Source organism: Giraffa tippelskirchi, chromosome 4 (genome assembly GCF_054371585.1).
Source record: "Giraffa tippelskirchi isolate mGirTip1 chromosome 4, T2T-mGirTip1v1.2.pri, whole genome shotgun sequence".
NCBI classification, from domain to species: Eukaryota; Metazoa; Chordata; class Mammalia; order Artiodactyla; family Giraffidae; genus Giraffa; species Giraffa tippelskirchi.
Genome location: NC_137278.1, coordinates 2,951,285 through 3,065,741, shown reverse-complemented (window position 1 = coordinate 3,065,741; position 114,457 = coordinate 2,951,285). Strand labels below are relative to the sequence as shown.

The window sequence follows — 114,457 nt, the reverse complement described above, 5'->3', positions numbered from 1 at the left end:
AAAAGTAGCATAATTCCAGATTTACATGTGGGTTACACGTTTTTTTTTTGATGTTGGCTTTTATTATTTTTGGCTGCACAGCTTGAGGGATCCTAGTTCCCCGACCAGGGATTGAACCCGTGCCTCTGCAGTGGAAGCAGAGAGTCCCAACCCCTGGACTGCCAGGGAAGTCCCTCAGTTGTGTGTCTATTCCTTAAAACTGTAGGTGTTACTTGGTGGGGAAAAAGTTCCCTGAAATAAAATCTCCTGTTAAGATGAACTCGGATAACCTTTCGTAATTGACGCCGACCTACTCTGTGAAAGGCAGGTTGGCTTCTGAGAAGCGGGCGTGGGCGGCCTCAAAGCAGCTCCTCTTCCCAGTTCGTGGCCTTAGTTTCTGGCGGAGGGACAGTTAAGCTGTGCTTCTGCGTCATGGCCATGGCCAAGTCCATCAGCACGGTGGGGGGCAGAGCCCCTTACGGCATCCCGCCAGGCCGGGTCTCAGGTCGGTCTCAGGTTGGGGCTGTCCCTGGCTGCGCCCCACAGGCCTGGCGTTGCCAGCAGAGTCGTGTTGCACGTTCTTTCTTTCGGGGTCTCCGTGCCAAGGCCCGAGCTGTGGATCCCATTGAGGTCTTGGGGTGTGAGGTCTCAGGGGCGGAACCTGCCCCGGGCTCCCTCCCCCTTCCTGTGCTCAGCCAGCAGAGGGGTCTGTGTGGTGTTCTCTCTTCTTTAGAAAGAGCAAGTTACCGTTTTCCGAGTGACCTCCTAAATAGCGAGGAAAAGCCACTTCGGCGGGAGTGAAGGATAAAGAGTAGTAAACCGTACAGTCTGATCTCCACTTCCTCACGCCCGGGTGTGACTTGTGAGAGGTGGTTTCAGGGGAGCCCTTCTTGGCCATGAGAGTTAGGGGTTGCTCCTGGGACAGAGAGAGAGTGAGAGCATAAAACCGGACTTTTCCATGAAAGTGAAGTCCAGGCTGGTGGTGGAACGAAGGTCGGAAGCTACCACGCTTGGAAGCCCATGTCTGGGCCTGTGTTCATCTGGTTACTGGGAACTCCAAGCACCTTGACCGCGGGTCTTAGCTGCCCTCAGCCAGGCTGCGTGGGAGCGGGTTCCAGCCCGAGCGTGCTGCCTGGGGTTGGGGCTGCTGAGATGTCCTGTCGGGCATCTGTCTGTACACACGTTCCATGTTTACAGCTTGAAATGCTCCGTGATGTGACTGGTCAAATGGACAAGCATGCCGCTCCAGGGACCAAGCTCTGAGATGGGGACTCGCCTGCCCCAGATGATGCCTGTTCTTTGCTCATCCTGGTCGGGGGCCCATGGTGGACGCTTGTGAACATCCGGGAGGCCTCAGCAGCAGTGCCAGGCAGACTGAAGCATCAGGGCTTTGATTTTTTTCCCCTAATTCGCAACTTTTTTTCTTATATTGTTTATTTTTTCTTTCAGCTGACAATTCATTTCTTTATTTTTTAATTTTTATTTTTAATTACAGGATAATTACTTTATAATGTTTTGATGATTTCTGCCAGACATCAACATGAACCAGCCATACCTCTCCTTTTTTGTTTTTTTGTACAGTCCTTTTAAACATTCATTTATTTTGTTTCGCTTTGGCTGTGTGGCATGTGGGATCTCAGTTTTCCGACCAGGGATCACAGTCCCCTGCAGGGGAAGTGTGGAGTCGTACCCGCTGGACCACCAAGGGAGGTCCCGGACTTGAATTTAAAGTGTTTTTTCCAAGCATTTATCTCCAGTTGAACTGATAAATCTCTCTAGTCTCTTATTTTGTAAGAAACAGTTTGTTTATTTGTCTTTTTTTATTCCAGGTGTTAAATTTTCATTGTGTACAGTACAGCTCTGTTTTTTTTTTTAATTGAAGTAGAATGTATCTATCAGAAAAGTAATGAATCGAGCACACAGAACTTGATATAAAGTTTGACTGGGTGTTTGCTGCTGCTAAGTCACCTCAGTCGTGTCCGACTCTGTGCGACCCCATAGACGGCAGCCCACCAGGCTCCCCCGTCCCTGGGATTCTCCAGGCAAGAATACTGGAGTGGGTTGCCATTTCCTTCTCCAACGCATGAAAGTGAAAAGTGAAAGTGAAGTCGCTCAGTCGTGTCCAACTCTTGGCGACCCCATGGACTGTAGCCCACCAGGCTCCTCCGTCCATGGGATTTTCCAGGCAAGAGTACTGGAGTGGGGTGCCATTGCCTTCTCCGTGACTGGGTGTTTATTCTCATGTTAAAATGAGTGGTTCTCAGCACTTGCCGCTAAAGTCATCCCTAGAGGTTTTGCTTCTACATTACATTGGTGTTTGGTCCAGTTTTATTAGTAGGAGTTGGTCAGCTGAAGCATGAGATGATGGAAGGGCAAAGCGGCTGTTGGCCAGGTGGAGAGAACGTCCTTATTTCTGTGTCTTTCTTCACACCGGCCTGCTGTTCCGCTTGTGGGTGCTGAGATGCCTCATCCGGGGGGTGGTTGGTGAGCCGGTGGGGCAGTCCCCCCTGGGCGGTTCCATGAGTTTCCAGCGTTAGGCGTCGCTGGCCTGGGAGCTTAGGGAACTCAGCTGCTGCGGGAGAGTGTGTGCCGAGCGTCCCCTGGGCGCCCTGTCCGGGAGCCTCCAGACCGGTGACTAGGAGGACCCACGCGCGCTGTTCTAAGGCGTCCTGAGGTTTAAGACACACCACTGTTTTGTGCCGCCGAGAGAAGCCCTTTCATACAGACTTGTCACGTCATCGTCAGGGAGACACCCTGATCTCTGAGAGGCTCAGGTGTGTCCGGGGGAGGAGGCTCGGGCTGGGGTCCATGCAAGGAGACCCGGTAGACTGGCGAATAAAACTAGATTTCTCTGCATCAAAACCTGGCCAGAGGCCCAGGAACAGAAAATTACGGTCCAGTTCCTGCTACCCAGCATAATGTGTACAAACACTGGGATAAAAAAGTCAAGGGAACCCAGACGAAGACATCATGCTCAACAGCATCTAAACAGGAATAAACATTCAACATGAGAGAACGTATCAGTGTAATTTACATGGAGAGCCAAAGAGGAAAACCAGGTGTAGTAACTAGGTGGTAACACTTGGTATGTATTATTCAGGATGAAAAGGGCTGCAGTGAGAATTCTCATACTCTGATAACAATTAACAGAGATTTCCAGCAGACCCCCCCTTAACAGGGAAGCGCTGGAAGTGTCCCCCGTTAGGTCAGGGTGGAGCCCAGGTCGCCGGAGGCTAGACTCAGTAGCCAGGGTTCTCCTGGATATCTGAGTTGTCATAATAAGGCGTCAGGATTAAAGACAGGAAAAGAAATGCCCTAAAGGTCTTTATTAGCAGAGAGATGAAGGTCCTGCTAGAAAAGCTGAGACAAGGTGGCGAGTGTTGGCACCACCAGCATGCAAGCCAGAGCGTTGCCAGACTGTCAGGTGCACCGGGCAAGGGCGGCCACAGGAAGTCAGTCACTTAGAGTGTCCCCAGAGGTGTGACAGCCCAAGGCTGCGTCTCCAGGTGTGCAGATGGACTGCCACCACATGCAAAGTCCCCAGGAGCCTTTCTAGGGGGTCTCATCTGCTGATTCAGGGCTGGGCGCTGGGGACCCAGGACAAGGAGCCCTGAACACGGTGCCTGCTGTCGCCCTGTTTTCTGGGCTGGGAGGGACTCCGAGGCTCCAGCGGGTGAGCAAGGCCACAGGACCCCACGTGGACTGCAGCTCCCTTCACAGGGGTGGGAGGCCCGCCGGGGAGTGTGGCAGGGAGCCCTTCCCATGGGACTGAGCCTGTGAGTCCTGGGGTCTCAGAGCAGATCAAGGTTGGCGGGGGGTCTGCTCCTGCCTCCAGCTCAGGTCGGCACCTTCAGCCCTCGGGAGGGCGCATGGTGGGCTCACCCAGAGCCCTGTGGCTGTCCTGCTGTGTCACTGGGCGTCCCTTGATGTGGAGGAGGGTGAACATCTTAGAGGTGGACACGCTTACACTTCCTTTCCAGGAAATTCCTGGGGTTTCCTTTGCCCACTTTCAATTGGGCTGCTTTAACTGGGTGGCTCTCTTTCTTACTGATGCATAGAAACTTAAAATAATCTAGACAGGGCTTCCCTGGTGGCTCAGACAGTAAAGAGTCCTGCAATGCAGGAGACCTGGGTTTGAACCCTGGGTTGGAAAGATCCCCTGGAGAAGTGAATGGTACCCACTCCAGTCTTCTTGCCTGGAGAACCCCCACGGACAGAGGAGGCTGGCGGGCTGCAGTCCATGGGGTCGCAAAGAGCCGGACAGGACTGAGCGACTGAGCACAGACAGGATTATTTCTTTATATGCAGAGCATATATGCCAAGTCGTGGCTCTTTTTTTTTTTTTTCGCCATGCCACATGGCTTGCGGGGTCTCAGTTCCCCAACCAGGAACTGAACTTGGGCCATGGCAATGACAGAAAGTGAAGAGGAACTAAAGAGCCTCTTGATGAGGTTGAAAGTGGAGACTGAAAAGCCGGCTTCAAACTCAACATTCGAAAAATGTTGGTCTTAATCATGGCATCCAGTCCCATCATTTCATGGCAAACTGAGGGGAAAAAGTGGAAGCGGTGACATATTTTATTTTGTTGGGCTAAAAAAATCACCGGACAGTGACTGCAGCCATGAAATTAAAACACGATTGTTCCTTGGAAGAAAAGCTGTGACAAACCTAGTGAAAATAAAAGTGAAAGTGAAAGTTGCTTAGTTGTGTCCAACTCTTTGTGGCCCCATGGACTGTCCATGGAATTCTCCAGACCAGAATACTGGAGTGGGTAGCCAGCCGTTCCCTTCTCCAGGGGATCGTCACGACCCAGGAATCGAACTGGGGCCTCCTGCATTGCAGGTGGATTCTTTACCAACTGACCTATCAGGGACAAACCTAGACAGCGTGTCAAAAAGCAGAGACATCACTTTTCCTGACAAAGGTCCATCTAGTCAAAGCTATGGTTTTTCCAGTGGTCATGTATGGATGTGAGAGTTAGATCATAAAGAAGGCTGAGCGCTGAAGAATTAATGCTTTTGAATTGTGCTGGAGAAGACTCTTGAGAGTCCCTTGGGCTGCAAGGAGATCCAACCAGTCCATCCTAAAGGAAATCAGTCCTGAATATTCATTGGAAGGACTGATGCTGAAGCTCCAATACTTGGGCCACCTGATGTGAAGAGCTGACTCACTGGAAAAGACCCTGATGCTGGGAAAGACTGAAGGCAGGAGAAGGGGGCGACAGAGGATGAGATGGTTGGATGGCATCACCGACTCAATGGACATGAGTTTGAGCAAGCTCCTGGAGATAGTGAAGGACAGGGAAGCCTGGCGTGCTGCAGTCTGTGGGGTCGCAAAGAGTCGGACACGGCTGAGCGACTGAACAGCAACTACGACATGGCAACGAAAGCCCAGAACCCTAACCACTAGGCAACCAGGGCGCTCTGTGGCTTTTTGTTTTTTTTTCTTTACTGTTACTCTTGGTATTTGGAATATACCCCTCCTCTTGGTGCTTTTAATTGCTGTTCTCCTGGTTAGAGATGAACGCAGCATGTTTCCATGTCTTTGTTGGTCATCTTGTCTTTCTTTTGTGAAATGTCTCAAGTGTTCTTCTTCTTTCCCCTTAAAAGATACATTCTGTGTATTAGTTATCTTATGCCTCCAGCGCTTCTGCGCTTTTTTTTTTTAACGTTTTATTTTGTATTGGGGTATAGCCAGTGAACAAAGTTGTGATAGTTTCAGGGGAACAGCAAAGGGACTCAGTCACATAAACACACATCCATTTTCCCCCAAGCTCCCTTCTGATCCAGGCAGCCACATAGCATTGAACAGAGTTCCCTGTGCTATATAATAGCACCTTGTCGGTTATTCATTTTATTTATTTTTTTTTTTTGGTTGGGTCTTTTTAAATTTTTTTTCTTCTTTTTTTAATTTTAAATTAGTTTATTTATCTATTTTTTAACTTTACAATGTTGTATTTGTTTTGCCATACATTGACATGAATCCACCATGGGTGTACATGTTTTCCCCTCCAGAACCCCCCTCCCACCTCCCTCCCCATCCCATCCCTCCGGGTCATCCCGGTGCACCAGCCCCGAGCACCCTGTATCATGCATCAAAACTGGGCTCGCAATTCGTTTCACATATGATAATTTACATGCTTCAGTGGCATTCTCCCATATCATCCCGCCCTCGCCCTCTCCCATAGAGTCCAAAATACTGTTTTACATATCTGTGTCTCTCTTGCTGTCTCGCATACAGGGTTATCTTTACCGATTTACTAAATTCCATATATATGTGCTAGTATACTGTATTGGTGTTTTTCTTTCTGGCTTACTTCACTCTGTATAATAGGCTCCAGTTTCATCCACCTCATTAGAACTGATTCAAATGTATTCTTTTTAATGGCTGAGTAATATTCCATTGTGTATATGTACCACAGCTTCCTTATCCATTTGTCTGCTGATGGACATCTAGGTTGCTTCCATGTCCTGGCTATTGTAAACAGTGCTGCAATGAACGTTGGCGTACACGTGTCTCTGTCAATTCTGGTTTCCTCGGTGTGTATGCCCAGCAGTGGGATTGCTGGGTCGTATGGCAGTTCTATTCCCAGTTTTTTAAGGAATCTCCCCACTGTTCTCCATAGTGGCTGTCTTGGTTTGCATTCCCACCAACAGTGTAAGAGGGTTCTCTTTTCTCCACACCCTCTCCAGCATTTATTGCTTGTAGACTTTTGGATAGCAGCCATTCTGACTGGTGTGAAATGATACCTCATTGTGGTTTTCATTTGCATTTCTCTGATAATGAGTGATGTTGAGCATCTTTTCATGTGTTTGTTAGCCATCTGTATGTCTTCTTTGGAGAAGTGTCTGTTTAGTTCTTTGGCCCACTTTTTGATTGGGTCGTTTATTTTTTTGAAATTGAGCTGCAGGAGTTACTTGTATATTTTTGAGATTAATTGTTTGTCCGTTGCTTCATTTGCTATTATTTTCTCCCATTCTGAAGGCTGTCTTTTCACCTTGCTTATAGTTTCCTTTGTTGTGCAAAAGCTTTTAAGTTTGATTAGGTCCCCTTTGTTTATTTTTGCTTTTATTTCCAATATTCTGGGAGGTGGGTCATAGAGGATCCTGCTGTGGTTTATGTCGGAGGGTGTTTTGCCTATGTTTTCCTCTAGGAGTTTTATAGTTTCTGGTCTTACATTTAGATCGTTAATCCATTTTGAGTTTATTTTTGTGTATGGTGTTAGAAAGTGTTCTAGTTTCATTCTTTTACATGTGGTTGACCAGTTTTCCCAGCACAACTTGTTAAAGAGATTGTCTTTTCTCCATTGTATATTCTTGCTTCCTTTGTCAAAGATAAGGTGTCCATAGGTGCGTGGGTTTATCTCTGGGCTTTCTGTTTTGTTCCATTGATCTATATTTCTGTCCTTGCTCTGCACTCTCTTGATGGGGCTGTGATGAGCAGAGGTTCTAGACTTCTTTGGCTCCCCGTCCACCTCAGCCCCTCTTGCTGAGGACCCAGGCTCAGCACCAGCTCTTGGGGGAGGCCCTGGGGGAGGGTTCCCCCGGGAAGACCTCCAACCCACCCTGTGCAGCAGGATAGCAGGGAACCAGCCACAGGGTTTGCCTCAGCACCGAGGGGGGCTGATGGGCTCCCCATGGCCCCTCTGTCCAGACTCCTGGAGCTGCTGGGCTGAAGCCCCGGGCCCTGAGCTGGGCTGGAGAGGGGCTATGGATGCTGAGAGCTAGTCTGCAGTCCCTGCCTGGAGTCCTGGGGGCTGTGGCCTGGGTCCCTGGGACAGTCAGGGCAGTAGGAAGGCTCCCTGGGTGAGCTGTTCTCCCCCGCAGAGCCCTGGAGAGACCCTGGAGGTAACAGGGGTCTCAGCCAGAGAAGGGATCTGCAGGGGCTGGGTGGTCTCCCTGGAGGTGCCCAGGGCTGGAATGCAGGTCCACTGTGAACCCACGTGGTCACCTAGAACTTGGGGGGCTAGAGTGGAGCAGTCCTAGGTAAAGATGCTTTTTCTGGGCGTCCCTGAGTCCTCTGAGACCACTCTGCTTGGCACTCAAGCTTCCACTAACTTCACCGGGCCTGAACGTGGCCCTGGTCAGCTGGCTGCCCTGGGGTGCTCCCCCAGCCCCTGCCCCTGGAGGCCCCAGCCAAGCCCCTCAAGCCCCAGGGGGGTGATGCTGGCCGTAGGGCGGTGGGCTGAGGTCCCGGACTGCATGCCTGTGTGCGCCCAGCCCAGCCAGCGCGCCTCTCCGGCACCGGGGACACAGGCCTGCCCGACCCACGGGAAGCCGTAGCTCGCCAGTCTCACAAGAAAATGCTGCGATTCCTGAGACGCCCACTCATCAGGGGGCTCAGCTGCCAAGGGTCCTGACCCAAACTTGAGCCCCCAGAGGGAAAAGACACCTCTGAGACCATTGGTCTGGACTGGGGTGAAGATGAGGTGCGGATGTCGTGGGGGTGCCTGCCTTGTGGTTGCGTGGACTCCTGCCCGGCGACCGAGCCCAAGTCCACGGCAGGCTGGGCCGGCGTCCTCCCGAGGCCGGGCCTCCGAGGGGCTGTCTGCTGGCCAGGGGGCTGGGGGCTGGGGTTGGGAGCTGGCCTCTGCCCTGCTCCTGACTGCTGTGCACACCTCGTCCCTTCTTCTGCCCGCTCTGGTTTTAATAAGCGTTTGAGACGATTCCATCTCCTTTCGTCTCCCAGCTACCGACCACACTTCTCTCTGAGGTTCTGGGTGGTTGCCCTGAGTCTGTTCACACCTGCTCCACATCCATCCGTAAATGCTCAGCGCTGGGGGAGGCAGACGGGCACCTCAGGGCCGGCGTTCCCAGGCCACGTCACGTTACAAGCCAGAACAGCCTGCTTGTCACTGGTGCCATTGTCGTGACCAGCTTTCTACAGGAATTTTAAAAAAATCAGAAGTGTCTCTCTAATTTTATATGTGTGAAAACCTGTCAAAGCAATGAGAATGTCTTCTGCTTGCCCGGTCAGGATGCCTGGATCCAGTCTCAGGCCTTTGCTGAAGCCTCTGCACATGGCAGTGGGTGTGAGAGTGTGTCTGGGTGTGAGAGTGTGTCTGGGTGTGACAGCGTCTGGGTGTGAGTGCATCTGGCTGAGAGGAGACCCCATTCCTCACCACCCGTCCTGTGCACCCACACTCAAGCAGACACCTCCAGGGATCCCAGCTGGGATGCTGTCTTCCCAGTGCGGGGTTTGAGGGGCTGCAACTCCACATGGATGGAGACCCCACTCCAGCGGCCAAGAAGGTCCCCTCGGTCTCCACTCCTGCAGGGGCCTCCTCCCCTCTGGGAGCTGGCATGTGGGTGCCAGAAGAGGTGGCGGGTATGGAAGGGGACAGTCACTGGCAGGATCCTGGGGGCCACTGACACCCCGCTGGGATGGGCCCTGGCCCCAGAGGCCACCCGAGCCCATGTCAATGGCCTGTCACCCCGTAGAGGGCCCCCGAGTTTTCCCTCCTCGATCAGACACCCTTCCTGACCCCCCCACAGCCCGCGCTGTCCCAGCAGCTCCCCCCACCCCAGGTGTGGAGACCTCTCTGGGTGGGAGGGTCCCGGGCAGCCACTGGGGGGTGAGCTGGACGTGTGGCCTTGACCTGGGAAGGGGAGGGTGGCCCTGAGTCATGTCCCTCCCTGGGGGCAGGCCACTCCAGCCACTGTGTGGCCTGGAGCCACACCCACCCTGGGGGCTGTGTTGGTCCTTCCCCTGCCAGACTCTTGGGGGTACTCTGTAGGAGCAAGACCCCCCAGCTGAGAACCAACAGGGGTGTCTTTGTGCTGCAGAGGCGCACAGACCAGTTCCGGAGCTCGGCCGGGTTCCAGGGAGCCCTCCTGGAATCCTTGCCCCCAACTGACTTGCTTCCTGCTTTTGGGGAGGACCCGGGCCAGCCGCATTTCCTTGGGTTGGGGGCTTTCCTGTAGGGTCCCAGGGGTTGTTCCTAACCCTTGGGTGGCTGGGGCAGACCCAGGCCCGGAGCATGCAACTACAGAGAGAATGCCTCACGAGGGTCCTGTCTGCAGAATGCATCCATTTAATGGAAGTTTCCAGCACTGAGCGTGCAAACCTGTCAGCAACAGTCAGAGGAACCGAGGCGATGCCCAGAGTCCCTCCCTTGATAAGGAGAAGTGCCCGTCCCGGAGACGTAGGCTGGCAGCCCAGCAGCTGCATTGTGCTTCGGATTTCTCGTTTAAAAGGGCGTCAGATGGTGTGGCTGCAAAACTTCAGCATAAAAATAGAGGAAAAGGCAGTCGTCTGAGTCTCTTCCACAAAGTCACGGGCCGCGGGATCCCCAGTGCGTGGCAGGTCCCCGCCCTGACGCTTCTCCAGAGCCCGGACTGTTGCGTCCAGGGGCTTGGCCAAGCTGAAGACCCTCTTGCTTTCCATTTCCTTCTCAAGTGATTGCACAGGGGACCCGGGCGAGAAGGGCGGCGCCCCACCCTGCGGCTTGTCCAAGAGCCACGGGCAAGACTGGCCCACGGCTGTGGCAACACGGCGAGTTCGGGCTGCAGCGCCACTCCCCTGTCGTGGTGTGAGCCCCTGGCCCAGGCCCCGGCCCGGTCCACCCCAGCCTCACCCTGTGGTCCGCCGTGGCCAGATCCGCTCACGAGTTGCGGTGCGTTTGTGCGAAGGGTCAGAGTGGTATAGATTCGTAAAAAGAGGTTAAAAAGGCTTCCCGCCGGCGTCCGGCGGTGCCCAGGGCAGCCCCAGCCCTCACCCGGCTAAGGTCCGCTCCCTCTGGCCCAGTCCCAGGAGCATCTCGGGGTCCGGCGCCAGGCAGGGCGCTGCACTCATGCATCACGGGCTTGCAGACTCTGCAAGGTGATCAGAGCTGCGTCTCGTCCCGCGTCTCGGGGTTGCAGGAGGCCAGCTTGTTGCTGCAGCTGCTCTTTCGGCTCTGGGAGCTGCTGGCCACGTGAGCCAGGGGGTCGGAGCGGATGAGATATCTGTGGGGAGGGCGGAGGGCCCTGGCATCAGGATCTGCCCAGGAGGCCAGGCTGGACGCCTGCGTGGGTGCACAGTGCCAGTCCACGTGGCGAAGGGCAGGTGTCTACACTTGCTTGGGGTCGCGGTACTTACACGATGTCGTTGGGCTCCAGCCGCGTGTCGGGTGGGGGGTTGATGAGCACGTAGGAGAGGGTGTTCTGGTGGTCGTTCATCTCATCTGGGGGGAGACAGGGCCCAGTGGGTGGTCACCCCTCAGCCCCTGCCCACCTCTGCTCCGCTGGGCCCCGAGGAGCTGGCAGCCCCGGTCAGCTGCAGAATCCTCCTGGCCATAGGGCTGTCCCACCCGAGCCCCGTCCTGGGGAACCCAGCCTGGCTGGTCCTCCCTGACCCACGTGGGCCTCAGCCCAGCACTGCACGGGCAGGGAGCAGCCACCATCTCTGCCCGTCCCCGTAGCTTGTTTAGCTGAATCACCAGCATCTTAGGAGATGGTGACCCTGGATGTGGAGCACACCTGTGCACATCTACCCAGCTCCACGTGTGCATACACCAGCACACGGCACACCTGCACACACACCCAGCCCAGGCTCATTCACCCCTCCCCCCAGCACCCCTGCCCCATGCAGGCCACCCCCAATCCTCTTCTCAGCTGTCGACCTTGGACTTGCCTCTGTTCCCCAAAACCTGTCCGGCAGCATCAGCCCAGAGTCCAACTGGCTCACCCTGCCAGAGGTCCCCTCGGGCACACACAGGGCCCGGCCACTGCCCCCCACGGGTACAGCCAGCCCAGTGTCTGGCTATCGGGGTGTCCCTGGGATGTGACCCACAGGGGTGTGAACCAGTTTTGGAGAAACCCTGGTCACCGCACAGATGTCTCTTTGGCCAACTGTGGGGTCAGGCTGGCCACTGTCCCGCAGTGACCCTGCGCTCAGTGAGTGGCAGGAGGCGGACGGCTGGTGGCCTCAGTTTACACATCTGGGAATGCCTAGAGGCACCTCCTGACCCAGGACTGGGCATTGGTGGGGACGGCCCTGGGCGACCTCTGCCCCGGCTCCTCCCACCTCCTCTCTGCACGGTCCCTCCCGTCTGGGGAGGGCTCCCTGGCCACGGGGTCAGGGACTCAGGGAGGTGGGGCAGCAGCTCACTTCCCTGAACTGGCGAGTTCAGGGCCGAATCTGCCTCTGGATTCGGGACCCCACGGCATGCTTCAGAGGACAGCTATGGGTGGGGGTGGGTGCAGGCCGACCGGGGGGCGGAGCTTACAGACATCCCTGGTGCAGGCTCGCGTCCCCGCCCGGGAAGGGGACGGCCTGACCCCCGCCCCTCCCACCGCGCGGGGTCACCAGCGGGCTTGGCTCACGGAGGCGGTGCATGTCCAGGGAGGGCGGCACAGAGCGGGGCTGGGGCAGCTGGGGCAGCGGAGGGCGGGCGGGAGCGGGAGGCTTTGGGGGACCCTGCACCCCTGAGCACAGCCACCAAGAACAAGGAAAACAAGAGAGGCTGGCACGGGACGGGGCCACCCGTCCATCTCACCTGGGGGCGGGGCCGCAGAGGGCGGGCGTGGCCCCTGCCTCACTGGACCCTCCCTACCCGGCCTGGGCCCTGCCTCTGCCGGGGGCGGACGGGCCATGGGCATTCCCAGCCCAAGCCGGGCCCAGCTTTGTGCTTCTGGGGGCGCTGGGCTGAGAGGTGGCCGGGGGAGGCACATGTGGTCCGACTGTAGCACCTGGGGACTGGGTGACCCACGAGGCCCTGACCCCAACTTCCCAGACAGGGCGGCCTCCCCATGCCTGCTGTGCTCCGAGGAGGGCCTGGTGTGGGGCCAGGGGCTGGCCCATGACCAAGGGCAGAGCCCTCCTGCCTCCGCACCTGGCATTCCAGCCTCCGTGGGGGCTCCTCCCTGGACCCACAGACCAGACTCTCGCCAGCCCCTGGGGGTCCACACCACTCCTCTGGAGCCCCTGCCCGAGGACTGTGAACTGGGGGCAGCTGGACGCCTCTCCCCAGGGGTGGCCGTGTGGAAGGGGCTGTGTCTACATGTCACGGCTGAGGGTGTCTCCTCCCTCATCTGCACGTAGTTGGATGGGGGAGCCTTGTGGTGGTGTCCCCCTGGGGGACCGCCCTGAAGCCCCCTGGGAGCAGCCTCTCCTCTGGTTTTAGGTCCTGGCCCAGGCACCTCTCTACGTCCACACACCAGGGGGAGGGGCTCAGTAAACACCACCCAGTGACCCTGTGGGTGCGGCCACCCCACCTGCGGGCCTTGGCGAGAAGTAGGGGTGCAGCCCTCCCGCTTGTGGCAGCCCCAGGCTCGGACTCGCACTGGCCTAGTAGGGGGTCTGCTGCGAACGCGGTCGTGGGTGCAAGTGAGGAAAAGCGCAGGGACCCGGGGTGGGGGGTGGGTGGGTCAGGGGTCTGCCTCCTGTGCCTCCCCACAGGTCCCCCGCGGTACACCCCGGAGCTTCTCAATCCTGGGTCTTGTCTGCCCCGGCCGTCCTCAGAAACCGGCCCACCTGAGCTAACACCCACCTGGGCTCAGAAAGCCTGCACAGCTCTGAGCCTGGGGAGCGCCCAGGTAAAGAAGGGGTCCCGGCATTGAGGTCTGGGGCCTAGACTCTGCTCTGACCTCTGCTGGGGTCTTGGGGAGGGTCTGGGGCCTGCGGGGTGTCTTCTTGGAAGATACAGGTGTCCAAGCAGCACCTGAGCGCCTGGATGAGAACGTGGTACAATCAGGCTTTGCCTCAACTGAAGAGGCCCCCCCTCATGAAGCCCCAGCTGGGGTGTGGAGGTCAACCGTCCACCTGGCTTGGGTGGCCCTTGAAGGCTCAGGGTGCTGCAGACCCCAAGGCCCCAGGCGCCAGCTCAGGTCTCACTGTGCTCCACCACGCTGGGGGCGCGGGTGCCCTGGCCTGGGGTGCTCCATGCCAGTGCTTCTCGAGAGCTGGGTGGGCTCCCAGGGGCCGGCCGGTGGCTGCCTGCATATCCAGGGCAGGGCCTATCTCAGACAACAAAGTGGGCAGAAGGGTTGGGGTGCAGGAGGCCGTCCTGAAGTCAGCAGTCGGTGGGGAGAAAGTTAGGGTCCCTGCAGGGGTGTGGCCTGGGAGCTCGTGGGGCCCTGCCTGCAGGGACCCTCTCTCGTGTCTCGCCCTGTCTGCCTGCCTGGCCGGGGTGGGCGGCCACCGGGTGGACCATCGGGAAGGGTTGGCACGCCCCCTATGCCAGACTCCGGCCGCCAGAGCAGAATTACCTTGCAAATATCCCAGGTTTACCCGATTCATGACATCACTGGCTGTTAAATTTGCTACATCCTCTACAGAACACACAGGAAGAGGGACAGACAGAAACAGAGAGAGAGATTGAGGTCAGCAAGCAGCGTGGAGGAGGCGGCCGGCATAGCGGGGGGGCGGGAGGTGCACACAGTCTGTCCCAGAAGAGAAGTCGGCTCTTTGTCTGCCAAGCTCTGGTGGGGGCGGGCGGGGGGCGGGGAGGCCCAGGGGAGCCCTGAGGGGCAGGGGCCTGCTCTGGGGCTCAGCTGGGCTGGAGTATCCTTCTGCCAGGGTGTGACATGGGGCCGTGAAACGGGACCCCCACTGGGAGCCTGCGCAACCAGCATACTGCCGGGATGGGGGTGATAGCACCCGCCGAGGAAAAGGGCACAGAGTGGGCAAGGTACACAGAGCAGCAGGGGTGTGGCCGGGAGGGGCTGGCGGCTCTCCTTGGGCGGCTCTCCTTGGGCGGCTCTCCTTGGGCAGCTCTGAGTGAAGCCGGAAGCTGCTTGGTCCCACTTGGAGGGACTTGAGGGCCCCTGACCCAGGAGGTGAGCAGCAGGTGGCGGGGTGGGGGGAGTGGGTGCCCAGAAAAATACAGCCAGGCCCGGGGTGTGGTGGGGGGCAGAGTCCCCCAGAGACAGAGCCTAGCGGAGGTCAGAGTCTCCACCCAGCCTGGGCTGTGGATGAGGCCAGGCTGCAGTGGGAGGGGTGGGGGGCTTGGGCCCCTTTCAGCCCCATCAACAGAGGCAACATCTCTGGAGTGAGAGAGGGGCAGGCTAGTCTCCTCTGGCCCAGCCGGGGACCCCAACCCTGTTCACGGTCAGGGTCACAAACTTTTCCCCGAATCAAGCTAAGGAGAAAATCTGCCGGTGACAACAAACGCCCTGGCGGCGTCGCCCTTAAGTTGCGGGAATGGGATGGCCTTGTCCCAGGAGCAGTGGTGGAGTGTCCTGGTGCTGGGTCCCCTGACCTGACCTGCCCCTGCCCCGCGCGAGTTTCGGGGAGGGGTGTCCAGGGCTCTGGGGTGTCCCTGCCACGCCCCTGTTCCTATCCTCAGGGGAAGATGATGGGTTCCTGTGTTCCTGATTCCGGCAGGACCGGCTGGAGGTGGCTAACCTGCCCCCTGGCTGAGGCCAGTGCCTTTGGCGCCCAGCTAGACCGTCCCCACCCACAGCCACGTCCTCCAGGATGGCTGCCTACTGGCTCAGCCGGGCGGGCCTTTTTTCTACAGATGTGGAAACTGAGGCCCCAGAGCAGAGGGTGAATGAACCCTTCCTTACGGGGCTTGGCGCTGGATCTAGGGGAGCCCCACCTCCCCACACGGGCCAGGAATGCAGACAGACGCCCTGCCCCTTACCGTAGCCAGTGGTGGGCAGCCCCAGGTGCTTCATGCGGTTCTTGACCAGCTCTGAGAGCTCCTGCCGCTCCGAGCGCCGGTACAGGCTGAGCCGCTGTTGGCTGATCCACTCGGCAGCCGCCTTCCCCACGTGCCGGGAGCCCTTGCGGCTCAGCCTCCGCGCCCACGGGAGGCTCTTGCGCCGCAGGAGCGAGTGCTCGGCTGGGTCGCCGCCCGCCGTGTGCCGGCCGTGGGTGCTGCCGCCGCCCGTGCCGGCCCGCGCACCCCAGGGCCCCTTTGCCTCCCGAGTGTCCTCACAGTCCTCCACACTCACCGAGACCTGGGACTGGCCGGGGAGGAAGGGTGAGGCCTGGGAGGGGAAGGGGGTCCGAGGACTTGGGGGGAAAGGGATGGGGAAGGGGTGCTGGGCAGAGGACCGGGGAGACCCACGGGGCAGCTGGGGCGATGGGGAGGACAGTCACAGTTCTGGGGGGACCCCAGGCCCTTCCTCTCTTAGGTGGAAGTCCCTTCCTCTCCCCCAACCCTGGCTCAGGCCCGTCCCTGACTTGCTGGTGAGAGGTGGGCCTCCCTCCACCTCTCTGGGGCTGCGTGTTCTGACTTTGCTACAGCGGGGTGGGGGGGCACCCCCTCTAGGAGACTCAGTTTCCTCACCTTGGGGGCAGGAGAGAATAGGGGCAGCTCGATAGTGGGCTGGGACGCGCAGGGCCTTGGAAGGCTTGGTGGGTGATGTGGGGGCCTGGGGCGGGGTGGAAGTGGGGACGGACAGGGGGAGGAAGGGGTACCTGCCAGGATGGGGGCCGTGCCCTGAGGAGCAGACGGCCTGGGGAGAGGGGAGCCTGGGCTTCCCACCCTGGCCTCAGTTTCCCCATCTGCACGGGGGAGGAGGGTGATGCTAGGAGTCCTCTCTGAGCTGCACCTTGGCTGGCGCCACCTGGGGACTTGCTTCCTGACTGCCCCCCCCAAGGCCTGGGTGGGGCTGGGCTCAGGCACTCCCGTGGGCATGAAGGGACCACTCACCTGGGCCCTGAGGTCATGGGGCTGCAAAGGAAACCAGAGCCGTCTGGGTACCTGTGGGGCTCCTGCCCTGACCCCAGAGGCTGCCTGAGCCCGCATGGGCTCACAACTTGTGGGCAGGCCGCCTTGCGCAGTCCCGGCGGCAGCACGGGCGCCCCTCGGTGGTCTCCCCTCCCCCAAAGCCCCCCAAGGAACCACGTGGGAGCCTGTGAACCTGACCCCAAAAGGGCTCGGATCCCCAGGTCCCCCGCTCCGCACCTCGGTGGAGAATACGTGGCACTGGGTCCTGTAGATGCCGATGGGGATCTCGGCGCTGGAGGAGCACAGCTTCTGGAAGAGGCGGCCATAGGTGCGAATCCACAGGTCGTCCTCCGAGATCTTCATCTGCAACGCAGAGCCTGGGCTGGACCTCGCGCCGCAAAGCCGGAGCTCGCCTCCCCGGCAGGGCGCGGCTGCCCAGCCTGGCCCGCCACAAGCCCCGCCCCTCCACCTGCCCGGGCCCCACCCCTCCACCCCGGCCCCACCCACCCCTCCACCCGACCACGCCCCTCTGGCCCCGCCCCGCCCCCGCCTCCGGCCCAGGCACTTACTGCACAGAGGTAGCCGGAGCCCGGCGTGGTGTCCAAGCCCAGCAGCAGCCTGGTGATGGGGATCATGTAGTCCTTCACGAAGGACTGGAGGAGAGGGGCCGCAGTGAGGCCGGTGTTGTGGGCAGTTTCACACCCCCTGGCGGGACATGCCCGCTGGGCACCCACGGTGTCCCCTGCACAGTGTGCCAGCAGACGGAGCAGGGCGGCCTTTCCTGGCCGTGGTAGCTCGCCTGGTCACGAGCCTTAGGTCAGAAGGGATCAGAAACCCAAAGGCTGCTAGGAGTGACCCTAGGCCAGCACCCTCCTGGGAGGAAATGATGGTGATGCTCAGGGGTGAACCCCTGTGGCTCTCGGGCAGGGACGGGGCCCAGAGCCACTCTGTGCCACCGGTCTCCTGGGGACCCAGGGTAGACGTGGCTCAGGACCGGACGTCGGCCAGGCCCCGCGCTGACCTGATACAGCAGTGTGTCCAGCATGCTGATGCTGAAGACGCGGCCGGCGGCGAAGGGCAGGCGGAACATGAAGGCCAGGTTGGAGCCATTCTCACGCTCCCTCTGCAAGACAGGGGGGTTCAGATGGGCTGGTGCCCACAGCCACAGCCACACGGGGCAGGCAGCCCAGGGCGTGTGTGCAAGGGGTGTGTGCACGCGTGCACACGTGTGGGGTGAGTGTATGAACACGGGCCAGCAGATGCCCCCACACAGAGGCCAAGCACCTGGCTACGTGTCCCCCAGACACAGGGGGCTGGAGCCAGGAGTAAGGACTCGGGGCTCTGCTGGCGAGAGCCAGGGGCCGGTGCTGAGGTTACTGCCAAGCCGCTGCTGCCCTGGACCCTTGACACTCGTAGCAACTTATCCTGGGGCTCGTGTCCTGTGAGTGAGGTGGCGAGGACAGCAAGGCGTGCGCGTGAGCAGTGACGTGTGGGTCACGGCTCCTGCCTCCCCTGTGAGCACGGCGTCGCAAGGCTCCACGCAGGTTCCTTAGACCCGCAGCTCAGAACCACACTGTTCCTTTCTCATGGTATCTGACTTCGCAAGTCCGATCGGATATGTGGGGCTGGAGTCAGGTGTCGCAGGGCTCCTGCCGGTGACCCCCCCCCCCAGGAGACTCCTTTCCTGCGCCTTTCCCAGTTTCTAGAAGCCAACCACAGCCCTGGCCCCTTCCTCCACCTCCAGGGCTGGCAGGCTGACCTCTGGCCTCCCTCTTGCAAGGACCCTGGTGATGGCATGGGGCCCCAGGGCGAATCAGGGCCTCCTCCATCTCAGCATCCTTCAGAGAATCGTGTTCCCCACTCCGTGCTGGTTCTGGGACGCGGACTCTTTGGGCGCGTGTCTCTACTGCATGAGGTTGGCCTACAGCTGAGGGGTGGCTCTGAGCCCGGGAAGTCGTCCTTCCCTCTGGACCAGAACACGCTCCACACAGACATAAGGTGGGACGCAGGAGCCCTCCCGGGGCCTTCCCCTGGGGCTGCTTCCTGCTGTGGCAGCTTCCTCCTGCAAGCTCGGCTGGTGGCTGGGGGCAGACAAACACTGGGGCAGCAGGCCTCACCTCTGTCCCTCCCCACCAGCACGGAGCCCAAGGGCGCGCTGGCACGTGGGTGTCCAAGAGGGAAACAGTGTGTCAGTTGTGAGCTGCACTTTGCAGTCCCAGAAAGAATGAATCATGGACAAGCCCTGGAATCTGACCTGCGTGGCCTGCTGACTCCAGGCTGCACGCTCCCGCTGCACGCTATGAGGACAAATGGGGAGATTCCCAAGAGTGTTAAAGCTGTCAGTTTTCCCTTCACTCAGAACAGTGAATGGTTTGTGAAGAAAAGACCGAGGGCGGGTCCAGGGAGCCTGTGGATGGAGGAAGGCTTGATGATTCCATGGCTTCATGCTGCCTGTTCTGTAGCGGCCACGGAGGGACTGGGGGCCGTAGCCCAAGTTCCAAGGTCATAGGTCACAGCGAGACACAGGAACACACATGGACGAGCCCTCCTGAGAACCACGTGGCTGGAGGGAGCAGGGGTAGGACTGAATGGGTGGGCTGGGCCCTGGCCGACGTCACTGTCACAGGGACCGAGGCTATTGAAACGATGATGCCACCAGGAACCCGAGTCTGGGGATGGGGTAGGGAGTGGGGTGGGCAGCGGCCCGGCCTCTGGGAGACCTTCCTGAGAACCTCCAGGGAGGCGCATTCGCCACCCTCCACACCTTCCTGAATCCCCCCTGCCCTAGTGCCACTTCGATCTCGGAGAAGCACGTTGATCTGAATGCCAGAGGCATTTCCGATGTTCCTGCAGTTTCGGCTCGGGAAACAGGACTCGCCTCGGGAAACAGGACTCGCCTCATCCAGGTCGTACGTACAGCGTGATGCCACGTCCCCACCCCGTCCTCTGTGGAATCTTCTGTGTGCACAGGTCGGGGGAGGCACTGGCTCTGACCATCTCTCCAGAGGGGATGGATCACGTGGCTCTGTGCCCTTCTGTCCTCAGCCCCCAGGCACTGCACACGCCTGGCCCTGCCCAGCGTATCCATCGGCATGGCCTTCAACCCTGGGCTGCAGCCTCCCGAGGCCACACGTGCTCACTTGCTGACTTCTCTCCCCGTCACAAAACCAGAGGACGAGGTGGGGAGTGGGCTGCCCCTGCCCCTGCCCCTGGAGGTGATGCTGCAGGGGAAGGTGGAAGGTGGAATGGTGATGCCTGCCACAGAGGGCGGGGTAGGCGTGGACTTGTGGTGTCTGCCGTGGAAGGGCAGTGTCTGCTGACGGACCTACTTCAAGCCCACCTGCTGAACAGGTGGGGGTGCGAGACCCATGGGGAACTGGTGGCATGTGAGGACCAGCGCCAGAATGTCAGCCTTGACCCCGGTTCTGTGCTGGTCATCCTGCCCGAACCGGGTCAGACTGGCCCGAGCACCTGGACACAGTCCCGGCCAGGGCTGCTTCTGATACTCACAGTCCCAGCTTTGAGCAGATGGAGGATCAGCTCACGGGCCGCTAGGAAGTGGCTCTGAGTGGGCTCCAGTGGGCTGTCGTGTGGGGCAGGGGCAGGGGCAGGACGGCCCAAGCTCCTTGGCTGCTGACTGAGGCCTCCGGCCACCGACCAAGGGGCTCCGGGGCCACCATGGGCCTCCTGGCAAAATGCGCTTCCATTGTCCACCTGGGTTCTGGGCAGGTGGACCTCTCGCGCTACCCCTCTGTCTGCTTTTGGGGCCAGGCCTGGCCTGGTGTGGGGTCAGCCATGCAGATGCAAGCTGCCCCCCAACCAGGACCTCAGTCTGGGCTCGCAGGGAGTGGTCACTGCCCCCGACTTCATTGGCTGGCGCTCCTCAGTAGAGGCCCAGCTGCTTCCTGGTCTCACCTGGGGCCACCTGAGTGTGGCCTTGCCTCTCAGTGGAGGGCAGGGCTACACTGACCCAGACTGGGGGCTGGGGAGGGCCTGGGGTCCACGAACATGCCAGGGCGGCACCACCAGACCCTGGCGGGTCCCCATGCCCCCCGGGCCCCACACCTGACCCCGCTGACGCCCTTCGTGGAGCTGAGCAGAAAGCTGGTTCCAGCTCTGCCTCTGAGCCACTGTGTGACCCGAGGCAAACGCTCCCCTCTCTGATCCCCATGCCCTCGTCTGTACCGGGATGAACACGTCCCTGCTGGTGGCTGACAGAACGGACACGGCTCAGATGTGGGTGTGCTGCCAGGGCTGGTGTCACCCGGGTTAGTAATTTCTGGCCTAACGAGCAGCCTTGGCCACACACAAGGCCAGGCTGGACCTTGCCTTAGGAGGACCCTAAAGTCTCTGGGCTGCATGCTCGAGAGCCTCATGCTGGGGCTAGCACCCCGCTGGAGGAGGGCAGGCACCCAAGCCCTCCAGGCCTGGTGCAGGCCCTCAGCTGGGCAAAGTCAGAAGGGACAGTTCACGTGGGGGCAGGTGGGGAAGGGGTGGTTCAAGAGGGGCCACTCACCTTCTCCAGTTTGGAGAGAGCTAGAGAGTAGCTGTCCTTGGCGCGAAACTGCATGAACCGCATGTTGGATGGGTGGGTGAGCTCGGTGGTGATGCTGAGACTGGGGAAGAGCCTGGGGGGGTGGTAGGTAGTCCTGGTCATGGACGTGGGGAGGCGGCTCGGTGGGGGGGCCCCGGACACTGACGTGGGGGGAGCTCAGGGTGGCCCCGGTGTCTCACCGGAACATGGTCTGCACGTTGACGATGGTCTTGGCGTCAGCCATGTAGTCCTCCTCGGCGCTCATGGTGCTCTCCTTGTCCACCACCACCAGGTTGTCCGCGTAGATGATGCCGCACTGCAGCAGGCTGTCCAGGCTGCGGGGAGAGGCCCTTGGGTGCGGCCTCCCCCGCTCAGCCCTGGGTGCCCGCCCGGGGAGGATGGGAGCGGGGGGCGGGGGTCCTCCTGCCAAGAGGCGCCTTACTTGTCCACGGAGCCCTCCATGTAGTAGACCATGGGAAAGCAGCAGATGGCCTCTAGGAAGTGGTGGTCGGGCCTGTGGGCACAGCAGGTCCTGCAGGTATCCACCCGGCTCTGCCCCCAGTCTCCACCCTTACACTGGCTCTGACCTGGGTGGAGCAGGGGCCCCAGGACCGCAACGGCTTGGCCCAGGGTGGCCTTTCCCTGAGGGGAAACCAAGGCCCCGGGAGGCAGGACAGCTGAGACTGGCCCCTGAGCTCTGTGCTGGAAGGCCTCTGGGGGGTAGAGGTGCTGGGGGTGCGCCCTGGGGGAGGTTCATGGTCATGGGGAGGATGATGGAGCACCACCAGGGTATGGGAAGAGGCAGGCGGGGCGGGGCCGCTCCCCCAACTCCCCGCTGAAGGTAAGGGCACCTGTGCCCTGCCCTCTGCCCCTCACTTGTTGTCCAGCAGCAGCACAATGGGGTTGAGCTCCCGGCGAGGCCGGTAGTAGGCGCGCAGCGGCACGATGAAGTTGTACAGCCCGTTGCCCGCTGTCTCTGCTGAGACGATGATCAGCTTGTTCTTGAAGCCGTAGGCCTTGGCGTCTTCGTAGCTGTTGTGCTTGCAGCCCTGGATGGGGAGAACACTGGAATCAACCCATGGAGGGGGAGGGAGGGTGCTCCAGGGAAGCCTGAGGCCAAATGGTACCTGGTGTCACTGGGGCTACAGGCCAGCCACCCACCATACCCCGTAGAGCATGAGCTGGAGCCCTGCCGGGGCGGGAAGGGAGGTGTCTGTGCGAGCTTGTGGCCTTAGCAGATGCAGACACATCTGTGTCTGCGTGGACACATTTGTGTTTGTGCACATTTTGTCTTGTGTGTACACATTCTGTAATGTGTGCATGTGTGTACACGTTTTATATGTGTGTGCACATTTCTTATGCATATAACATTCTCTTGTATGTGCACACATCTTGTGTGTATACACATTCTCTCATGTGTGTATACACATTTTGTGTGTATACACATTTTGTGTGTGCATGTTTTGTCATGTGTGTACACATTCTGTAGTGTGTGCATGTGTATACATACATTGTCATGTGTATACACATTCCATAGCGTGTGCATGTGTGTATACATTTTGTGTGCACGTTCTGCCATGTGTGTAAATGTTCTGTAGTGTGTGCATATGTATGTGTGTACGTTTTGTCACGTGTGTACATTCTGTCGTGTGTGCATGTGTACATGTTTTGTGTGTGCACACGTTTTGTCATATGTGTATACATTCTGTCGAGTGGTGTGCGCACGTTTTGTGTGTGTGCGCATTTTGTCATGTGTACACATTTTGTGTGTGTGTGCACATTTTGTGTGTGTGCGCGCATTTTGTGTGTGTGCACATTCTGTCATGTGTACACATTCTGTCGTGTGTGCATGTATACATGTTTTGTGTGTGCACACGTTTCGTCATATGTGTATACATTCTGTAGAGTGGTGTGTACACGTTCTGTGTATGTGTGCACATTTTGTCGTGTGTGTGTACATTTTGTGTGTGTACATTCTGTCGTGTGTGTACACATTTTGTGTGTGCGTGCGCACATTCTGTCGTGTGTGCACATTCTTCTGTGCATGTGTGTACACATTTTGTGTGTGTGTGTACATATTTTTTTTGTGTGTGCACATTCTGTCGTGTGTGTACGCATTTTTTGTGTGTATGCACATTCTGTCGTGTGTGTGTGTACACATTTTGTGTGTGTGTGTACACATTTTGTGTGTGTGTGTACGCATTTTTTGTGTGTGTGCACATTCTGTCGTGTGTGCACATTCTGCCGTGTGTGTGCCCACTCCCCAGCTCTCCGCGGAGAGGCCCAGGTGCAGGGCAGCAGTGAGCACCCCAGCTCCCCATCTTGTTTCTAAACGTGGTCTCCACTAACAGGAGTCAGGTTTCTTGGAGCAGCACCCAGTTCCAGGACTGGAGTAGGAACAAGAATCGGGGGCACTGTTAGTTCAGAAGCACAGACATCTTCACAGACCAGGAGGCACGTCGGAAAGACCTGGAGGCCCCATCAGCAAAACCAGAAAAGTATGAGTGTCAAAACCAGCAGGATCCGCACAGAAAGCCGATGCTGCAGTAATGCACAGCGGGTTTACTCTCTGAGTGAAATAGTGAGTCCACACTGATGTACACAAATGGCTAAGAAAGGGGAAGAACCTCCTCGTGGGAAAAAGTGGACACAAACATGGAAGGAACTGGAATCTGCGATCCATCAACTGCAGAGGAAACGCATCAGGGGGTCGGTGACGAGCAGCTTATGTACCCGGTCCCCATGTGTCTCCCCACAGTGACGTCCTGACTGCAAAGGTGAAGCCGTACTTCCTCCAGGGAGACCAGGTGTGGACCTGAACCATGTGCTCTAAGGCAGCATTGCAGGGAGGCCTCTCAGAGGATGTGGCACCTCTGGGGGGAGCAGCCCCCGCCCTGTGCAAAGGCTGAGTTGCCCCCCTTCAGGGATGCTCCACCAAATCGATGGCTGCTGCACTTCCCAAATACAGGAGAGACCCAGGGGAGGTGGGGGCGAGGAGCCTCGGGATGGAGGGAGGCAGGCATGATGGGCATGCAGAGGTGGGTCAGGACTGGCTCTGGCCAGAAGGGCAGCTGGACTTTGGGCTGCAGGTCCAACACACACATCCTGGTCCTGGTAAGTGGACTGTGGTCAGGAGAGGCACACCCTCACCTCAGACACGCATGCAGATGCAGGAGAGAGGGAATGCACCCCCCCTCAGCAGAAATAGACACTTGGGAGGTGGACTTGAGTCAGGATGTCCTCAGGGTCCCTGCTGCCCCCCCCAACAGAAATAGACACTCCAGAGGTGGACTTGAGTCAGGATGTCCTCAGGGTCCCTGCTGCCTCCCCATCTTTTCTGTGACCCACCTTGTCCAGCCGCAGGCAGCAGAAGGGGGCTTTCACGGGCAGGAGGTGGCACAGGGTGGGGGAGCTGCCAATGTAGGGTGAGTTGGGGGGGTAGCCCTTCACATACCTGGAGGGGTGGGAGAGACAGGAATCTCAGACATGTGCCCCGCGCCCTGGGCGGCCACATGGGGGCGCCAGGCCTCGCAGACCAGACTGGGCTGGGGCACTCAGAGCCTCCCCAACGCCCCTCCCGCCCAGGAAGCCCCAGGACCCCTATGTTCAACCCCTGGGCAGGAAGGAGGGCTGTGACCAGGACCTGTGTCTGTTCCCTGGAGATCGGAGGGGATTCCATGCAATGCACACACAAACACACACATGAGCTCACACAGGCCTGGGAGCCACGGAAGAACCTTAAGGGGTTCCCCTACCCTGGTGTTCCCAGTACCCCAACACCGGGGCAGATGCTGGCCCTTGGCCCCTGTTCTACTGGCGGCCAGGCTGCGCTGGTTGCCCCACAGGCTGCCCCCCACCTTCCGGCTGTCCCCTCAGTGCCCAGTGCAGACATGTGGGCTGGTAGGCCGCCAGGCCACCTGGAGAGGGGCTGGCCTTCTGCTCAGCCTCCAGTTGGCTTAAGGGAGGCAGCGTCAGAGGCCGGTCTGCCACCTGCTCCAAGTGTGCAGGGGCCCTGCAGAGCCCCCTTGATCTTGGAGCCGGTCCCCAGCAGCCTGTCTTTAAAGTGTGCTGACTCCACCCCAGGGACAGAGGCGGGAGCAGAGAGTGGCCGCAGCACACTGACAGCCAGCAGGGAGGGACGGGCCGCGCAGGCCTGTGGCTGGCCGTGGCCCTGGGGTCAGGTGCTGCCTATCTGTTCGGGATGAGGCCAAGTGGCTGAGACTCCAGGACACACTGGGGTCTTCTCCGTCTCATAATCTTAGAGGAAGATCTGGACTCAAACCCAGGGCAGCAGGACAGCTCAGCATGGGCCAGTAGTCTCCAGGCCTGGATGGCACCTCACCCAGGGCTCTGCAGACCGTGCTGAGTGCAGACACCTCAGTCAAGTAGGCCATGGTACTAAGGTCTGGCTGCCCGCCCAGAATGCGAGGTTGAGGAGGACAAGGGGTAAGGGTGGGTATAGCACAGCCTTCCTGCCCAGGAGCTGGGTCCCCAGATTCTACTTGCCAAGCAAGGTCTCCGCGGATCCAGGACCAGTGCTGGCCGGCCACCTCTTCCTGGGCACCAGGCACTCACGTGCTGTACCTCCCCCTCTCTCGTGAAAAGCGTCTATCCTCCCCCCACCCTAAGACACTCACTCCACCACGGACAGCCCCTCGTCATCCGACGGCGTCATCTCGTCCTCTGACTGGTCACTCAGCAGGTCGCAAGGCAGCAGGGTCGAGCTGTCAGCCACCTCCAGCACGGGCGCGATGCTGGGTCTCCGGCTGCCGGAGCCGTTCTCCGTGGGGAGCGCCAGCTTGCTGCCCCCGCCGCCCCCGGCGCTCTGTGTGGGCCGGCACTCTGTGTTCTGAAGGTCCATGGCCACTGTCCCTGGAACAGAGCGGCTGGACTTGGCTGGCAGCCCCTTCCGGGCCTGTCCTGGGGGTGAGGGTTCCCTCCCAGTGACCCTGGGACGACAATCTGAGTGATGTCCCCACAGGAAGGCAGGGATGCTCCCTCCCCACCCCAACCCCCGCCAGATCCCAGATCGATGTGTAAACTGAGGCCCAGAGAGAGGGGACTTGCCCAGGGTTACGTGCAGGCCTGAGGACTGGGGTCTCCGGGTGGGGCCCCTGCCCTCTTGCCCAGCCGGGAGCGGGCGCCCGGCCTCACCCATGGAGGCGATGATGCTGTGCACGGGCAGGCGGGACGAGCCCTCGTACAGCCCCTGCCCCGCGAAGCCCTTCCTCTTCTGCTTTTCCTCCTGCTTGAAGATGAAGGCCGAGTTCTCCTCCTTGGTGATGTTGATGTAGAAGCAGGTGTCGGAGGCCGCCAGGATGTGCCGCGGGCCCGGGTTCAGCAGGATGCTCTTGTTGTCCTCGCGCTTCAGGCCCATGAGGCACACGCCGTACCTGGGCGGATGGACGGACGGACGGGGGTGGACCCCAGAGCTGCCCCTCTCGGGCTCCTCGTGGGTGTCGGGACCTCTTCCCGCTGGATCCGAAGAACCACCGAGGGCAGCCTCAGGGCGAGGTGCCGGGGGCGTGGGTCTCACGCTGAGTGGGCGAGGCGTCCGGCCCCGAGGCCCCGCCCGCCCACCCGACGGCGGGCGCGGTCCCGCCCACTTCCGCCTCCGAGCCCCGCCCAGCGCCCCACCCTCCCGGGCCTGGCCAGGGTGCGAGGGGGCCATACTTTTTGTGCGCGTGGAAGGCGGCGTAGGTGAAACTCTTGCCCTCGTACTCGCGGAAGAACTTGCTGTCCCCCATGCGCACGTGGTAGACCTCGTTGCCTGAGCAGCGTCCGTACATGCGCTGCCACTGCTCCGGCGAGTCCTGGCCTTCCCTGCGCGGGCAGGACGTCACCCCCAGCATTGCCCCGCCTGGCCTGGCTGCTTCCAGGCTTCCAGGGTGGGTGGAAGCCAACGTGACCCCTGACCCCGTCCCTCCCCGTCTGTCGGAGACTAGACCCGGGGGTGGCCTTTTGGGTTCCTCTGCCAGTTTTAAAGAGCTGTGAACGTAATGGTCCGGCTTTTAGGGGGCGTCAAAAGGTTTCAGAATCAAGACTGGCCTCTGGCCTGTGGGTCCTTCCTACGTCTGCTTGGTCCTTCCCCGAGGGCCGCCCAGGCCCTCCAAGGAGCCAAGGCCATCTGTTGGGGCCCCCACATCCCAGCCTGGTCTTCCTAGAGAGAAGATGGCACCCCTCCTCTGTCCCAGGGCAGCCCCTCACCTCCGGCTCTATCTGGGACCCCAGCTCAGGTGCCGAACACCAACGCGCCTTCTCCCACAGGCCAAGCCCCCATCGCTGTTTCTAGACTTCGTGTCTCTCCTAGCCCCACCCCCCACTAGGCCCTCTGCTCCATGGAGGGCCCCGCCTGTGATTCCCTGCAGCCCCCAGACCGACCCCAGCTCCCACTCCTCGCATTGCAAGGCACCTACTGCTTCCCAGCTGGGTCCTCCCGGGTCACCACCCCCTCCCATCACAGGCTCCTCAACACATCCCTGGCCCCCAGTGTCTGCTCCTCTCCCTGGCAGCACACTGCGTGCCACGTGGTGGTCCCGGGGCGGAACTCACTGGCCACGGGACGTGTGCACCAGCAGGGTGATGAGGGTGGACGTGGCCGGGCAGATGCAGTTGAGGGCCAGCATGGCGTACTTGCACTCCTCCTCGCATACCACGTGCTCTGCGGGCAGGAGGGTCAGGGTCACTGTGCGGCTCTCACTGTCCCCCACGGTAGGCGTCCCCTTGTCTCCCTAGAAGGCTCCCTCCAGCACCCCACCTTCCCAAGCCTGTTAATTCTCCTGGCTCTTTCGTGCTTGTTTCCCCGGCGTGACCGAGAGCTCCAGGGCTGGGGGTGGGGGGAGGGAGCTGGCATAGATATGCTCACCTTAGAGGTGCTCATCAGACGGTGTTCCTGCCCCTCCCTCGCCCTTGGCCCCTGCCCTCACTGACCCCCAGGCTCTCAAGTGCAGCACCTGCGTGGGCTCTGCCTTAACCCCACCCTCAGCCCCAGCATGCTCCCCTTGGAGCACATGGGCGCCCCCATCCTGGCCAAATGTACCTGCAAACTTGACATGAAACTTGTTCTCAGGCTTGAGGATCTGGACGTAGAGGGGGCAGTTTGGAGCGAAGTCCTTCACGGCCCAGGCGCGCAGGATGGTCTGGTGGTCCTGAGCAGGGAGGCCACCGTCACTGCTGAGGGCAGCTAGCAGGCTGGGGGAGGGGCTCTGCCCCGGGCACCTGCCCCCTCTGGCTGGCGGGCAGCTGGGGGAGCAGCGGCCGGGGGGCACTCACCGCCGCAGTGCGGTCCACCTCGTTCCGGCTGCTTAGAATAAAGCAGGCCTCCCCATTGTCCATCCTGCAAAGCACCAGGTCTGAGCACCACAGGACCGGCCGTCCCTGTCTGGGCCGTCAGGACCCCGCCTCACTCTGACTAGCCCTGGACGGGCTGAGGATGGGCCCCCACACACCCAGGGTGGGGCTGGGGCACAGAAGGGGGTGCACTTGGTGGCAGAGATGCTGGACTCCGCCTGCAGTCCTGTCCCCTCCTGGGACAGGCTGACCGGGATCTGGGGATGGCCAGGTCTGCTCCCCTCATGCCCCGCCCCCAGCCCCTGGCTGCAGAAAGGGCGTCTGAGAAATGGCCCACTTGCCCCAGGGGAGGGAGGCCTGTTGCCTCCCATCCCATCACCCTCCACCCCTTACTCGTCCCTGTCGGGCCCTTGATTCCTGGGTTCAGGAGATGGGGGGATGGGGGCTCTGGCTACCCGGGCTCCTGCCGCCTTGGTCTCCATACCATGCACATTTCACCGTTTCACCACAAAGGTTACATCAGGCTCTGTGATAAAATGGTGATGGGTGGCGGGGGGATGGGGGACCCTCCGGGGGTGGGCCGGGTGTCTCAGAATGTGCTGCAGCAGATTCTGGAAAGTTCTGTTCACAACTCAGTCTCCTTACCTCAAGTCACCCTGCCACCTCGTCTTTAGAAGAATATCCACCCACAGACTCAGCTTCCCACCCGAGGTGCAGCAGTAGCAGCCCTGCCTCGCCCCCAGACAAACAGCCAGGCAGGTGGGAGAGGAGCTGGTGGGCTTGCCCGGAGGCTGTGCGGGGGTCAGTGAGGCTGGCCTGGGCGGGTAGCAGGCACAAAGCTGGAGCTGCCGCCCGGCTGATGGCCCCTCCTGGCCGGCGCAGTGGCCGCCACTTAGGCTGGCTGGCGCGGGACTGCACCCTCCCCGCAACTGGCGCTCACTTGGCACGCATGAGGTCTTGATCCTTGAGCGCGGAGCCCTGGAGGTAGATGACCCGCTGGGACCACAGGGGGATCTGCAGGACCCTGCGAACCTGGATGTCCATCTCCGTGGGGCACAGGATGACGACGTAATAGTCCTGCAGGTAGGGCACCGTCAGCCCCCTGGCAAGCTCGCGGGCGCCCTGCCCACCCTGCCTTCCTACTGTTTTCACCTCCCTATAGCCTCTCGGGACCCCCAGCCTTCTCTGTGATGGCAGGAAGGAAAGGCAGGACGCCACAGACCCACCCCCACAATGTGGGAGACCTTCCAGACTCCACCCCACAGGCAGGGAAACCGAGGCCCAGAGGGCTCAGAGGGTTCTGGGTCCGGATGGGGCTGTGGGCAGGGCCTCATGGGCAGCGGGGTGGGGCCATGGGCGTGGCCTCAGCGCAGCCGTGGGTGGGACCGTGGGCGGGGCTTCACCTGCAGCCGTGGATGCGCGTAGAACTCGTTCAGAAAGTCCATGAGCAGGTCGATCTTGAGGGAGCTCACGCACAGGATCACATGCTTCTCCGTCTGAGCCCGGTGGCGGCTGTAGTTGCCCCCCGACTTCTGCCGCTCCATCCACAGGTAGACGAGTTCCTCAAACTGCAGGTAGAGCGTGTGAGCGCCAGGTGACCTGGGGCTCCAGGAACTGCGACAGCACAGGGCAGGGCAAGGAGGCTGGTAGTCAGCCTCTGCCGGGCATGAAGGGTAGAGACCAGAGCAGGCCAGAGCAGGCCAGAGGAGGCAGGGCGAGGATGGAGCCCCGTCCCAACCATGTCTCGGAAGGCTGCGGATGTCTGCAGCACAGGTAGCCCAAGGGGCCACGTGGGGGCTGAGTGGGGTAGCAGATATGTGGCAGGTCCAGCTCCCAGCCCCAGATGGCCAACTGACTGTTAGTGGATGCTAAAGCGTGTACTCTGGACATCCAGGTAACCACGTGACCTTTGGGTCTCTGCCCACATCTGAGACACATTTGGAGAAACCTGGACACATCTTAGGGAATTCTCAGCCACAGAATTAGGGGCCCAGACTCCCCATGTGGAAGGAACACTTCGAGTACCGTGGTTCTGAGCCCAAGTCAAGGTTGTGGGTGATTCGAGGCAGCAGCCTGCGTCTACCCTGACCCACACCTCCTGACTGTGACCTTTGGGTGTTGGGAACCGTTTTTAAAAATAGGACAATGACAGAGACATAAAGGTGGGCGGGGTGAAGGGGACACCAGGGCCCCGCGGAGCTCTCCGCGGTGCTGACTTGCCCAGGGCCTCCCTCTGCAGTCTGATTCCATGTCTGTAGGTCACAGCCGGGTGCCATGAAACCCTCTGTTTTCATCTCAAGCACTGAGGTCGTTCAATTTTCCCACATGATTTAAAATCAGTGCCAGCAGCCACCCCCTCTCATGCTCACCTGTTCTGGTTGATGTACTATATCTAGGTTGAGATCATCTCACTGAATTTATTGAGTACCTATTAGGTTCTAGTAACAAGACCCTGTGGCCTTGAAGCACAGAACTGGGTCCTGCTGGGAGGGGCCAGAGACCCCAGGGTGATCCTTGAAACCTGTGCAGGGTCGGGGCTCTGACGGCAGACACTTGGGTTCCAGCCCCACGTGTCAAGGTGCACAGCTCATCTGCAAAATGGCCCAACATCTCCTGCCTCCCAGGGCTGCGGTGAGGGGCAGATGGCCTAGCTGTAGGGGATCCAACAATGACCCCTGAAATCCTGTTCACCCAGAACCTTTGAATGTGACCTTATGTGGAAATAGGGTCTTTGCGAATGTAATGCATTAAGATGAGATCAGACAGAATTAGTGAAGTGAAAGTTGCTCAGTCACATCCGACTCTTTGCGACCCCATGGACTATACAATCCATGGAATTCTCCAGGGCAGAATACAGGAGTGGGTAGCCTTTCCCTTCTCCAGGGGACCTTCCCAACCCAGGGATTGAACCCAGGAATCAAACTGGGGTCTCCTGCATTGCAGGGGGATTCTTGACCACCGAGCCACTGGAGAAGCCCGTAAGAGAGTAGATTCCTGTGGTTCAAGCCCTCACCCTTCATTTGTGAGGTGCTTTGTTCCAACAGCTACAGGAAGCACGACATGACAACTCAGCCCCGAGTGGGGAGGATGTTGTCAGCTGTTGTCACTGTTACTCTGGGAGGGACATTTACCGGTGGGCGTTTTCACTGTCATCATCTCTAAGGAACTAACTGGTGAACGTGGTTTAAGGAAGAATGAAGGACAGGGGCTTCCCTGGTGATCCAGTGGCTAAGACTCCAAGCTCCCAGTGCAAGGGGCCTGGGTTTGATCCTGGGTCAGGGAACTAGATCCTGCGTGCCACAACGGAAGATCCTGCATGTCACAATGAAGATCGAAGAGCCCACGTGCCCAGTGCAGCCAAATAAAGAAATAGTAAATTAAAAAAAAAAAGAAGAATGCCGGATAGTAACTGGGACCATCCTTTTTCATCACTGATAGAGGGTGACACTGGCTTTCCTGGCAGGTACACTGTGCTCTGGATTGGGGGAAGTGGGGAGGAGAGGGTGTCAGCTGGGGCTAGGGTTCTGAGCTATAGGGTGAGGGTGGGAATGGGGGTGAGGAGTTGAGCTCAAGGTCAGCAGAGGACCCCCTGGGTGAACTGGGCCCCGTTATAGCCACAGTTAGGTGCCTCCGCTGCCCCCATCCCTCCAAACCCCAAGTGTCCACCAGAAGGTCTGGCTCCCCATAGTCTGTCCTGATCCTTCCCTGGACCTTTTCGTGCCCTCTTAAGGGCTGCAGGGGGCAGTGCGTACAGCTGCCTGGCCCCCGCTCTGGGCCTCTATCTTTTATCTAAACACAGGTGGGGTCCCGCACTGCCCCCATAGTGCTCAGCTGGCAGATCGGCCTTGGTGACAGGTGACAGGAGACAGGAACCAGCTGTGTGCCACATGGTCCTCGCAGCTGCTGCTGCACCGGCTGAGGACTCCTGATTCCCAGCCTGCCGGAGACCCTGGCAGCCCCTCCCTCTCCACAGTCAGCAAAGGTCCTGGGGAGCCATTTGAGAGTGCCACTCCCCACCCTGTCCTGACGCAGCAGCCTCACTGATTACAGACCCACCCACCCACCCACGCACCGCAGGAAGCCATATCCCAGGCCCGCACTGGCTCTGCTCCTGGGCGGGGCTCACCTGCAGCGGGAGCACCACCAGGGCCACGCAGATCATGATGACCACAAGCAGCTGGGACGGCCAGATCTTGGGCGTCACGTCCCCATAGCCCACAGTGGAGAAGGTGACGATGCAGAAGTAGAAGGACGTCAGGAGGGACAGATTGTCACCTGCACGCTCCAGGTGCTGGATGCCGCAGGTCCTAGACCCAGGGAGGGGTGGCGGTGGGACCTCGGCCACCTGGATCCTGGAGTGAGGCTCTGCCTGCCCGCGGCTGCTTGTCATTCATCACCTGCACGGCCCCCAGCCTGGGCCTGAGTCCAGCTGGGTGCTTCCCGACCCCGGCCCACAGAGCAGGCATGCCCAGCACATCCCCTCTACCCGGCCTTCCTTTCTGGCCCCGAGGCTCCTTTGAGGCCCTTGGAAAATCGGCCTTGAGAGTGGACATAGCACTACGTGGGCTCAGTGTGAGCTTGAGGTCCGACGGGGCTGATGTGGCCGCCCAGGCTGTGAGCCCTGCCTGCCACCCACCTCAAAACCTCATCCTTACCCAGAGGTCAGATGGCATGGGGCACACGCAGCCCCCTGGCCAGCACAGAGCTGGACAGTCCTCTTTCCCACTCCCGTGGCCCCACGTCCTGTCCCCAGGCTGGGAGGTGCTGCTGGCAGGGCCTGGGGGGCCCACAGTGCACACACAGGGCAGCACACAGGGACCCTCCCCAGGGTAGACGCGCTGGCTGTGGGGAGGGGGTGGGCTGAATCACCCTGGAGTTTCCCACCCTGCAGACACCCCAGCCTGTTCCACTAAGGTCTGTGTGGGTTTTTTTTGGCCGGGGGGAGGGAGGGTAGGAGGCTCGTGGCCTTGGGGCCTCCCCTGTCCTGGCCTGGGGCAGGCATGCAGGGGGACGGCGTCTCCCCTCCAGGCCCCCTACCTCTCACTCCGGTGGCTCCCAGACCTTATTCTCAGCTGGGCCTTGAGCCCAGGGTCCCCACCCGACTGAGAGCCAGTGCATCTCCCCACGCCATGTCCTGGACCCTGGAGGAGCTGGACTTGGATAGCTCTGGTCTGGAACGTGGGCTCCGAGCTGCCTCCTGACCCTCCGTCCTGATCGGGCTGCCTCCCACCACCCTGAGGCCCGCCTGGCCTCTTGGATGCAGGGGACCGGCTCTCCCTGGGACGGGCAGGCAGCCGCCTATGGGGACTCACCCCGTGAAGACCAGACACAGCAGGGTGCAGAAGAGGATGAGGACCTGATTGAACATGGCCGACTGCGAGCGCAGGATGGCGCGGTGGAAGTCGTTCTGCGGGACGGGACGTGGCGCTCAGCCTGGATGGGATGGAGCCCAGGGCCCTTCCCGCCGCAGGTCCCGGACACACACAGGTGAGCGAGCAGGGGAAGGGCTCCATCTGACCTTAGCTCTCTCACTCCCCGCCATGTATAGGCCAGAGGCCGTGACCTCAGCCCCGACCCCTCCCTTTGCAGCTGGGATGGGGGTGAGCCAAGGCCTGGGCTGGTGGGTGTGTGTGGGGGTGCCCTGGGAGGAAACGGTCCTTGCTCAGCACAGGGGCTGCCCGTGACCCTGGGTCTTGGGACCCACCCACTCTCACGTGCACGTTCACCCTCTACCTCCCCCAGCCATGATTCTGGGGGTCAGGGACAGGCCTGGGTGACTGTCCCCGGGACATCAGGGATGGGGCTCGGGGTCAGGAAGGAGGTGTGGGGGCATCTCGTGGTGACAGACACGTGTGTCCGCCGGTCACCCTGGCCTCCTGGGCACCAAGGGGAGCGGGCCAGCTCCCATGGGCTGGGACCAGGGTGTGGCAAGCTGTGCCCGGGGCCCTGGGGAACCTCACGGAGGTGAGGCAGTGGTGGGGTTGGGGGGTGGGGGGGGCTTACGATCATGTTCTCCAGGGCGTGCTTGGCCAGCCAGCAGTTCAGAAACACGGGGATGAACAGGTTCCGCAGCGGCGGCCAAAATATCTGCAGAGGAGACGGGTCAGGGGGCGGGGGTCTCGGCGGCCCCCGCCTCGGCCGGCGGCTCACCCACCGTGATGATGAAGGGCAGCGTGTTGATCATCTCCAGGATGAAGGACACGCGGAAGATCTGCTCCCAGATGTTGCCCTGGGGAGCCAAGGGGGTGGGCTTCAGAGCGGGTGGTGGGGAGAGAGCACCGGGGTGGGGCGGGGGCTGAGAGAGAGAAACTGAGCCAGTGGGAGGTCAGAGGGTGAGACCGGGGGCTGAGAGAAGGGGTGCCAGGGGCTGGAGGAGCGGGCCGGCGGAGGGTGTCAGTGGAGGGGACCTCCGGGGCAGGGCCAGGCCTGGGGGCACTCACTTTGTAGCTGAGGTAAATGAGAAGCATCGTCTCCAGGAAGCTGATGATGGCCACGATGACCTGGGGTAGGGTGGGAACGGAGCCTCTGAGCAGGGCCAGGGGGGCAGCAGGGCCCACCCGGAGCTGCGTGCCCTCCGTGCCCCACTCACCTGAATGGCCCACAGAGCCACCTTCCTCTCCACCCACAGGATGGGGGCCCTGGGGAGAGAGGGAGGTGAGGCCCAGGCTGAGGGTCCCCAGCCATCCGGGCCTCCGCTGATCCCAGGCTGCTCCTTGAGCTGGACAGTGGGCGGCAGCCTTGCCCTTGAGGGGCGGAGAGCGAGAGGGGAGGGGGGGGTTCCTCCAGAAAGGAGGCCTTGGGGAGGGGCTGTGAGACCAGGGCCTGAGCAAGGCCGCTCTGGGGACAGGCTTAGCAGCCCCAGGTGGCCACTGTTTCTCATCCAGGTTTCTGTGCCCCTGCACGGGGGCTGTGCTGGTCGTCCATGCTGTCAGGTTTCCTGACCTCAGGTCCTTGACTCTAACCCACGTGGCTCCCTTGAGGAGAGTGACATGGGGGAGGGAGTGGCCCTGCCCAGACATAGCCTCTGGACAAAGGTTGGAGTGAGACCAGCAGTTGGGGACGGATGGCCAAGCTCCATGCTGGCCCTGCCCACCCTCCCCAGGCCCAGATGGCCAAGGCCTGACCCTTGGGGGCTCCTTCTGCAGCCGGGGTGTCAGGTAGTGATTTTCTCCACCAGTGCACAGAGACTGAAATCCCCAGGCCTTCCTTTGGGTGGGAGTCGGGCTGGGCTCAGAAGCTGTCCTGCCCCCACTGTGCCAGAAAGGAAGGGCTTCCAGAGCCAGGTGTGAAGGGACGGGCTGGCCTGTCCCTATGTGTCCCTGCGATCCTAACCCTCTTGCCTCCCAGGGACAGGTGACCGGGTGGGAGTGGGACCAACTGAGGGGCTGGGAACAGTGCCAGGGCCTGGCAGATCCATCCTGCTGCTGTGGAAGGCCAGGACTGACCTGCAAGGCTGGGCCAGGGTGCCAGGGGAGGGGTGTGGGTGAGGGAGTAAGGCCGAGAGGGGGGCTATGGATGTGGGGAGGCTGGAAGGGAGAAGCCTCCATCAGGGAGGTGGCCAAGGCCCTGGAGCTCATCCTAACCTCCGGCCCAGGCACCCCCGCCGCTTCGGGGTCACTTCTCACTGCCTGACCGCGGCACCTGCTCTTTTTGGCCAAAGGCTCATGAATCGCAGAGGCAGCGGCCGACCCTCTGGCAGGTCCTCCCTGTCTCTCCTCTCATCCAGGGCCCCTGGGGCTGGAGGGCGTCACAGAAGGGCGCTGGGCCAAGCCGGCTCCTGGTGACACCCGCTGTCACTCTTAGGGTCTCAGGGGCTGTACCCCGCGGGGCCACCCCAGTGTTGTTACTGCTCGGCCAGGCTCCGGGGATCCCAGGAGGCGCTCTGGCTGTGACTGGGCATCTGTCCTGGGGGCCCGGACACCACCCCGCCCTGCCCAGGACCTCTGAGCGGGAGCTGGGAGGCACACTCACCAGTTGATCTCGGAGGACGACTCATTGAAGGTGTAATTCTGCTTCGGGCAGCCCCAGCTGTGGAGAGACAGGAGCTGGCCGCCGCAGCCCCTCCCAGCACTGCCCCTAAAGGGACCGGACCCTTCCAGGATTGCCACGGGCTCAGGGCGTGTGGGGGGCACTCTTCCCAACCCAGGGCCAGACCCCACATCTCAGATGGGCGTCTGAACTCTAACAGTCAGGGACAAGGAAGCCTGCTTCCACCCTGAAGAGGCTGTATGGAGGGTCTCTGAGGAGGAGGGTCTCTGGGGAGGAGGGTCTTCGAGGAGGAGGGGCAGGGGGAGGGTCTCTGAGGAGGAGGGGCAGGGGAGGGTCTCTGGGGAGGAGGGCCTCTGAGGAGGAGGGTCTCTGAGGAGGAGGGCAGGGATCAAGACCATCTCCAAGGAAAAGAAATGCAAAAAGGCAAAATGGTTGTCTGAGGAGGCCTTACAAATAGCTGTGAATAGAAGAGAAGCGAAAGGCAAAGGAGAAAAGGAAAGATATATCCATTTGGATGCAGAGTTCCAAAGAATAGCAAGGAGAGATAAGAAAGCCTTCCTCAGTGATCAGCGCAAAGAAATAGAGGAAAACAATAGAATGGGAAAGACTAGAGATCTCTTCAAGAAAATTAGAGATACCAAGGGAACATTTCATGCAAAGATGGGCACAATAAAGGACAGAAATGGTATGGACCTAACAGAAGCAGAAGATATTAAGAAGAGGTGGCAAGAATACACGGAAGAACTATACAAAAATGATCTTAATGACCAGATAATCAAGATGGTGTGATCACTCACCTAGAGCCAGACATCCTGGAATGCGAAGTCAAGTGGGCCTTGGGAAGCATCACTATGAACAAAGCTAGTGGAGGTGATGGAATTCCAGTTGAGCTATTTCAGATCCTAAAAGAGGATGCTGTGAAAGTGCTGCACTCAATATGTCAGCAAATTTGGAAAACTCAGCAGTGGTCACAGGACTGGAAAAGGTCAGTTTTCATTCCAATCCCAAAGAAAGGCAATGCCAAAGAAGTTCAAACTGCCGCACAGTTGCACTCATCTCACCCACTAGGAAAGTAATGCTCAAAATTCTCCAAGCCAGGCTTCAACAGTACGTGAACCGTGAACTTTCAGATGTTCAAGCTGGATTTAGAAAAGGCAGAAGAACCAGAGATCAAATTGCCAACATCCATTGGATCATTGAAAAAGCGAGAGAATTCCAGAAAAACATCTACTTCTGCTTTATTGACTCTACCAAAGCCTTTGACTGTGTGGACCACATCAAACTCTGGAAAATTCTTTTAGAGATGGGAATACCTGACCAACTGACCTGCCTCTTGAGAAACCTGTATGCAGGTCAGGAAGCAACAGTTAGAACTGGACATGGAACAACAGACTGGTTCCAAATAGGAAAAGGAGTACGTCAAGGCTGTGTATTGTCACCCTGCTTATTTAACTTATATGCAGAGTACATCATGAGAAACGCTTGGCTGGATGAACCACAAGCTGGAATCATGATCGCCAGGAGAAATGTCAATAACTTCAGATATGCAGATGACCCCACCCTTATGGCAAAAAGCAAACTGAAGAGTCTATTAATGAAAGTGAAAGAGGTGAGTGAAAAAGTTGGCTTAAAATTCAACATTCAGAAAACTAAGATCATGGTATCTGGTCCCATCACTTCATGGCAAATAGATGGGGAAACAGTGGAAATAGTGACAGACTTTATTTTTTTGGGCTCCAAAATCACTGCAGATGGTGATTGCAGCCATGACATTAAAAGATGCTTACTCCTTGGAAGGAAAGTTATGACCAACCTAGATAGCATATTAAAAAGCAGAGACATTACTGTGCCAACAAAGGTCCATTTAGTCAAAGCTATGGTTTTTCTAGTAGTCATGTATGGATGTGAGAGTTGAACTATAAAGAAGGCTGAGGGCCAAAGCATTGATGCTTTTGAACTGTGGTGTTGGAGAAAACTCTTGAGAGTCCCTTGGACTGCAAGGAGATCCAACCAGTCCATCCTAAAGGAAGTCAGTCCTGAGTGTTCACTGGAAGGACTGATGTTGAAGCTGAAACTCCAATACTTTGGCCCCCTGATGTGAAGAACTGACTAATTAGAAAAGACCCTGATGCTGCGAAAGATTGAAGGCAAGAGGAGAAGGGGACGACAGAGGATGAGATGTTTGGATGGCATCACCGACTCAATGGACATGAGTTTGAGTAAACCAGGAGTTGTCGATGGACAGGAAGGCCTGGCATGCTGCAGTCCATGGGGTCATAGAGTTTGAGAGATTGAACTGAACTGAACTGAGGAGGAGGGTCTCTGAGGAGGAGGGGGAGGGGGAGGGTCTCTGAGGAGGAGAGGCAGGGGAGGGTCTCTGAGGAGGAGGGGCAGGGGGAGGGTCTCTGAGGAGGAGGGTCTCTGAGGAGGAGGGTCTCTGAGGAAGAGAGTCTCTGAGGAGGGGGGTCTCTGAGGAGGAGGGGCAGGGGGAGGGTCTCTGAGGAGGAGGGCCTCTGAGGAGGAGGGTCTCTGAGGAGGGGGGTCTCTGAGGAGGGGGGTCTCTGAGGAGGAAGGTCTCGGAGGAGGGGGGTCTCTGAGGAGGAGGGTCTCTGAGGATGGGGGTCTCTGAGGAGGGGAGTCTCTGAGGAGGAGGGTCTCGGAGGAGGGGGGTCTCTGAGGAGGAGGGTCTCTGAGGAGGAGGGTCTCGGAGGAGGGGGGTCTCTGAGGAGGAGGGGCAGGGGAGGGTCTCTGAGGAGGGGGGTCTCTGAGGAGGGGGGTCTCTGAGGAGGGGGGTCTCTGAGGAGGAGGGTCTCGGAGGAGGGGGGTCTCTGAGGAGGAGGGGCAGGGGAGGGTCTCTGAGGAGGGGGGTCTCTGAGGAGGAGGGGCAGGGGAGGGTCTCTGAGGAGGGGGGTCTCTGAGGAGGAGGGGCAGGGGAGGGTCTCTGAGGAGGAGGGTCTCTGAGGAGGAGGGTCTCGGAGGAGGAGGGTCTCTGAGGAGGAAGGTCTCTGAGGAGGGGGGTCTCTGAGGAGGAGGGGCAGGGGAGGGTCTCTGAGGAGGAGGGTCTCTGAGGAGGAGAAGCAGGGGAGGGTCTCTGAGGAGGAGGATCTCTGAGGCAGAGGGTCTCTGAGGAGGAGGGGCGGGGGGGTCTCTGAGGAGGAGGGTCTCTGAGGAGGAGGGTCTCTGAGGAGGAGGGTCTCTGAGGAGGAGGGTCTCGGAGGAGGGGGGTCTCTGAGGAGGGGGGTCTCTGAGGAGGAGGGTCTCTGAGGAGGAGGGGCAGGGGGAGGGTCTCTGAGGAGGGGGGTCTCTGAGGAGGAGGGGCAGGGGGAGGGTCTCTGAGGAGGAGGGTCTCTGAGGAGGGGGGTCTCTGAGGAGGGGGGTCTCTGAGGAGGAGGGGCAGGGGGAGGGTCTCTGAGGAGGGGGGTCTCTGAGGAGGAGGGTCTCTGAGGAGGGGGTCTCTGAGGAGGAAGGTCTCTGAGGAGAGGGGTCTCTGAGGAGGAGGGGCAGGGGAGGGTCTCTGAGGAGGAGGGTCTCGGAGGAGGAGGGTCTCTGAGGAGGAGGGGCAGGGGGAGGGTCTCTGAGGAGGAGGGTCTCTGAGGAGGGGGGTCTCTGAGGAGGGGGGTCTCCGAGGAGTAGGGTCTCTGAGGAGGAGGGTCTCTGAGGAGGAGGGGCAGGGGGAGGGTCTCTGAGGAGGGGGGTCTCTGAGGAGGGGGGTCTCTGAGGAGGAGGGTCTCTGAGGAGGGGGGTCTCTGAGGAGGAAGGTCTCTGAGGAGGGGGGTCTCTGAGGAGGAGGGGCAGGGGAGGGTCTCTGAGGAGGAGGGTCTCGGAGGAGGAGGGTCTCTGAGGAGGGGGGTCTCTGAGGTGGAGGGGGAGGGCAGGGGAGGGGCAGCGGGAGGGGCCAGCCGGGTAGGAGAACACAGGCGGGGAGCCCGGGGAGGGGGCTGGTGGCTCCACCCCGACTGCCGGCAGGGGAAGGGCTGTGCGTGGCCAGAGATGGACCTGGAGCCCTCAGGGCCTCCCGGAGGCTAGAGCTACTGAAATGAGGCTGAACAGTGTGCTTGCAACACGGAGTGAAAGCCACGCTCCTGCCCCGTGTGCTGACTCTAAGAAGCACATTCCCTAAGTCACTCCTGAAGAGGAGCCTCCCCAAGCCACTGGGACGCCCACCACTGGGAAGGTGGCAGGGGCCTGGCCGCCGTGCTAGTTCTGCCCCAGATTTTAACCAGAGGCAGGGTCGCGAGCTACAGGACCTCACTCTCATGGAGTCCCACGGGAACAGGTGGCTCCCTCCCCCTTTTTTCTCAATTGGCCCACTTCCTCCTGCACCTGAGCCTGTTGTTGCAAACTCAATACCTATAGGAGTCACAAGCCACCCTTCCATGCATCCACCACCCACCGACCCATCTATCCATTTGACCCATCCATCCATCCATCCACATCCAGCATCCCTACATCACCCACCATCCACCCTTCTATCCACTCATCCATCCATCTGCTCATCCATCCATCCTCTATCCATCCACCATCATCTGTCCACCCACTACCCATCCATCCATCCATCCATCTTCCATCCATCCACCCTCCACCATCCAACCATCCACCATCATCCATCCACACACTACCCATCCATCCACTCTACCCATGCCTCTACCAGCCCCCATCCGTCCATTTGCTCTCCCACCCACCCACCCTATGCCAGGTGCTGTGCAGTGAATACAACAGACCTGATCTCCCTGGGGATGTTAAGCCAGATGCCTCGATGTCTCTGGAGGTGGGGGAAGGTGAGATGAACCCAGAAAAGTGCTCTCAAAGTCAGTTACAGCCCTTCTCAAACCACCACGGTGGGACCTGCCCTCCCACACTCAGGATGAAGTTGAGGTCTGTTCTCAGGAGCAGGTGAAAGAGTCTGGCCTGGCGACCCCACCCACTGCACGTGGGGGTGGGGAAGATGCACGCTTGCACGGTGACCTTTCACTCCTGCCTCCTTCCCAACTCAGCCAGCAGGAGCCCAGTGGCCAGGCCCTCTGCTCCAGGGAGGAGGGGAAGGATCTGCTCTGAGGAGCTGGGGAGACAAGTGACGGACTGCACCTCAAGCGCAGGGCCCTCGGCCTCTGGACGCCCACCCTTAGTGTGAGTGGCTGGACATTTGAGGAAGTCCCCTGCCCACAAGCCCAGAGACCGAGCAGAAGAGGAACATATAAGAAAGGAAAAGGTTTCAGACAAAGCCCAGAGATGCCGACGACAGGACATCTGTGGCGGGGCTGACGCTTGAAGATGACAAAAAATCATAAAATCTTGGAAATCATAAAATACGGGAGCAGAAGTGAAAATCTCAGCTAGAGGGCTGGACAGGAAGTCGAGGAAACTCCCAGAAAAAGGAGAAACAGGAGAGAGGACCATTCCAGAACCTTCTGGAACCCCAATCTGAGTGTGAGGGAGTTGAGAGAGGCTCCCAGGGCAGATGAGGACCTAGTTGCAGACGAGCCCAGCCCTGCGTGCCCCAAGCTCAGTGTCCACCAGGACCAAAGTGGTGCTGAGAAGGGATCACGCCAGGCATCCCTGAGATGTGTCAGACATGGGCACAGAGAGCCAGCCCCACCAGCTACTAGGGCAGAAAACTGCTTCCCACCAGCAGCGCGAGCAGGAGCGCAGGGCCCTCTGGACAACACGAGGCAGGAAGCACCTCGTCCAGCTGTGGGCTCTTGGGCTTTGGGAGGCGCAGGCACTGTGCCCATGGCCCCGCTGGAAGCCCCGCGGCAGGGGTTCCGTGTAAATGAGGGAGAGGCCACAGGGCCGGAGGGGGCTGGGGGAACCGGAGGAACCCAGAGAAAGGGGCTCACCTCCTCTCCCCACTGAGGCCTGCTATCCCCACCCACCCAGGAGGAGCTGGCGGAGCCAGAGCCCCTCGCTGAGACCCCCAGGCGCCACTGGGTGGGCAGGGAGGGGGCATCCCAGACCCTCTGGGAGAGCTCTGTCCAGGCCCGGGTGCAGCCGCCGTCCACAGGGATACCTGGTATCAGCGCCAGCCTGAGGGCTATGTCCTGGCCATGGCTCTGGGAGGGGGGTCCCACACACAGACCCCTGTGCAAACCCCATCAGCCTCTGTCATGGCAACAGGAAGGCCCAGCCCCCGGCCCGCAGGTCACCCACCATCCGATCCCCAGGGCCGGGTCGTCCAGCAGGACGCGGACAATGTAGAGCAGGCAGGTTAGCAGCTTCAGGGAGAAGTTGAACAGCCGGATCCTCAGGCCTGTGGGTGGGGGCGGGTGGGGCAGGAAGTGGTCAGGGCTCCTGGAGAGGCTGGGACTCTGCACCTGGGCCGCTGCCCTCGGCTGTCCCCGCCAACACTGACCGAGTGGTCTGCGTTGGGGGGGTTTCTGCTGGGCCGGCCTCTGAGAGGCTCCACACCCTCCCACCTCATGGCTGTGGTGTGGAGGGTCCCTGAGCTGCTGGCCCTGGGGGCAGGCCTGGGGGATGAGGGAGCAACCTACAGATCGATGGACCAGGACCCACGGGCACCACCTCTGCACCCCATCCTGCATCCCAGGTGGCCAGGCTCCCACTGGGAAGGCAGGTGGAAGGAGCCTGCAGGGCAAAGGGGAGGGCCACACTGTGGTCCCAGGGAGCCCTGTGGGGTGGGGGGCTGAGCTGGTGCCCCTGGTGGCCGTGGCTAGCCCTGGGGATCCCCCCAGGGTCCCAGCATCTTCCACCCTGGAAGGTGGCAAGGAGCTGAGATGAGGAATACGCCCATTGCCCCGCCCACTCCAACAGTGCCCCTCTGCCCTGCCCCCCCCACAGACCCCACTCACTGGATCTTTGGTTTTTGATGAAGAACAGCTTAAGCCTCTCCTTGAAGGTGTTCTCGTTGACGTAGAACTCCACCTGGACCCTGGGGGGCAGGAAGGCGTGGGCTTGGGGCCAGGGGGCTCCAGCCCAAAGCCCCACATCCTCACGTGCCCCCAGCAAACGGGCCGGCCGGATGCCTCCCTCCCAGCACCCAGGGCCCTCCAGGCCCCGCAGATGCACATACTCAAGGCTCCCAGCCTTGGCCATCATGGCGGCCGCCAGGACTACAGGTGGCCTGAGTGGCTGGCCCTTGACTCAAAACACACCATATGCTTTGCACAGAATGTTCCAGAAGCTGATGGCCAGGTGCTTTTCTGGTGGTTGTGCCCAGAGGCCTGCTGCAGCCCATGGGACAGTCAGGGCTGGCAGTGGGGCCCCTCCAGCCACGGCCATTGCCCTAGACAATCCTCAGACACCCTGAGCCCCAGGGTGGGCGCCCAGCTTCCAGGGAACAGACCGCACGGACTGGCAGGAGCAGCCTGTTGAATGAGGAGGCAGATGGGGGAAGGGCCATCCAGTCAACCAGGGTAAGGCGGGGCCTGGGAGGACTGGCCGCTGCCCCACCTTAGGTGCAGGCCCCCTGTGGCCAGCCGGGGCATCATGTTCCACCACAGTGAGAACTCCGGTGTTGACAGCAGGCAGGACGGCCACAGCCCTGCTGCCAGGTTCTCGTGCGGGAAAGGTCTAGCATTGCCTTCCTCCCAGAAGTGGGGCTGGCACCTGCTGACTCCACACGGCCTCCATTCCAGGCTGCCTCAGCCACAATGGAGGCTGGTCTCAGGACCCCAGAGCGGCCCGCGGGCATCATCGCTGTTCCCTGCCCCCTGACCGGACAGAGGCACCGACAGCCTGGGATTTGGGGCGAGGATTTGGGCCAGAAAGGCCTGGTCCAGGTTACCCAGATGTCAGGTGGAGGTGAGCCACCCTCAGAGATGCTGTGGAGGTGGGACAAGGCCGTCCAGGTGAGGCAGCGGCTCACCCACGGCTCTGTGGGAGGAGGCAGAGATATCCAGCACCTTGGAGGCAGAATTGTGCTGCCCAAGGAATCCTGGAGGGCTGGGTGGAGGAGGTGGGATGCAGGACAGTGGTCCACAAGCAGAGGTGAGGCGCACGCTGGTCCCAGCCCCTGCTCCCCACTCCCACCCCATTCAGAGCGGGGGGCTCTGAACATCCTCCCCCTCTGACCAGGCTCCAGCTCTGATCAATGCAGAAATTAATGCTGCTGTCACCTTGAAAGTTTCATGACACTGCTCTGCCAGGGGCTGGTGACCCCATCATCTTCAAGAAGTGTTTAAAATATTCATCGCTCCCCAAAGCCTGTTCGACCCAAAGCACGTGAAACAGACCTGACGTTCCGGCAGCAGCCATCTGTACCTGCCCACGTGGTGGACCCGAGGGAGGGGCCGTGGGCAGAGCCCCAGCACCTCCCTGACCTTCGCAGCTGGGGGGGCCCTGGCCTGACCACAGCGGCCACCCCTGGTCACAGGGCTCAAGAAGGGCCCAGGGGGAGTGACGGTGGTGTAGGCCTCCCCACCCTCAGGTCCGGGTGCAGTGTGGTCAGCGGGGCAGCAGGACAGGCCTCCCGCAGAGCAGGGTCCAAGCCCAGAGCACCCCCTGCACATCTCTGTTAGCCCTCTGTGAGAGGGGATGGGCCTGTACCGCCAGTGCACCCAATGATACGCCCACCCCGGCACACTGCCCTGCGCCCCACACACCTCTGTGTACCCCACTGTCCGCTGTACCCAAGCACACTCACTGTACATCACAGCCCAGCGTACTCCTCATGAATGTGAGTTACTCAGTTGTGTCCGACTCTTTCTGACCCCATGGACTGTAGCCTGCCAGGCTCCCCTGTCCATGGGGTTCTCTAGGCAAGAATACTGGAGTGGGTTGCCATGCCCTCCTCCAGGGGATTGTCCTGACCCAGGGATTGAACCTGGGTCTCCTGCACTGACAGCAGATTCTTTACCATCTGAGCCACCAGGGAAGCCTGCACGGCTCCTAATACCCCAGTGTATCTCGGAGCACACCACTGTATCCTGTGTACCCCAGGGTAGACTACACCCCAGCACACCCCACTGTACGTGGCACCCTAGTACTCCCAGTGCACCCCAGCACACTGCACTGCACCCCTGCATGCCTCGCTGTACACTACACTCCAGTACATCTCTGCATACCCCCCTGCACTCCAGTGTACCCCAATAGACCTGAACCCCAGCCCCCTCTGTAGCTGCTGCCTGGGGCCGGGTCAGCGGAGCTCCCGAGGGTCCCTGGGGGGAGCTGGTCAAACACCTTCTCTGTGAAGAAGGGGCTCAGACAACCTGAGCTGGGCCAGGGCCAGGTCAGGGGCAGACGCCCCTGAGTGGTGTGCACGTGTTCGGAGGGACCACATGCCCCCTCACCCTCCTGCCTCTACAGCGAAGCCTCAGGAAGGGGTCCCCACCCCTCATGCCCTCCACTTGGGCACCTCTCCCCTGAAAGTCCCTGCCCAGACCCAGGGGTCAGGATGGCTGACCTGGGACCAGTTACTCCTAGTAACTAGTGGACTAGTAACTGCTCCTAGTAACTGATGTGGACAAGAAACCTACATCACCTGTCAGTCCCCTCGCCTGGGCAGCTATGGACACCCAGTTAGGCCTGGCCTGGGAAGTTGAGCCTGCGTGCTGGGGAAATCCACAGAACCACCTCCACTTTTTGGTTTTTCATTTTTTTTTTTGGCTGCAATGTGTGGCATGGGGGATCTTCCCTGAGCAGGGATCGAACCTGTGCCCCCTGCACTAGAAGCATGGCACCTTAACCACCAGACTGCCAGGGAAGTCTGTTGCCTCCACCAGCTGCAGCTGCCCACCTCTCCCACCACAGAATGCAAGTTGCAAGCTTTTCCTTTAACCTCAAGTTTAAGGCGGTGGGTCTAATTCAGCTGAGGGTGTGCTCTTGGCTCTGCAAGGCTCCTGAAGGAAGTGGCCACTTGGGGGAATGGACCGTCTGGCCTGACAGACAGAGCCCAGCTCCTCACCTGCCTGGCCCCACCTGTCTGAGCCTCAGCCGCTTCACCTGGGGAACAGGCAGTGACAGGAACCACCTGCCCCGGGCATTCTGAGGGTGCCTGGCAGGGCTGCTGCAACCGCGGAGAAATCAAAACAGTCTCCTCTGTACCTCGGGTTCTCCCCTGTGAAGTCTGGCTGTGCTGTGCTGTATTTAGTCACTCAGTCGTGTCCAGCTCTTTGCGACCCCACGGACTGTAGCCCACCAGGCTTCTCTGTCCATGAGATTCTCTAGGCAAGAATACTGGAGTGGGTTGCCGTGCCCTCCTCCAGGGGATCTTCCCCACCCAAGGATTGAACCTAGGTCTCCTGCATTGCAGGCGGATTCTTTACCATCTGAGCCACCAGGGAAACCCCAAAATCTGGCTAAGTGTTGGTTTTCAGAGGAGGGTTAAGTGAGAGAGGACCCCTGCCCTGCCACCCTCTGCTCAGCGGTGCCAGCGATCAGGGCTGGTTTTGTTGTGTCCGACTCTGGCCCACACCCATCACTCACATCACCCAGAGAAGATGGGCCCGTGCTGTAAGCCCACATGTGTGGCTGCAGGTGGCACGTGGTGGATGCCCACCAGCTGTGGCTCGAGGCCCCTTGGTGGCCCCGTGGTTGAGCTGGCTGCCAAGCCTGTGGGACGCTGCTCTGAGGAGCAGGGGAGGGCTGGGCGGGGGCCGGGAGCCGGGACACCACCGAGAACTCAGATGGTGACGGCCCTGCTAACAAGCTTGAGAGCCCCGGGCAGGGGTAGACAAGGCGTCCACCCCTTACACACCCGCTCCTGTTCATCCACTCATTCCTTCAGCGGGCGGCCAGTGGAGAGGGCTGGGCACAGCGGAGGGGCCACTGCTGCTTAGTTCAGGGCGCGGGAAGGCCCTGTCAAACCCTGGGCAGGCCTAGTCACGGGGCCCTGAGGCTTCTGGGACCTCGGCCTCAGAAAGCCCCTGGGGTACCCCCTGGGGTTAGGCCACGAGCCCCAGGCCAAACCCACACCCCGTCCTGGGACAGTCCTCAGCCCTGGTCTCTGTCCTGCTTGGAGTGAGCAGCCCTCTGACTGTGAGGACAGGGACTCAGGCTGAGCAGCTCAAGACCCATGCCCCCGGCCCCTCACCGGGCCTCTCGGGGGGCTCCTGCCAGCCTCACGCCCACACGCATGGAAACGGAGGCCCACCCAGGCTGGTGCTGGCTCACATCACCCAGTGGGTTGAAAGAGATGGGCCTCTGGGCTCCCCACGGAGCCCAGGGCTCCCGAGTCTCGGGTGCCAGCAGTCAGCTCTGGTCCATTCCCACGTGGCTTGCATTTGAGTGGCCCAGGCCCAGGCCCACGGCTGGTGTGCAGGGTCTTGTCCACACTGGATGGACCAGAGGGGGCCCCCTTGTGCCAGCAAAGTGGCTCAAACCCCACTCACCCCACCCCACACCCAGACAGGACCTGCCAGGCGTGGCAGGTGGAGGACGCCTGCAGCGCCCCTGCGTTGACCGGCGGGCTGACCGGAGGGCTGGGGAGCGGCCTTCCAAGGGTTCCTGGCAGGCGGTTCCGGCACAGATGGCCTGTGCCGGGAAGCTGCAAACGCAGGGCCAGGCGCCCGGCCCCGGTGGGAGGGTGGCCAGACACCAGGCACACGCCGCGGGCAGGCCCACCCGCCTGGCTGTGACAGTCGCGCACTCACATGGGGCGGAGGTCCGGCGGCCTCCTTCCTGGGGGCCTGCTGTGGGCTAGTGGCTGTCCAGCAGGTGCCCGGGAGCTCCAGGCAGGAGGCCGAGGAGCCCACGGGCAAGACGGAAGAGCAGAGCCCAGGCTCAAGCGTAACTCCGAGGCCGGCTATTCTGAGACTGAGCAGAGCCTGTGACCTGCCCAGGGGCCCCGGCGGGACAGACACGTGGCCTGCTCCACTCCAGGTCCCGGGCGGGACCGGCGAGGAGCCGGGCGGGTCCGGTTTGGGGGCGGGGCCCTCGGGCTGACGGTGGCACTGGGACTGCTCTGCCCCCGCCACACCCAGCCCTGTCGCAGATTCACCAGTGGGGGCGTCGTGGGGACACAGGGCTCTGCTGTAGCCCTCTCCCGCCCCCCACTGCACAGGCTGGGGCACCGGCCAGCCTGTGGCCACAGGCCTCCTCTCTGCCAGTCGCCCCTCCCGGGGTCTAGGATGCTGAGGAAAGCGAGGGCTCCAAGCGGTCAGGCAGGGTGGGCAGCGACCTCTCAAAGCAACAGACAGCGCTGTCCTGGGCCTCCCCAGTACTGGCACCTTGGCTGGGTCAGGGCTCTGTGAGCCTCCTTGGGCCTCCGAGGGCCCAGGGACATTTGCTCTGCCAGTGACCAGGCGGCTCTGGGGCAGAGGACCACAGCCTCAGCCCCTTGGGCGGCTGCAACTGTCCATTCCCCCCTCACCCCGCCAATGGCCTGGGACCTGCTCCTGGGGAGCGGGCGGAGGCACCGTCCCCCTCTCTGCACAGTATGGGACGGAGGCCCAGGGTTGGCCCGGGTAACGATGCCCGAGCCTTGGGCTGCAGGAAGCAGCGTGGAGAAGCCCCCAGTGAGTGCTGGTGGCTGCTGCCAATGATGTTAATTAACGAAAGAATAATCAGGCCCCGCGTGGTGGCCAATCTGGATGCGAATGTGCCCATCGGGGCTGCTGAGGGGCTTGGGTCCTCTGACCTCAAAGTGCCCTCCGCAGCCCTAACTAAAGCCAGGAAAAGCTGGAAGGGCTCATGGTGGGGCAGCTGCGCCAGGCGCCTGGGGCCCTGATCTGCACAGGTGGCCACAGTGGGCTGAGGCCCGAGTCCCCAGCAGTCACCTGCCTGCCTGGACCACAGCAAGGTCCCCATCCCTTCCTAAGGGCTGTCGTCACCACCGTGGGGCCGTGGGGTATCTGGCTCCGGACACCCCATTTCCCATTCACAGGCTCCTTCCCAGAGAGCCACGCCCCATTCTGGCCCCAGCCTCAGCCCCACTCAAGGTCCAGCAGCCCCGGCTGTGCCCTGCTCTCTCTGGGCTGCAGGACAGACGGTGCTGGGCGCGGCGGACCCTCCCCCTGGGCAGTCACGGCCCGAGCCCCTTCCCCCAGGGCCTGCTCTGGGCCAGGAAGACGCCTGTGAACCAAGCACTTACTGAGACAGAGAGGAGTCCAGGCTGAAATCTTCCAAGTGAAGCCTGGGGGCAGAATGGAGCGGACACGTCAATGCGGACGGCGGACGGATGGACAGATGGGGGAGACTGGGCTCCCGGACACAGAGGGAGGACTCAGGCAGGGGGCCGAGGGGAGCAGGGGCGCACCCATGCGCACATCCCCTGGCAGGGCCTGGCCCCCTGGACGCCCCAGAAGCAGCACGGCGCCCACGGCAGTGCGGGCACATGCACCCCGCCCCCACCCCGGAGGGACGGGGTGACCCTCCCAGGGGACAGCACGCAGGACAGGCCCTGCCTGCAGCCAAGTGCGCCGCTGGACAGCAGGTTCAGGAGCGCTCACCGCCCTGCTCTGCGCTGAGACTGCCCCAGGCCCTGCGTGACCCCAGGGTCCAGGAAAGAGCAGGTCAGCCGGCCCTCGACACCCAGGAAGCTGATGGCAGCTAGGGGCGCCCCCCCACAGGGGCCACCAGCTGGACATGACAGTTGGGCTCCTTGTCGTCAAGCCTGCCCACCTCTCCTCGATGCCCCTGCCCTCTACAGGCCCTGGTGCCACCCCACCGCCCTGCCCCCTCGGCTTCCTGGTGACAAGGCAGTCCACTGCTTCTTAGGGACCCCCAGGGGCACCCCCTCTCCCGGGCCAGCAACACACACCTGCTGCCCTTGAGGCCGCCTTGGCCTAGGGTTCTTCGGGACTGGCTGCAGCCAGAGGACACCAAGGTGGGTATGGCCTGTGCTAACTGGAGACTGGGAGGGAGAAGCTGGCGGGAGCATCAGGGACTGGGTGGCAGGGCGGGGCACAGAGGATCTGTTCTTTGCTGGCGTCCCTCCCGTCTGGCCCAGCGTCTCCAGCTTCATGGGGCCTCTCCTTCAATCCTTAAAGCGAGCATCTTCCAGAAGAGGAAACCAAGGTTCAGAGAGGACCGCTGCCTTCCTAAGGCCACAGGCAGGGAGGAGGGAGCCAGCCTGCTTTGCCTTGTATAGAGCCCTCTGGGTGGGGCCCCAGCCTAGAGCTCTGGGTGCCCCACGGGCGGGCCGGGTGATGGCTGGGCCTGCAGAGAGCAGGGAAGCCTGGGCTTCACTGGGTCTGGGGTCTCTGGGAGCTTCTGGCAGGTTCTGCGTGTTTATCCGGCTCAGATCCCCTCTGGCCCAGGCGCTGCCCGAGTGCTGAGTTGGGCGACAGCTGCACCCCGGGGGGCGGGAGCCTGGCATGGTCACAGCCTGTCCCAGCGTCAGGTCAGGGCGGACCAGGAGCTCGCTGGGAGCAGGTCGGGGAGGCGGGCGGGAGAGAGGCTGGGTTCCTGGGCGGGGGGTGGGGGGCAGGTGAAGATGTAGATCTGCAGCGGAAGGGGGGGCAAGGGGGGAGGAGGGGGTGTAGGGAGACTTGGGGGGCCAGCGGGAGGCCGGCCACAGGCGAGGGATTCGGGAGGAACCGCAGGAGAGCAGAGTGGCACCAAGCTTGGAGCACAAGGGGCAGGCAGGCTCGGCTCCCAGAGCAAAGTGCACAGCTGGCCCTGGGCTGGCCAAGCTGCTGTTTCCTGCAGCCCTTGCTTCCACAGAAGCCCCCAGGGGCCCGCACGCAGAGATGGGACCGGAGCCCCCAGGCCTGTCCTTGGTGGGAGCCAGGCTCAGAAGGGCCGTCCTGAGTTCGGGGGGCCCCGGGTGTACGGCTGCCCCCAGTGGCCACTCACTGCAGCTGCCGCCCGGGTCTCCGGCTGATTCTGATCCCGCCCAGGCCCCCGCACCACCTGTGCAGACTCTGCCCAGGCCCCACCCCTGACTCCACCCCATGCCCCAAGACCCCACCCCTCCTCCCTGACTTGCACGTAGAACCCCAGGGCTAGAGTTTCGCCTTAGTCTCCAACCCTTCCTTCAGCCCAGCTCTGAGCAAGGGCCTACCTTGGCTGCCCCTCCTGGTGAGGGTCCCGGGTTGGCGAGCCCTGCCTCTGAAACTACCCTGGGGGAGGCGCAGACAGCCCCAAGTTCCCACTCACAGGCCTCCCCTGCTGGCGGCCCCCCACTCCTTGCCCAGGTCCTCCTGTGCCTCCCCTGCCTTCCTCTTCCTGGACCCTCTTCCCCTCTTTCTGCCCTGGGGCTCCCTTGACCTCTGCAAGCAGCCTCCAGTGGGAGCTCAGAGCTCATCCTGGCCTCCGCTGCCCACTCCTCCCCTTGCCCGGGTTCCCCCCTCCACCGTGTCCAGGACAAGGACGGCAGGGTGGCAGGGGCAGGCAGTGGGGGGCGGCCTGGGCAGGGCGTTGGGAGGAGGTCCCTCCCTGTGGCTCAGTCCCTTGGGGGCAGTGGAGACCCCTGCCTCTGCTGTGCTACCTCCCCAGCAGTGGTGAGGCCTCCGGGAGGCTCTGGGCCTCCCTGGGGAGGGCCGAGGCCTAGCTGGCTCCAGCCACTGCACGCAGGTTGGGGCAGGAGCTACAGCCATGGGCTCCTCCGGCAGAGGGCACCACCTTCCTGCTCTGGTCTTCCCAGAATTGAAACCCTGCAAGTCCTCGTCTGCTCCGGAACCTGCCATGGCTCCCCACTGCTCCCGTCCAGAGCAAACTCCACAGCGTACACCTAACGCTTGCGGAGATGAGCTGCAGGCACCAGCCCCCCACGCTGCTGGGCTGGCTGTGCAGCTGCTCTGAGGACCCTGCCCCTCAGGGGCAGCTTGGGGACCAAGCCAGGCTGCTCACACAAAGGTTCCGCGCAGGACTGGGGGCCGCAGGGGTGGGAGTAGGGGGATGTCTTCCTGGAGGAGGTGTCCCTGCCACCACAGCTCCCATGCTGCACTGCGGGTTCAGATGCAGCTTGGACAGGACCTGCCATCCCTGTGTCCCTGCAGGAACAGGGACAGTGGGAAGCCAATCATTTGCAGGGGCCAGGCTGCCAGTAACCAGAGCCTCTGGACTCACTGCCTCCCACAGCCTCCAGGAAGGGAATGGAGAAGAGAGGAATCTGGTCTCCAGGGCCTTGGCCAGCACTCACCTCCCTCCTGCCCAGGGGCTGCCCATTAGCTGCGTGAGTCCACCAGGAGTGCCCGTTAGAGCACTTAGTCTCCTGCCTTAGCAGTCTCCTCCGGCAAATGGGAATGATCGCCGGGCAGCTGACTCCTAGGGGCGTGTCAAGGAGCAGGAGATGGGGTGCGAGGGTGCGGAGGGCCCAGAGGGCCTATGGTCAGTGGGGAGGGGCGGGGAGCCTCCCACGCACCCGTGGTCTGCCATCTGCCAGGCTGAGTCTCTGCCAATGCCTCACCCCAACCTTGACATGGCACCACACCCCAGCCCCCCAGGCTTTGGCCTTGGCTGTCTCCTCTGCCGGGAAGCCCCTGCCCATCTCCTGGTGCTCCGCCTGCAGGGCCAGCGCCCCAGGAAGCCCCCCCTCTCTTTGTCCCAGCCCAGGCCACACAGGTTTTCGTGCCCACGACGTGTGCCCACATTAAGGGGGTCTGATTCATCTCAGTTTCCCCCGCAGCATCTAGAAGGGCTCCTGGCCCGGGGAAGATGCTGGCTAAGAGTTAGTGCTGCAGACTGAGCCTCAGTGTCCTCATCAGGGAAATCGGGGTGTCATGCTGTGCCCATGCTCAAGGAGGGGCCGGAGGGGGTCGGCAGGACTCTGCCGGGCCGGGAGAACCAGCCTCCTGCACCTTTACTGCCATGGGCTCCAGGCACCAGCCCCAGGGAGCCTGAGCCCCCGCCTGCGCCCCAGCTCCCATTTGCTCTGGGGCCGCCCTGGGCCTCACACTGCTTACCTCTGGAGCGGGACACAGACGCTGGCCCTGCCTCACCCCAAGTGGCTGCTGGGGACCAACACGAGTGTAGCCTCCAGCAGGACAGGGGCAGGGGTCACCAGGTCCCCACCTGCTTTCTCCCCTCCGATTTCACCTGCGGGCCCACCGTGCTCAGCCTCTCAGAGCAGGAGGGAGCAGGGGTCCCACAGGAGGACGGGAGATAACAGCGGGCGGGGCGCTTGGGAGGGGGTCCCCAGGGGAAGACCCCGGCCGTCCCTCCCCTCCCCGGGGCTGCAGGCAACGCGGCTGGTGCAGCGGAGCAGAGCCCGTGCTGGATGCGAGCGCAGAGAGCAAAGCCCCTCCCGGCGGCGCCCCACGCCCCCGCCCCTACCTCTGGCCCACGTCGCTGCCCACGGAGCCCCCGCCGCGGGCCGGCAGCAGCGGGCTGAGCCCGTGCGGCTCCTCGGGGGCCGAGGCGCCGGCCGGGGCGCTCCCCGGGCCCGCCTTGCCCTCGGACGGCGAGCGCGGCAGCTTGGCCCGCGCCATCCTGCCGGAGCGCACGGCGGCGGCGGCGGCGGCGGCGGCGGGAGGCGGGGGCGGAGCGGGCGCTACCATCTCCGCGCACCGCCCTGCGCTCCCCGCGCCGCCGCCGCAGTGGAACGGCCGGGGGGGGGGGGTGGCTGGGATGCTGAGGGGGGCGGCCGGGCTCCCTCCCGCCGCGATCGGGGGGCGACCAGCCTCGGCCCCCTCCCCATCCCCGGAGCGCAGAGGGCGCCCCACGTGGGAGCGGAGGGTCTCGGCGCCCCGGGCTGCGAGGGGTCTGCCTTCCAACGGAAGGAGTAGTAATAGTCACGCTGGCCCGCAGGGCGCCGGGGGGAGGGGAGGAATAGTAGCGTGGTGGCAGCTGGTGGCTCTTGGCCGGTCACCTCCGCAGGCGGGGGCTGCTGGAGGCGGGGACCCCGGGCGGCCTGTGGGTCCTGGGGACCCGGAGCCACTCGCACCTCCCAGCTCCCACCCCTGCCGCCCAGGTCTGGTGTGCCCAGCCCCACGGTCAGGGGGGACGCCACTGTCTGTCCTCCCTCCCGCAGGGACTCAGGGGCCGCCCCTGCCCCCACCTGCTCCCCTAAAGCATCCAGGGAGTCCATGGGGTCCTCCTTTACCAGTGCTCGCACTCGAGGCTCCATTCGGCGCGGGACATGGCATCCCAGACGCGGAGGAGGCAGCTACCAGTCCCCGGGGCCCGGTCTGCGCCCGACCCCCTGCCCGGTGAGCTCGGACCATCTCACGGAATAGACGGCTTGAGGAAGTGTGCAGCTGTCCGTTTGCAAAGGGGGGAAACCGAGGCGCTGAGGGAGGAAGTGGCTTCTGCTGGAGACCAGACAGGAAGGCAGGGAGAAGCCTCCCAGCTGGGGAAGCCTCTGCGCCCTGTTGCCACATTATGTGGCTTTTCTGCCCAATTCCTTCCAGTTTTGCAGACGAGGGAGGCCTGGGACTTGGGGGTGGGGGGTAGGGGGTAGAGGTGACTCGCCCAGGTGTTGGTGCTGGGAGGACCCAGGCTGAAGGCTGGCTGCCCTGGAGCCCACCTGGGTGCAGGGTGCTCAGAGGACAGCTGTGTAGGTTGCCCGGGGCCTCCAGACCCTCCCATCTGGTCCAAGCCCTGATGCCAGACCGGAGGCTCCAACCTGGCCAGCGGGCCGGCCTCTATTGCTTCACTCCTCTTGTGGCCTAGTAAACCACCAGGGCCCGGTGCGGACAGAAGGTCTGTGAGAGGAGGGTGGGCCTCCGTACCCCCAGCTCCCGGCCTGGCCTCCCCCCAGACAGTGCCGAGTCAGGATGAAGCCATTGGGTGGTCTCAGCAACACTCATACGTGCACTTCCCTGACCACCTTACACGTCCTGTCCCGTCCCCTTGTCCCGAACCTCCTCCGCCAACACAGGAGGCGGGGAGCGGGATGAGCTGACGTCAGCCACTCCTTGCCTCTCCTGGGGAGGGGGTGACATGGGAGCGACTGCAAAAAGGGAGGGCTTGAAGCACCTCCGGCCTGCTGGTGGGGGAGACACTGCAGTGCCTGTAAAGCAGGGCCAGCAGGACCGTGGGCACGGGCAGCACCCTCTCTGGGGCCCTGCTGAGGCCTCTCTGCCTGTGTCCGCGTGAGACAGGCTGGGGCCTGGGACCCTTTGCTGCAGTGCTTGCGCCTGGACACACCTCTCCTCCAGCAACAAAACACAAAGAGCCTAAAAACAATCACCTGCATGCTCAGGTGGGGCAAGTTATGGACAAAAGATACAGAAAGACCAAAAACCCAACGGCCACATCTGAAGAGCCGAGAGCAAAAACAGGGTGTCAGGAGCAATGCCTCTGTACTCGACACCACCAAAAAGGGGTGGGGGACCAACTAAACCATCCCTTCCAGCCCACGTCCTGGACACACGCCTACCCTCACCCTGTATAAAGATCCACGGGGCATGCTAAGCCACTTCAGTAGTGTCAGACTCTTTGCAACCCCACGGACTGTAGTCTGCCAGGGTCCTCTGTCCGTGGGATTCTCCAGGCAAGAGTACTGGAGTGGGTTGCCGTTTCTGTCTCCAGGGGATCTTCCCGACCCAGAGATCCAACCCGAGTCTCTTAACGTCTCCTGCACTGGCAGGCGGGTTCTTTACCACTAGCGCCACCTGGTGAACCCAAATCAGAAGGGAAATGACTGGCCGTGGAGTTACTGAGAGAGGGACGGCCCTGCCGGCAGAGACAGACGCGGAGCAGTGTCCAGGAGCTGACAGCTGTGGGAGACCCACACCCGAAGAATTGCTCATGTCCCCGTAGGGGCCCCAGCCCATTTGAAGCATTTAAAACAAATTTAGGAAATACTGAGAAACAGAATGATGAAAGGACTGCACACGGAGTTCCAGGAGAGACACAGATGCGTTGCACCCAGCTATCAATCCCACTGGTCTACCGGGCTTAAAGAATGAAGAAGGAATGCTTCAGGCAATAAGAGAGACAAAGCAAATCGGGGAAGGGCAGAGCACCCTGGCCTCAGGGGCTGGGGGAGGGGGTGGGGATGCGTTTCAGTTCGGGAAGATGACAGCAGCGGATGGTGGTGGCAGCTGCCCATTAAGAATATGCTGAGTGTATTTAAAAACAAAGACTGGAATGAGAGGCAAAGAAGGGACGCTGCACAAGGACCCAGGGTTCCCTGCAAGAAGACTGTGTAACAATTATAAATGCATGTGCACCCAACGTCTGTGCGGGCTCAGTCGTGTCCGTGACCCCATGGACTGTAGCCCGCCAGGCTCCTCTGTCCACGAGATTCTCCAGGCAAGAATACTGGAGTGGGCTGCCATTTCCTCCTCTAGGGGGATCTTCCCCACCCAGGGATCGAACCCACGTCTCCTCCGTTGGCAGGTGGATTCTTTACCACTGAGCCACCAGGGAATCCCTAGGTCAACTATACTTCGATTTAAAAGAAATTTAAAAAGAATATACTATCACAGAACTGTACACTCAAAAATGATTAAGATGGTGAGTTTTATATCGTGTATTTTTTATTTATTTATTTTTGGCTTGCTGGGTCTTTGTCGATGTGCACAGGCTGCCTCTGTACTCTCTAGTTGGGGTGCACAGGCTTCTCATTGTGATGGCTTCTCTTGTTGTGAAGCATATGCATTTTACACAATTTTTTAAAAATTGTGAAAAAAAGAAGTACAAAATCCAGTTGGACAGGCTCCCGCTAGCCCAAGAAGAGACAACTGAATATCAGACGGGACAAAGATGGGACTCCTCTGGCGATCCAGTGGTTAAGACTTTGCTTTCCATTGGATTACTGTGATATTGAATGGTTTGCCTTGGAATCGAACAGAGATCATTCTGTCGTTTTTGAGATTGCATCTAAGTACTGCATTTTGAATTCTTTTGTTGACCATGATGGCTACTCCATTTCTTCTAAGGGATTCCTGCCCACAGTAGTAGATATAATGGTCATCTGAGTTAAATTCACCCATTCCAGTCCATCTTAGTTCGCTGATTCCTAGGATGTCGACGTTCACTCTTGCCATCTCCTGTTTGACCGCTTCCAATTTGCCTTGATTCATGGACCTAACATCCCAGGTTCCTATGCAATACTTGCTCTTTATAGCATCGGACTTTGCTTCTATCACCAGTCACATCCACAGCTGGGTATCGTTTTTGCTTTGGCTCCATCCCATCATTCTTTCCGGAGTTATTTCTCCACTGATCTCCAGTAGCATATTGGGCACCTACTGACCTGGGGAGTTCATCTTTCAGTGTCCTATCTTTTTGCCTTTGCATACTGTTCATGGGGTTCTCAAGGCAAGAATACTGAAGTGGTTTGCCATGCCCTTCTCCAGTGGACCACATTCTGTCAGACCTCTCCACCATGACCCATCCGTCTTGGGTGGCCCCACACGGCATGGCTTAGTTTCACTGAGACAGACAAGAGACTCTGGGGAGATGCTTCTGTGTCTTTTCCAGCTTCTAGAGGCCCCCACATCCCCTGTCTGGGGCCCCGTGCTCACGTGGCTCTGGCCCCTGCCTCATCCTCCCGTCTCTCTCTTTGACTCTGGCCCTCCATCTCCCTCTTCTGAAAAGCCCTGTGACCCCACGGGGTCCACCCAGTGGTCCAGGATTACCACCTCATCTCAAGATTCTCAACCTCAGACTTCACTGGTGGTCCACGGGTTGGGACTCTGACCGCCAGTGCAGGGGACACAGGTTCAATCCCTGGTTCGGGGAAGATTCCGCACGCGGTGGAGCAACTGAGCCCGCACATTGCCGCTCCCGAGCCTGCGCTCTGCAGCAAGAGGCCACCGCGCCCACCGCCACTGGAGAAAGCCCGTCTGCAGCAGCCAAGACCCAGCGTGGCCGAATAAATAACTTTAAGATGTTCATCTCTTTCTTCTAAGGTAAGTACTTTTTTTTTTTTAAGATCCTTAATTTCAGCATATCTGCAAAGCCCCTCTTGTCACTTAAACTCCAAGGTCACACCCAGAAAGAAGAATCCAGTAAAAATACCCTCAGTTGTCATCGTGAAGCTGCTATAATACACTTTGAAAGCTAGTAATTAAAGGGAAAGGATTGAGCGTGTTTTCCTGCTTTTTTCAGCAGGAATTATGTTTCAGGGCTTTCAACCAGCTCCCATTGATGCAGGAAAACCACCAGTTAAAGAGGCATGTGGCTTATACTCAAGGAGGGCGGAGCAGAACAGGAAAGGAGCTTGTCCAAGCCTCCACGGAACGTGGGGCTCAGGGAGGCTGTCCCAGGGGGCTGCCCCACCTCAGCTGCAATGTAGAGGGGGAACACCTGGTCACCTGGTGACGGATCACTGCGCCTGACTGCCCAGTGCAAGGGCTGGGCTGTCATTACTAGCCAGAGTGTCCATCTGGCCATCTCTAATGGAGGGACAACCAGGACACAGGGCAATGTGGAGACCACAGTGGCACTTAAAACCTTTTGCCTGAAACATCCGAGTTCCATCCACCAGGCCTTCAGAACCAACATCCAGTTTATGAGAAATACTGGGGGTGGAGCAACACTCTGAACAACCTACCAAGAGACAGCCAGACACACAGACAGCAGAACCTTCTGCAGGACGAGAGGCCTGGCGTCTCAGCCACCTGTGCTGTGTGACAAACCGCCACCAACTTTGCAGCTTAAAGCAACACATTTATTATCTCTTGCCGTCTATTAGAAGGCTGGGCATGGCTTAGCTTGGTGTCTTGCTTAGGGTTCCATGTGCCTGAAATCAGCATTAGCAAGGCTGGATTTCCACCTGGAGCCTTGGGGAAAATCCACCTCCAGGCTCATCCAGTTGGTGGGATTAATTTCCTGGTGGTTGTAGGACTGAGTTTCCCTTTTCCTGTTGTCTGGCGGTGGCTCAGCTCCTAAAGGCTGCCCTCATCCCTTGGCCCCTCCGTCTTTAAAGCTGGCAATTGTGGGTCAGATACCCCTGTGCCTCAAAGCTTTTCTTCCTCTTCTGGCCAGAGAAAACACCCTGCTTTCAAAGGCCTACTGTGCTTAGAAAGGGCCCCCCATCCTGTTCATTACCTCAGCCAACTGATCAGTAACCTTACTTGTAATGCAAAATTGCCATGGGTATGAGCTTCCAGGAGAAATATCAACAACCCCAGACATGCAGATGATACCACTCTAATGGCAGAAAGTGAAGAGGAACTAAAGAGACTCTTGATGAGGGTGAAAAAGGAGAGTGAAAAGGCCGGCTTAAAACTCAACATTCAAAAAACTAATATCATGGCATCCAGTCCCACCACTTCATGGCAAATAGATGGAATAAAAGTAAAAGCAGTGACAGATTTTATTTTATGGAGCTCCAAAATCACTGTGGACAGTGACTGCAGCCATGAAATTAAAAGATGCTTGCTTCTTGGAAGGAAAGCTATGACAAACCTAGACAGCATATTAAAAAGCAGAGCCATCACTTTGCTGACAAAGGTCTGTATAGTGAAAGCTATGGTTTTCCAGAAGTCATGTATGGATGTGTGAGTTGGACCATACAGAGGGCTGAGGGCTGAAGAATTGATGCTTTCAAATTGTGGTGCTGGAGAAGACTTTTGAGAGTCCCTTGGACTGCAAGATCAATCAGTCAATCCTAAAGGAAATCAACCCTGAATATTCAATGGAAGGACTAATGGTGAAACTCCGATACTTTGGCCACCTGATGCGAAGAGCTGACTCATTGGAAAAGACCCTGATGCTGGGAAAGACTGAAGGAAAAGGAGAAGGGGGTGGCAGAGGATGAGACGGTTAGATAGCATCACCAACTCAGTGGACATGAATTAGAGCAAACTCTGGGAGACTGTGAAGGACAGGGAAGCCTGGTGTACTGCAGTCCATGGGGTCGCAAAGAGTTGGACACGACTTAGCGACGGAAGTGCAACATGAGCTTCCTAGGGTTGTGGGGCACAATCTGGATGGTGTGAACAACAGAAATTCATTCTCTTCCAGTTCTGGAGGCCGAGATCAAGGTGTCAGCAGGGCCTACTGCCTCTGAGGCCATGAGGGAGGATTGTTGCAGGTCTGTCTCCAAATTTCCCTTTTTAAAAAGGACATCAGTTGGACCTTCCCTGGTGGTCCAGGGGCTAAGACTCTGAACTCCCAATGCAGGGGCCTTGGGTTCTATCCCTGGTCAGGGAACTAGACCCCACATGCTGCAACTAAATATCCCACGTGCTGCACGGAAGACAGAAGATCCTGTATGCCACAACTAAGACCCAGCTCAGACAAACAAACAAAATTAAACACTAAAAAACGATGCTAATCATGTTGGATTAGGGCCCACCCTAATGACCTCCTGCTCATGTAATTATCTGTAAAGATCCTACTTCTAAATAAGGAGACATCTTGCCATCCTCACGGGGCTTGGGGATTAGGGTGGGGAGCTTGGGGGGACATACCTGGTAGGAGCCATTCTGGGTTAAAAGGAGTTAGCGAACCCTAATAACCAGATGCAACACAATATTCCTGGATGGAGCAAACCAGCTGTGAAGGTCAGGTTGGGGCCACCAGGGCAATGTCCTCCCCAAGCCAAGTATGTGCCGCCCCCTCCCTGGACTCTGCCGTGGCTGCAGACCCAGAGCTTGGAGCCATCTCCTCTCCCCACAAGCCCTCTGATCACCTCAGGGGCACCATTAGGGGGTCCCCAACTTCTCTGGGAAGATGCCTCCTCTCCTCCTGCCCCCTCTCCAGTCCAGACATGAGTCTCTGAAGTTAAAGTGAAGTGTTAGTCGTTCAGTCGTATCTGACTCTTTGTGACCCCATAGACTGTAGCCTACCAGGCTCCTCTGTCCACGGGACTCTCCAGGCAAGAATACTGGAGTGGGTGGCCATTCCCTTCTCCAGAGGATCTTCCCAACCCAGGGATTGAACCTGCGTCTCCTGCATTGCAGGCAGATTCTTTACTGTCTGAGCCACCAGGGAAGCCCTGGTCTCGGGAGATGCCCCATAAATGCCACATGAGATCTGTGCTTCCCAAAGGAGTCTCCCTTCCTAACAGTGGCCTGGGGACTGGCATGGCCACTGGGCTGGGGGTGGGGTGGGAGAGGCTTCCCCAGACCACTCAGCAGGTGGTACGTTTCCATCCCAGAGAAAAATGAGGTGACTTCTCCCTGACATTCACTGTCCCCCAAATGACTGAGATTTCCTGGTGTGTGTGTATCCTGGGGCAGCTGGAACAAGGGACCACGAATGAGTGACTTAACACAGAAATTTCTCGCACGGTTCTGGAGCCCAGAAGCCCAAAGTCAGCATCACTGGGCTGAAATCCAGTTGTCAAAGGGCCATGCTCCCTCCAGAGGCTCCAGGGGAGGATCCTTCCTGCCTCCTCCAGCTCCTGGAGGCCCCAGGGGGCTCTGGCTTGTGGCCATCACCTGTCTCTGTTCCATTCTCACATAGCTTCTCCTGTGTGTGAGTTCCTCTTCTTATAAGAACACCAGTCAGTGGATGTAGGGCCCACCCTAAATCTGAGATCATCCCATCTCGAGATCTTTACCTTAATGATTGACGCAAAGACCCTGTTTCCAAATAAGGTCACATCCCAGGTGCCAGTGGACATGAACTTGGGGGACACCATTCAAAGCACCGCAGGCCCCGTCCTGAGATTCCTCCTCTCGGCTGGAGACTTTGAGCTGGCCTTTTTCCTGCAGGATCTGCCTCCAGTCACCAGGGGCCTGCACCCCATGGATGTGGGGGAGGCGAGAGAGGCACGCTTTCCCTCCAGGGATCCTGGGATGCCCCAGGGCTTAAGGAATTTGAGATCGAGGCACAGCTTAACCCCCAGAAAGGGTACTGGCCATCTCTTTCGTAGTGTCCACTTTGTTCCCCAAGCCTGCTGTGGATGGAGTGTGTGTGTGTCCCCCCACAAACTCACATTGAAGCCCCAACCCCCAGAGTGACGGTGTTCAGAGGTGATGAGAGTTACTAATAGATGAGGTCCTGAGGGTGGGGCCCCGAGATGGGGTTAGTGTCCTCATGAGAGAACTTGCTCACTCTCTGTCTCTCGTGAGGACAGGCGGGAAGGTATCTGCACCTCAGGAAGAGGCCCTATCAGGAACCGCCCCCCCCTCCCAGGTTGGCATCTGATCTCAGACTTCCAGCTGCAGAACTGTGAGCAGTAACTGTCTGCTGGTGAGGCCCCCGGGTGGGGTTGTTTGTCACTCAGCTGGAGCTGCCTGAGCCGCAGCCTGGGCACTCTCATCTCCCTTTTTCACTCTGAGTGCACAGCATCGTCTACGGCAGTGGCACCTGGTGGGCAGCATATCAGGACTCTGATAACCTGCAGTTTGAAACCGAAACCGATCATGGTTTCCGAGAACCTGGAGGACGCTGGCTGTCCTCTCACTGGGCATCTGTGTCCTGCTTTGCACTAATTGGCAGGAATTTAATTTTGAGCCATGCACACAAGTCCCCAGGATGCAGGCTTCGAGGCAAAGAGATGCTCTGTGATGTACAAGGCCAGAGGGTGGGATGTGGACAAGGCTCCTGGGGACACCTGATTTGCTATCTCAAGAGTCTCCCCCAGGATTCCCAGGGTGTGGGCAAGGGGAGGCTGGGCCCCGCCTCATTGCAGAACTGCTGACACCTTCACTGATGTTCTCCTAATCCCAGGTCACTGAGAGCAGGCCCGTCTCACAAGTGGAGACCCGGGTCCAGGAGCCCTGCTGAATGCCCTCAGTGCCCACGGCTGGGCAAGATGCCCCCTGCTGCTCACATGTGTGTGTTCCCCCTCACCCTCCCTTGTTCCTTTCTCCTCCATCTCCTTACTGCCCATCCTGCCCACTCCTGGCCTCCCAGGTCTGGGGGCGACCCAAGTTCCCCACCCCACCTACAGGGAGGGACTCGGGGTAGGAGGGAAGTGGGAGCCCCGGCTGTCCCCCGTCCACCTCCCAGGACCCTGCTCTCTGGCGCGGACCCTAGGTGACAATGGGGCACAGAATCAGACCTGGCCCTAGTCCCCCAGTGGAGGGGGGAGATGTAAGCAAATGAGCCCCGGGCCCGGAAAATGCTGGATCAATCAGGATACAAGAATCAGGACCCTGCCTTGGGACAGAGCACACAGACTCAGTCAGGACCCAGAGCCACCCGGGCCTGTCCTCGATCTAATCACACAGAGGAAAGTGAGTCCCAGAGAGACGGGGACGTCCAGGGAGCAGCCTGGTGGCGTCTAGGGTCAGCTCCCAGCGTCCACGCGCCCAGCGCCCTCACCACTGTCTGTTCACCGTCAAAGGACCCTTGGCCTCAGGTGGGAAAGACCTGCATGGGCACAGGCATTTCAGGCCTGGGCATCGGGGGAAGTTGGGAGTGTTGGGGGCCTGTTGGAGAGGCTGCTGTGAGGGCGGCAGCTGTCCAGGGAGCTGGAGCAGCGCCCCAGGGGTGACCAGCTTACGCAGGGAGTGGGTCAGGCCTTGGGCCTGAACACCCAGGTGGCTGCTCTGGGCTAGGGAGGGCCTATAGTGGGAGGTGGGGGTTTTGGCTTTAGATCTACACTCTGGGGTGCTGGACGTGTCTCCACTACCACCCACCAGTCCTGTTCCGCATGGAGCTGAAGGTGGCAGGGGACCCCCAACCTGCCTGACCCCACCAGCCTGGGTCACAGTCATTTCCCAGGCCAGCCGTGTGCTCCGAGGCCTTCAGGTCTGCGATGGACACAGGGCCCTGGCCAGGGCAGGGCAAGGCCAGGGCGAGGAAGCGTGACCTGCCCCTGGGAGCCCCTCACTCCGTCCTGATCACAGCTGAGCAGAAGGAAGGCTCCGGGAGTTTAAGCCCAGGAGCCTGAGCTCAGCCCTGAGCAGGGCGAACCCTGGGGCCCTGGGCAGCTGGGTCTGCTCCAGAGCCAGCCTGCTTCAGCCTGGCCAGCACAGGGGTGGTCACCCTGCATGGTGACAGCATCCTGCTGCATACAAGGCTCAGGCCCAGAGGGACTGTGGGCCCCAGGCCCTGGTCCCCACCCTGGGTCAGGCCCAGCCACAACTCCCTGCTCCCCTTCCTCTCCGTGACCCCTCCAATCCTCTATCCCAGGGATCAGAGGCTGCACAGGCAGGTCACAGGACGCTCAGAGGTCAACATTGTCCCCCATGGCTCCCACCTCCTCCCTGAACAGCCCCTGCACCCAAGCAGTGACACCCCTGCAAGTTCCTGCCGTCTCGGGTCCTCGGGAAGGTCCTGAGCCCTGCAGGAGCCAGTGGAGAATGGTGTCCCTCCCCTCTGAATGGGCTTCCCTGATGGTTCATATGGTAAAGAACCTGCCTGCAACTCAGGAGACCCAGGTTTAATCCCTGTGCTGGGAGATACCCTGAAGAAGGGCATGGCGACCCTCTCCAATATTCTTGCCTGGAGAATCCCCATGGACAGAGGAGCCTGGCGGGCTACAGTCCATGAGGTCACAAAGAGTTGGATACAACTCAGTGACTAGGCACAGCACCCCCTCAATTCTGCTGCCCCCAGGCCGCCCCCACCCCCACCCTCTCCAGGGAGCCACTGGGGTGGGGGTCACACCTCCTCTCTGGACTTGGGAGCTCTCTCGGGACACCAAGAATTATCTTCAGGAGCTGGGCTGGGGGGGTGGCTGTGGGCCCAGCTGTGACTTCCTGCGCCTCGCACCCCTGGCCTCCTGGGCAGAGTCCACCACCTGGTGTCCTAAACACAGCGCCTGTTCCCAAAGCCCTGGACTGCCCTAGGCACCCACCCCCGGGGAATTCACCACCCCGAAAGGCTCCGGGTCTGACACAGGCCCGCTTGGAAGGGTCTTGGGGGTCTTCCAGGCTCAAGGACCCCCAGGACCCCAGGTGGACCTCGTGGGATCTGGGGCGAGGGGGGAACCTGGGGCAGGCGGTCCTTGGCTTTGCCGGATTCCCTGTCAAAGATCAGCCCTTGCATCTCTCCTGAGGAACCTGGGGTCCAGGACCTCAAGGCGGGGGCTACCCCAGGGTCCCCAGAGCACCCCTGAAGGACCGATGACAGTGCCCCAACCCCTCCCAAAGCTGCCTATGCAGAAACTAGCTGTGTGACTTTGGGGATCCCGTGGCTGGCCCAGCCCAGACTCCCCGCTAACTGTCCTGGAGGGTCTCAGAGAGCCAAGGTGGGGCTGGGGCACCCTGGAGAAGCAGAGAACCCGGCAAAGCTCCCTCCCAAGGAAAGCCGTCGGTGGGGGGCAGGCTGTTCCTCTCTGCAGGCTGGGGCTGAGTCGGGGGAGCGGGGAAGCAGGCAGGATGGTGGAGGGAGGATGGGGAGGTGGGAATGGAGGACGGGACACACGTGGCGGTGACCAGGACACGGGGGTGGGCAGACCCAGGCAGGGCCGAGTGGCGCAGGTGAAGGTGCCCCTCCTGCACACCTAAGGCTGCTTCTAAAGCTCCCCCACCCCGACCCCGGTCATGCCCGGCTCACAGCAGCCTGCAGCCCCGTTGGAGACTGCTGTTTAGCGACTGCAGATGAGGGCTCGAAGGGCGGGCTGCTCCTTGAGACCCCTGCCCCCACCTTGACTCCCCTGCACAGGGCTTCCCAGGTGGTGCTGTGGTAAAGAACCCACCTGCCACTGCAGAAGACATAAGAGATGAGGGTTTGATTCCTGGGTCGGGAAGATGTCCTAGAGAAGGAAATGACCGCCCACTCCGGTATTCTTGCCTGGAGAATCCCATGGACAGAGGAGTCTGGTGGGCTACAGTCTATGGGGTCGCACAGAGTCAGACATGACTGAAGTGACTTAGCACACGGCGGCCTGGCAGGTCTTTCCTCTCCTGGAGGGGCCTGGCTTTGCCCCTCAGCTGCCCGGAGCCCGGGGCTGCGGATCCACTTCTGCTCAGCTGAGCGGGGGGGCAGATGGTGCATACCTCCCGCCGAGACCCCAACTCTGAGCCCTGCCTGCCCCTCCCTGCAGCCAGCCTGGGAGCCACAGTGCCTAATGGTGGCCCCTGCAGGGTGGGGCAGAGGTCTGTCCTCAGGTCTCCCCTAGGCTCCCCGCAGGGCGGGCCTGTCTCTTGCCCGCCTTGGCTTGTTGTGTGAAACAGTGTTGCTCAGCCTCATGGGGACGGTCAGGCTGTTGTCGGAGGAGCTCAGGGAAATACGGGATGGGCCCTTCCGGGCAGTGCTCTGACCCCGGGAGGCCCGGCCTCCTCATCTCCCTGCAGAAGGCTGGCACCCGCCCCGGGAGAGGCACACATCCCTCGCCTGTCCCCCGCTGGATGTCTGGGAGCAAGGGCAGCGTGGACCCCGACAGGACCGCCCACGGTGGTGAGGGGTCCCTGCAGGCCAGGCTGGGTCCCGGTTGGACAGGCAGCTGGTGACGGCATGCAGGCCAGGAGCCCACCTGGCCGCCCTGCTCACCTGCAGTTCTGCCCACCCCAGCCCTTTGCGGATTCTGCCGCTTGTTGGAGATGAGCCTGCGGTGTGACGCCCGTGTTCCCTGCACGGCAGGGCATAGAGGGGCCCCTGCCCCCATAGGGCATCTCCCCAAGCTGGCGGAGGGGACTGATGCCTTGCGTCCGTGTTACAGACCAGGATGGGGAGGAATGCTGACAGTGACCAAAGCCCCATCTCAAAAGTGCTTTTCTGATCTCTGCACTGCTGCCCTATCTGGGCCAGGCTGTCATTAGCCCTCTGAGGAGGAGGGACAGGGTTGAGAGTGAGCAGGCTGGGAAGGCTCACCACCTCGCCAGGCCTGCAGGCCCTGAGCCATGCAGGAGGCCCTCAGACCCCCAAGTCCATCCCCCAGGACCAGGTGCCCCAGGTGCTCTGGAGGGGCCCCCGGGAGCTGCCCCTTGGTTCCTGGGATGAAGGCACAGTGAGCTGTCCTGGGCCAGGGCAGGGAGCCCCAGGCCCCAGGCCTTGGAGGGTCCAGGTGCCCTTCTGCCCAGAGCCCTGCTCCCCAGGAGCCCCGAGATCTGGCTTAGAGACTGTGAGGAGGGTCCTCTAGGAAGCTGGCTGCCCCCGGAGGCTCACCAGTCTTGGCTCTGCTCACCTCCGTGGCTGCCCCTCCCCACCAGGAGAGGCGGGGGGCCGCGGGGGTGCGGCCTCCTTCACCCACGTGGGCCGAGCCCCTCCTCCCTGCCAAGGCGGCAGAGTGTGAGGCTCTGGTGACTCAGGGCTGTGGCTTTATTCCCCTGGAGAACAGGAAGCCCACAGCCCTGCCCGCCCACTCACAGCCTGCCAGGAGCCGGGCAGCAGCACCCCCGCTCAGCCCGCAGAGGCCGCCCCGGGGCGAGTGAGCAGGGCCTGGAGAGGAGCCAGGCAGCAGGGATCCAGGGGCACGCCGGGGGGCGGGGAGCCCTACGCTCCCCCCTGTGGGGCAGAGAGAGGGCACAGCTCACCTCCCCCACCGCCCCTCCCCTGGGGTAATGCTGATTTACCTGCAGCCTTCACCTCCTCCTGTGGCCCCAGGAGCCTGTCCCAGGCCCACCCCCTGCCCCAAGGGGCTGTCCCTGAGGCACATGGATGCCCGCCTGAGCCCCCCAGCACCCGCTGAGTGTACCTGGCCCAGCTGGACAGACAGGCTGGCCTTCTTGGCCTCCAGTCTCTTGGACCCGGTGCCTGCTCCCTTCTCCCCTGCCCAGGACATGCCTTACCCCCTCTCCACACACCTGCAGGGGCCCCCGCAGGCCAGGTCCTCCACTCTGGGACCAGTGATGGGGGTGGGGGCCACGGGTACCGAGGAGGAGAGGGAGCTGAGGGAGGGAGGGGTCTCCACACACGTGGTCTTCCAGATGGGGGGCTCAGGTGATCTCAGGACATCCCCAGGAACCCCAAGCTGGTTTCTGGCACTGCCTGCCCCCATGAGACCTGTGAGCACGAGGGGCTCATGAGAGGCAAGACCCGTAGCCGCCTTTGGGCAAAGGTTTGAGAGAGAGAAGCTCCTCTGGGGGGGCTCCCTGAGCTGCCTGCTTGGAGGACTGGCCCCTTCCAGGCCCCCCACTGACTCACGCCCCTACCCCTCAAGGCTGGTACTCGGTGAGGACAGCCCCATGCCTCAAACACCCCCCTCCAGCCCCCACTGGGAACAGGGGCAGAATCACCTTGGGCAAACCAGCAGCCCCTGCCCCTCCTGCGGGCCCCCTGGCTGTCCCAAGGGCCAGCCATCCGCACCCAGGCCCTGTGCTCCTCTGTGGGGTGGACAAGGGGCCATTCCCCCAACAGCCTGGCCGAGGCCACGCTCCCCCTCTTTCTTGGTGACACCCCCTAGGGCCAGCCAGTCCTGCAGACACGAGTGCAAGGTCTCCATGCCCACCCGGGGACCACAGGGGTCTTTCCTCTGCTGGATTCACACACACACACACGCATGTGTGTATATACGTGCACACACACCGGGTCTCCAAACACCATATGCACACAAGCAGGAGGTCCCTGGGCCCAGCACACAGGCGGCTTTCACCCTGAAAACAAGGCCGAGGAGAACGGAGACTGGAGTTCTGCCAGGAATCAGGGGGCGGGACTGCTCATGGGGACCAGGTTTCCCCCTGGGGTGATGGACTGCTCTGGAAGTACATAGTGGTGATGATGTAAAGTTACCAAACATCAGTCTATATCTCAGAGGTTGTGTGTTTCATCATGATAAGAACCACAAGCCGTAGGGCCCAGGACACAGCGGGGCCTTCAGTATCAGCCTCCCAGGTCCCAGGGGATGGGGACAGCTTCCTCCAGGCGGACACAAGCCACCCTTGGCTGAAGGCGAGGACCTGCCATCCACTCCTGAAATCCGAGGGATGCGTCACTGCAATTACGTCAGCTGCAGTCACTGGCCATTTCTGGAGCATTCGGAGGCCCCAGGCCCACTCAGGAGATGGATGCCGTTTCCTGACTGACACGGAAAGAACCTCTGGGGCTGCTGTTTTAGAGAAATAACAGTCCCAGTGGAGCAGGCAGGGAGGGGCTGGTGCTGACTCAGGAAGGTGCTGAGCTCGCGTTCAGCTTAAGGAAGCCCCCAGCCCTGCCCTCCTCCACCTCTGCCCACACAGGGAGCTAAGTGAACTCTTCACCTGGGCGTGTGTTCTCTGGTGGATTTACCTATCACCTCTGCACTCAGTCTGACAAGACAAAATTACAGGGCCTTAAGAAGCCCCTCTGCTGGGCTCGCATCTATGGGTCTAGGTGGGTGAAGCCCTTGGGTTCCAGCTCTCCTCCCGATTCTACCCAGGAAATGCAAGCGAATGCCATCTGAGGTCTGGAAGGATGTTCTGTTGCCAGCAGGCAGAGCAGATTTCAAACTCATTTTCCACAAGCCTCATGCACAGTCCTTACGTCCTGCCCTCATTCACAAGCCTGATTTCTTTCCCAGCTGCAGTTTCAGCAGTGGATTATTCTGAAAGCCCCGTTTTATTCCTGACAATTTTCAACCTCATGGACTTTGTGTGCTAACTTGAATCACTGCACCGCTGGGGGAACACTGCAGATTCACAAGCCCAGTTCAGGGCTGGGTGGGGAAGGAGACCCACAGATACCAGGCCACCGCCCCCAACACACTACAAGGGAAGCAGTTCCGTCTGAAGTCCCTCAGGCTCCAGTGTGAGTCCCTGCAGGCATAGAAGCACCTCCCTTGAGGCTGACAGAGCTAAAGTGCTGGGTGTTTACTGAGACAGCTATTTGGGGAAAAGGCAGAGAAAAGCAACATTTCTCCCAGCTTCCTGCCAGCCCCCTCAGCACATGAATTATTTCCAAGGGCTCATTTTGCTGGTCCTTTGCCGAAAGACTCAAGTTTATTTTGCTTTTTGCTCCCCCCTCCCACCCCGCCCCAGGAGAATCTGAGGCTAGGGTATGTTGTCAACCTTGGTAAGTGACCACGGCATGAGCTTGAAGGACATATCCCCTGATTAATAATAAATGACCAGAGTCAGCGTCTGGAGGACGCCAGCCCTCAGCCAGCCCGCGGGGCTCCAACACGGAGGGCTTCCGGCCCTGGCTTGTGCCCAAAGTCAGCAGAGCTGCTAGCGAGGCTGGGGGCCTGTGGGCAGACCCGGGGAGGGCAGCCTGAGAATCGGTCTCTGGGGCGACTGCCCAGCACAGAGCATCCCGTCCCACTTTCCAGGCCCCTCCCGGGAAGATGCTTCCCACCTCCCCTCCCACCCCGCCACCCAAACTTCGGTCCGGAAGCCCGGGAAAGTTGAAGGGCGCGGGCCGCGGGCGCACTGGCGGCCTTCAGCACCGCGGACAGCTCCGCGCGCCGCCCCCCGCTCCCCCCGCCCCCCGCCCTACCTGTCGTCGTTCTGGAAGGACTGGTCGCCCAGCAGCAGGTCCCGGAAACGGTACCGCGGCGGCAAGGGCAGCACCTCCGAGTCCAGGTCGCTCATCTTGAGGCCGGCGGTGTCCAGGCGCGCGCCGTCCCCGCGGCCGCCGTCCCCGGCGCCGGGCTGCCTGCGGGCACACGCCAGCGCCCCCTCAGCCCGCGCCCGCGCCTGCCCGCGCCCAGCGCCCCCGGCCCTCCTGGCCGGCACGGCTCCCGCTTCCCCCGGCCCGCCCTGCCCGCGCAGCGCCTCCCACCCCCCACGCGCCTGGCCGCACCGCACAGCCCGGCCACTGCACCCCCCGCCCCGGCCACTGCACCCCACCCCCCCGCTCCTGTAGGGCTGTGAAGCCCACTGCAAAGCACCTCCAGGGTGTGGGGGAGGTTCGCCACTGCTCACATCAGGGGCTGGAACTCACCCCACCCCTGGACCCCCACCAGGGCCACGGAAGCCCTCCCAGCAACCCCCACATAGACTGCCTACTCAGCCTTCCTCAGGGTCCAGAACACTCATTTCCCCATCAAAGACCCCCACTTTCAGACCCTCAGGCTGCTGGGCTCAGGTGTGGGGGGGTGACAAAGAGGCTTAAGAAGAGGCCCTTGTCTATGGCCTCCATGGGGCCAAGCAGCTCAGGTGGGATCAAAGCCCCAGAGGGGGTGGCAGTGGGGATGGCAGGATCCCTCTGGGCCCCCAGCTGCCCTTTGGCCAGAGGCCCCTGTCCCCACCTGGCAGGGTAGAGCAGAGGAATGGGATCAGACCAGGTAAACTGGGAGGGCCCTTGGTGGTCTACAGTCTTCTGGGGCCCAAACGTTTGTCTCCTGGGGCACCTGCCCCTTTCCCGCCCCCACCCCACATCCAGGTGAGTTTTGCCTTCGGTCACCCTCAAGCACCAAGGCTCCCCCGGTTGCTAGCCTCCTGAGGCGGCAGCCTCATCAGGACCTCTCTGCCCGCCACGCAGAGGCTTGCTCGCCAGCCCCCGTGCCCCATCAGCACCCAGTGGTGCTGGACACAGCAGGGCAGGGCATCTCATGAACTGAATGCCCTGGGGAGCTTTAACTCCACGGCGCAGGGGGGCAGGGGAGGTGCAGCCACCAGCGCAGGCGGGAGGCTAGGGCAGACCCCCAGCTCCCGAATCTCTGGCAGCCCCTGACCTCCCGCCAGGTGAGCCCAGCCCCCAGCCGCCCCTCGGTGGTGCCCTCAGCCCGAAGTGGGGAGGTGGAATTCTCTCCCCACAGCCTCCACCGCCTGGGCTGAGCCCTCACCCGGCTCTTCTAAGAGCCAAGACCCCGGGGTTGGAGGTAGGGTGGGGTGGGCAGTATATCAGCTGGGACCATTTGGTGGTGGACCCGTGAATGGGCCTCCTGGGGCCTTCAGAGGCACTCCAGTGACAGCAGACCAGCTGGAGGGCAGGGGATGGAGGGTTCTCTGTCCTGTGAGGCCCGTCCCTGCCAAGGGGCAGGAGATGGAGGGAGGAGCCCGGCTCTGCCCCCGGGCAGGTGCAGGGCTCTGCTGACCACACTCATTTCCAAACTGAAAACTCATGGACAGGCTGTGCAAGAGGCTGGGAGGCCAGGCCACTCACCTGGAGCATGGGGTCTACGCGGCAGGGTGGGCGGCGGGCACTCTGGTCCCCTCCTCTCTCTCCTCAAGCCAGGAATGGCAGGCGCATTCCCTGGGCCCCCACTGAGCGCCTAGCCTACACCTCCCGGCTCCCGGACAAGCGGCAGGCAGATGTCAGCCCCTCATCCCACGGCGTCGGGAGCTGCTCAAGGACCATCCCGGGCCCAGGCTGCGAGTGACCTTGTGGGCCCAACACGCCTGAGTGCTGTTCTCCAGGGTCACAGGGTCAACCCCGAGGATCTGGCAGTGTTTGTAAAACAACATTTTCCTAATCGCATCAGCGTGGCCGCATGTTTTTCCTTAGTCACAAGCTGGTGGGGCTGTGGGGACGCCAGGCGGGCGGGGGAGCCACGGGGCTGGAGGTTGGGGTTGTGTTTTCTTGCTTTTGCCCCTTTCTTGCCGACCGCCTCTTTCGATGGCAGAACCCAAGAGCTCCCCGGGCATGGCTGCCTTTGACCCCTTCTCCACTTTGACCTGTTTTGGGTTTTCTCTCCTGGCCTCGAGGCCCGGACACAGCAGGGTCTCTGCTTCAGGAGAACATGGTGAGGTGGAGGGCTGGGGGGAAATTGTGCCAGGAGTCAGAAGGCCAGGTCCCCGCCCCCCCGATGTGTTCTCCGGGGGTGTGACCGGGAATGCAGCCCCTCCTCCCTCGTGGCACGGCTGGGACACCGGACCCTGGAGGGAGCACGGAGCGGGGAACAGACGCCCCGCAGGCCTCTCGGTGTCCTGCCTCGTTGACCCAGCGGAGCCGAAAGCCCACACGAACCTGAGTGTTTATTGTGCTGGCCAACGGCCAGGCCCCGGGGCTCTTGGAACAGTGCCCCTTGTAGGAGGGATGTGGCCGGGCAGCTGCTCCCTGTGTCCAGGGGCCTGTTCAAGGCCTCTCTCTAAGCCCAAAGGCTTGTGTCACTGAGAGCTTCCGGGCATGTGAGACTTGGGGGTCCTGTCCCCGCCTGCTCCCCCTACGGCCCCCAGCTGGGATGGTCCAGGTGGGGCGAGAGCAGGCCACCTGTGCCTCCTTGTCTCCCCTTCCCTCTCCTCCTCGCGGAGTGACCCGAGGGGCCGAGGACCCGGGGAGGAAGTCCAGGATCCCCAAACCACGCCCAGCGTCTTTTCTGTCTGATGGTCGCACAGAATGCAGGGCTTCCGTGGCATAAAGGAGGCGTCCATCTTCCCGGTCCTCGACCGCCCTCAGGATAAGACATGGAGCTTCATCGTGGGACTCACTGTCCCCCGCCCCCTCGACTCGGCAGAGCACTCCTTTCCCAGGCAAGGCCTTGGGGACTCTCAAGGCCCCTCAACATGAACCTGCCAGGCCCGGGAAGCTGCCCAGGGTCCTGACGATGGGGCAGGGCTCAGTCCTGCCCCATTAGCCCATGTTGGGTGGCCCCAGGGAAGTCCCCTGACCCCTCTGAGCCTCAGTTTCTTCTTTCGTAAATGAGTAATCTGAAGCCTTCTGCCTTTATGAGGCGATGATTGAGATGGAATGAGACAGCAAGTTTGAGGTGTTCAGTGTGTGTAATCCATGTCAGCTTTAATTTGGGGCTGGCAAGCCAGTTGTTTGGCCAAATTCCGGTGGACAAAGGCCCTGACCCCAAGCGTCAGGTTCCTGGGATGGCCAGCTCCCCGTCCCCATCCCCCCAGTTCAGCAGGAGGCCCCTTTGGGGGCCTTTGGGGATGCTGACCAGGGAGGCCAAGGCGATAGGAAGCCCACTCCCAGCACACACAAACCAGGGGGTCACCTCCCAGTTTGGTGCACACGAGCTCGGGCACCCCGACTGCATGCAAGCCACGGGCCGGGCACTGGGACTGCACTGTCCAGCACGGGGTCCTCAGAATCCCGCCCGCAGCCAGAACTCCCCGTCCCTCTGACAGGAGCTAAGGACATCTGGGCTCACACGGCCTAGGAGGCCCGGGAGGTGGGGTGGGGTGGCCAGGTCCACCTGAGGCAGAGCCCTGTTTACCACCAGGGCTTTCCAGGTGACACTAGTGGTAAAGAACCACCCGCCAATGCAGGCGATTCAGGAGACGCGGGCTTGATCCCTGGGGCTGGGAAGATCCCCTGGAGGAGGGTGTGGCAACCCAGTCCAGTATTCCTGCCTGGAGAATCCCATGCACAGAGGAGCCTGGAGGGCTATAGTCCATGGGGTCACAAAGAGTCGGACACAACTGAAGCGACTTGGCACGCACACGCTGCCTACAGGCGGCCAAGGGGCATCCCTCTGAGGGGCAGCACTTCCGCTTCACTCCCCTCCCAAATCCGCCCCCCTGGGTGGTCAAGGAGTTAAGCATGACTGAGGAGGGTAAAGTGGTCAAAAACCTCCTTCTCCCACCAAAGGCACCAGGCCCTGGTGGTTGCATAAGTTTGCCACCTCAGTCAAGCCGTGCCAAAGCACAGAAAGAAACAGAAATGACCTTGTTCATTTTCCTAAGCGGACCTAATCCCATCACCAAACTCAGGTGCAGACAACACCAGGGTATTGATACATACAAGACCTCCCTGAAGTCTCTAAGTGCAAAAATCCTAAGTAAACTGTTAGCGAGTGGAATCCAGGAGTGCATTTCAACACCATACCACCAGCATCCAGGAGGTTTTACCCGAATGTGATGTACTTCACAACGCCAAGAAATTAAAGGAGAAAATCTATACGATCTTGTGAGCAAATACAGAAAAAGGATCTGTTAAGACCCCAAACCCATTAGTAAAATGAGATATAGAGGGAAATGTTCTTAATTTGATTAGCAAAACCAACAGTGGAATCCTGGGGGCATTCCCACTCCAGGGGGAACACAAGTCTGCCCACTGCAATGGGCCTCCTGGGTGCCCACCGAGACGAAAGGAGGCGTGAGGAGGAAGATGGGGCTCTTTCTGTTGTCAGCAGCAGCAGCACCATTTGCCTCAAAAACCCCAAGAGTCAGCTGAAACCTATCAGAACAAATGAGAGCTTCTAACGAGGCCACCAAACCAGAGAGCGTCAAATGCATGAAGCGAGGGCAGGAGCAACGAGAGGGCATCCTGAGAGGGGTTCCTGCCCCATTCGCCCCTGGCCTATAGGGTCACTCGGAGAGACCGCCCACCGCTCCCCAGCAGCTAACGGCGGGAGGAGGTCGCACTCCCAGCCCTCGACAGTCCCTTCCCCAGACGAGGGGACAGAGTCAATCATCACACAGCCATTTAGAGTCTGACAAACCGTTTGCAAGATTTACACTGAAGAATAAATATGCAAGACCGGCCAGGATGGGTGTGAGAGAAAAACAGAGAAGGGACGGGCCTTGCCAGCTGTCAGGGCTAATTTATAGCCACAGCAGAGGGACCCGTAGAGCTTGGCACGAGAGAAGACACAGGGCAGGGGAATTCAGGACGAAAGGCAGGCGCTCTCGGGAAGGAAGTGGTAACTCGGGGCTGGGGTTGGAATGAGGGCCACTCGGGGGGTGCTCACGGCGTCCTGCGTGGTGGGGCTGGCATCCCCTCGTTTTGTTGATGGGGCAACAGAGACGCAGAGAAGCAAAGGAACTCAGCTATGCAGGCAGGCCCAGCCCCGGAGCCCAGAGACTCTCAGTGGCCATCCCATCCAGCCAGCCATCAGCTAAAAGAAAAAACCCACTTTTCAGCCCCAAACCGAGGAGGAGACGGGAAGAGGACACAGAGCAAAGATGTCTGCGGTGGAGAAGGCCTGTTGTTTAGCGGAACATAGAAATGCTTCCACGTGGGAACAAGACACGTCCGTCTCAAGAAACAACGATGACAGGGAAGAGCAGCGATAGAAATCAGGTCAGTGCACGGATGCCCGAAAATCACACGGGAAAGACGGATGGGCAAGAGAAGGCAAAGGACAGAGAGCTGGCCACTCCGAGGAGAGGAGACACAGGTCAAGCTCTACACGTGAAGGGCTTCCTGCCTTCCTGGTCATTAGGAGCCAGACCAGCGAGTACCTTAACAGGGCGCGGGGGACTCTCCAACTCCTAGCCTCTGCCCGGGACCCTGGGCACAGACCCCCATCCCCGCCTCACGATGACACCCCGGACGGCCTGGGCGTTCGCGATGGAGGACATATCACCCTGTGAACACAATCTGCTCCAAGAGAACCGCAGGGAGATGGGGCTTTCTCTGCAGGCCTGGCTCACACCAGGAGTGTAGGCTGTCCCCACCGCATGGGGACAGTTCCAGGGAGCTGGGGGTGGGGGGGTTCAGGCCTACGCCTCATCCTAGGTGCTGCACCAGGAGACATACTGAGCAGGACTCAAGCTATTGGACACGAGAAGAGCTAGGGACCACCTGCGTCCCCTACACGTCACCGGGCTGGAGCCGCAGCCCTGGGGGGGGGTCTCTGGGGGAGAAGGAGCATACGACCTCCTGGGACCATGTCCCTCCCTCCCAGGCTCCTCTAGGAAGGAGTCCAGATGGCTTGGAATGCTCAAGTTGACCCACAGTGTGACTGACAGATGCCCCACTGGCTCAAGGATATGGTCCTTCTTCTAAGATGCATCCTTCCACACTGGAGAGCCACGGCTGACAGAGGGATGGCGGATGTGTGCGTGTGCACAGGTGTGCGTGGACTGGTGTGTGCACACAGATGTGCGGGTGAACACACAATGTACACACACACACAGGTCTGTGTACCCGCACATGTTCACACTGCCCAGCACCCAGGAGAGTCCTCAGACATCGCAGCACCACCAGGGGGTTGGAGGGCAGTCGAGCACTGGGCTCGGTGCCCGGGCAAGCAGAAAGCTGCTGCCACTCTCTGCTGACCACGACAGAAAAGCTAAGTGCTTCCTCTGCCCTATAATTAAAAAGCCGGAGCTGCTCAAGCTGCGCAGCAGCTAGTGGTGGTTGTGGGGGGAGGGGGTGGCCTCCAGGAAATATCCACCCTCTCACTAAGGGGCTTCTAGTCAACACTGAGGATGGCCACTCACCACCCACTCCGAGGGGCATCAGAATCCAAAGTGAAAGCTCAGAATGCATTGTTGAGCCGAGTTCAAGCTCCGGAACGCCCAAAGAGACTCTCCCGTGTGCCAAGACAGGAGGAGTGGCCTGGCATCCCTGTGGACATGGGGCCTCGGGCGTGTCCATCACCTCCCCCCTCCCCGGCCTTCCCCAAGCCTTGGGCCCACCCCCCCTTGGGGACTGCAGCAACCACCCCACCCGGCCGCCCACCTGGACTGGGGGCTGCCTCTTGGGAGGGCCCTGCTGCAAGTCCCCCCCAGTGGCCACAGCATGCCCAGGCCCCTCGGTGCCAGGGGGTGCGTGCACATCCAGGGCGCAGGCCCAGCACTCACCACCTGGCTGCCCATCCCCTGGCTGGACGTAGGGTGGCTGCTGGCGGTGGGGGGCATGTCGGGGGGACCACCGACGGGCCTGGGCTGAGCGGCGGGGGTCCACCTGGAGGTGGAAAGCTGCCCTGCCTGCCCCGTTCCCACGGCTGCAAGAGGCACCACTGCATCCCTGCTGAGCCCCAGGCCCCACGGCTGGCACGGCCTGCAGGGGCGCCCGGGCCTCGTCTGGGGGCTGGGGCCCAGGTGGGGATACCCTGCCCACATGGGACACCTCATACCCGCAGGGCCCTCTCCTTAGAGCCCCGAGTCCCTGAGACTCTGATCCCTGCTGGCTTCCTTGCCCCCCTCCTCCAACCTGCCAACATGTCCGGGCTCCCCCTCCCACACCCTAGGGGCTCCCGTGTCTGCCAGATGGGGTTCAATTCTGCGTTCACCTGGCACCCGGGGCCTCCTCCTCTGGTTTGAGACTCTGAACTCTTCTCGAGATCAGACACCTGCCGAGAGGCACCCAGCAGCGGCCTCTGGCCCGGAACCGGGTCTCTGTGGAGCCGCTGAAGGCCCAGGCGGGGCCTGCCCCAGGGCGGAGGCAGGAGGGGGGTTTCTGGTCACGTCACTGTCAACGTGCGGGCAGCATCCAGGCCCGTGAGGCTGGCTCTGCAGGGTGGCTTCCAGGCCTCACTGGCCCATGAAGGACAAGCTGACCACAGCCAGAGATACTGCAGGAGCCGCCCTGGAACACGCCCCTCCGTGGGAAGGCCAAACTGCGGAGCAGACCTCCTGGGAAAGGCCTTTCCGGGCACCGCAGCCCGGAGCTGGCCTTCTGCCTCGGCCTCGGCCTCAGCACGGTGTGAACTTGCTGGTACCTGGTACGGGCCCCGGCTACGCGCCAGACCTCCCTGTCCCCCGGCTCTGCAGGAGGAAGAGGTTTTGGCCGATGCAGATGGCCCATCCAAGCACACAGTCTGGGGGAGTCCCTGCAACTCCTTCAAGAGCACCCATGTCATCAGGTGCTGCTCCTGGGCCGCACCGTCTGCAGGCTCTACCCAGAGACCCTACGCACCGGGAATGGCTGGCGAAGCCCCAGGGCCGCGGAGATGCAACGAGAAACTTCAGGGGAGAGGTCACAGTTCAGTCACGAAACCCTCCAAGAAGAGGGGAAGTTGTGCTAACAAGGCTGGACTCCCGCTGCACAGGGCAACTCGGGGTTAGTCAGACTCTCAGACAGGCCTCCCTGATGGCTCAGCTGGTGAAGAATCCGCCTGCGATGCAGGAGACCCTGGTTCGACTCCTGCGTCGGGAAGATCCACTGGAGAAGGGAATGGCTACCCACTCCAGTATTCCGGCCTGGAGAATTCCATGGAGTGTATAGTCCATGGGGTCGCAAAGAGTCAGACATGACTGAGTGACTTTCACTTTCAGACAGGCCAGGACACCCACACGGACAGTGGGCAGAGCCGGGCGTGAGGACACGGTGACACCTGCAGACCCGCACCTGGACGCAAGCCGAGTCCTGTGCAGCCCCCCCATCCCCTTCTCACTCACCTTGCCCTCCCGAGATGTGGCCCTAGCTGCTCCTGGCCAAAGGCAGACCCCCGAGTTCCCTCCAGCCCCTACACCAGGAAGCTGGCTCTCTGGCTGGACAGGGCTGGGTTGGACCTCAGGCCTTGTGAACCTTTTCCCACAGAATCTCGGCCACTTCCTGCTGCCCTGCAGGCACGGCTCCCTAATATGGGCCTGGAGGGCTGGCCTGGACCTCCAGCCAGACATGGACCCTGGCAGGATGCCAGCCCTGGATCCGTGCCCTCTGCATCAGGGCCCAGAGGGTCCTACGCTGGCCCTGGAGGGGAGTTCAATCAGAAAACCCTCCAAGAAGAGAAGTTGTGCTAATAAGGCTTGACCCCTGCCATGCCAGGGTGACTCGGAGTTAGTCGGACTAAGACAGGCTGGAACACCCACATGGACGGTGGGAAGAGCTGGCAAACATGGGTGACACCCACAGACCGGCACCTAGACACAAGCAGGGCCCTAAGGCCGCTGGTAGGAGGTGGGCACTGGCCAGCTCTGGGGCAGCTGGGAATGCCCCAGCCACATCCTCTCCCATCTGCAGGGCAGAGGCGTCAGGACCTGGGGACGGAGCAGGGCCGGAAGGACAGTGCCCAGTGACCATGGGGGACGGCCGGGACAGGGGACCCCTGGGCACAGAGGGGAGGCCCCGGCGATCAGACAGGGAACCAGGCACCAGGGCCGAGACTCCTGCAGCCTGGAGTCCTCCTGGGACCCCCCCCACCCCACGCCAGGCCTCACAGCCTGGAGGCAACCTGGGCACCGGGCAGGGTCAGGGGCCAGATGGGGGAGGGATGACCCTCCCCCACCTCCTTTCTCAGAGCTGAAGCCCGTCTCCCTGAGTCGCTGGCCTTGGCCGCAGCGGCCCCACCGCAGCCTAGCCAGGTTTCCCCCTCACCCGGCCTGACCTTCCTGAGGGGGGTCCCGGGGTCCCCACCCCACCCGCCTGACATGCCCTAGGCCCTGGCAGCCACCCCAGATGCCTGCAGCACAACTGGGAATCCTGCAGGGACAGAGGCCAGCTCCAGCCAGGGGGAGGGCCACTGTCCGGGGGGAGATGGAGGCGTCCAGAGCACTGAGCCCACGCAGTCTAGACCTCAGGATACAGAGCAGGCCGTCCAGCACGGTGGGAAACTGGGACACGGGTCACCAGGAAGGCGGATGACCCTCTTCCCAGCAGGGAGACGAGCAGAGCGGCGGTCAGACTGTGATGCTGCAAGACCCCATCCTCTGCGTCTGACGGATGTTACCTGGTTGACCCTCAGAGCGACCCAGGGGAGGTTCATACTGTGCCTACTTCATGGGGTTAATTTTGCTTCCCAAGGACACCACCGGGTGGCCTGCTCTCAGAGCACTTGCCCCAAGCTGTGTCCCCAGTACCCCACAGGTGCCAGGCTGGTGCCGTCCCTGCCAAGGGACCACCCTGACCCTGGACATGCGGCTGGAAGCCTCCCCTCCTGACCCTGGTCACTCAGCACACACGGCCCTCCCTTAAAGATCATCCGCTCCATTCCTTACTTGACAAGCGGGAAAACTGAGTCCCATAGGAAATGGCCACAGCGCTTGGCCTTGAACCACGTGTCCACCCCTTCTCTGGCCTTAGAACAGCTGACCGAGTGGGACCCAGAGGCCGGGGTGCTGCTGAGCTGGGGAGGGCCGTGCCGGGCTGTGGCTGTGGCTGACCTGGCGTCTGGCTCCTGGCCGAGGGTGAGGAGTATGTGTGTGCCGACCCTCCGGGGAATGGTGGGGTAGGGGTAGGGTCCCAGGACAGGGCCCTGGGGTAAACCCCCTTGGGATGGTCACTGCTCTGCCCTTCCAGGGCCCCCACCAGCGCTGTGCCCTTGGTGCTGGTTACCAGGGGCCACGTGGCACTGTAGACATAGCACCGGGAAGGCCACCTCCCGGCCAGTCGACCCTCTCCTCACACAGGTGGACAAACAGGGACCCTGACAGAGAAGCGACCGGCCGGTAATCACCGCGGGACTAGACCCCAGCACCCCTGCCTTTCGCCTGACAGCCCGCCCGCACCCCCCACACGGGGCTCTTCCTAGGAGGAGCTGCCCCTGGAAACTGGGGGAACCCCACTCCCTCCCAGAGCCTCACTGGGCCCAGCCAGGCAGTCCCACAGGCTCCTCCCCCAGGCCCAACCAGAGAAGGAGCTGGGAGGCCGGCACAGCGCCAGGCCCCTCTGGCACAGAGGGCATCCCAACTTCCTGCCTGCAGGGTCTGCGCCTCTCGGTGCCCGGGAGATGTATGTAAACCTGGCCACATCGTAGCCACCTTCCACCAAGGGTGCAGACAGACAGACAGCAGCCCGGGAACCTACTGGTGATCTGAGTGCCCCCAGGGGCAGCCCTGTCCCTCACGCTCCCCGGGCTCAGTGGGGACGTGAGCTCACGGTGGGGGTGGGGGGGACGGATGGGGGGGCAGGTGGCCTAGGGAAGTGGGGATTTTGAGGATGAGGGGTCCTAGGAGGGTGGCACGAACTGCATCCGGGGTCCCTCCGCGTGGGGGGTCGGTAGGGAGGCCCGGCAGACAGTACCTGGGGGCGCACTGGCCGTCGTCGAACACGAAGTTCCGGTTGGTGTGGCCCCCGCCTCGCGCCCCCCTGTAGACATCCCCTGGACTGCGCGCCCCATCGGGAAGCGGCATTGGGCTGGCGGCGGCTGCGACGACTCGGAGGCAAGGGACAAACCGGGAGCGACAGGAGACTTCTTCCCCCCCACCCCTCTCCCCGCGCTGTGCCCTGAAACACTTCTCCGATTTCGGTGGGGGTGGGAAAAAAAAATCCTGCTCCAGGGATGGTTTCGGCGCCGGTGCGGGCGCGCCCCCTGCCGGCCACGCCGGGAACAGCGCGAGGGACGGGGCGGTGGTCCCTCCGCGTCCCACATGCGGACCAGCCTCCCAGGTCCCGCGTAATCCTGAGACCCGGGGCGCAGGCTCTTCAAAGAGAAAAAAACCAAACACCCAAAGACCCAGGGGGCAGGGTTCCACGGTGGGAGGCGCTCCGAGGGGGCTGGGGGCCTCCGTGCGCTTCATGGGGGAGGGCGCCTGACCCTTCCCGGCTCTGGGACGCGAGGGGCGGCCGGTCAGCATCTGACCCGCCCCCCCGCCCCACGGCACCGCTCACTCCTGCGGACACCAGCACACAGACCCCGTGTGTCCATCCGCATCGGCCTCACCCCTGGGAGGCCCCTGGGCCTGGAGAGGGAAGAGAGGTCAGGGTGCTGGGGGCGGAAGTGAGTGCCCCCGCCCCACTGGCGCCTCTGCCATGAGCCCCAGCCCCACCCCGAGCATCTTGGAAACAGGCAGAGGACGGGCCGCACCCTGATGGACCCCTGTCCGGCCCCTTCCTCCACCCTCAGTCCTTGCCCCCACCCCTCAGTCGTGAGATCCTTCAGGGGAGCGCCCCAGCTCGGGGCTGGCACCTGGCGGTGCCCGCAGAGGGCAGGTAGGAGGAGACCCACACCCCAGTGGGAAACTGGGCTGCCCACCCGGAAGCGGTGGGGGAGGACCGTCCACCTTGGGCACTAACCCAGGCGCGCCTTTCTGGCAATTTCTCCAACAGAGGGACCTCACCGCAGGAAGGGGCGCAGAAGCGGGACAGCGCGAGGGGGCGGGGACGGCGCAGAGCACGCATGTGGGGGCGGGGCAGGGTCATTCCAGGCGGGAAGCACGTGGGGGCTTGTAGAACGCACGTGAGGGGGCGGGGCTCGGAGGACGGCGTGCGTGGGGCGGGGCGCACGTGGCGGGGTCCCGGGCCGTGCGGCTCTCTTCCGCAGCTGCGCGCGCGCTCATGGCGTCCGGGGCTTCTGAGCCCCGCGCTGGGGTTCCGCGAGTTTCCCGGGGATGCAGGTGAGAATTGGGGAGCGGTTGCTGGAGGGGGTCAGCTGGGACGCCTGCCCTTGCCCAGGGATGCTCAGGAGAGGGGGCGGTGGTCCGGGCCCGACTCTTCTTTCCAATTCAAATGAAAGTGAGTCCTAGCCCCACCCAGCAGGGCCCGCTTGGGGCCCACCCCGACTCCCGGGTCCTTGGGGGTTGTGGGGGGAGAAGGAGGGGTGCCAAGAGGCAGGACCTACAGGGCCGTGTTCCAGGCCCCTGTCCTGCTCCCATCCCCTCTAAGACGTTCATCACCGCCTCTGGGCCCTAGGGTTGTTTTCTGGGGTCACAGAGCCCCCCGCTCGTGTCTTTTCTCGCGGCAGTGGCCCTTTCCTATCGAGCACCCAGTTCTGCTGCGAGGAGCACCCCGGCCAGGGCTCGGGCCAGACCAAGGGGCCTGCGGTGGCGGAGGATCCCAGCGTCCGCCTGCCACGGAACGTGCTCAGCGAGAGGGAGCGCAGGTGGGGGCCCCCGTGGGAGCCGCGCGGTGGGGGCGGGGGTCCGAGGAGGTCAGGCCTGCACCCGCCGCCTTGTCAGGCAGCTGTTTGGTAAGGGGACGCTGTAACGTGTTCTCAAGATAAATATAGCCCACGTGCTGGGGGAGGGCTCCCAGGGGCCACCAGTGCAGCCCTTTTTTTGACGGGAAATCCAGGACAACTCGAGGTTGTACATTTGGGACCGGTATCCACACCCCCCCCCCCCAACCAGGCAGTGATGGTCTAGGCTTGGCGGTGGCCGGCGGCAGACGCCCTGAGCCTGCAGCTGGGGTCCAGGGCCCCCGGGCCAGTGCAGTGCTCTGACCCGATTCCTGAAGGGCTCAAGGCTTCCTGGGGCTGCCCTCTTGTCTCCTGGCCAAGCCAGACAGCCCTACAGTCGGGGCCCCTTCTCTGTGAGCAGGAAGCGGATCTCCTCAAGCTGCGAGCACCTGCGGGCTCTGCTGCCCCAGTTTGATGGACGGCGGGAGGACATGGCCTCGGTCCTGGAGATGGCAGTGCAGTTCCTCCAGCTGGCACGCACCTTGGTGCCCGGCTGGGGGCAGCAGGCTGTGAGTCGTCCTGTGACCTCCGGGTCCGAGCCATGGGCATCTCCATGGACCGAGTTCCCCTCTGTCCCCCGGCAGCTGCGACCACCGAGCTGCCTGGTTTCCCTGTGTCCCCGCCCTGCGCGCTCAGAGATGCTGTTTCTAGCAGACACTTCTCCATTTCTGTATCACACCTTTCCTGGGAGCCCTGGGGGTGAGCTGCGGTCTCCACTGACATCCCTTGACCTTTGCCCATGGTGCCAAAGCTGGCATGGGTAAAAGTCCCCCTGGGGGGAACCAGCTTCAGCCTCCGTCTCCCCAGTCCGGAGCACAGGGTCTGTGCTCAGGGTGGATCTCTGCGACCCCAGGCGGGGTGCCCAGTGACCGACCACAGCCTGCCTTTCGTGTGGGTTTTCTGGTTGACAGTCTCAGCTGCGTTTCTTCTGTTTGTCTCCGCTTCAGGTTCTCGCTTCCTCCAAGGAGCCATGGCTCACATGGCAGACAGATGTTGTGCAGCTGGCCCTGGCGAGTCAGGGTCCGGCAGGCTCCCCGGACGCCAGCGCGGGAACACCCAGTGTGATGTCAGTGTCCCCGTGGGGCCGGGGGCCAGGGGGAGGTGTGTGCGGACCACTCAGAGGCTTTCCCTTTGTTTTTGTGCTCCGTGCAGGCATCAGGCCCCCCTGAGCTGTGCGGCTGTGGGTGTGGACGACGGTGAGGCCCTGTCGAGGGTAGCCGACATGCTGGACAGGCCGCTGGCCCCGCCTGGTGAGCGTGAGTGGGTCCCTGTTCTCCCCTCGTGCTGGACGCCTGGCTGTGGGTGGCTCCCTGGACCGTGACTGCCGATCCCTGGGTGCCGCGGGAGGCGAGACCGTGTGTGCCCACCCAGGCAGGGAGGGGTCCTGCTGTCGCCAGGGCCGATAGGAGCGCCGGTGGTGGTTTAGTCACTGAGTCGTGTCCGACTCTTGCAACCCCGTGGACTGTAGCCTTCCAGGCTCCTCTCTCCATAGGATTCTCCAGACGAGCGTGCAGGAGTGGGTTGCCGTTTCCTTCTCCAAGCAGAGCTGGGCCTCCGGGGAAAGTCAAGAGCCACACGCGGGGCGTGGGGGTGGAGGGGTCACACAGCAGGGTAGATAGGGGTCCTGGAGATAGAGGAGGTGGTAGGGCATGAGGGTCCCGGGGTCTGAGCCCCACCCGTTTGGCCTGAGGCCGGGTGGCCACATCCTGCAGGCAACCTGCCTGGCCCCGGCTGTCGGGCGCTTCTTCTCTGGGGTCTCACCTTCTGGTTGCCTGTTGGCTTCTTGTTCCCGAGCCTCACGCATTCCCTGTGCAGGATGCAATGGGCAGGGGCTGCTGTCTTCAGCAGGGGTGGTCACTCTCCCTGACCCACTCTTTGCTTCCCTCGTAGGGTCGCCCAGCCTCATCCCCCAGTCCCCAAGCCCGAGACCCCCCAAGGTCCTGAGGCCGTCCCCTCTGTGGCCGGTCCGCTCGCAGCAGCCCCCCTCCCCGCTGGTGAGTGAGGAGCCCCGGAGCTGCCTGGGTCAGGCGGGCCCCCCTGCTGCGGAGGCTGACAAGGCCCTGATGCTGGACTCCAGGTGGGTGCCTGGCCGCATGTGCACAAGTTGCCAAGACCTCCTCCCAGTCCCCCACCCCCGGCCCCCAGCTGCCCGGACCCGCTGCCCAGGACGTCTCTGCCCATCCCGTCCTCGCTGTCTGCCCGGATGGCCAGACTCTGCCACGTGGCTTTGTAGTGTGTGTGTCGGGAAACACTCCTGTTTCCCTAATTGTCGTGTGTTTTGGCTGATGGTAAATGAGTTTGTGTTTTGTGAGCTCCACCAGCTGGGGCGTGGGCCGAGAGCTCTCGGGGGGCTGGAGAGGAACTGGCAGCGGGCGGGCTCAGGGTCCGGCGGGAGGCAGCAGCCAGTCAGTAAGCCGTCTCTCAGGGCCCATGCCCTTCTCTCGAGGTGCAAGGCCTAGGGTCCACGTGGGACGATCGGGGTGGGGCTTCATTCTCATCCTGTCCAGGTCTGTGTCAGGATGTGACGTAGCAGATGGCGCGTCGTTTCTGCTGACCCCTGGTCCCGACTGGTGGCCGGGTAAGTGGGGATGCTTGGCCTGGGCCACCTTCCCCCCCACCCCGACCTGGGGCCTGGGTTGGTCCTCAGGCAGGGCTCGGGGCAGGTGGCTGGGACCGTGGGGAGATGGGCTCCAGCTTTCTGAGTGACACCCAAGTTGCAGTGTCTGTGTCTGAGTTCTCATTCCCTTCTCTGCTGGTGTTTTTGGGGACCACTGGGGTGGGGAATGGCAGGTAAGGTGCGTGCCTGTCGGGGGTGGGTGTCTGCGGGTGCGAGTATGTGAGTGCTGGGTGTCTGTGGGTGCGAGTTGGCTTAGGAGCTTTTCCCTGAGAATTTGTGCCCACAGAGGCACGTGAGTGTGGGGTGAGTCAGGCGTGTGCAGGATCTGGTGTGGAGGGGGTGCACCTCCCTGGTTCTGGCCTTCCCGGGGGTCTCGAGCCGGGCTGGCAGGAGTGGGCCCTCCCACCTGGTCAGGGGCCCTTCTTGAGATGAGCAGAGGGCTTCTTGGTGGGGTAGGACAGATGGGCATGGGGGAGGGGGGGTCATCTCCTGTACACTCACCCTACTCTGCCCGCCCTGGGTCTTGGGGTCCCTGCTTGCTCTGCTGACGCGTCCCATCTGCTTCCAGGGTCCCTGGAGGGCAAAGGCAGCGGCGCCGCTTCTCAGGTGCCCGCCAGGAGCAGCTCACTGGACAGGCTTGAGCCAGGCTTCCTGGGAGACCCCGAGTCTGGCCCCGAGGAGGAGCCCCCGGAGGAGCCCCCGGAGGAGCCCCTGGAGGCGTGGGGCTCAGATGGGAGCTGCCCCAGCCCGGTCCTGCGGGACGAGGTGGACTGCATCTTCCCCGACTTCTTAGCCTGCTGAGACCGGGGGCATGGGGCCTTTTCGGCCACGCGTGCTGCACACTCGGGTGTTTTATTCTGGGTTTGGGCTGCAGCTGTGGTCTAATTCCAGCAAAGGCTGGTGGGGCCACAGGGAGCGGAGGCTGAGTATTAAAGAGGAGAGCGATTTTCCTGGAGGAAGCAAAATTTGTGTAGCTTTTGTGCGATTAACTCAATTCACTGGGCAGATGGCACCACTTCCGTTCATGGCGCAGGCGCCTGCCCAGGTTTTGTTTCTGTGAGGTTCTCGGCCTGTGAGATCTCTAAATAACATGGCTCTGGGGCTGGTGGGGGCAGGGAGCCCCTGGACTGAGACCCCTGTGTCCTGGGCTGGGTCCTCGAGAGGTGGGTGTGGGATTCCCTGCCCCTGTGATGCTGGTCCCAGGAGGTCCAGAGACGTCCGTTGGGGAGGCCTCTCTCCAGGCCAGGAGGGGCCGGAGCAGGTTGGACTTCTGTCTTCGAGGTGGGGGCCTTGGCGCTCTCCTCACAGGGCCTGTTGGGGGCCCGGGGCAGAGGCTGCCTGGCTTTAACCCCTGGACTCCTGGCTGTTCCCAACCCCCCACCCTGGGATCTGGGCAGCACTGGGTTCCTGGGAGGAGTGGCCCCCCCCCGCCCTCCATATGGCGGGGTGACCCTGTCCGAGTCCCACTACCTTTCAGCCACCGTGAAGGTGGTGCCAGTCTCTGAGCCAGGCTGGTCAGGGGCTTACTCCTCCGTGGCCCCTGTGTGTCCCTTTCTGGAGACCCTGGGTTCTGGGCCCACCTGGAGGAACCCCATTTGAGCCCTGGGCAGCCTTAACACAGCACCCCAGGAGGGAGGCGAGGGGACGGGGTGGGGCTCAGCCCTTGGAGAAGCCTGCCTGAGGCCCCAGGGGGACAGGTGGACCTGCCCTGACCCTTAGATGTCCTACTTGGATGCTTAGAAGGTGAGGGCTGGGACCCCGTCCTGGGTGGCAGGCAGGGCTCACCTGTGCTGCCTCGATGCCATGGCTGGGGGCGGGGTCTGGGCCCAGTGCCAGGAGTGGTCCTGGGTTGGGCTTGATAGCAGTGACTGCGCTGTCACGCAAGGAGCATGGCAGGAGGGAAGGCCGTGCACACAAAGCCGTTGCGTTGAACGCTTCAGACGACCCCCCACCCCACCCCAGATTGGTGGCTGGGGCCTGGCCTCCCTCGCTGCAGCTGCCTGGGGGGAGTGGAGAGAAGGCCCCCCACCCTGAGCAGGGGAGAACCCAGGCCGTCGCCTGGCCTGGTCAAGACTGCTGGAGCCGAGGGGCTGGGGTCCACGACACAGCTTGCTTTCTGCCCCCTCTGCTCCCCTGGCCCTTGCCGAACCAAGTCACAGCTCTTGTTGGCTGCAGTTGCGTGTCCGGGGATGAATTTAGAAAACCATGCCAGTGATGACCGGCTAATTCTGGGAGTCGGGGAGGCCTCAGCACAACCCCCCACCTCTCAAGGTGACCCGCTCTCCTTTCCCTCACCCCAGGGGGTCCTGCTTGCCTGGCCCCAGGACACAGCACTCTCTGCCAGGCCCAGCAGGACCCCGGCACCCTGGGGCTGCACCATCTGCCAGGTCCGCTCACCCCTCGGGACAGTGTGGCCAGGCCTCCGTGGCAGGCAGCTGGCTGTCCTAGGAGCTGACCAACCGCTCTGTCCAGCACCCTTGGTCCACCCTCCCCTAAGCCCAGCTTGCCTCCCCTTCGCCTCCTGCTGCCCACCCTGCTCCTTGAACTTGGCGGCCACCGCGGATCGGTCCTCACTGATGTCGTGGTCGAGGTGCCCAATGCCACCAGGGACTCGCCCGCTGTCTCTGGTTGGAGATCCTGCCCTGGAGCCCGGCCTGCCTGGGGCCTCCCCGCAGAGCTAGGAGGGGGCAGGTTCTGCTGCCCCTCCAGGGGCTGGAAGGCTCCGCTGTTGGGGAGAGGGCTGTGGTCCCACAGTCCCTTGCCCACCACCAGGCTGTGACCTCCTCTTGGCAAAGACAGACCCATCCTTGAGGAGGGAACTCTCAAACTCACACTCCAGCAAACACGGGGAGCCCAGCAGCTCTCCTTTTGGGGCTCTCTCTCAAGTTGAATGACAAAGTCGGGTGGGGAACAGCGTGCATGAGGGAGGCTTAGAGAGGCCGCAGATGGGGAAGCTGGGCGCTGTTGATGACTCTCCTGGGAGCCCGCGTCACGGTCCACGGGTGGGGTGTCGGGGCCGAGCCCGCTCAGGCCTGTGGAGTACGGTGCCATGAGGGGGCCCAAGCCAGCACGCCGGCACCCGAGGGGTCATGGAGGGGCGTGAGTGCTGCCTGCTGGGCTCACCGCATCCCTGCCTGTTTTCCCAGATGTGGGGCGAGGCTTGGCGGGTCACGCAAGGTCGCCCCCGGAGTGCAGGTAGTGGGTCGGGTCCCGGTCCTCTCCTCCGGCACTGCCTCCCCAGGGTGCTCCCCGCAGGTGGCCAGGGCTCAGCTGGCCGCCTCTGTTCCTGGTTCCAGTCCAGGCGTGTCTCCTGACGAGGCCACCGTGCTTCCAGATGTCAGCTTCTGACAGCTCCGCGTCACAGCATCAAACTTAGGGCTCGGCTGACTTCCGGACCTGGGGTTTTAACACCCGATCGCCCAGGTCTGTGCTCGGCTGCCTCCTGAAACAGACCTGTCTGAGGCCTTTGCACCCCTGTGTTCTTGTCCACATGGCAGACATCTTCCTCTTTGTTCCGGGGCCCAGGTGACCTCAGCCACGTGCGGGCATTCATGTCAAGAGTGCCCAGCTTGCTCAGCTGCCACAGAGACCACGGAAGCCAGGGCAGCACTGAAAATGCCAGACCGCGGGTAGCTGTTTAATAGCACAGCCAGCTCTGCGGCAGCAAGGGGGCCACACCCGGGCAGGTGGTCAGAAGGAGACCAGCCTGTCCTGGGGCTGGCTGTGGGCCTTCCACGGGTGTTCGTCCAAGTGACCCTGCAGACCCCCCAGCCCGGCGGCCCTGAGGTCCGTCCCTGGGGCCCCCTCATTCCTCCACCTTGCAGGCTGGCAGGATAGAGACTCAGGTGTCCCGTGTGCATCTCATGCTGCCCCGCACGCTGACCCCAGGCTGCCCGCTGTCACCCCCGCCCCGTGTGTGAGGCTGGTCGTGTGTCTGCGGGTGGCTCGCCCCTCGAGTGGGTGGTTGCCGGAGGGGCTGGTCCACCCGTGTTGCTCACGTCCTCCCAGAAAGACGCCTTTGGTTGGCTCAGACCTTGCCCTGTCCTCTGACGATGTGTGTGTGAGTATGGCAAGCCTGCAGGTGGCCGAGCCACTCCCCCAGTGGACCTTAGACCAGGAAGTGAAGACCTGGGTTTTGCATGGAGACGCCTGCCACCAAGATGCATACAGCTTCCCGGGGTCCCCAGCGCAGCTGTTGAAATGGCTCTTGTATGTGATGGAGTCTCATACTTTCATTTTAGATATATTTTAAAGTCACAAAAGTAGTATCACAGGGCGTATCTTTTTGTGTCTAGTTATTCTGTGTGGAATATTATGTTGGTGAGAGTCATCCACATTATTTTTTAAATTAATTTTTATTGTGGTACGACATACTTAACATAGAGTTTACCATCTCAACCACTTTTTAAACATGTATATGTTTTTTTAAATGGACTGGTTGAAACTCCTTGCAATCCAAGGGACTCTTGTCAAGAGTCTTCTCCAACACCACAGTTCAAAAGCATCAATTCTTCGGCGCTCAGCTTTCTTTATAGTCCAACTCTCACATCCATACATGACTCCTGGAAAAACTATAGCCTTGACTAGACGGACCTTTGTTGACAAAGTAATGTCTCTGCTTTTTAATATGCTGTCTAGGTTGGTCATAACTTTCCTTGCAAGGAGTAAGCATCTTTTAATTTCATGGCTGCGATCACCATCTGCAGTGATTTTGGAGCCCCCCAAAATAAAGTCAGCCACTGTTTCCACTGTTTTCCCACCTATTTGCCATGAAGTGATGGGACCAGATGCCATGATCTTAGTTTTCTGAATGTTGACCTTTAAGCCAGCTTTTTCACTCTCCTCTTTCACTTTCATCAAGAGGCTCTTTAGTTCTTCGCTTTCTGCCACAAGGGTGGTGTCATCTGCATATCTGAGGTTATTGCTACTTCTCCCGGCAATCTTGATTCCAGCTTGTGCTTCATCCAGCCCAGCGTTTCTCATGATGTACTCTGCATATAAGTTAAAAAAGCAGGGTGACAATATACAGCCTTGATGTACTCCTTTTCCTATTTGGAACCAGTCTATTGTTGTTCCATGTCCAGTTCTAACTGTTGCTTCCTGACCTACATACAGGTTTCTCAGGAGGGAGGTCAGGTGGTCTGGTATTCCCATCTTTCAGAATTTTCCACAATCTATTGTGATCCACACAGTCAAAGGCTTGGCGTAGTCAATAAAGCAGAAATAGATGTTTTTCTGGAACTCTCTTGCTTTTTTGATGATCCAGCGAATGTTGGCCATTTGATCTCTGGTTCCTCTGCCTTTTCTAAAACCAGCTTGAACATCTGGAAGTTCACGGTTCATGTATTGTTGAAGCCTGGCTTGGAGAATTTTGAGCATTACTTTGTTAGCGTGTGAGATGAGTGCAATTGTGTGGTAGTCTGAGCATTCTTTGGCATTCCCTTTCTTTGGGATTGGAATGAAAACTGACCTTTTCCAGTCCTGTGGCCACTGCTGAGTTTTCCACATTTGCTGACATATTGAGTGCAGCACTTTCACAGCATCATATTTTAGGATTTGAAATAGCTCAACTGGAATTCCATCACTTTCACCAGCTTTGTTTGCAGTGATACTTCCTAAGGCCCACTTGACTTCGCATTCCAGGATGTCTGACTCTAGGTGAGTGATCACACCATCATGATTATCTGGGTCATGAAGATCTTTTTTGTACAGTTCTTCTGTGTATTCTTGCCACCTCTTCTTAATATCTTCTGATTCTGTTAGGTCCATACCATTTCTGTCCTTTATTGAGCCCATCTTTGCATGAAATGTTCCCTTGGTATCTCTAACTTTCTTGAAGAGATCTCTAGTCTTTCCTATTCTATTGTTTTCCTCCATTTCTTTGCATTGGTCGCTGAGGAAGGCTTTCTTATCTCTCCTTGCTGTTCTTTGGAACTCTGCATTTAGATGGGTATATCTTCCCTTTTCTCTTTTGCTTTTCACTTCTCTTCTTTTCCCAGCTATTTGTAAGGCCTCCTCAGACAGCCATTTTGCTTTTTTGCATTTCCTTTTCTTGGGGATGGTCTTGATCCCTGTCTTCTGTACAATGTCACGAACCTCTGTCCATAGTTCATCAGGCACACTGTCTATAAGATCTAGTCCCTTAAATCTATTTCTCACTTCCACTGTATAATCATAAAGGACTTGATTTAGGTCATACCTAAATGGTCTAGTGGTTTTCCCTACTTTCTTCAATTTCAGTCTGAACTTGGCAATAAGGAGTTCATGATCTGATCCACAGTCAGCTCTCGGTCTTGTTTTTGCTGACTGTATAGAGATTCTCCACCTTTGGCTTCAAAAAATATAATCAGTCTGATTTCGGTGTTGGCCATCTGGTGATGTCCATGTGTAGAGTCTTCTCTTGTGTCATTGGAAGAGGGTGTTTGCTATGACCCGTGGGTTCTCTTGGTAAAACTCTATTAGTCTTTGCCCTGCTTCATTCTGTACTCCAAAGCCAAATTTGCCTGTTACTCTAGGTATTTCTTGACTTCCTTCTTTTGCATTCCAGTCCCCTATAATGAAAAGGACATCTTTTTTGGGGTGTTAGTTCTAAAAGGTCTTACAGGTCTTCAAAGAACCGTTCAACCCCACGTCCAAGGTCAAGGGCAGTGGTCGAGAGGAGCTACCCCACGTCCAAGGTAAGAAGCAGCAGCTGCGCTTTGCTGGAGCCGCCATGAAGAGATGACCCCATCTTCCCGAGTTCGCTCAAACTCATGTCCATCGAGTCAGTGATGCCATCCAACCATCTCATCCTCTGTCACCGCCTTCTCCTCCTGCCCTCAATCTGGAAGTCCTTTAGTGACTTACAATTCCATTTATTTGGGGACCAAATACTGAATATTTAGTACTGCATACTAAACAAATACTCAATACTAAAGGAATGACTAGATAGTTAATTAAATATTTAAAGAGTAGAATCGCTGGATCCTGAGCAGGTGTGCTTCTATTAAAAACTATGAAAACTTTTCCCAGAGTGGCGTAGCATTTGGTGTCCCCACCGACAACACTCCAGAATGCTCATTTTGCATCTTTGCCGAGACTGGGTGAGTCAGCCCTTAATTTTAGCTGTTCCAGTGGGTGTGACGTTGGAGGACACCTTGGCTTGGATTAACCTCTCTGGTGACTAATGACTGTAGGTACCTTTGCACTGGCTTGTTGGCCGTTTGTCTGCCGCCTGTTGTGAAGTGTCTGTTTCTGTTTGCTGCCCGTTTTTAAACTGGGTTGTTTGTTTTTCGCTGTTGACTTGGTAGCAAGGCCTTTGGAGAGGCCTCTGGAGCCTCACTCCCGGATTCCAGCTTGCGGCCCTGGGGGGCAGGCAAGAGCTGATGGCTTCCATCGTGGGGCCCTGTTCCTTGGAGGACGCTTCCTGGGTTAGAACTTGGGGTTGAGGTCTGTTTACCCTGTTGGCACTTTGCAGGGATGGTTTCTTATCCTCCATCCTCCGTCATTTTGGAGGAGAAGCAAAGCCAGGGTTTCCTGCGTGATGCTAGCTTTGAGTTTCAGCGAGTCTGACAGTGGTTTGCATTGCTTGGCGTTTTATCGAGTGTCTAGAATCCAAACATCATTTTTTACCACGTTTGGGTTTCTTTTTTTCCCCATTATTTCTTAAAAGTTTCTGGTTGTTTCTTTGCCGTGTGTGTGTGTTGGCCTGTGTCACTCCCTTCTCTCCACAGAACTGCAGTTCAGTGCGTATCAGGCCTTTGGATCCTGCTTGTGGTTGCTGACATGCTCTTCATTTTTTTTGAAAAAAAGATGTATCTATTTGGCTGTGCTGGGTCTTAGTTGCAGCATGCAGCATCTTTAGTTGTTGGCGTGTGACCTCTTTGTTGTGGTATGGGGCGTCTAGATCCCTGAGCAGGGATCGAACCTAGGCCTTTCCAACTCAGCCCTCTTTCTAGCGGCCGTGTCTCCAGGGAGGTGTCTGAGCTCAGGTGTGACCCCTGGGCTGCTGGCCTCTATTTCCTGGTCTCTCTCTGCCCCCCACCGGGCTTCGTGGCACCTTCTGTGCCCTCAGACCCGCCCAAGCGGGGCCCGGCTCTCCGTGTCCGGCTCCTGCTCAGCCAGGAGGCTCTGTCGGGCCGGCTCCGTGTCTGGGCAAAGCCCACTGGAGGGTCCTTCCTCCTGCCCTCTGCCGACCAAGGCCAAGAGCGAATGCCGCTACCTTCCGGAGAGGAAAGGCGGGGGATCGGGGATGAAAGAGCCGCATGCCTGGATGCCTCTTGCCCGGCTGGGCGGGAGGGCTCAGCCATCCTTCCTTCCTGCCCTCCCCCGGCCAGCCCTGCGGTCTGACCCGCCACACTCCATGGGCTCCCGGGGCTGCCTCCGCCCAGGAGTCTTCCCACACCCGCACTGGACTGGCAGAGTCCCAGCCAGGAATGATTGACGCAGCTCAGTGGGCGTGGGTCCTGGAGACCCCTGCTCACAAGTCCAGGAAGCTCAGGACCTCAATGCCCCCCGTGCCTGCCGGACCCAGCCTCCAAAACTGCTGCTGGCATCCCCTCCAATGCTCTGGGTGCTTGACTCTGGCCCAGCCGCCTTGGCAATGGGCACCTTCAGCTGGGCATCTGGCTGGTGAGGAGCATCACTGGTAAAGAGCAGTGATGTGATGGGGACCACGTGGGGCAGGGTAGGGGGTTGTCGGGGCTACCAATGTCCTTCTCTCCTGAACACAAAATCTTTCAAAATCATAACAGGTAGAACGAATATAGATGCCGAGAAGAACATTCCTGTTTAAGACCCCACTGGCATTCTGGGGCAACCAGATGTCTTTTCTACCTACTGTCCTCAAGCCTTTTCATACTGTTCAAGGGGACGACGGAGGATGAGATGGCTGGATGGCATCACCAGTTCAATGGACATGAGTTTGAGTAAGCTCTGGGAGTTGGTGATGGACAGGGAGGCCTGGCGCGCTGCAGTCCATGGAGTAGACAAAGAGTCGGACACGACTGAGGGACTGAACTGAACTGTCCTCAGGCAGCTTACTTAGTTTTTAAAAAATTGCAGTATTGTTTATTTATAGTGTTTCAGGGGGACAGCAACATGATTCAGTTATATATTTTTTTTTTCAGTGTTTTTTATTATAGGTTATTATAAGGTATTGAATATAGTTTCCTCTGCTATACAGTAGGGCCTAGTTATTGTCTGTCTTATATATGCAGCCAATGTAAGTCAACCGTGTCTGACTCTTTGTGACCCCATGGACTGTAGCCTGCCAGACTCTTCTGTCCATGGGATTCTCCAGGCAAGAATACTGCAGTGGGTTGCCACGCCCTACTCCAGGGGATCTTCCCAACCCAGGGATCGAACCCGTGTCTCTTATATAGAGTTGTTGGGGAAGGAAATGGCAACCCACTCCAGTGTTCTTGCCCAGAATTCCTCATGGACAGAGGAGCCTGACGGACTACAGACCACGGAGTCACAAAGAGTTGGACGTGACTTAGCCACTGAACAACAGCATGTTTAGTTGTGTGTATATTTTAATCCTAAACTGCTAAATGGTGTACCCCACTTTCCCCTTCGGTAACCACAAGCTTGCTTTCTATGTCTGTGAGTCTATTTGTCTTCTGTAAATAAGTTCATTTATTTTTTTAGATTCCACAAGAGATATCATATGATATTTATCTTTTTCTTACTTTACTTAGTATGATAATCTCTAGGTCCATCCATCTTGCTGAGCCCAGTATCTACGGAAACGACATACCAACTGAACAACCAGACCCCCGGATGGAAGAGCCCCAGGGCTTGTACCTAGACTCTCCGCTGCATAAAAGAATACCCTGATTATCTGTGTAACCCAATAGAATCATAAATTTTATTATGCTTATTGGGGTATGACCACAGGCCCATTGATAATTGTCCACTGTTAACTACCGAGGCTTAAGGCATATGGGTCACGGGTTAACTTTGATTGGATCTTTCTTTTCCCTTGTTCAGACTAGTGTCAGGGAGTTTGGGGAGGCGGGTTTGGGCACGTATACTTAGGGTATATAAGGTTTTCACAAAAACTGGTTGGGGTCCTTGGCTAAGAGGAGACTCTGCCTTGGGCCCGCCGGTGTAATAAACTGCACTCCACTATCTGCATTGTCCTTCTGAGTGAGTCTGTTTCCCAGAACACGTGGCTACAACAATACCATATGATATTTATCTTTTTCTTACTTCACTTAGTATGATAATCTCTAGGTCCATCCATCTTGCTGCAGATGGCATTATTTCACTCTTTTTAGTGGCTAAATAAATATTCCATTGTACACGTGTGCATCCTCTTTATCCATTCATCTGTAGATGGACATTCGGATTGCCTGCATGTGTTGGCTTCTGTAAATAGTGAGGCAGTGAACACTGGGGCACCTGTATCTTTTCAAGTTAGAGTTTCCTCCGAATATACACCCCTGTGCTCTGACCCCTGCACTGTGGGCTCCAACTTCCCTGCCCGCTGCACCTGTTTCCTTCCACCTGGGAGTCTCTAGGTTTGGGTTGGGCAGTGGGCAGCCCCAGTCCCACGCAGAGCTCCAGAGCCCGGCTCAGCCAGCAGCTTGGGGACACCCCGCTCTGGGCTCAGCTCCCCTCTGAGCCTCCTTCTGGAGCAGGTGCTGCTTCCCTGTGGTCCAGAGTCGTGAGCCACCACCCAAGCGTTCCTCTGAGCAGCCCCAGTTCTGCCCAGACACCAGCTTTGCACAGCAGCAGGCCCCAGCTGCGTGGGCAGCTTCCTACGCGTCCCCTGCCATGGCCCAGCAGGCTGGAGAGGGGTTCCAGATAGGGAGCTGGAGTCTGGGCTCGTGAGAGTGTGGGCTGCCCTGGCCCCCAGGCCATCCGGATGGAGTCTCCTTGTCCTTGCATTTGGCTTCTTAGGAAGGGACTCAAAGCTCTCCATCCCCAACGCCTGGGGCCCTGTCCCCAGGGCAGCTGACTCAGCGACTATGAACAGACACTGGTGCTGGGTGGGCTGGGTTTCCTGGTCCTCCCTGCAGCCCTGGCCCCCATCTGGGAGGTTTCCGGGGTAGCAGGCTGTGGGGAGGGTCTCAGGCTGTGCTCCCCTGCAGAGGGAGCGGTGGGGCCGATGCCTCCTCATCGTGGGGGGTGCCCCCCTACCCGGCCTTGCAGCTCCCCCTTGAGCTGCACTGAAGGCGGTTAGGGGTGTGGTAAGCATACGGGGGTAGTCTGGTCCCTATTCAGAGGGCAGGCTGGGGAGGCAGACGGAACCCTGGGGTGGGGGCAGAGGGTCTGGGGGGCAGGGGCCCTGGGGGGTGGTGGGGGCTGGGCCCCAGTGAGGCCAGGGCTGGCAGGAAGCGCCCCAGGCAGAGGAGCCTGTTAACATTTTCTGGGAAGGAAGGACCCACTCTCTTTTTAACCTTTTATTTTGCCAGCACTGGAGATTCACAGGCAGGTGTGAGAATGAATACAGAGAGCTTCTGGGTCCCCCTCATCCACTCTTCTGATGCCAACCCCCTGCAGGGCCGTGGGGCAGCACGCAGCCCCCACCCATGCTGTGGTGGGTACCACCCACCCTGTGCAGATTCTCTGTCCTTCCGACCCAGCGCCCATGTCCGCCGCTGCTCGGAGCCTCCAGCCTTGGAAGTTGGCTGCTTTCACTCGACCTGACTCCCTTGAGGCCCGTCATGTGTGCGGGGTCTGGCGTGAGGCTCGACACACTGTGTGTGGCCGCTGGCCTGCGGGGAGCCCCGGGCTGTCACAGCTGGGGGACGCTGGGCAGAGCTGCTCAGAGGTCGTGGTGTGGACATGACCTCACGTCTCTCGGGTGGATGCCCAGTGGACAGTCAACTTTTAACCCATGAAGTAACTGTGGGCTGCTCAGGACCTCCCAGGGAACTCACCTAGATGTGGGGTGGGGGCAGGGGTCACTGGTACCAGAGGGAAGGGAGTGGAGAGGCACACGCTTGGTTGATGACCTTGGGGACCCCTCTCCCCAAACCTCACAGGCCCTCATCAGAGGGGCCTGCAGGCCCCTGCTTCTCAGAGGAGATGCTCTGGCAGGCCAGTCCCTGCAGGAGGAGGGTGTGAGCTTACGGGGGCCAGGCCGCTTCCTGAGAGGGGAGATCAGCTGGAGAAGGAGCCTGTGTGTGGTGGAGGGTCTCCCCTTGCCCCCCAACAATACGTCTGCCCTCAGATCTCAGCGTCTGGAACCTGGGAACGGGGTCTTGTTTAGGGAAGAGCTCTCTGCAGAGGGGATGAGGGTGAGGATCTTGAGATGAGGCTGTCCTAGAGAAGGCTGGTGGTTCTCGCTCCGACAACGTGTCCTCAAAGGAAACCAAAGGAGAGAGACACGGACCCAGAGGAGGGGCAGTGCGACCAGGAGCTGAGACTGCGTGATGCAGCCCCGGGCCGGGGGAGCTGGGAGAGGCAGGAGGGACCCTCCCTGGGAGCCTCAGAGGGAGCTCAGACTTGCCCACGCCTGGATTTCAGACTCGGGGGTCCAGAACTGCAAGGAGATGAATTGCTGCTGTTTGGGGCCCGGTTTGCGGTCCAGCATTACAGCCACCCCAGAGCTGGAGGCAGGCATGTTTGCCGAGACCCCACCACCCCAGGAGGCTCCCCGTTTTGGGGGCAGGATGAACCCCCGCGGGCAGGGTGAAGGATGGGCTTGGAGAGGGGGCCCCCACCATCCCTCCAGCTTCCTCTGCCAGCCGGCCGGCCCCTAGCCGAGCTCACGCACCAGAAGGCTTGGGTGGGCGACTCTACCTCCTTTTACAGGGATCTGGGAAGACAGTCAGGTTCTCAGATAGGGACTGCCTGGGGTCCCCGCCCCACCCCAGGCCCTGGGCTCCCGTCCCCACACCCCCATCCCCTTCAGCTCCTCGCTGGCCCAGGCTGCTGGCAGGGAAGGCAGTGACGCCTACCTTGGTTGCTGAAGGGGATGATCTTTTCTGGGCCAAGTCCGTGTGATTTGCAGGCTTTGTTGAATCTGTCCAGGAAGCTGGATTTCAGCTCTGGGAACCGTCCTGTGGACAGAACAGTTTGGGGTCGTGTGTGGAGGGGAGGGGAGGTGAGGGGAAGGAGTGGCAGGTGTGCGGCACCTGGACGAGGTGGGCACCCGCCCCACGGTGCCACGGGCTGCGGGCACCTCAGGGCGTAGCCAGACCCCCACCACCCCGGGGACGGGGCCGCGGGCGGCGAGGGGGGCCCCGGGACGCGGTACCGTAGAGCGCCAGCACTTGCGTGGCCGTCCCATTCCTGAGGTTCCGCATGTGCAAGATGACATAACGCAGGTAGTCGGCCTCTAGGATCTGCAGGCTGTTCTCCCCCAGGTCTGCGCAGAAGCTCTGCTCAGCCCCCGGGGCCCGTGGCACAGATGCTCGAGGGTGTAGGGGCCAGTGGGGACCCCTGATGCCCGAGAGCTCCCCACACGCACACCCCCAGCTGGCCCTCCTGCCGCCCTTTACAGGCCAGGCCCACCCCTCTCACTTTGGGGTCGGCTGTCAGGGGGCCCCTGCTGCTGCTGCTGCTAAGTCGCTTCAGTCGTGTCCAACTCTGTGTGACCCCATAGATGGCAGCCCACCAGGCTCCGCCCCATAAACCCCTAAATCGGGGCTCACGGGGAGTGGGGCTGTCAGACAAGGGTCCACTTACAGCTGATGGTGTATTCCCCGCTCTTGCCTGTTTTGTCGCAGACCACGGCCACGTGTGTGCACTCTGCATGCAACCTGGAGCCCAGCGGGTGATGCTCGCAGCGCGACCCCATCCGACCCGATCGCGTGTGACCAATGCCTCCCAGTCCCCCCCACCCCGGTCTCCACGTCCCCTGAACCCCTGCCCCAGCCTCAGCACTCTGCTGCCCCCTGCCCCACATACGGCGCCCCCCCACCCCCAGCTTGGCCAGACGCCGATCCACATGGGTGGGGGCGGGGGTGAGACTGCAGGGGGCCGGGGGGGTGGGGGTAACACTCACATGAAGTGGAAACTGAGCTTGAGACCACCGTCCTCTACGACCTGAATGCCCTCGATGAAGAGCCTCAGGTCTCCGTCTTCCTCTATCCGCTTCCTGTTGTCTGCGGCCATGGAGATGGAGTACCAGGTCCCAGAGACCTGGAGGACAGAGGCCGCGGTGGGTGCGGGTGTCCTCACCTCTTGGTGCCTGCTCCCTCCCGGGGCCAGGCCCTGGGCGTGCGGCTCCCACCCAGCAAGCCCTCTCCGGCCTCCTAGGCAGCCGTCGCAGCTGGGGGAGAGAGGCAGACGCCCGGGAACAGTAGCTTGTCACAGGCCAGAGACCCCAGGTGCAGGCACCCTGCATCCAGACCCCTGGGAGAGCCCAGACTGCAGCCCCACCTTGGAAATGTCATAGTTCCTCCGTACAATGCGCTGGGGGTTGAAATCCTGGGCGCAGACCAGGCCCAGCCCCAGGCTCAGCAAGAGCAGCGCCATGCCTTCCGGTGGGTGGGCGCCTGGCCTGCCTGCTGCCCGCTGCCTTTATCCACTTCCCTGCGCCGTGGTTTCCGGCCCCAGCTCTTCTGTGTCCTCCGCACAGGCCTCCGCTTACTGGGAACTCGGCCAAAAGCCGCTGCGGCCGCCACCATCCTCCCCAGGCGACGGGCTGGGTCTGGCTGCTGCCCAGATGGGGCCCGGCTGGGTCTGAAGTCGCAAAGGAAAGTGGGGACAGGCTGGTATCTTGGCCTAAAGCCCCTGCCGGCCACAGAGGCAGGTGCCGCCGGGGCCTCTCCGATCCGTCGGATGCGAGTGGCAGAGGACAGAGCCCCTGGAGGGGCCACTCTTGCCCCTTCCAGCCTGGCCTGGGCTGGGTGCTCGGATTTCAGAGCGCTGAGGGGTCCTGGCAGCCATGTGTGCAGGTCAGGGTCCTAAAACTTCGATGGACAGGTCCTCACTCCCCTGGTGCATCCAGGCACAAGGCAGGCTGGTGGTCAGGGTGCGGGCTGAGCTGGACCAACCGGGGCATCAGATGCTAAGTCCTATTTTAGAGAACAGACATGGTTTATGTGTTGATGGAATTTTTTAATATTTTTTTAATTGAGCACCTACTATGTCCAGGATCTAGGATTTGAGTGAAGCACCCAGTCTCAGGAGAGCCGGGCCGTCCAAGGGGGCGTGCAGACGCTAGACAAACAGCAAATGACAAGCAGGGGTCTCACTGGCCCCCCTTGACCTGCTTCCTGACCCCCCGCTGGCCTTCCCTGCCTCTCTGGACAAGCCAAGCCCGCCCCCTATGTGGAAACCTTCCTGCTAGGTGGGGTTCCTGCGTCAGCCGCCTGTGGCTCATTCCTGTTTTCTGTGTTTGCCCGGCCTGCCCTGGTCGGACCTTCAGCCTCCGGCAGCCACTCCCCATCCTCATGAGGACAGGGGATGGCGGGGACAGAGCCAGGGCCTCTGGTCCATGACCAAGATTCCTGGAGGCCAGGCCGGGAGGCACCGCTTCCCAGAAGCGCTCTCTGCACACCGACGGCCCCCAGGACCTGGTTGGAAGGTCACAGGCTCTGTCACGGAGGACGGCGGTGACCACGCCACGGCTCTGACATGCCTCCCTGTGTCAGGGTATCCGTGACCCCATGGGACAAGTGGGGGGCCCGGTGCTTCGGTGCTGGGGCCGCATGACTCTCTCTAAGGTGACGCCTGCTTGAAGGGCCCTCCAGGGCTGCTGGAAGGGGCTGGACTCTCAAGCCCGGGAGAGGAGCGTCCACGGCCTGTCTCCACCACCCTCGCCCCCGTACCTGCCGGGGTCACCTCCCCATCGAGACGCGGCCATGGACGTTCGGCTCCAGGAACGATGACAGACATGGACATGCAAGTACCTGCACGTGAACAAGCACACGTGTCAAAACACACACATGCACACTCCCGTGTGTGTGCACACACTCGGCCCCATCCCACACCCCAGATGCTTTAACGCATCTGACAGATCTTATAACCTGAAGCATGTTATTTCTATAATTAGAAAGATGTACTTAAAAAATATGCTGAAAAGCAGAAGAAGGGGTTTGTTCTCCCCGGGGAGCCCATGGCCTGGAGGGAGGAGACGGCCACTCTTCTCTAACACAATCATGAACAAACTACTTAAAGCCCTCCCTGTAAGGTCAGTCTCTGGGAAACAGGGAGGGATGAGAGAGGAAGTGAGATGCAAAAGAGAATTTAAAATAAGAAACTCCCCTGACAGTCCTATGATTAAGAATCTGCCTGGCAAGGCAGGGGACGCGGCTTTGATCTCTGGCTGGGGAACTAAGATCCCACCCGCCCTGGGACAACTAAGCTTGTGCCCTGCAAGTACTGAGCCCATATGACACAACTAAGGAGTCCATGCACCGCGGTGAAAGATTCCGCACGATGCAACGAAGATCTAGTGTGCCACAAGTAAGACCCAATGCAACTAAATAAATAAATATTAAAAAAAAGTACCCTTTAGTTTTTCAAACAGAACCAAGTCCTGTCGTCCAGCAACCATGAGGAGCCCCGGGTGGCAGAGGTGTCATTGTGACCCCGACTTTCTGGGACTTACATCATCAAAGGGGATGCTGACATCACCACCCACGGAAGGCTCAAGGCCACGCGAGCCTACCTCGGTGTCTGGCCTGGGACTCTACAAAGACCCAAAGAGAGACGCTTGTAAAGCATCCAACCCGGTGAGCTGCCTTGGCACCTGCCTCAGGAGTGTTGTCGCTGAGACGCTCTGCTGGAGACCCCCCGTGGTACCCTGCCCATGTGGCATTGCTAATACACTTGGGTTCACGGGAGCGGGGGTGGGGGGAGGCAGGGTCACCTTGTGGGCAGTGGAGCTTGGCCGGTGCCCAGCTGGAGTACAAGGTGACCAGCCTTTGCCGTGTTCAAAGTAGGAGATCAAAAGAAACAGGTAGAGTATGTTTCGTCACACATTTGTACTTAGCTCAGTAAATCCGTCTAATCGCTATAAATGTACTGATGAGATAAACTTAAAGTTCTTTTCCTTCGAACTGTTTGTCTTCAAAGCCTAGTATGTTTTGTGCGCTGGTAGCACATCTCAAGTCAAATCAGCCACATTTCACGTGCTTGATGGCCACACGTGGCTACTCTCCTGGTCTGTGCAAACTAAGGCCGCATGTTGGTTAACCAGATGCTGGCAATGAAATAGCAGAGTCTCCATTCTGCTCAGTGCATAGCCCATAGCCCTGCAGACGTGCACAGTGACCCCACGCAGAACACGTGACATAAGCCCCGGTGTTGGCTAGAGCCAGAGTTTCCATGTTAGCACCTGACGCCTCTCATTCAGGTTGTAATCCCCGTTCCAACGTCTGCCTGGAGAAGGCTCGCTTGTTCTTAGCCTGCTGTAGTCTTGGGGCAAACGGTGCATCTTACCATGTCTGGGGGAGGAAGAAGAAAATGTCGACTTTGGGGGCGGACTGCATCCTTGTCACGACCTCGCTTTGCTGTCCCTGCTCTCGAGTGGAGAGTCTGTCACACGTCTTTTACGAAGCCAAGGTGGACGTTGCTAAGGCCCAGGGGTATCCGAGACGGCACTCAGTCCCGAAAGGAGCGACCGGCACCCCAGGAGACCCTAGTGGAGAGAGGTGTCCCCGTCTCCCCGCCCTCTCCCCAGGGCTGAGCATCCTGGGACGGGGGTTGGTGCCTCAGTGTCTGAACGAGTCCACAAGTCGGTCATCGGGAGGCGGCAGAAGTTTCCAACTCTGTTTCCAACTCTCTCCTTCTCCTCTAGGAGACAATGAGCTCTAAAAGGAAAATGCTGCTGTTGATTCTGGGTCTTTCACTGTTCCTGCTGTTTGAGCATCACTCCAGGTAAATGGAAAATCTCGGTGAGGCGACTCCTGCAGAGGCTGGCAGAGCTGCTCCAAACCTCCCGAGTTTTGTCCAAAGGTGTTAATAACACTCGAAATGAATCGGATATTACCTCCCCTCTCTGTGGGCCAAGCAAGGTATCCTTTCATTCTTAAGCATCCAACACGTGGTGATCGAGCCCTGTCTGGGCCCGGGCTCTGTCCTAGGTGCTCAGGGAGCCACGGTTACAGGGGGTGCGGGTCCCGGGGCCGAGGGTCCCGGGGGAGAAGGCAGAGGGAGGGGAGCAGAGAGTCAGGGACAACTTTAGAAACTACTTGTTTATTTGGTCATGTGGGGTCCTAGCTGCAGCACTCAGGATCTCCGATCTTCACAGTGACATGCAGGACCTTTAGTTGTGACGTGCAAACCCTTAGTTGTGGCAAGTGGGACCTAGTTCCCTGACCTGAGGTCACACCCAGGCCCCCTGAACTGGAAGCGCTGAGTCTTAGCCCCTGGACCACTAGGGAAGTCCCTGGAATAGCCTAGTTTATATAATTAAGGTCACCAAGAAAAACTAAAGTGAAGTCACAGCACCAAGTTGCTATTTCAGACAGACTGTGAATGGTCCCAAAGGTCCATCTTGTTCTGACACACACAGGACAGCAGTGGCCTGTCCTGGCAGCCTGTGTGAGCCACGGGCACGTCTGTGCCCGGCTCAGCTTCTCACGGAGAAAAATGCGAGTTCTTCCTTCCTCCGGCCCATGCCTTGTGGGCTCCTTCATGAGCAAACTTCCCAGATGCCATTTGAAAAGCAGTCTTATCATGAGAGACAATGTCTTTAAAAACAAAATGTTTGCAAAACGCAGATCTGATAAAAAAAAAAAGTTTGTATCCAAAATATGCAAAGAACTCTTAAAACTCAGCAACAAGGAAAAGAAAAACTTTATTAAAATGGGCAAAATCTGGACAGACATCTCACCCAAGAAGACATAAAGATAGCAAATAGGCATCTAAAAAGATGTTTGACATCATTTGTCATTAGATAATTGGGCTCTTGAGAAACCTGTATGCAGGTCAGGAAGCAACAGTTAGAACTGGACATGGAACAATAGACTGGTTCCAAATAGGAAAAGGAGTACGTCAAGGCTGTATATTGTCACCCTGCTTATTTAACTTATATGCAGAGCACATCATGAGAAACGCTGGGCTGGAGGAAGCACAAGCTGGAATCAAGATTGCCAGGAGAAATATCAATAACCTCAGATATGCAGATGACACCACCCTTGTGGCAGAAAGTGAAGAAGAACTAAAGAGCCTCTTGATGAAAGTGAGAGAGGAGAGTGAAAAAGTTGGCTTAAAGGTCAACATTCAGAAAACTAAGATCATGGCATCTGGTCCCATCACTTCATGGCAAATAGATGGGAAAACAGTGGAAACAGTGGCTGACTTTATTTTGGGGGGCTCCAAAATCACTGCAGATGGTGATTGCAGCCATGAAATTAACAGACGCTTACTCCTTGGAAGGAAAGTTATGACCAACCTAGACAGCATATTAAAAAGCAGAGACATTACTTTGTCAACAAAGGTCCGTCTGGTCAAGGCTATGGTTTTTCCAGTAGTCATGTATGGATGTGAGAGTTGGACCATAAAGAAAGCTGAGCGCCGAAGAATCGATGCTTTTGAACTGTGGTGTTGGAGAAGACTTTTGAGAGTCCCTTGGACTGCAAGAAGATCCAACCAGTCTATCCTAAAGGAGATCAGTCCTGGGTGATCATTGGTAGGACTGATGTTGAAACTGAAACTCCAAAACTTTGGCCACCTCATGCGAAGAGCTGACTCATTGGAAAAGATGCTGATGCTGGGAAGGATTGAGGGCAGGAGGAGAAGGGGATGACAGAGGATGAGATGGTTGGATGGCATCACCGACTCAATGGATATGGGTTTGGGTGGACTCCGGGAGTTGGTGATGGACCCGGAGGCCTGGTGTGCTATGGCTCATGGGTCGCAAAGAATCAGGTACGACTGAGTGACTGAACTGAACTGGACTGAATTGGGCTTCCCTGGTAACTCAGCTGGTGAAGAATCCGCCTGTGATGCAGGAGACCCTGGTTTGATTCTTGGGTCGCGCAGCTCCCCTGGACAAGGGATAGGCTATCCACTTCAGTATTCTTGGGCTTCCCTGGTGGCTCAGCTGGTAAAGAATCTGCCTGCAATGTGGGAGACCTGAGTTTGATCCATGGGTTGGGAAGATACCCTGGAGAAGGGAACGGCTACCCACTCCAGTATTCTGGCCTGGAGAATTCCATGGACTGTTTAGTCCATGGGGTCACACAGAGTCTGACACAGCTGAACAACTTTCACTTTCAATCACAAATAAAGACAACAACCAGGCACCCCGACACATCTATTAGCACAGCCATATGGTATAGCCACTGTGAAGACAGTGTGATGGTTTCTTACAAAGCTAAATGTGGTCTTTCTGGTGATCCAGCTTTGGTGTTCTTAAGTATCATTAATCCAAGTAATTTGAAAGTGTATGTTCACAAACAGCACACATAAGGTTTTATAGCAGCTTTATTCATAATGTCTAAAATCTGGAAGCGATCAAGGTGTTCTACAGTAGATGAATGGGTAAATAAACTGCGGTGCATCCAGATAAATGAATATGATTCAATGATAAAAAGAAACAAGCTATCAAGCCAGGAAAAGATACAGAGGAAATGTCAGTACACATTGGTAAAGGAAAGAAGCCAGAAGCCAATCTGAAAAGACTACCTACTGTATGCTTCCAACCACATGAAATTCTGGAAAAGGCGAAACTGCAGAGATAGTAAAGGGATCAGGGGTTCGGGGGTTTGGGGAGGAGTGCATGGACAAGCACCAAAGATTTGGGGGCAGTGAAACTGCTTATGGTGGACCCATGGCACTATACCTTTTTCAAAACCTGTAGAATTTTCTAGCACAGAGAGTGAATCTTAACCTAGATAAATTCAGCTCTCATTTTGAAAGTCGGGGAATCCCAGGAAGGACTGCTGTTTGTGACCGAAATCATTGAACTGTATCAAACATGCCAGAAGCACGCTCCCTGAGGGCAGAGGAAGGCGCTGAGAGAAGTCACCTCGGAAACCCGTGCAGTCTGCCGTTTGTTGCTGCTCCGTCGCTCAGTCGTGTCTGACTCTTTGCGACCCCATGGACTGCAGCACACCAGGCTTCCCTGTCCATCACCAACTCCCGGAATCTGCTTAAATTCATGTCCATTGAGTCGGTGATGCCATCCAACCATCTTATCCTCTGTTGCCCCCTTCTCTTCCTGCCCTCAATCTTCCCCAGCATCAGGATCTTCTCCAGTGAGTCGACTCGGCTCTTCGGAGTCTGTAAACATAAAGGGAAGACAGTCACGCATGGGACTGTCTCTAGCGGACAACGTCGTCTCCCCACGGGAGGGCAGGACAGCAGCTCTGACCCCAGCATGCGTGCGTCCGGGGACGGAACAGCTGAGTGAGTGGACGGTGAGTGACAGAGTGTGGGTAAGCGGGGGACAGTTAGGTGATCCATGCGGTGATGCGTTAAAGCTGGAGACACCAGTGTAGCTTCGTGGAGCAGGGGAGTTACCTGGGGAAGTATTTCCAGATACGTGCCTCTGTGCCGGTTGGTACAACTACACACACGCCTTCCCTGCTTGCCCGGCTGAGAGGACCTAGAAACAGGAGCCTGCAGGAGCGGTGAGCACACCAGCCCCAGACCTCGGTTGCTAATACGATTCTACAAAACAAAGCAAAACCCCAAGCCAGGCTTCCTTGGAGGCGTGGCTGTTTCTAGGACCAGGGACAGAACGTATACAGGATGCGCCTGGAGCAGAGGAACACAGGAGCCGGGGAAAGAGCTTCCAGTGGATAAAGTGGGAAGAATCTGAGCAAGAAAAAGAAGTTGTGTTGGGTTATATCCCAAAGCATAAAGCAGGTCTTCCAGAGTGCACATTGATATAAATAAAGGGCTGAGTCATCAAGTACATAGATGACAGAGAAGAGACGACACCCCGTTCATAAGAATCCCGAGTGATCGATGGAGACGCTGCTCCAGGAGACGGAACGTGTGAGCTGCCATAGCAACTCCCTATGAAGACTGCAGTATGGATTTTAAGGGAAGTCGCCCAGTCGTGCCTGACTCTTTGCAACCCCATGGACCAGGCTCCTCTGTCCATGGAATTTTCCAGGCAAGAGTAGTGGAGTGTGTTGCCATTTCCTTCTCCAGAGGATCTTCCCAACCCAGGGATCGAACTGGGGTCTCCCACATTGTGGGCAGACGCTTTACCGTCTGAGCCACCAGGGAAGCCACTTGACAGGGAAGGGAAAGAGTCACCTGACAGTGGAGAAGCCTGAAAACAGGACCTCAGCTGGGTGGTCACGGTCCATTCATTGGGACAGGGCGTGATGTGGTCTGAGAAACGCAGCCGAGAGGACCGCAAGTGGATGTGCATCAGGTGGGTCCTGGAGAGGATCCTGGGGACAGAAGAAGGGCTTTGGGGGCAAGCTGAGGAAATCTGATGGAAGCAAGGAGTTGAGTCCACAATGGGGTCCCCCTGGCTTCACCAACAGCAACGGACGCCCGGTACAAATCCAAGCTGTCGATGATGCAGGGGCCGGGTGCAGGGGTGTCCAGGGACCATCTTCACAATCTTTGCTGTGAAATTACTTTAAAAAGAAAGTTCACTTTAAAAGGAGGGGACTCACTGGAGAAGGAAACAGCAACCCACTCCAGCATTCTATTCTTGCTTGGGAAATCCCATGGATAGAGGAGCCAGGTGGGCTATAGTTCATGGGGTCAAAAAGAGCAACTGAGTAGCTTTCATTTCACTTCTGTATATACATAACTTTCATATCATACCCATTGAGCAAAATAAGTTTCTTAAAGGTGTTTCAGATCTTATTTAAACTAAATTAGACGTTTTGTTATTGTATTAGTCCAATGTTAAACATTTAAAATGCCTGTTCATAAGACTTGTTTTTGATAAGTTTATCTTTAGTATATTGTTTTCCAAATAAATACAATAAATAAACATCTTGTTTTCTTAAAAAAATAAAAAATAAAAAAATAAAAGGAGGGGACTCAATGTCCATCAACAGATGAATGGATAAAGAAGGTATGGTGCATGTATACAAAGGAATACTACGTGGGTACTTAGTTGTTCAGCCTTGTCTGACTCTTCGCGACACTTTGGACTGCAGCCCGCCAGGCTCCTCTGTTCATGGGATTCTCCAGGCAAGAATACTAGAGTGGGTCGCCATGCCCTCCAGGGGATCTTCCCAATCTAGGGATCGAACCCACATCTCTTATGTCTCTTGCGTTGGCAGGTGAGTTGTTTACACTAGTGCTAACTGGGAAGCCAAAGAAGGCTTAGCGTCGAAGAATTGATATCTTCGAACCGTGATGCTGGAGAACACTCTTGAGAGCCCCTTGGACTGCAAGGAGATCCAACCAGTCCATCCTAAAGGAGATAAGTCCTGAATATTCACTGGAAGGACTGATGCTGAAGCTGAAGCTCCAATCCTTTGGCCACCTAACGGGAAGAGCCGACTCATAGGAAAAGACCCTGATGCTGGGAAGGATTGAAGACAGGGGGAGAAGGGGACGACAGAGGATGAGATGGTTGGATGGCATCACCGACTTGATGGGCATGAGTTTGAGCAAGCTCCAGGAGATGGTGATGGACAGGGGAGCCTGCCTGCTGTAGTCCATGGGGTTGCAAGAGTTGGACACAGCTGAGCAACGTTTTCCTTTCTGCCCTGGGTCAGTGCATTAGCTTGTGTGTACCATGCGTGTAAGTGCAGGGACTCTGGTGTTGATCAAGGAGGAGGCAGGACGCTGGATGGTGGTCCTCCACCAGTTGCTTCACTGGGCAGCAGACCTGGAGACAGTGGGGAGGGGGCGCCTGCCGTAGGCATCAGGGGAGGGGCTGCCTTTTGTCTGCACACAGCTGTAACTGCTGTTAGTTTTCCCCAACCGCACGCTCTTTCTTGCCTCCCTCCCCGGCCGTCATCTCCTTTCCTTGCACCTCTCTTCCTTCCAAACCCGGGAAGTCTCCTCCCCAGATGGCTGTCCCTAGTCCCAAATCTGGGCTGGACGTGCCGTATTCAGCCCTACACTCTGAGCTCTGCCGCTCCCCTTGGCACTGACCCCTGGGGCTTCTTTAGAGCCATCCCTCTGCCCCAGGTGCCCAGGGCTGCAGGTCCACTGCTGTTGGACCAGCGCCAAACAGCACCTGCCACAGCTCAAGGGCTCCGCAGATACTTGCTGAATGAATGCTTGACTCATAATAACTTGGTTTTCCCTTCACATCCAGGAAAAATCAAGAACTTCAGCTCTCAGACTGGTTCAACCCCAGGTAAGGATGAAAATGTCTGCATGTGAACACATACACACACACACACACCCATGCACACATGCACACACAGACATGGACACAGACACACACACACAGGAATTCAATCTGCAGTGATTAGGTTTTTTCTTTTTCCCCAATCAGCAAATTACAGCCATCCTGGGAGGTTCCCAGTAGCTGGAATTCATGCTGACCCGCTCCGCTTGTTGGAATCTTCCTGGTTTTTATTGAAAGTTCTATGAAGGGCTTGTCCTGATTTTGGCCTCAGCTCTCGGGGGAGGGTCCTGTCCCCTGTTGTGGTTCTGGGGTATCTTGCTTCCTGATTACCTGTCATCATCCATTAGCCAGTTCCCTCCTGGTTTTAGATTATTTAGCTTAGGGCTCTTGCCAGGAATTCTCCAGTGACTAACTTTGTACGTATTAATATACATTCTTACATTGTCTTGTGAGTTCATCTGTGGGGTAAATTCCCCAAACACAGTCATTAAATCAAACAAGGCAGATATTTAAATTTTTTTTACATTGAAATTTTTTCCCATGACATGCTCACGGCACAGACCACAGGAGCCATCCACGGCCTGAGCCACGGTGTCCGGCATGCAGAAAGGGACCCTGTAAGCCTCACCTGTTATCACCGGTGCAGCCCCTGCTGCTCTCATTGTAAAGGTGCCCACTCCACCAGTTTCTCTTTTGTTCAACAGAAAACGCCCCGATGTGATCACGACCACGAGCTGGCTTGCTCCCGTTGTCTGGGAAGGCACTTTCAGCAGAGAGGCGCTGGAAAAACACTACAGAAAGCAGAATCTCACAATGGGCTTGGCTGTCTTTGCTACTGGCAGGTAGGGGTCACCAGCCTGTACCATACTTTATTTTGGAAAAATGCGCACCACTATCCATGGACCTCCCACCTCCAAAGGGCTGCTCATCAACCTCCGTAACCACTGTTTGTGGACGGCCTGTGCAAAACAGGACCCGGTTTTTCTCTCCTTCCTCGTTGTTGTTCTTGTTCAGTTGCCAAGTCCCTCCTCACTCTTTGCAACCCCGTGGACTGTAGCCCGCCAGGCTCCTCTGTCCATGGGATTTCCCAGGCAAGAATACTGGAGTGGGTTGCCATTTCCTTCTCTGAGGGAATCTTCCCAACCCAGGGATCGAACCTGAGTCTCCTGCATCGCAGGCAGATTCTTTACCCCTGAGCCACCTGTGAAGTCCTTCTCCTTCCTCGGCTGGGTCCTTGATACCACTTGGCTGTCTTTCCATTAATATCCAGTTAGCTCTCACACTCTCTTTTGCCAACAGTCGTTCCAAAACTTGAGAGGCTTTTCTCAGACTTCCCAGCCCTCACCTCCCCCTTCTGTAACCACTGCAGCTGAAATGCAGACCCGACCTCCTGCCCTCCGCCCTGGGGATTCTGCAGCGTTGACTTGACGCCTCCCATGTGGATGGTGTTTGGTGATGCTCTTCCAAAAGCGTTAGGGAGGCGAGCGTCCTCCTCTGCGCCGTGTGTTTTGCAGGCTTGCAGATCAGTGCCTGGAGCTGTTCTTGCGCTCGGCGAATAGGTACTTCCTGGCTGGCTACAGAGTGATCTTCTACATCATGGTGGACACCTTCACCAGGCTGCCCCAGATCAAGTGGGGGCCCCTCCGACAGTTCAAAGTGTTCGTCGTCACCGAGGACCGCTGGCCGGACAACGTCGACCTCGTGCGCATGAAGAGCTTGGCCAAGCACATCGTCTGGGACATCCACGGGGAGGTTGACTTCCTCTTCAGCATGAGCGTCACCCAGATCTTCCAGAACAACGTGGGCGTGGAGATCCTGGGCGCGTCGGTGGCTCAGCTCCACGCCTGGTGGTACTTCAAGAACCGTGAGAGTTTCCCCTATGAGAGGAGGCCCACGTCGGCAGCTTGCATCCCGTCGGGCCAGGGCGATTTCTACTACGATGGTGCGTTCGTGGGCGGCACACCCCTGGAGGTCCTGAACCTCGTGGAGGAGTACCTGGATGGCGCCATCCATGACCTCAGACTCGGGTTGAACAGCACCTACGAAAAGCACCTCAACAAGTACTTTTTCCTCCGGAAGCCCGCCAAGCTCTTATCCCCAGAGTACAACTGGGACGCCGACTTCTACCCACCGCCCCAGGTGCAGTACGTCAAGGTGGCCCAGCAGTCCAAAAGGAGATACTGACTCGCCGGGACCGCAGGCCCTGCCAGCAATGGTTCCCCCTGGAAGGTGGGATGTCTTCATAGCCCAGGTCTGAGAGACACAGACGTTTATACTCACACACAAGGCATTTTTCTGCCTGCAATTTTGAGCCATCCGATTTGGCCACTGCAAGATAAAGAATAAAAGGGTGCTTATTGAATGTTTAACACATGGTGATGTTAATATCGATATGTTGTAGATAACCCAGACATAATTGGAGGCATAAAATCAATTTTTTTTTAATGGACAAAAACTCTATTTCAGAAAAAAAATGTATATATATATGTACACAGAAGGGCAAAGGATGGCATGTGGAGGAGAAAACAAAACATTCATGGCTCGTGAGTCCGTTGAGGGGGTGCTTCTCAGGCTGGGGAGGCACATTGCTGTATTTCAACACCTGGAACCGTCTCACCCTATCTAGCTTGTGACTGGACATGCGTGAACTAGAGACTCCCTACCAAATACATGTCTGTCTTTTATTGTTACACAGAGAGATGTCAAGTTCATTTGTAAAATCTCTCGGCATTTTATTTTATTTATTTTTGAGAAGACAGGGGCTGAGTGCAGGGGTGGAGGCAGATGTCTGCCAGGTGCAGGGAGGGGTGGCCCGCTGGCCCGCGTCCTCGGGCAGCTGCAGGGCAGCGGGGAGATGTGACTCTGTGGCGCTCCCCTTGCACGTTAGAAAGGGCTCGACATGGGCAGCTCGGAGTGCCACGAGGCTCAGGATGGCACCCCCACGGGTGGCGGGGAGGGGGGCTTACATGGCTAGCAGAGCTTTGTTCTTGGCAGTGAATGTGAGGGCTGGAGACTCCCATGTCGTAAGAAGGCAGCCGTCTTCCTCCTCCTTCTCTTGGCTGCACTGCGAGGCACGTGGGCTTTTAGGTCCCCAACCAGGGACTGAACCTGCGCCTTCTGCATGGGGAGTGCGGAGTCTTGGCCTCCAGATGGCCAGGGGGTCCCCACAGGCAAGCTTCTTAATGAACCCTCCTTCCTGGGAGAGGAAGCAGGTTGCATAAGTGTGAAGGCCAGGATTGCCCTCCCCCAAATGCTCACGAGGAGTCCTAGTCCCCAGGATCTCAGACCGTGACTGATACGGAGAAAAGGCCTTTACAGAGGTGACTGAGGCAAAATGAGGTCACCAGGGAGAGTCCTCGTCCAGTAGGACCAGTGACCCCACCGGAGAGGGGACTGGGGCACTGACGTGCCCAGAAGAGAGGACACGCCCGGGAGAGGGGCCGCCTCCCCCTCAGATGTCCAGCTCTCGGAGCTGGGAGAAGGGCTCTTCTGTTCTTTAAGCCCCTGGCCTGTGGCAAAGTAATACAGTGCGCGTTCCAAAAGTCATCACAACCGAAACACTAAAGCCGTGAGAAGATTGACAGTCACTTCCTGGAGTGGAAGCCAGAGGCCATGGAAAGGTAGCTGGCCTGGGGAACACGCGCTCACATTCGGCCCTGGAGTGAGAACCCCGTCCGGCACTGTGTTGTCCACCTCCCCCTCCCGGGACGCCACTCATCAGGAGGGTTTCCCTAAACGACACGTTTGTCAGGGTGGGGCTCATCCTACAGGGCTTCCCTGGTGGTGCAGTGGTAAAGAGTCTGCCTGCCCACGCAGGAGACGCAAGTTTGATCCCTGGGTGGGGAAGATCTCCTGAAGGAGAGCATGGTAAGCCACTCTAGGATTCTTGCCCGGGGAATCCCATGGACAGAGGAGCCTGGCGGGCTACCATCCATTGTTCGCAAGTGGACACGACTTAGCGGCTCAACAACAACAAGCTCTTTCTACTCTTTCTCTCTCAGTTGTTGCCTTTGGCTAAATCACGATGCTATTTTCAGTGATTCATCCTTTCTTGTATCACAGAGCAGCTTTTGATTTAAAAAAAATCTATAAAATTATTTCAAAACAGAGTATGATATTCCATTAGCCACAAGCCCTACCTCACAAAGATCACTATCAGCTCTCGTAGGTCATACCTAGAGAGGGGAGGGTGTGATTTAGCTACTGTGCTGAAACCAACAAACAGACAAAAACTAACTTTTTTTCCCCCTGACAATTTATGGAGAAGGCTGGGGGACTTACTGAGAAGGGTTCTAAACTTCTACCTTGAAAGATACTGTGGGATCAATATGAAAGCACCGTAAATTCCTTGGTAATGAAAGATTTTTAATGCCTAGAATTTCCAGGTCCAAGAACAAACTTGTTTAAAGGACTCATGCAAACAGGTCACCCCTGAATGACATTTTCCATTTCCATCCTCCTAGCAAAAGTATGCTTCCCCATATGGTGGG

General features: G+C 59.3%; 4 protein-coding genes across 32 annotated transcripts; 2 read left to right on the top strand and 2 right to left on the bottom strand.

The window, feature by feature from the left end:
* Nucleotides 1-9,992: 9,992 nt before the first annotated feature.
* On the bottom strand, nt 9,993-82,413 carry KCNT1 (potassium sodium-activated channel subfamily T member 1). Of its 14 annotated transcripts, XM_081590607.1 has the most exons (33): nt 53,508-53,678; nt 50,050-50,285; nt 49,381-49,422; nt 43,202-43,281; nt 42,543-42,642; nt 41,117-41,157; nt 36,378-36,434; nt 34,996-35,044; nt 34,847-34,906; nt 34,561-34,635; nt 34,410-34,493; nt 33,719-33,813; nt 32,533-32,713; nt 29,810-29,974; nt 29,347-29,483; nt 28,389-28,452; nt 28,156-28,264; nt 27,669-27,777; nt 26,790-26,939; nt 26,271-26,509; nt 25,754-25,988; nt 24,465-24,570; nt 21,993-22,165; nt 21,559-21,630; nt 21,317-21,451; nt 21,099-21,210; nt 17,604-17,705; nt 17,152-17,235; nt 16,820-16,945; nt 15,548-15,896; nt 14,169-14,231; nt 11,059-11,143; nt 9,993-10,925 (listed from the first exon to the last, which is right to left on the bottom strand). In XM_081590607.1, the coding sequence occupies exons 5-33, from the start codon at nt 42,543-42,545 to the stop codon at nt 10,805-10,807; spliced, it is 3,381 nt and encodes a 1,126-aa protein (XP_081446733.1). In that variant the 5' UTR covers nt 42,546-42,642; nt 43,202-43,281; nt 49,381-49,422; nt 50,050-50,285; nt 53,508-53,678; the 3' UTR covers nt 9,993-10,804. The 14 variants fall into 14 exon arrangements, with proteins under 14 accessions (XP_081446733.1, XP_081446723.1, XP_081446722.1 ...); XM_081590597.1 differs by lacking the exons at nt 41,117-41,157; nt 49,381-49,422; nt 50,050-50,285; nt 53,508-53,678 and adding exons at nt 70,326-70,484; nt 82,350-82,413; XM_081590596.1 differs by lacking the exons at nt 14,169-14,231; nt 41,117-41,157; nt 49,381-49,422; nt 50,050-50,285; nt 53,508-53,678 and adding exons at nt 16,565-16,585; nt 70,326-70,484; nt 81,357-81,466 and having other exon boundaries at nt 15,548-15,872.
* Nucleotides 82,414-82,529: 116 nt separating this feature from the next.
* On the top strand, nt 82,530-86,811 carry SOHLH1 (spermatogenesis and oogenesis specific basic helix-loop-helix 1). 2 transcript variants are annotated; one of them, XM_081590611.1, is made up of 8 exons: nt 82,530-82,669; nt 83,017-83,154; nt 83,591-83,738; nt 84,177-84,295; nt 84,382-84,479; nt 85,120-85,306; nt 85,737-85,807; nt 86,415-86,811. In XM_081590611.1, exons 1-8 carry the CDS (start codon nt 82,611-82,613, stop codon nt 86,645-86,647), a joined length of 1,053 nt encoding a protein of 350 aa, XP_081446737.1. In that variant the 5' UTR covers nt 82,530-82,610; the 3' UTR covers nt 86,648-86,811. The 2 variants fall into 2 exon arrangements, with proteins under 2 accessions (XP_081446737.1, XP_081446738.1); XM_081590612.1 differs by having other exon boundaries at nt 84,177-84,299; nt 84,389-84,479.
* Nucleotides 86,812-97,225: 10,414 nt separating this feature from the next.
* LCN9 (lipocalin 9) lies at nt 97,226-102,332 on the bottom strand. Of its 9 annotated transcripts, none has more exons than XR_014082176.1 (11): nt 102,242-102,332; nt 101,560-101,640; nt 100,166-100,803; nt 99,789-99,925; nt 99,470-99,543; nt 99,039-99,149; nt 98,740-98,841; nt 98,556-98,597; nt 97,910-98,321; nt 97,717-97,743; nt 97,226-97,551 (listed from the first exon to the last, which is right to left on the bottom strand). XR_014082176.1 is itself a non-coding variant. In XM_081590592.1 (10 exons), the coding sequence occupies exons 4-9, from the start codon at nt 100,259-100,261 to the stop codon at nt 98,578-98,580; spliced, it is 540 nt and encodes a 179-aa protein (XP_081446718.1). In that variant the 5' UTR covers nt 100,262-100,468; nt 100,720-100,803; nt 101,560-101,640; nt 102,242-102,332; the 3' UTR covers nt 97,226-98,321; nt 98,556-98,577. The 9 variants fall into 9 exon arrangements, 4 of the variants coding, with proteins under 4 accessions (XP_081446718.1, XP_081446721.1, XP_081446717.1 ...); XR_014082175.1 differs by having other exon boundaries at nt 97,226-97,743; nt 100,166-100,468; nt 100,720-100,803; XR_014082174.1 differs by having other exon boundaries at nt 100,166-100,468.
* Nucleotides 102,333-102,368: 36 nt separating this feature from the next.
* GLT6D1 (glycosyltransferase 6 domain containing 1) lies at nt 102,369-112,336 on the top strand. 7 transcript variants are annotated; one of them, XM_081590585.1, is made up of 6 exons: nt 102,369-102,465; nt 103,533-103,749; nt 108,943-109,378; nt 109,932-109,973; nt 110,672-110,809; nt 111,482-112,336. In XM_081590585.1, exons 3-6 carry the CDS (start codon nt 109,326-109,328, stop codon nt 112,149-112,151), a joined length of 903 nt encoding a protein of 300 aa, XP_081446711.1. In that variant the 5' UTR covers nt 102,369-102,465; nt 103,533-103,749; nt 108,943-109,325; the 3' UTR covers nt 112,152-112,336. The 7 variants fall into 7 exon arrangements, with proteins under 7 accessions (XP_081446711.1, XP_081446709.1, XP_081446712.1 ...); XM_081590583.1 differs by lacking the exon at nt 108,943-109,378 and having other exon boundaries at nt 103,533-103,612; XM_081590586.1 differs by lacking the exon at nt 108,943-109,378.
* Nucleotides 112,337-114,457: the final 2,121 nt, after the last annotated feature.

Excerpts from the sequence above, each read along its gene's own strand:
- KCNT1 (XM_081590596.1), bottom strand. The coding sequence starts at position 81,466 with ATGCCGCTTCCCGATGGGGCGCGCAGTCCAGGGGATGTCTACAGGGGG. Across the intron at positions 42,643-43,201 it reads CATCAAAAACCAAAGATCCA|GCCTGAGGATCCGGCTGTTC; the intron begins GTGAGTGGGGTC and ends CCCCACCCACAG. Across the intron at positions 17,236-17,603 it reads TGGACACACTGCTGTATCAG|TCCTTCGTGAAGGACTACAT; the intron begins GTCAGCGCGGGG and ends CCTCTCCTCCAG.
- GLT6D1 (XM_081590583.1), top strand. The coding sequence starts at position 103,539 with ATGAGCTCTAAAAGGAAAATGCTGCTGTTGATTCTGGGTCTTTCACTG. Across the intron at positions 103,613-109,931 it reads CTGTTTGAGCATCACTCCAG|GAAAAATCAAGAACTTCAGC; the intron begins GTAAATGGAAAA and ends CTTCACATCCAG. Across the intron at positions 110,810-111,481 it reads GCTGTCTTTGCTACTGGCAG|GCTTGCAGATCAGTGCCTGG; the intron begins GTAGGGGTCACC and ends TGTGTTTTGCAG.
- LCN9 (XM_081590592.1), bottom strand. The coding sequence starts at position 100,261 with ATGGCGCTGCTCTTGCTGAGCCTGGGGCTGGGCCTGGTCTGCGCCCAG. Across the intron at positions 99,926-100,165 it reads GGAACTATGACATTTCCAAG|GTCTCTGGGACCTGGTACTC; the intron begins GTGGGGCTGCAG and ends TCTGTCCTCCAG. Across the intron at positions 98,842-99,038 it reads GCAAGTGCTGGCGCTCTACG|GACGGTTCCCAGAGCTGAAA; the intron begins GTACCGCGTCCC and ends TTCTGTCCACAG.
- SOHLH1 (XM_081590611.1), top strand. The coding sequence starts at position 82,611 with ATGGCGTCCGGGGCTTCTGAGCCCCGCGCTGGGGTTCCGCGAGTTTCC. Across the intron at positions 83,739-84,176 it reads CCGGCTGGGGGCAGCAGGCT|GTTCTCGCTTCCTCCAAGGA; the intron begins GTGAGTCGTCCT and ends TCTCCGCTTCAG. Across the intron at positions 85,808-86,414 it reads TGGTCCCGACTGGTGGCCGG|GGTCCCTGGAGGGCAAAGGC; the intron begins GTAAGTGGGGAT and ends ATCTGCTTCCAG.